At 36.4% G+C, this 144,179-nt stretch overlaps 1 long non-coding RNA gene across 6 annotated transcripts; it reads right to left on the bottom strand.

The window, feature by feature from the left end:
• Positions 1-23,117: 23,117 nt before the first annotated feature.
• Positions 23,118-138,502, bottom strand: LOC122235972. 6 transcript variants are annotated; one of them, XR_006214147.1, is made up of 7 exons: positions 138,435-138,499; positions 78,939-79,059; positions 62,396-62,483; positions 31,077-31,115; positions 29,069-29,194; positions 25,074-25,233; positions 23,118-23,326 (listed from the first exon to the last, which is right to left on the bottom strand). It is a non-coding gene; the product is annotated as an uncharacterized LOC122235972 (long non-coding RNA). The 6 variants fall into 6 exon arrangements; XR_006214145.1 differs by lacking the exon at positions 78,939-79,059 and having other exon boundaries at positions 23,118-23,385; positions 138,435-138,502; XR_006214144.1 differs by lacking the exon at positions 78,939-79,059 and having other exon boundaries at positions 138,435-138,502.
• Between the last annotated feature and the right edge of the window lie 5,677 nt (positions 138,503-144,179).

Here is a 144,179-nt window from a genome sequence, read left to right as displayed (position 1 = left end):
AAGTTTTGTGCATTCTGTAGTTCAGTACTCTGTACTCTTCTTTCATTTCATAGAGGGTGATATTTCCAAATCTTATATCCTTTTATTACTGGCAATATTATTTGGTAAAATGAAAAACATTGTTCAGATCAAAGCTTGTATTACTCTCCTAGTAATAGTAATTCTTTTTTTAATGTTTACTTATTTTGAGGTGTGGGGAAGGGCAGAGAGAGGGAGAGAAAGAGAATCCCAAGCAGGCTCTGCACTGTCAGCCCAATGCGGGGCTCGAACTCATGACTGTGAGATCATGACCTGAGCTGAAATCAAGAGTCAGACACCTAGCTGACTTAGCCACCCAGGCACCCCCAGTAATAGTAATTCTTACTTGCTGTTTTCGGAGCTAATTCACCTACCTTTCTACGCATGGAAAATGAGGCAAGGAAAACTTTGCAATGAAATGATTAAGATAAGAATTCCATTTCTGAACTATCGTTCCATTCCTAGACAAAACAGACAAGGATGAATTTCTTCGGTTATTTTTTTTTTTCAAACTCATGGTTTAAAAATATCACAATTACATGAAAAAAATCCAGATTTGAACACAAAAACTCATTTAGGAATCCCTTAGATGTTAAGAAGTGATTTTTTTGGGAGGATGCTGTATTCACTAACAAATTTACTGACAAATTGAGAAAGTATTAACTGACAAAAGGCACTTTTTTATTCAAATGTTCATCTTGCTTCCTCTGAGACAAGCAATTTAGGCCCATCATCTCTGGCTCTTGGATAAAATCCTATCAGTGCCAGGAGGGAGTAGCTCCATTAAGGAAGCTATGTCAGCAGTTCCACATGCATTCTTATTTTCAGAGATTCATAGGTTTGCCATAAAAAATCTACTGTAGGCTGAAACTTGACACACCAAAACCTCAGCCTAGGAGCGGTTCTATTTTTCTTCAATTTGGAGAAAAGCATCTCAATGGATTGAATTTCTAGAAACACTAGAAGTTAGGTGTTTCAAAGACATCTTGTGTTTTCTTATAATAAGACGTCTTTATTCTTTTAATTACAGAAAACAAGGATGATACTATCAGTGTGGATTCCTCCCACCCAGAAAAGGCCATAGGTTGGCTCATTTTTTGGGTAACCAGTGGCTGTGAAAACACTCCATTGCTGGTTTGTTAGTTAAAATAATGATTAAGTGACATTAAGTTGCAATTCACAAAGAAAGTCTTTTAAAGTAAACCCTCCCATAACAAGACCATTCAAAATCCTATCTAATAATCTGCAGGGCCAAATGAAAATAGAGTCTAAAATGAAATGCAACAATGTTATTAACTAGTGTTACTAAATGACAAAGGGCAAAGGCTAAACTGAATTAGTATGAATTTGCAATCTTTTTAAATAAATGAACATCATTAATAGGGAATTAAAGCTCAAAGTAGGCGGGTAGATGAAAAGAGACACATTTGTTTTAAATGACTTCAAGACTCTAAGCCCACACAGATTGTACATCAGGATCCTGAAAGAACCTGGAGATGGGATTGCAAAACCACCATTTATAGACGTAATGTGGAAAATGAGAGAGTTTCCAGAAGACTCTAAAAGGGCCATTGGAATACATCCTTCAAGAAAAGAATAGGTGAATTTAGAAAATGACAAGCCAGGAATAGGTTGCTGATCTTAAGAAATATTGCAGAAAAAAATTTAGGGAAGATTGGTATGACTTTGGAAAATGACCAAAGAGAAGTTTTTCTCAAAAGAAACCAATGTGAACAGGACATCTGTACTTCAGCTCAGTCTTTTAACTCCAACTCATTGACTTGCCTCGATGAGGCTCCCCCAACTCCTTCTCTTCGGGGTTCCCCACGTCTCTGAAGAGACCATTATTTTCCATTTCCAGGCTCAAAATTGGGTCTTCTTGACTTCTCTATATGCAGCTTGCAAGACACTTTGAGAGGTATATGATCACGGTGTTAAAGGATGTTTTTTTTAGAATATTTTAAGACAATTTTGTATCTGTGAAAACCTGAAAGGCAACAATTTCTACATTTTGCAAATTTTATTTTGGACATTTGAGAATGCTATTGTTATGCTAATTATTTCTTATAAGGATTTAAAGTCTTCCTGGTTTAGTTAAAGCCAACTTTTATTTTTCCAATTTGGTTCTGCATGAACCAAAGAGAACAAGTGATCATTTCATAAAAACTCTTCTTAATTTTGAGGACAGTAGTGATGCCATCTATTAAGCTGTTCTTTTCTACCCCTTCGAGAACCCTCTATAATCTAACTTCTATTCCCATCATTCTGATGAAACTGTTTTCTCAGTGATTATCGATGACTTTATTATTGCCAAATTTGGTGCCATTCTCCATTTTAATTTTTACTTTGACTTTTCTGTGACATTTGATACATTCTTGAAATAGTGATCAGCAAGTGCTTATCCTAGACCATTAATTTCAAATTATAACCTCTGTGAAGGTGGGGACTAAATCTGCCTATTCACCATGTATGTATACCCAGTTTCTTACTTTAACATCTGGCAAAGTCACAGTAATAATTGCTTAATAAATAAAATGCAGCCTCGACACTCACTTTTGCTCTAGGCTATACTTCTCAAAAAAAGTTTTTTTTAATGTTTATTTATTTTTGAGGGGGCGGGGAGAGAGGGAGAGCATGACTCAGGGAGGGGCAGAGAGAGAGAGAGGGAGACACAGAATATGAGGCAGGCGCCAGGCTCTGAGCTGTAAGCACAGAGCCTGAAGCGGGGCTCAAACTCATGAGAATTTGCCTTATGACCTGAGCCAAAGCTGGACACTTTACCGACTGAGCCACCCAGGCACCCCTAGACTATATTTTCAATTGAATGACCTGATGTGGCCTTAAGTACAATATATTAAAAATGTAATTAATGTCCCTCCCCAATCCAATTTCTCTTCCCCAATTTACCATCTCCTCCAATGACACAATCGTATAGTCTGTAAAACCCCAGATTAGTATTTAATTCATCACATAAATTTTACTGTTGTCCACATCCTTTCATTCACCAAATCTTGCTTGATTCACCATCCTCTCTAGTTTTGTGAGCATTTAATTTTTAATGTTTTAATCTTTAAATTTAAAAAAAAAATTAAGTCTATTTATTTATTTTTGAGAGAGACAGAGACAGTGTGAGCAGGGGAGGAGCAGAGAGAGAGGGAGACATGAGACAGAGAATCCCAAGCAGGCAGGCACCATCAGCACAGAGCCTGACACTGGGCTCGAACTCACCAAACTGTGAGATCGTGACCTGAGCCAAAACCAAGAGTTGGATGCTTAACTGACTGAGACACCCAGGCACCACCCCACTATGCGCATTTTAGATCAATAGTTTCTATTCCTTTAGTCCAAAAGGATGAGGTCCATCCATTTATGAATAAATAACAAGTATAATGAAGTAAAATACAAATGAATCGTAGCATTTTGCTACTTTTTATTTTGAGCTGTAGAATAAGACAAGCAACACAAAATAAGTAAAACAAAACGAAACAAATGCTGATATTTACTTTTACACTTCTTTCATTTAAAAAACCAACAACTCACGTTGAAAACCCTAAGCCAATTTGACCTTTCACAGTCTGTCAGGTTTTGTTGTTAAATGCCAATAGTCTGTGACAATTAGAAGCAGGTGGGGACTATGTGATTCTTTGCCTACAACCTCACCACCTGTTGTGATATTATGATGAATCAAAAGCCTGAGGATGAATTTTCTATGAATGCAAGAATTTATTAGCAAGCAGGCACCAAAACAATCACAAAGCCTATTCCAGGCAGTGGGCAAAGACCTTTGCTTTATGGCCCTCAGGCATTCTAATAAGCACTTGACATAAAAAGTCACTTCAAGATGGAAGCAACACAATGCTATTGGCAAGACCAGTGGACATTTTCTAGTTCAATCAGGCGCTGGTTGTTGATGAGCCTGGATGGCTCAGTCAGGTGAACATCCAACTCTTAATTTCAGCTCAGGTCTTGATCCCAGGGCCATGGAATTGAGCCCCGTGATGGGCTCTGTGCTGACAGCTTGAAGTCTGGAGCCTGCTTAAGATTCTCTTTCTCTGTCTCTGTCTGTTCTCTGTCTCTGTCTCTGGCTCTCTGTCTCTCTCTCTCTCGGCCCCTGGGGGCTCAGTTGGTTAAGCGTCTGGCTTCGGCTCAGGTCATGATCTCACGGTTGTGAGTTCAAGCCCCACGTCGGGCTCTGTGCTGACAGCCCAGAGCCTGGAGCCTGCTTTGGATTCTGTCTCCCTCTCTCTCCATGCCTCCTCTGCTCACATTCTTTGTCTCTCTCAAAGATAAATAAACATTAAAAAAAAAAAAAAGATTCTATCTGCCCCTCGCCCCCACTCATGGACGCTCTCAAAATAAAATAAAGGTGTTGGTTATTGAAATTGGTATTCTTATATTTTGTTCATGCAAAGATTTAAATACAAGCTTTCTGGCCAATCACATGTCTTGAATATTACTCGGTTTACCAATTATTTCTAATACCCCTTATCTAATTAAAAAGCCCTCTAGTTCAGTCCTTCACTTTTAAAACAATTGTCTTAGCCATTTCTGTGGTTTGGTTCTTGACTAGGATGTGTCAAGTGCAAACTAAGCACACTTGTAGTGTAGATTCTTGATTAAGGTACTTTATATGCTAACAGCCTCTGTGGGTCCTCGGCTAGGGTGCAGATTAGAGATAATTTATATACCTATACATACTGCTTGTGCTGATCTATTTTAAGAAGTAACAATAGACCACAATATTGTACAAAAAAGTAAAAAATGCTATAAATAGGATTACCATATAATAAAACCAAGATACTTTAAAAAGTGGCAACAAATGGTAATTTGAGGTAAATTGTGTCTGGTTACCTGACATACAAAGGATATGAATAATGTCAATTTACATTGGGCTTGCCACTGTCAGTTCAGAGCCTGCTTCGGATTCTCTATCCCCACCTCTCTCCGCCCCTTCCCCCCTCGTACTCTTTCTCTCTCAAAAATAAACACTAAAAAAAGTTTAAAAGTAATGTTGATTTAGCTTTATAAGAATTCAATATTCTCATCATATATCTTATTTTGGTATCAATTAGTAGTTTTTATTTTTCCATAGGCTATTATCAGGTTTTGGGACCGATCCTTTTTCAGTTATAATTTGTTGACTAGCAAGATGCATGATGAAAAAAGATGCTTTTCTAAAAATGATTTTTGTTCTTTTGATTATTTGTTTTTAAATTTTATTCTTTAGGGAGTAGCAGTTAATAGTTCTGGTGAAGTTTTGGGGTGATGGAGGGTTCGGAGCAGATGGCCAAGAAAGAATTCTTAAAGATGTCTTTGGCGCAAAAAGGTGATTTTAGTAAAGCACAGGGACAGGACCCTGTCCTGGAAGAAAGAGCTTCGCTGGGGTTGTGAAGAGTGACTCCTTACATACTATGGGTGGGGCTGGGGGAGGTAAAGTCAAGAGGAAGTTTCTTAAAGGGATTTTCCATATGCTAAGGACTCACAGATTACTGGAGGCTTAGCTGTTGTCAAGCTAAGTTGTTTTTCCCTTTAGCAAAGCATGGAATTATGCCTGCCTCAAGTATTTGTCAATGGGCTGCAGGTTATAAGGAAATTCAATTTTATCTGCCATTGCCTTCTTGCCTTTGTTCCCCATCACTATGGAGGGGAGGGTGATGTTAGGGCTCTAGGAAACTGAGTCTATAGATTTTCTGGAGATTAGGCTATTGATAAGATTGCCTTTTTCCTGTAATTTACGAAGATAATTGTAAACTGATGGAGATTCATGTCTTGTATGACTGTGATCTCTATCAATTAACCGTTTGTTTTCTTTCCTTTCCTTTGTTCTTGGGTAGGAGGGCCTGAGGAATATCACACACATCTCACCTGGGCTGGGAGCAGTGTGTTAGCTTGTACTTTGCCCTCAGCTTCCCTTACACTCCCTCATCAGTTCTGCCTCATTATTGCTTTGGAAAATTCACTTGGGTGTGTGGGTTTTTGTTTTTAATTTTATTTTTAATGTTTATTTACTTTTGAGAGAGAGACAGAGACAGAGAGTGAGCAGGGGAGGAGCAGAGAGAGAGGGAGACACAGAATCCAAAGCAGGCTCCAGGCTCTGAGCTGTCCTCACAGAGCCCGACTTGGGGATCAAACTCACAAATAACAAGATCATGATCTGAGCCAAAGTTGGCTGCTTAACATGACTGAAACACCCAGGCACCCCGACCTGGGTGTGTTTTTTAAGTTACATTCTGTTTTGCCATAGCAAATATTTCTCTGATGCAAATTGGTTAACATGATTCATAAACGGGATGATGTTGTGACAGAAGGCTCACTGGCTCATAGGTTCACTTCAACACATAAATGCTTCTGTCCTACCAAGTAACAGCAGCTGAACCTCAAGCCCTGCACCTAACCAGGATGTGGTACTGGATGTACCCCCATATTCTTTCTCTCGCTTCAGCTAGGTGAGATGTTCTCTCCTGCAAGTGCATTTTCCCTGTGTCCATAAAATTGTAGTTTTAATCTTTCCCTACAGTTGTCCCTAGTTTGGCCTTTATTTTTCTCACTCAATGTTAAAAAGTCCTATATTAAATGATATTTTTTAGGGATTTAGCATGTTTTAGTTTTTTAACTGTGCTTGAACATTTTGGGGGTTGCAGTTGTTTATGTTAGTGCTCTGAACAAAAAGTTTCAGAAGCTTTGACTGATCTTTCTCAAACCTGTTTTTCCCTTAAAATGATACTTCTTTTAGTGTGAAATTTTTCAGAAGATGAGTTTTTGGAGGAGTTTGTATTACATGAGCAGGAACTCTGTTATATATTTAATAAAATTATAGTTAACTACCTATTGTTCTTAGAGAAAACTGTGAAAAAAAATCTTTTCTGCAAATGCTGCAGACTGAAGGGCCAGGAGGTCAGCTGGGGATCAAACAAGGCATGCCTTTATCTATGTATTTCCCTCAAGAAAGAGAAGAATAGTTGTCATGAAAAGTCAAGATTTAAACTGGAATGTTGATATCCTCCAACTGGAATTTTAAGGTAGAATGACTGAGATTTAGGGAAATATATTGTGAACTATTATACTAGTTTATTATCTTTATATGATATGCTTTATTCTTTTTTACTTTATTTAATAGAATTATTTTTTAAAAAGAATATGAGGCATATTCAAAGGAAAACAAAGATTTAAGATACACATTGTGATAAACAATAACATTTGCTAAATATCTTTCTTGGGATAAGATTCAGCTTTCTGAATTGGTTTTATTTCATATAATATTAATAGTGTTATATATGCTTTCTTTTATTTCCATTTTCTGGTATATATTTTTTCTGTTCCTTTCTTTTTTTATTTTTAAAATTTTATTTAAATACAATTTAGTTAACATATAGTGTAATAATGATTTCAGGGGTAGAATTTAGTGATTTATCACCTATGTATAACACCCAGTGCTCATTCCAATAAGTGCCCCTTAATGCCCATCACCCATTTAGCCTATACCCTCATCCAAATACCCCTCCAGCCTCCAGCAACCCTCAGTTTGTCCTTTGTATTTAAGAGTCTCTGATAATTTGCCTCCTTCTCTCTTTTTATCTTATTTTTTTCTTCTCTTCCCCTGTGATCAACTGTTTGTTTCTTAAATCCACATATGACTGAAATCATATAATATTTATCTTTCTCTGACTGACTTATTTCACTTAGCATAATACAATCTAGTTCCATCCACGTTGTTGCAAATGGCAAGATTTCATTCTTTTTGATTGCTTAGTAATAGTCCATTGTATATATATGTCTATATAGATCTAGATATATATCTAGTTGTGTATGTATATATACAACTTTATATATATATGTATATATGTGTATGTATATATACAACTTTATATATATACATACACAACTAGATATATATCTATAGAGAAAGAGTGAGAGTGAGAGTGAGAGAGAGAGAGTGAGAGATCTCTGAGAGATCTGAGAGAGAGAGCGCCCAAATGTCCATCGACTGATGAATGGATAAAGAAGTTGTGTGTGTGTGTGTATATATATATATATATATATATATATATATATATAGAGAGAGAGAGAGAGAGAGAGAGAGAGAGAGTGAGAGTTAGATCTCTCACTCTCTCACTCTCTCTCTCTCTCTCTCTCTCTCTACACACACACACACACAACTTCTTTATCCATTCATCAGTTGATGGACATTTGGGCTCTTTCCATAATTTGGCTATTGTTTATAGTGCTGCTATAAACATTGAGGTGCATGTGCCCCTTTGAATCAGCATTTTTGTGTCCTTTGGATAAATACCTAGTAGTACAATTGCTGGCTTGTAGGGTAGTTCTATTTTTAATTTTTTGAGAAACCTCCATATGGCTTTCCCGAGTGGCTGCACCAGTTTGTATTCCCACCAACAGTGCAAAAGGGTTCCCCTTTCTCTGCATCCTCACCAACATCTATTGTTTCCTGAGTTGTTAATTTTAGATATTCTGACTAGTGTGAGGTGGTATCTAACTGTGGTTTCTTTTTTTTTTTAACCATCCTTACATTTTATTTTATTTTATTTTATTTTATTTTATTTTATTAATGTTTATTTATTTTTGAGAGAGAGAGAGAGAGAGACAGAATGCAAGTGGGAGAGGAGCAGAAAGAGATGGAGACACAGAATCTGAAGCAGCTTCCAGGCTCTGAGCTATCAGCACAGAGCCCAATGTGGGCATCAAACCCACAAGCTGTGAGATCATGACCTGAGTCAAAGTCAGATACTTAATCCACTGAGCCACCTAAGCACCCCCTCATTATAGTTTTAATTTGTATTTCTCTGATAATGAGTGATGTGAGTGATGTGATGAGTGATGTGAGTGACGTGAGCATCTTTTCATGTGTCCACCATCTGGATGTCTTCTTTGGAAAAGTGTCTATTCAGGTCTTTTGTCCATTTCTTCACTGGATTATTTGTTTCCAGGTGTTGAGTTTGATAAGTTCTTTATAGATTTTAGATACTAACCCTTTACCTGGTATGTCATTTACAAATATCTTCTCCCGTTCTGTTGGTTGCCTTTTAGTTTGTTGTTTCTTTCGCTGTACAGCTTTTTAGCTTGATGAGATCCCACTAGTTCACTTTTGCTTTTGTTTAACTTGCCTGTTAAGAGGTTAAGTTTTAACCTCTCTTAACAGGTTAAAACTTAACTTGCCTGTTAGGTTTTGTTTAACTTGCCTGTTAGGTTTTGTTTAACTTGCCTGTTAAGAGGTTGTTGCCTGTTTTCTCCTCTAGGATTTTGATGGTTTCCTGTCTTACATTTAGGTCTTTCATCCATTTTGAGTTTATTTTTGTGTATGGTGTAGAAAGTGGTGCAGGTTCATTCTTCTGCATGTTGCTGTCCAGTTTTCCCAACACCATTTGCTGAAGAGATCTTCTTTTTTGCATTGAATATTCTTTCCTGCTTTGTCAAAGATTAGCTGGCCATACATTTGTGGGTCCATTTCTGGGTTCCCTATTCTGCTCCATCAATCCGTGTCTGTTTTTGTGCCAGTTACCATACTGTCTTGATGATCACAGCTTTGTTATACAGCTTGAAGTCTGGAATTGTGTTGCCTCCAGGTTTGGTTTTCTTTTTTAACATTACGTTGGCTATTTGGGGTCTTTTCTGATTCCATAAAAATTTAGAATTGTTTGTTCTAGCACTGTGAATAATGCTGGTGTTATTTTGATAGGGATTGCCTTCAATGTGTAGATTGCTTTGGGTAGTATAGACATTTTAATAATATTTGTTCTTCCAATCCATGAGCATGGAATATTTTTCCATTTCTTTGTGTCTTCTCCAATTTCTTTCATAAGCTTTCTATAGTTTTCAGCATATTGATCTTTTACCTCTTGGGTTAAGTTTATTCCTACGTACTTTATGTTTTTCAGTGCAATTGTAAATGGGATCAATTCCTTGATTTTTCTTTCTGCTGCTTCATTTTTGGTATATAGAAATGCCACAGATTTCTGGACATTCATTTTGTATCCTGTGACTTTGCTGAATTCATGTATCAGTTCTAGCAGTGTTTTGGTGGAATCTTTTGGATTTTCACCTTAGAATATCATGTCATCTGTGAACAGTGAAAGTTTGACTTCTTCCTTGCTGATTTGAATGCCTTTTCTTTCTTTTTGTTGTCTAATTGCTGAGGATAGGACTTCTAACACTATGTTGAACAACAGTGGTAAGAGTGGACATCTCTGTTGTGTTCCTGACCTGAGGGGGAAGCTCTCAGTTTTTCACCATTGAGGATGATATTAGCTGTGGGTCTTTTGTATATGGCCTTTATAATCTAGAGCTATGTTCCTTCTATCCCTGCTTGTTCCTTTATTTCTAAGTTCTATTGTTACTTGGTGTTTTTCTTGTTAATAATATATAGTGGGATCTGTCTTTTTTTTTAAGTGTCTTTTAAATATTTTATCTCACAAATATGCTTTTTCCTATTGTTTTCCATCTCTCTCCTGCTGTTTTCTGTCTATGGTTACAATAATAGATTTTTTTTCCTGTAGTGGTGTAAAAAGTTTATTCCTGTACTAGCTATAGTGGTTACCATTAAATTTTGAGTACATTGATTGAAAGTTTACCTGCAATATAGATAATATCTATAACCTCCTTTTCCCTTCATCCCCAACTATGCTGTAAGCTATCCAAGTTGACCCAAATATCAACTTTTTTGAAGTATAATTTTCATTCAGTAAAATGAACACATTTAGGTATAAACTTCAATGATTTTTGACATAACCAAGTAACCACCAAATCAGTCAAAATATAAAACATTTCCATCTCTCTAAAAAGTTCTCTCATGCCCTTTGCAGTTAGTCTTCCCCAGTCATTGGGCCTGGGCAACTACATACCTGCTTTCTGTCAGTATAGATTAGTTTTGTCTATTTTAGAATTTCATATAAGAGAAATAATATGGTATGTACTCTAGGTTCTTTGCTCAGCATTATGTTTTTGAGATTCATAATGTTGTTGCATATCTCAGTATTTGTTCATATTTATTGCCGAGTAATGATTGCATTGTGAATATCTCACAGTTTGTCCATTCTCCTATTGATAGACATTTAGATTGTTTCCCCTTTTTTGATATTATGAATAAAGCCGTTATGAATATTCTTGAAGTCTTTTTGTAGACATATATTCTCATTTATCTTTAGAGTAGAATTGTAGAGTATAGGGTAGATGCATGTTTAAGTTTATGATAAATTGCCAAATAGTTGCCTGAAATAGCTGTGACATTTTAGAGTCTCACTAGCAAAATAATGTAATTGTGTTCTAGTTCCTGCATACCTTTGTCAATATTTAGTATTGTTACTCCAGTTTTTCATTGTGATGATGTCCAACTTTTCAATTTTTTGAAATTTATAGTAATAGTTTTTTATCCTAAGAAATTTGTGTGTATTCCAAAGTTATAAAGATTTTCTCCTATGTTTCTTCTCAGAAGTTTTTATAGTTTTGGCTTTTATGTTGAGGTCTATGGTTTATTTCTAGTTAGTTTGTGTGTAAGGTGTGAGGTAAGAGCAAGTTTAATTTATTTTTTCCTTTGAATTAGCAGTTATTCAAGCATAATCTGTTGAAAAGATCTATTGATCTATGTATTATCCTTATACCAATATAACACCATCTAGATTAGTGTACTTGATAATAAATCATGAAATCAGTAGTATAAATCCTCTGAATTAGTTCCTTTTCTTTTTCAAAATTGCTTTAGCTATTTGAGGTCGCTAACACTTCCATATAAATTGTAGAATCAGCATTTCAATTGATTCTACAAAAAAAAAAAGCCTACAATTATATTAAATCTAAAGATTAATTTAGAGAAATAGTACCTTAATGATATAATCGTCTAATCTAGCCATAATATAGCTTACTATTCCTTTAGGGTTTCTTTAATTTGTGTCAGCAATGTTTTGTAATCTTTAGTGTATAATTCTTACACTTCTTTCTTAACTTATCCTTAAGAATTTTGCTTTTGATTCTGTTATAATTGGAATATTTAATAAGTTTCGTTTTCCATTTGTTTTTTGATAAGTTATAAAAAATGGCTTTTCTTTATTGGCCACATATACTGTGACCTTGCTGAATTCACTTACTAGTTGTAACAGCTGTTATGCAGATTTCTTAGCATTTTTTACATATATGATCATGCTGTATATACTTCTTTCTTTCCAGACTGAAAGCTGCTGCTTATTCTTCTCCTGCTATCTGGGGCATCCAGTAGAATGCTGAATAGTGGCGGTGAGGGAAAAACATTCTTCTTATTTTTCTTAATCTTAGAGTTTCATCTTTAAGTATGGATTATCTATATGTTTTGGTAGACACTCCTTATGAGACTAACGAAATGCCTTTCTATATATAGTTTACTGAAAGATTTTTGTCTTAAACCAGTGTTAAATTTTGTCAAATGCCCTTACAACCATTGAAATGGTTATTTGTTTCCTCTTAATCTGTTAATACGATGAATTGCATTCTTTCTTTCTTTCTTTTTCCCCTTTTATTCTCATAATGTGATGAAATACATTGATTATTGATTATAGTGGCTTATACTGACTTGTTTTGCATTAATGGGATAAATCCCATTTAGTCATGACACTGTTTATATATCACAGTATTACAAATATTTTATAAAGGATTTATGCATCTGTGCAACAGGAAGGATGTTGTCTTCTAATTTTCTTCTCTTCTAATGTTTTCCTCTGGCTTTATTATTAGAGTATATGAGTTGAGAATTGTTTCCTTCTTTTCTAGTTTCTGAGGGGGTTGATGAAAGATCTATATAATTTATTGCTTAACCATTTGATAAAAATCACCAGTGAATCCACCTAGACCAGGAGTTATCTTGAGGGTTGTATTACAAATTCATTTTTTTTCCTTTAGGTATGAAGCTATGCAGAATTTCTATTTCTTACCATTCAATCTTGGTAATTTCCATCTTTCAGAAACCCATTTATTTTATCTAAGTTGTCAAATTTATTGGGATAAATTTGTTCATAAGGTCTCTTATCCTTTAAATGTCTATAGGATCTATTGTGACGTCCTTTCTTTTATTTCTCATATGGGTTAATAACACATGTTAAACCACTTGATATTGTTCCATACCTCATCAGAGGTCTATTCATTCTTTTTTCTCATTCACTTTTTTCCTTCTGTGCCTCAATTTGGATAATTTGTATTGTAAAATCTTCAAGTTAATTGACTTTTTCCTCTAAAATGTCCAATCTTGGGGCGCCTGGGTGGCTCAGTCGGTTGAGCGTCCGACTTCGGCTCAGGTCACGATCTCGCGGTCCGTGAGTTCGAGCCCCGCGTCGGGCTCTGGGCTGATGGCTCAGAGCCTGGAGCCTGCTTCCGATTCTGTGTCTCCCTCTCTCTCTGACCCTCCCCCGTTCATGCTCTGTCTCTGTCTCAAAAGTAAAATAAACGTTAAAAAAAAAAAATTAAAAATAAAATAAAATAAAATGTCCAATCTTCTATTAGGCCCATCAGTATATTTTTTTATTTTAGATATTAATTACTTTAGCACTAATATTCCATCTGGTTCTTTTTTAATCTTTCATTTACCTCTTTATTATGATAATATTTTCCTTTAAATTCTTGAAATTTATAAAAGTTATTCACTTCCATTATATTTGGGTCTGTTTTTAGTGACTGGTTTTTCTCCTGGCTAAAATGGCTCCTATTTACTTCATATATCTAGCATTTCTCAATCAGATGGTTAACATTATGAATGATATGTATTTAAGGTCTGGATGTTCTTTAAAAGTATAGATTTGTTTGTTGGTTTGTTAGGCAGGTAAGTAACTTGTGGGTCAACCTAATTTTGGGAGGCTTATTTTTAAACTCTGTTAAAAAGGTCCTATAGCAGTCTTTAAAGATAGTTTAGTTCTACTAAATTTACCCTTTAGAGTCTCTACTGAATGCACTGGGATTTGAACAAGTAATCTTTACCCTGGTCAGAGCTCAAACAATTCTCAGTCCTTTTTTATTCAGCTCTGGGAATCATTTAGCTACAACTCCCAATAGTTGTTTCTTCCTGGATAGTATTTTGTTTAACTTCATGGAATCTTCCTACAAATACTCAGCTTAGTATTGAGTCAAAAATTCAAGGGCTCCTTTTCTTCTTCCCTCCCTTCCTTCCCCCCTTCCTTCTTTCTTCCCTTCATTCCTTTCTTCCTTACTCCCTCCCTCCCTCCTCCTCCTCCTTCTTCTTTTTCTTCTTATATTTATTTACTTTCTGGTACTTTGCTTTTTAAATTCCATTCATATTGGCTTCCCCAAATTTCCATTTGTATGTTCTCTGCTGTATGAGACATGCTCTGCTTGGGTATATTTTCATGCATTGCAGTCTGGAAAGTGCCTCCAGCTGGAAAGCTAGGGCTATCTTAGGGCTTATGTTTCCCCTGCCCTCCTTAGTAATCACAGATTTGTGTTCCTTGTCATTCAGTGCCTGTAAACAACCGTTTCATATTTAGTGCAGTTTTTAAATCATTTCCTATCAGGCAAATCTGATAACAGTTACTCCATCATGACTATAGGTGAAAGTTAAAATTATCCCTTTAAAATATATACTTTTAGTGATACCTATTATATGGAAAGCAAAACAACCTACAAAACATATATTAATTTGGATAACAATTTATTAATATATATTCATAGAAAGGAGGCAAGTGTGTACAATAAAAGATGGCTGTAGGAATTAGTAGTAAATTTTCTGTCATCTTTAGCTTTGTTTTTGCAAATTTTTAATCACATAAGTTTGCCTCTTTTTTTAGTTAGATGTTATTCTAAAAGCTTTTTTCAGTATAGAATATGGTAATATGTGGCCTATCATATGGTCTTTGTATACAATTCACTTTTTAATAAGCCTTATTAACATTGGATTAAAGTCCCATTGTAGGGTTTTTTTGATACTACACCATGCTGTGTCCTTTGAAGAGGTCTGGAGGTAGCTTATAGGTTAATAAGCTATTTCAAAATTAAACATTTAGGTATTCAACAGAATTAAAACAATAAAGGATGCAGAAATATATGCAATAGCTATCTAAAATTGTATAACTGGGCACAGAATTAAGTTTTCTGTTGTTGAGACAAAATTGGGAACATACTCCCTACTAGAATAACCATGCATTTATATATTTATAGAGGCATACTTTTGGCAGGGTATTTATCATAAATAGGATTTTACTGTGTGAAAATGCACTCATATATATTTATAACAAATTAAATGACTCACTTGTAAATTAACAGGATCAATTTAACACATTCATGTGTAAATGTCACTGAAAGAGTACTTCCAAGTAAGTTAAACATCTGCAATATTATTTGTAGTAATACTTTGCTGAGCAAACCTTATCTTCAAATACCACAAAATAGTAAGCTTTAGCTCAGCTCAGGTCAAAATAAGACAAATTCTAAATCAATTTATTCAGAATGAATGAGGTTTTATTAAAGGTAGTAGAGATTTGTATTTCGGCATGTACTTAATTCTCTTTGTAAATCCCTCACATAGCTTCCACACTAACCTTGACAAAGTTAGGCAAAGATGGGTAAAGGCAGCCTCTTTGGGCCAACCCCAGTTTTACTCTATCAGCATTTCCATTTCATCAAGAATGCCAAAGAATTTAGTCTTCAGAAGGAGGCAGTAATTAGAATTGATTTCTATCTTTCTTAAAATGCAATGAAGATTAATCCTGTTATTTTCTTCATCCAAAGTTAGTTACATCTTCTCATGAAGTTCAAGATTCATTCTCAAAGCCTCTTAAATCCCTGAACCCCTCCCTCCATTGCATCTATGAAACACATTACTTTTCCTGAGTAATTCCTGATATCCTCACCTTCTTCTGAAAGTAACATTACCTTCTTCTACTAAAGCTTGGCTATTTTCTGAGAACATAGATTCTGTAGAAATTCTCCCTTTCACACTCAGATGCTGGTGAGACTGAGGGGAAGGGAGTTAGCATTCTTATTCTTAGTTGCTGCTCGCAGAAGGTTGCTTCTTCCTTCGTTATACATGCCCAGATTATTTCAATATCAATCATTTATTATAGCCACAGCTGTCCCATATGATTGTAGAGGGACAAAAGGGTGCCTACACAATGATTTATAATCTAAAGGTTCATAGAGTTCTTCCTAAGTCATGAGACCTGGCTCAGGGATGCATCCATGTCACGGATGAGGCTCCTTGTCTAAAGGTGTTCAAAGGAACCATTCACTTCCTAGTTGACCTTCTGTGAAACAGTGTCTCCCCAGTGGGGATACTGGGTTTTGTTTTGTTTTGTTTTGTTTTGTTTTGTTTTGTTTTCTTCTTTCTAATTTGCTTATGGGCATCTTATGGGCTTGTGGTTCTGGCTTGTCATCCACTGATGTCTGTCACTTCCCCTTATTCCTCAAATCTTTTATTATCTGGCTTATTGCTATTCTCTCCAAAACTACTGCCACCATAATTTTGGTAATTTTTCATCTCAGTCTTTTCCTCCCATGGTCATTATCCAGACCTATTCATTACCAACAATTGCACTGACTCCACAAACTCTAAATATCCATCTCTTACCATCACTTCCTACATTTCAAGCTCATTTGCTTCAATGTGTAAGCTCCAGAAATGTTTGTCTCTGCTGGGATTTACAATCCATTGACCGTTCTCCAATGTATGTCCTCTCTTCCCTCCTTACTTGGTTTACATCCTATGGCCCATCATAGAAATCACTCCTGAGTATATATTTCCAATTCTCTTATTGCAGTTTCTCTTTGTCCTACTTTCTGGTTGAAATGTCATCCCTGGCGAAAATCTGACTCTCCGTTTACACCTTCACCCAAACAATTGAATGTGACTGAAGAAAAAGAAGCTGTAAGACTGATTAGTTTCACTTTAAAATCACGACCGCAAACCTTATAGAGGCTTTACTGCTAACAACAACCCTACTACATTTTCTTAGTCCAGAGATTCCTACCCCTCTTCTAGATGACACACATTATCCTCAACCTAGCAACACCTCATCATACTTCCGCATACTCCTGAAGAAATGGGAGCAAATTTGATGAAAATTCATGTATTCCCACCAATAAACATATAAACCATGTATAGGATGTCTTTCCACTAGTAACAATGCCCTGCTCAGATCCAGATTTCTCAGATTTCCAGATCTCAGATTTCTACTTGTGTACTAGATCTTACCCCTTCACCGACTAAAGAGCTTTTACCACTACACTTACCTCCATTTATTCTACATCATCCATTTTCCCCAATATTGGATAATTCTTATAAGAACAAAAAAATAGGTCTTATTTTTTAATTTTTCATGTACATGAGGCTGGGTGGAGAGTACACAGGATCTCTGTAATCCCTTGGCAACATCTTGTGCATCTACTATCATTTCAAGATTAAACTTTAAAAGTATAGGGGTGGCTCAGTTGGTTGAGTCTTGGACTTCGGCTCAGATCATGATCTCAGCCCCTCATCAGGCTTGCTGCTGTTAGCACGGAACCTGCTGCATATCCTCTGTCCCCCTTTCTTTTTGTCCCTCTCCCAGTCATGCTCTGTCTCTCAAAAATAAATAAAAAATTTTATTTATTTTAAAGTTTAAGCAAGTGGGGGAGGGGCAGAGAGAGAAAGAGAGACAGGGTCCCAAACAGTCTCTGCACTGTCAGCGCAGAGCCCAGTGTGGGGCTTGAACTCACAAACTGTGGGATCATGACCTGAGCTGAAACCAAGAGTTGGACACTCAACCAACTGAGCCATGCAGACACCCCAATAAATAAAACTTTTTTTAAAAAAAAGTTAAAAGTATAATAATCTTTCCTTTTTCCCAAATCCATGTCTGTCTGCACCTTATCTATTTTTTATAGTAAATTTCCTATAAAGAACTATGTAATTATGGTTTCCACTATTCCTTCAATTCTCTCTTGAATGAGCAGTCAGATTTTAGTCCTCACTACTCTTTAAAAAAAAATTAACATTTATTCATTTTTGAGAGACAGAGAGAGACAGAGTATGAACGGGCGAGGGTCAGAGAGAGGGAGACACAGAATCTGAAGCAGGCTCCCGGCTCTGAGCTGTCAGCACAGAGTCCGACGTGGGGCTCAAACTCATGGAGGGCAAGATCATGACCTGAGCTTAAGCCGGTCGCTTAACTGACTAAGCCACCCAGGTGCCCCTAGTCCTCACTACTCTTGAAACTGATCATATCAGTGTCTTCAGTGACCACTTCATTGCCAATTTAATCCATAATTCTCAGTTTTTACCCTAACTTGCCTTTCAGCAGCCTTTGCCCCAGCAGACCATACTACCCCATAACTCTTTCATACTTTGGCCGCCTGGACATTAGAGGTAGAGGAGCCCTTCTTTTTCTCTACTCTTTTCTTTTTGAATAATTTTGACTAAACATTAGAGTGTCCAGGCCTCAGTCCTCTGATCTCTCTATACATACACTCACTATTTAATCTCACCCATTTCCACAATTTGAAAAGCTTCTTATAGGCAAATGACTCCCAGATTCACGTGTCTCGTCTCACATTCTCCCCCTGCACTGCTGACTCTTATTTTTTATCACTCTACTCTAAATTTCCACCTGCATGTCAGATAGATATCTCAAAGTAAACATGTTGATGGGGTTCAGGATAGGCTATCCCCAAATACATCATGTTGATATATTAAATATCTTAAGCTAAAGAAAATTAAAATAACAGAAGTAAGGAGGACACTTTGACTACCCCTCCCTCACCCTTCTTCCCTGAAATAGATTATGAAACCTTCATGTGGGGGTACCTGGGTGGCTCAGTCAGTTGAGTGTCCAACTGTTGATTTCTGTTCAGGTCATGATCTCGCAGTTCATAAGATGAAGCCCCACATAGGGCTCTGTGCTGACAGCATGGAGCCTTCTTGCGATTCTTTCTCTCCCTCTCTCTCTCTGCCCCTCCCCTGCTCATGCTTTTTCTCATTCTCAAAATAAATAAATAAACTTAAAAAAAAATCTTCTATGTGAAAGTTACCATCCCAGTAACTGGGAGGAGGGAAGATGTTCTTATCACCACAGATGCGTAACTGGGGGCCAAGAAATCAGTTCAAATAAACCTTGTTGAATTAACTCTTATCTCCCTAGTTACTTTTTTTTTTTTTTTACCAGTTATTACCCCTAGCCCAAACTCGTTGGTCTTGTCAATTCTTCACATATTTATTGTTTTTTTGTCTAAAAGCTTCCTGCTCGAGTCACTTCTTCAGGTCTTTATTCTCCTGTGAAGGTTCCAATGTACATGAAAAATTTAATAAAATTTATATTCTTTTCACTTGTTAATCTGTCTTTGTCAATTTAATTTTCAGACCCAGCCAAGGATCCTAAGAAAGGCGAAGAAAACTTTTTCCTTTCCTACAATGTCCAGAGCAAAGCTCTTGATTCCTCTGCTCCCTTACTCCCCCCACATAGCTCTGTCTGCAGTATATCTTCTCTTAGGATATTGTATCACCATTTACCAAGTTGCCCAGGCCCAAATCCTGAGTAATACTTAATTCAGATATTTTTCTAAGAATCCATATCATTCCATGAGGAAATTCTATGAGCTGTGCCTTCTAAATACATCTGGAGTCATTCTACTTCCCAGAGCCCAGGTTTAAGCACCATAATTCCAATCACCTCCTAACTAGTATTGTTGCATTCACCTTTGATCCTATATAGGCTTTTCTACTGCAACATTCAGAATGATACTTTTAAAACTTAACTTATGTCAATCAAGATTTAAGAGTGTGTCAATCTTATGTTCTAAAACCCTCTAATGAATTCCCATCACACTCTGAATAAAATCCATAATCTTTGTCACAGACTAAAAATACCTACATAAAAGACTTTTCAGACCTAATTACCTACCCTCCTTCTTGCTTTACCTACACTGCCTCATTACTGTTCCTTAAACACAATGAGTATCATTTTACTCAGTATCTTTGCACTTATAGTTCCCTCTGCATAGAATAGTCCCTCCTCCCTCCAGCCCTAACATCTACATCATTCATTTTCGCATGTCCTTTAGGTCTTTGCCCAAATATAACCTTATTTGAGGTAGACATTTTGGACCTGCTCTCCTGAAAAGAAAATAAACTCCCAATCTGGGCCGCACTCTATATATCTTCTTTGTTTTATTTTCTTCACATCACTGATCATATTGTGATGTTCTGCATATTTATTTGTTTGTTTATTGTCTTCATCCCTTTTTAGAAGGCAAACTCATTAGGGATTTTGTTCATTTTGGTCACTGTACTAAAACTAATGCCTAAACAGTGCTTAGCATATAGTAGGTGCTCAATAAGTATTTTTTGAAAATTTAACTGAGCCAAAATCAAGAGTCAGATGCCAGCCAGGCCTCCCTCGATAAGTATTTTGGGATGATTGATTGAATAACTGAATGAATAAATAAACTTTAAAGTCCAGCTCTACCAGGACACTGTTTACTCTCATCTGACTCTCTTTTTCCTCTATACTTAACATTTAATGAGCATTCAAATGCTACGATAGGCATCAGTAATGCATGGTAAAAAAAAAAAAAAAAAAGACATGTAGAAACTTAGATGGTGGGAGATTTGGAGCTGATGGCCAAGAAAGAATTCTTGAAGATGTCTTTGGTGCAAAGATTTTATTAAAGCATGGGGACTGTTATGCCCAGAATTCGTGATCCCCAAAGATCACCAGGGAGCCGAGTCCGATGCAAAAGCAAAGAAGCCTTTATTTCAGCTAGCTCGAGCTCAGTCCCCTACCTGCACTGACGCAGTGGTGAGATACCGGAGAGAGAGCGAGTTTCAAAAGCACAAAGGTTTTATAGGGGTCTAGGGGCAGTTGGTGAGGTAATGGCTGTGGCCTCAGCTGATTGGCTGGGGAAGGGTCGGAGTCCTGTTACGCAGGTCTCCGGGCATGTTTTGATCGGGAAGTTTGAACTGGTGAGCAGGAGGTTACTCAAGGGGAGGAGGCGTGGTCTGAGGTTTCTGTGATTTTCCTGGAAAGGGGGCATGTCGGGGACATAGTCACTCAAGGTGGAGGACACAGAACAAGATGGGGTCGGCCGGCGTAGGTCCGCCCTTTCAGGGACAGGATCCATGGGCAGAAAGAGCTGCACTGGGGTTGTGATGGGCAGCTGATTATATACCCTCAGGTTGGGAGGGTGTCAGGAAGAGCATAAGTCTCTAAGAAATTTTGGAACAGGTTTACTAACAGGACCTTGAGGGGGTAGCTGCTGTTAGGAAAATGCCATTTGTTACCGTTTAGTAAAACCTCAGTCATGAGACCCTTCAGATGTATATCAGGGGTCCTTAAGCTTGGAATATGATGGCCAGCATATATCTTGGGGGAATTGAGGTAAAGGAAGTTTCCAAAGGAATTTTTCTAAGTTAAAGTAGACTTACAGGATCCTAGAGAGGGTCAGGATAATGTTAATTCCCTTATGCCCCTAGCAAAGTGTTATCATCCAGGCAGCTGAGCTCCTAGAGGGAGGTCGCCCTGCCTGTTTCAAGGACTTGCCAATGGGCTGTACGCAGTAAGGGAATTTAATTTTTCATTTGCCTTAGTTTCCCACATTACCCTGGCAAGTACTTAAACCCCTTTCCTTTGTTCTTGGGTAGCTAGGAGTGTCTGAGGAATATCACATGTATCCCACCTGGAGGGAGGGTGCTGTTAGCCTGTACTTTGCCCTCAGCTTGCCCCACACTCCCTCATCACTTTGCATGACACAGAGTTGGAATTAAATAATATTTAGTGAAATGTGGCAATACTTGAAATATGAACCGAGGTTTTATTCCTGTGTTTCCTTATACTACTTAACCCTTCTCAAATGTAAGTACTCAGGCCATTGAGCTTTCAGTGCTTTAGGGAAGGAGTTTTATAATACAAAGTGGAGTGAAAAGAGCCATTTCTGCCTTTTCATTCGCATAAGCAGAAGCCTCAGGGGACATGAGGCCCAAAGAACAGATTCAAAACATGTGTGAAGAACTCAAGTAGGGCTTGCTGTCTAGAGACTAATTTCACTTTTCCCAGATTGGAGTGGGAAGCTCCTTAGAAGGGAAGCCCGGAGAGCTTAAACTGCTGGGTTTGTGAGAAACACCATTCTCCCTCATCAGTCCTGCACGTAATGCAGGAATCCTAGATACAAATCCTGGATATTTTTTCAAAGTCAATATTAGCAGAAACCTGTGCCCCAGCAACCTATAAAAGAGAGAACACTGTCGGTCATAAATATGCTCAAGGGTGACCTAGAGGTCAAGAGGGTTTTAATTCCATAGAATTTTCATGGGTAGTATTATCTAGGGGCAATAAAATGATGCCAAACAGAGGAAAGGCATCAAAGTAATGGGGGCAAAATCCTATGAGGACTTGAGTTTAGGAATGAGGGACACTTCAGCTCAAACTTACATGGGACCAGAGGGAATGAGGATGTTGCAGTGGGTATCATCATAAGCAATCTTGAAACCAAGGTCCAGATCAGACCTTCCCCTCCCACCAGCTTTGATCTCCTGTTAGAGAGCCACGACCAAAATGAAAACGGAGGGAAATTGGGGTTAAAAATAGAAAGATAGATTCAATGATAGGAAGGAAGTTTACTTCTTACACTTTTGAGTTAGTGGGTTAAGAATGGTTTTTACTATATTTATTATACTATAGTATTATAGCAAATTTCTAAAAGGTTGTAAGGCCTATTTGTTACAAATTCAAAAGTATAATAGTCTCTTTGGCATTGACTACAAACCATAGTAAGGTTTTTTTTTTTTCTCAATTTGGCTGATTCATTATATTTTTAAGCCTCCATTTTCATTAGTGGTACCTGAGAAATAATTAATATTCTTGACAAAGAAACACACAAGAATGGATACTGGAAAGCAAAGTTTCTCTAAATGGTTTCTTCTTAAATGAGTTTTAGGCATTTACTTTATATAAAAATGGTCCGCGACTTACCAAGATGGTAGTTCTTAAGTGGCCATCACTTAAAAATTTTCAAGAACACTTACCGGAGCTCAGGTCCTGGTTAAAATACAGATTATTGAACACTGAAGTCATTTGCCCGGCTTAAAGAGAAAAATAAATTTGAGTACTTGAAGAGCTTTATAGCATGGACTTTAATATATTATTATCACTAATAATGCTGCCTTTGAATATTGATCTCGGAGAAGCCATCCACTTGGCAAACAGATCAGCAACTCCCATTACCAGAGCGGTTGAGATGAATGTCAGTTCCTGACGAGGCACATTAATTTCCCATGAACACGTCATTAAAGCCAGCTCTATATGCAACGTCTCAGCAATCAAAGATCTGCGAAGTCCCAAATATGCAAGAGCTGCAGCTGAAATACAATTTACTTCTTGCTAAAGGAAAAGTGATCACCCAGGCACAAAATCTAGTCTGTGGAAAAGCAAATGAACAAGATGGAGCCACTTGAGAGTTTGAGTCACTTGCTTTTAGAGTATTCCTTGGGATTCGGCTGCTGTGATTTGTATTCCCCTTGAGATGAACTGTGACAGACCATTGGGGAGATTTGGAAGGTGTCCTCTATGTATTTATGCAAAACATATGGGAATGTCAAAAAAAGTCAAACGATTTTTATATCCTTTTTACATGTTCTCATATAGTGCCTTAATTTAAAATAGCATCCACTTCACGGTATGCAACATATTAGCCAGCTGGAATCTCTGGTCCTTGTGATTGAGAGACAAGAGGCAGCCACATGAAAATTAGAAAGAATAAAAATCTTGCAGGCTACTAATCCAAAAGAGAGTTACCTGGGAATACTTTATCAGAGGGGCTCATTGAGCTCTATTACCAGATGTGAAGCCCCACCAAGAAAATCCACACTGTGCTTTATTGCTACATTTTATATTTCTTCCTGCAGAGGATAAAATTTGTTGGTGTGATTCAGTGCACTGATTGCTCTCATTTAAAAAAAAAAGGATTTAAAATTAGATCTTACACTTGAACTGTCTAATTCACTGCTATTAGGGCTAACATGTAACAAAGTTACCGGAAAAAGGAGCTCTAATGTACTTAACTTTGGCCCAATCCTTTGCTAAATATTTGTGTTAGTTCATTAAGCATCTGAAGTAGATATTATCTCCTGCTTCTAATAAAAATACAACGAATGTCTGTACACTTACCAGAATGACTAAACCTCAAGAGAACAATAATATAATCTTATAGAGCAATGAGAATCCTCTTACATTGTCGGTATAACCGTAAGTTGGTACAACCACTTGAAAAATGTTTGGGATTATATATTGAAGTCGAATATATTCATACCCTGTAATCCAGCACAATTTCACCCAAGAGAAATGTGCACATGTCTATCAAAAGATAGCAACGTGACTGTTCACAGCAATAGTGCTATAAGGGCTAATTCCAGCAGGCCTAGAATTATCACTAAATTGTTCTGCTGAAATTTCTGCATCACAGTGACCCCCCCCCCCATCAAGCCATGAAACCTATTGATTTGCCAAGTGTTCCTTTGTAATCAGAAGTCTAAGAAGTTTTGAAGTAGTTTGTACTCAGTTTATCAGCATTATTATTGATAAGAGTGATGCTGATGATTCACACCTCATTTATTGAGACTATCAGAAACTGGTTACAAAGCAGGAATATGCTTACTTGACCAACAAATTTTAAAAATTAACATCTGAGATTCCATTTCATGCTCCTGGTTCTAAAGTGTTCCATGTATACACTGGTTCCTAATTGGAGAGAAAAATTGTGTCCAGTATAGTCCTTAACAGAGAGAAAACATTTAGAGCCTGAGTCTGGTCCATCTGGACCCCTTGCTGTTGTTTGTGATGCATATCCTTACTTTAATGTTTTTTTCTGTATTGAATCCTTTTCCTGCAATAAACTATAGACTTGGAAAAGAAAAAACAAAAACAAAAAAGAATGTTCCTGGTCACACAGCTAAAGAATAGCAGCTCTGAGTTTCAAAGGCAGGTCTTCTGGAGTCCAAAGTCCTTGTTTGTGCTACTATGCCATGATCTTCCTTTTCCTACAGAGTAGTAGTAAATATCATGCTTGCTTTAACAGTGGACCCACTGAGGTTAGGGGGAAATACGTACCTTGGGACACAGCATTAGATGAGCTCGGTAGGAAGTCAGACAGATGCTCATTTCCCAGGAGCTACACTGCCAGCATTCTCTGCCCAGTGGGTTGTAATCTCTTGTCCAGATTGTTCAGAGGAGCTAATATCATCCCTTGAGGGGGCCTCACAAGTTCCAGCTATAAAAGGAATGGAAAACAAATCTATTGAACATTTAAACACAAAACTAATGGAGGGATAGGCATCATGGCACTCTGTAAAAGGAAATTATGCCTAACTAACCTATGCAAGTTCTTGGAGTAGGTAAATAAACATGCAGAGAAGGAAGAAGCAGTGGCTGTAACTGAAGATGGATTTAGGCTTTCAATAATCTTTCCCTAGTGAAACCATTGGGCAATATAATTACCATAAGTTTTGTAGCCTGTTTTACCATGTCTAGGGAACTATAAGAAAGATAGAAAGCCAATGAAGGAAAGAAAGAGATACTTTATATAATGGAGAGATGTGAGTGGTATGGTACCCCAAGGATTAATGCTTGGAAAAAGTTTACTTTTAAATTTTTATACATAGTCTTAAAGAATAAAAACTCCACATTTACACACAACACATTCTAATTTGAAATACTAACATAACAATCCTTCAAGGTCATGTGAATGGGCTAGGAGATGAAAAATGAATTTGAAGTGGTCAAGAATTAAGTAACATATTCAATCATTCATTGACCATCTACCACTTTTTAGTTTGAGGCCAGACACTAGAAATAAACAGAAGGCTCCAGCAACAAATTAATTCATGATCCTTGGTTTATAAGTGCAGTGTTGTGATCCGTGGTGCCAGATAATTTGAATAAAATGGATAAAAATTCCTTCCTTTAAAGAGTATATAGTGTAATACAATGCAAAAAGTGCAAGGAGAGATACACACGCAAAATGCTTTAGCACAGGGCTTCTGTACGTTAGCATTATAGACATTAAAATTTTTAAGCTGGATGATTTTTAGTTGTGAGGGGCTGTCCTGTGCATTGTAGGATGTTTAGCAACATCTTTGGCCTCTGCCTACTAGATGCTAATGGTACCATTTCCAGCCAAGTTTTGACAACCAAAAATGTCCCCAGACATTGCTAAGTATCACAGAGTTAGGGTATGCAAAAGGGCACCTCAACTCAGCCCTGAGGTAATGGTGGGGAGGGAACACTGTAGGGGGGTAAGAGGAGGTGGCTGAAGGAAGGTTTTTGGAGATGTATGAGCATAGTTTCTGAGAATGAGCAGGTAGTAGCCAGCCAGAGGCAATACAGACCACATCAGAAGGCTTTCTTGAAGGTACAAGGAAAAGAAAACCATGACTTCTCAGTTTGGAAATTTAATTCACTCTACATCATTGAACATTTATTTAGTGCCTATCATATTTCAGGTACTAAGAATACAAAAATTCAAAGGAGGTCACAGTCGAGTCCAGCAACTCTCAATCTCGACACCTCCCCACACTTCTGTCCTGATACTGTGATCATTTCTGGAGTTTATCTCACACGATTTGTTACTTGGTTTGTGTGTGTGTGTGTGTGTGTGTGTGTGTGTGTGTGTGTGTGTGTGAGTGTTTTAATGTTTGCTATTATCAGTAGCTTATCCCTGAAATGAAATCATTCTCATTCACTAGCATTCTGGTGTTTGTTTTGGGTGATAGATAAAAGGGAAGCATTAAGGGAAGGCTAATGTACTGAGCAAAAGTACAGCTCATCCTCAATTTTGCCTTGTTTATCATGCAGCTTAGAGATGGTTGTCTAAGTGAGTATTATTAGTTTTGGTGGACAACAGGCTGAAATGTGTCATTTAAATTTGGAGAAAGAGAAAAATAGAGTGTGATAAAGTCACCACATATTTTTGACAGTTTTTATCTCTTCCTTTGGCTTCTTTAGCACCATCTTTCCTTCTTCCTCTTCAACCATTTACTTTCTTTGTCCCATTTGGGATCTTTCATTGTTCTGGTCAACATTTAACACATAATTTTTGAGAGCCTACTATGTGAGGGCCACTATCTTAGGCAACTTTGATGTTCCTCAGGGATGCCTGCATCTATAAATCTGTATTATTGGCTTTCAATAATTTGGGAGTAAGATGGAAAGTATGAAAAATATGAGTTTATTTTCCTTTTGTTTGTTGTTGTTAACCCTCCTACATTTATGTGAGTGAGCTTGTTAACATGGTCAAAATCACTTGTAATGAGATGTATATGCCTTAAGCTTTCGATATATTGGGAAAAACAACACACCAAGATGAGGTTTAATTGTTTGAAATATTCTTCTTAGACAATCGTGCAAATCTATAACTTCAAATACCACCTTTACATTAATGACATTGATTCTTTCTGACTCATCCAGACCTTCCTTCCAAAACCCAGAACCATTTCTACACATTCTTGGATGTCCCACAAACTGAGCAATCTGGAAAATGATTTATTATTTATTCTCCAAATTTCTTGTCTTCTTTTATAGCTTATACATCAGTTGAAGTCACAACTGTCTATCTAGAAACTCAGCGAAAGATCTGTTCATTTTACTTTCCATTCTCCATCATCCTTACTTATAGCAACTTATCAAGAACTAGATATTCTTTCTCCTTAATGTATCTTCTGTCATTATATCCTCTATTTCTCTCTTTTTCTTTCTCATTGACTGGTATTTTTAAAAACAATTCTAGTCTGCCTTTCCTCTTCTAGTCTTCTGCACTGTTGTCATAGAATAGCAAAATCAAGTCACATTCCTGCTTAAAATCTTAAAATTTCTTAATGTTTCCCTCTAGCTATAGAATAAATCAATCATTTCCATCTTATGTTTTATCATTTCTCTCTTATGTTTCTATCTTCTCTTATGTTTTATCATTTATATTCATTTATCTGTCTTTCTTCAACCCCAAGACCACAAACCTGGTCCAAATCATTGTCATATCTTTCTGGACAAATTAAGTCTTGCTATTGTTCTCTCTCTTGTCTCCTCATAATCTATTCTCCACATGGTATCCAATGTAATCATTTAAAAATATCGCTCCTCTGTAAAACTCTTAATAGTTTCTCTGTGAACTAAAAACAAAGTACAGTCTTTAACATACCCATGGGACACTGCATGAGCTGGCCCCTCCTATCTGCCCAACCTGACCTCGATTTGCTCTCGCCCTCCCTCAGTATGCATTAACCACAGTGGCTTTCGTTCAGGTCTGCAAATGTGCCTAGTTCTTTCTTTCCCCAGGGTCTTCCCACACACTGTTTTCTCTGCCTAAAATACTCTTCCCCTCACGTTTTCCCTAGCTAAGTCTTACTTATCCTTTGGGTATCATCTTCCCAAATAACTTGTGGTTTTTCAAAAATGCCAGGCTATTTATGTCACCATTCCTTGCTATTTTTATTTTCTTAGTATGAAATAGTCTTTCCCTCATCCAACATCTTGTTACTCTGTCCTAAAGAACTCAGTTCATGAGAAGTTTTCTCATTCAGGAAAACTTTCTGAAAACCTCAAGCTGACTTGGATATGCCTCCTCCGTGTTCCTGTGGATTGTGATCTAATTCTATGCACCTCATTTTAATTAAAGTCTCCTGAGAGATTTTTCTGTATTGAATTTCCCCTTACTAGTGAAAATATTAACCAGCCACATTGATTCAGTATATAGTATGCAGTGCTGAGTTTCCTGTTAATTCAGTTTTAATATTCCGTGGCAATCTGAAGTCAGAACTTTACTTTTATTGCTCAAACTTCGTGATTTTCTCCAGTGACCCATAGCACAAAAAGTCAGAAGGACCACTTGCTCAACTGAACTTTCATTTACATCCCTTTGGAGTAAAATTATTTTGGATGAACCTGAGTTCTGCTAGATTCATTTTTTTTTCCTTTTGAGATTTGGAGAGGGTTGTAGGAGAAGGGGAAATAATAACCTTATTTTGCTTGTATTTATTATTGTTCTTATTTCAGAAACTTCATATTTGAATGGCTCTACACAAAAATGTTTGCTTATCCTTGTTTTTTACTACCTTTGGATTTACTGTGAATCCCTCTCCATCAGTTTTCACAGAGATGCAATGTTGGTTTCTCCTTTTATGCATGGCATTGGCCCTGGTAGCTTTTTGCAGGAAGAGCTACTGGGGACAGCATTTCTCCTAGGAGGTGGTAGAAGTGGTTTTCATTAGGCAGTTATAGTATGTGGCTGACAATTTCAAAATGTCCCACCTAAACTGAACCAGTTATCCTCTTACCATCTCCCAGTATTCAGGAGAAGCTTTTCGAATGTACTCAAGTAATCATACTGGTAATTTTACTGGTGAGGGGATGATAAACTTGATTTTCTTATTTTGAAAATATCAAGAAAAATCTGTTGTATGACTGCAGATTGAGATGCCCAGGTAAGGCACTTCATGCTGCTGATCTTCTTGGAGTGCAGGGATTTTCTTAAAAGACTGTCCAGAAAAATGTTGTTAATTATTATTTACTCATACAATGAGGGAATGGTGTTCATAGTTGCATGGGTAATATATGCACATGCAACACCAATTGTATTTAGAGTGCAAGGTCCTAATCTTACATACCCATTATTAGCATCATTTCAACCAGGTGCGATGTCACTTTGAGAGATTCTCTAGTAGCTACCACTATTTCTTCAATTCTGAAGAAGCAAATGGAGGAGAGCAGGGAGTATGGATGCCCTCCCTCTTCCTCCTTCCCCCTCTTTCTTTCTCTGTTTTCCTTCCTATCTCTTTGTGGTCTGATAATTCTGTTAGGTATGTATGTGTGTCAGTTATTCAGTGATTTTTATTTTTCTTTAAATATGTTTTCTGTCTCAGAAAATATGACATATATGTGGGGGTTTTGCTCTTCCTAAAGGATAACAATTTTATATATTAGAATTTCCTTCTTATATTTTCCATATATATTGGTATTTTCTCTACTCATTTGAAACTTCTTGTTCATTTCCATTTTATTCTTAAGACATGAAAGATGTTTTGGCAGTGTCTTCTCCTTTGTGCTGATTCTAATGTGGCCTTCATATATGTAATCACTTTCTTTTTCTCCTTAGCTCTGATACCTCGTCTTACCTGACTTCTCTGCTCAGTCTCTCTGACTCACTGGTTCATGCAAATGTGGCTTATTTCTCATGACATGTACATTCATCATATGAAAAATTATACTTTTATCAACAATGTGGTTCTTGCTGTCAATTGCCAACCTGAAACCAGTTGAGTAATTTTTTTTTGAAAATACCCACTCCATCATACCATGTTTTATGCTATATTGCAAGTATGAGTTTACTTTTTCTTTCTAAGTTGTTTACAAATTCTCCAAGAACACCAACCATAACTTATTTTTCCTTGAATCTCTAGTGTGTGGCTTTGTGCTTCATTGTAGGTACTTAATAAATAATACATTTAAAAAGTAGGTAAGAAAAACTAGCAAAAAGAAGTGATTAGCATTGTGAAAAGGAAGCAGAGAAGGTTTTTGAAGAGGTGACATTTACATTTGTTTGCACAAGATTAGGAATTTTCCAGGACAATAAATCAAGAAAGGAAGTTTCTAAGTTGATAAGCTAACAGAATATTATAAACAAGCTTGGAGCTCAAAGTTATCAAATTTTAATGATTCCCCTTGGACCATGTGCCATCTCTGAGCTAGTCACTCTGAAGACTTGAGTGTGGTTCTTACGCTGATGTCTTGATCTGGGGTAGGGCAGGTCCCACCCCTAAATGGCATGGACTACAAATAGGGATAAAATGACTCTGTAATAAATAAAGAACCAGAAAAAGTAGAAGTGGATGTTAGAAAGGCAAAGAGAATATGTCCAATATGCCCAACAGGCTGTAACTTCTAGGTTTTTATGATCCACATAAATTTTTCTTTTGATATATAGAATTTCAAAATCTTTTTCCACTGAATGTTATGCCATTATGCCATCAACAAGAGACCATCAATCCCTCCTAGGCAGGAGAAAACCAAAATCATATCCAGTGGCATTGAACTCCAAGTCAACTCAAGATAAGGTTCACTTACCTTGATTAGATTCAACAGAGCTTCTCATAGTCTGGAGACCTGTAAATAAAATGCTCACTGCAACTACTGTCAAACCACTCAACTTCCCAGTAGCAGGAAAACAAACAAATTCAAATATAAACTCACATCTGAAGTTTACAACTTCACAGAATATAGCATATTCTGCAAAAATAAGAGAGCAAAAATTTACCAACCTGCATTTTCCTGTTTTTTCTTCTTGTCCATTGTTCATTATTCTCTCTGACCACACTGGAGGTGAGTTACTAGGAAGACACTCATTTGAAGTTTGTGCTCATTTGGTGCAGATCTGGAAATCTAAGGAGTACCTTAGCATTTAAGTAACTGCAAGTCTGTGTTTTTCAGGCTGGGCTTTATCTGGGGATTTAGTCAATTTTTGTTAATGCGTGGTCTAATACCCAAAGTCAGATCTTGTCACACTGTTGTCCTTAAAATTAAACCATGACTTGGGATTGTCCATCTCTTAAAAACTAGACTCAGTGCTCTCTGGCCAAACTTCCAAGTCCTTAGATGAATTGTTTCCATGTTAGCCAATATCTTGGGTCAATGGAAAGCCTGCTGGGGAGGAAGGCATGACTCATTACTGCTTATAGGCTGCATTCCAGGAATGACCCTTTACGATGAGGGTAATTGTTGCTGTGGACAGGCAAGGAGTGATGATCAGAGGTACTTATGAAGGGCATGGGGAATCAGTAAGTAACTCCTCCCAGGTCCCCGCCCCCTTTGTTTCGAGCCTTCTTATCTTGGCTCCCCTGTCCTTCAGTTAAGGTCAGATGCACAACTTTCTAGGTGTTCACTGACTATAAATTTCTGGCCAAAGGTAGATGCAGTCTAGTAAAAACCTATTTTCTTCCATTTCTGCCTCCTTCAATCTAAGTTTTGCCTTTGCCTTGGATTTTGCCAAATCTTCAAGAAATTATAATTACAACCTGATACTTTTTATGACGTCACTCAAATCCAGGCTCGGTGAAACATGGTGTTTTTGTCTTCAGAGACAACAGGCATCAGCTGAATCAATTGCTTTCTTGCCATCCACAGGAGCTTCAAATTTCTCAGTTTGAAACAGAGAACTCACTGCTCAGAACTCCATCTTGATGTAGACAAGCCCATAATTTAGGATCTATCATGTATAATATTCTATTTCCAAGTACTGATTTCTGTATCATTTAGGTGTTTTTTTTTAAGACATAAATGAGAGAAATTCAACTCAAACTGACTTACATAAGAAAAGGCCTTAGGCTGAATCCAGATGTTCAGTGAAGGCTTTCTCTACCTATTGCTTCCATTTTGTCTATGATGCCTTTATTCTTTGGAAAGGTGTCCCCTAGCCATGGCAAGTACTCTGGCTTGAATCACCCAGATTAGCAGCTTCAGCAAAGAAAAGTGTTCATTCTCACTGGTTCTAGCCAAAGCCTTCCGACATTTTCTAGGTGTATTAGTTTCCTAGAGCTACCATAACAAATTACTACAAAGTACCTGGCTTAAAATAATAGAAATTAAAATAAAATAAATAGAAATGTCACAGTTTAGGAGGCTAGAAGTCCAAAATCAAGGTGTTGGCAGAGACATGCTGCCTCTGAATGGTCTCGGGTAGAATCCTTCCTTGCCTTGTCTAGCTATTGGTGTTCCTTGGCTTATGACAACAAAGCTCCAGTCTCTGCCTCTGTTGTCAGATGACCTTATTCCCTGTGTGTCTGTGTTCAATTTTCTCTCTTATAAAAATAGCAGTCATTGGATAAGAGCCCACCCTAACAGAGAATAACCTCATTTGGACTTAATTTCCAAATAAGGTTATATCCCAACATTCTGAACAAACATGAATTTTGGGGGAACTCTATTCAACCCAGGCATCAGGCATCATCAAGTTCTTTCTCTTCGTAGAGCCTTTGCACTTGCAAATGTAACTAAAATTCTCTAACTCTTATTACTTCTTAGATTAAAGGCCACTCCCTGAAAGAGTATAATCTAAAGTAATCTCTTCTTATTATTTTCTTTCTTTTTTTTAATTTTATTTTTTTAATTTACATCCAAATTAGTTAACATATAGTGAAACAATGATTTCAGGAGTAGATTCCTTGATGGCCCTTACCCATTTAGCCTATCTCCCCTCCCACAACCCTCCAGTAACCCTCTGTTTGTTCTCCATATTTATGAGTCTCTTATGCTTTGTCCCCCTCCCTGTTTTTATATTATTTTTGTTTCACTTCCCTTATATTCAACTGTTTTATCTCCTAAAGTCCTCATATGAGTGAAGTCATATGATTTTTGTCTTTCTCTGACTAATTTCACTTAGCATAATACCCTCCAGTTCCATCCACATAGTTGCAAATGGCAAGATTTCATTCTTTTTGATTGCTGAGTAATACTCCATTGTATATATATACACCACATCTTCTTTATCCATTCATCCATCGATGGACATTTGGGCTCTTTCCATACTTTGGCTATTGTTGATAGTGCTGCTATAAACATGGGGGTGCATGTGTCCCTTTGAAACAGCACACCTGTATCCCTTGGATAAATACCTAGTAGTGCAATTGCTGGGTCATAGGGTAGTTCTATTTTTAGTTTTTTGAGGAACCTCCATACTGTTTTCCAGAGTAGCTGCACCAGCTTGCATTCCCACCAACAATGCAAAAGAGATCCTCTTTCTCCTCATCCTCACCAACATCTGTTGTTGCCTGAGTTGTTAATGTTAGCCATTCTGACAGGTGTAAGGTGGTATCTCATTGTGGTTTTGATTTGTATTTCCCTGATGATGAGTGAAGTTGAGCATTTTTTCATGTGTCAGTTGGCCATCTGGATGTCTTCCTTGGAGAAGTGTCTATTCATGTCTTTTGCCCATGTCTTCACTGGATTATTTGGTTTTTGGGTGTTGAGTTTGATAAGTTCTTTATAGATTTTGTATACTAACCCTTTATCTGATACGTCATTTGCAAATATCTTCTCCCATTGTGTCGGTTACCTTTTAGTTTTGCTGATTGTTTCCTTCACCATTCAGAAGCTTGTTATTTGATGAGGTCCCAGTAGTTCATTTTTGCTTTTGTTTCCCTTGCCTCTAGAGACGTGTTGAGTAAGAAGTTGCTGCCGGCAAGATCAAAGAGGTTTTTTCCTGCTTTCTCCTCAAGGATTTTGATGGCTTCCTGTCTTACATTGAGGTCTTTCATCCATTTTGAGTTTATTTTTGTGTATGGTGTGAGAGAGTGGTCCAGGTTCATTCTTCTGCATGTCACTGTCCAGTTTTCCCAGCACCACTTGCTGAAGAGACTGTCTTTATTCCATTGGATATTCTTTCCTGCTTTGTCAAAGATTAGTTGGCCATACGTTTGTGGGTCCATTTCTGGGTTCTCTATTCTGTTCCATTGATCTGAGTGTCTGTTCTTGTGCCAGTACCATACTGTCTTGATGATTACAGCTTTGTAATATAGCTTGAAGTCCTCATTATTTTCTATAGTATGTCTTTTGGTTTCCTTCTTTGAATTTACTACAACATGTAATTATTTGTTTCTTTTCCTTTAGAAGAATACAATCTTCCTGAGATTGTAGAACCCTTGTACTTTTTTTTTTGAGAGAGAGAGAGTGAGAAAGTGTGAGGGAGGGGCAGAGGGAGATGGAGAGGGAGAATCTCAAGCAGGCTTCACACCCAGTGTGTGGAGTAGTGTGACACAAGGCTTGATCTCATGACCATGGGATCATGACCTGAGCTAAAACCAAGAGTTGGATGCTTAAGTGATTGAGCCACTCAGACACCTATGTTTTATGTACTATTTTGTCCTTAGCATCTGGCATTATTTTTGACACATGGTAGAATCTCAATAAAAAGTGTTGAAGAAATAAATGGAGGGATGAATGGATGGATAGATGGATGAATGGATGGGTGGATGGATGGATGAATAAAATAGGTAAATATAAACAATGGGCATTTTCTACTTAATTATACTCTGTCAACCAACATTATGCACTTTTCTTTGAAAAATGATGATTATATTATATTTTATATACTTATCAATTTGTAAACTCAATGTCTGTAGAAAATATTGAAAGTCTTCTATGTGAGGTGATGTCTAGGAGAAAAAATGAGAACAGTACTTGTGTTCAAATATTCAATACTTGTGTGATTCAATACTTGTGTTCCAAAGCTTATAATTTTAGAAGAAACAAATTAAAAAACAATAATTATCCTTAAAATTCTTATTCTAATGGTGGGATTAATTAAATGGCTTCTACATATTAAAAAATTGCAAAGTTTGGGTTCATAAAGAGTTTACATTTATACTGAGTAGCAATAACAAGCCTCTCTCAGAGGGTCTGGCACATAATAAACACTCAATAAATGTTAGTTGGATAAACTAATGAATAGTTTGTAAAATGCCTGTAATGGAAATTGGAAGCAAAGGAATACAATCATTATTTCTAAGAAACGGTCACAGTATTTTCAGAGCTTAAACTGATAAGAACCATTAATACCTACAGTGTTCATGAGGTGTTTTTCTACAAGAATTCCTGGTTAGACTGACTAGTGTTTGGCATGGTCTGTCTTGCTATTTGAAAATGTGTGGGAGAAGGATCCAAAAGTGACAGCCAACTTAGCTGGGATTCTCTCATTTTAATTTGGGGACATTCCATGACCCCTTTCAAAGAAGAATTGATTAGTAGATTTTTACAAACAATTAATTTCTCCGTCTTGATAAACAAGAAAAAGCTTAGTAGTATACTGGAAAATATAAGGCATGAAAATCACAAGTTTCATATAACCTATGGGCTAGGCTGCAATGGGACATTTAAAATATATACATATTCTTGTTCTCTGCTAGATAAGGAGAGTGAAATTTGACTTTTTTGACATACTACTAAACATGTTTCACGACAGTTTGAGCCATGGTGTTGGAAGTTTTCTTGGCAAAAAGCCCGAGGCTATATTACTAATTTATCAACCTTACCATGCATATCTGAGCTTGCTTTGTATAATTCTCCTGCTCTCATGCTCTTGGGCCCTTATATTTATTCTCCATATTAGGAGTTAACAGTGTTTCTCCTTTTTAATACACCTGACTTTAGATGAATAATTTTATTCATCACTGTCCAGGAAGCCTTTGAAAATTCTTTTGTTGATCAGTTACACAGCTGTATCCTGATCCTAAGACCAAGTTGAAGGCCCTTAATAACATACTCTTTCACAGCTCCTATTTTCCATCCTGGGAAGTTCCCCGCATCGCATATATGTTTCTTGCAAATAATTTTTTGAGTTTTTGACATGATCCTGAACTGTCAGGCTGGCACTTTATTCTCCCAGAGATGAAGGAGCAGGAGTGATTAGGTTTTCCCTCCCCATCCCTTCCTATTTGCTCAAATCTGTGAGCTGTTCAGAGAGGAGTCATTCCGACACGTGTCACAGGCACTGTCAATTAGGTTAATAGACAAGCAGGCAGGGCCCTGGCATTGAACTGTGTCATTTGTTGATGCTGGTATACTCAGAATGAAAGCAAGAGAGTCAGGATCTCTCTGACTCATGGTGTGTTCTTTTTGAAGAGGGCATTGTGATATTTGACAGAGAAAGGAAGGAATTCAGACAAAACAAGGGAAGGAAGAGTTTGTTATTTCTTACCACCAGCCAAATCCCTGGTTCCTGTTGCCAAGAATATAACTTTAATTTATAAAGCAAATACAAATCTAGTTATGTATTATTTAAAATTTAATTTGGAGTAATACCATGTCTTTGGAGTCCAATTCTCTATTTTACAAACATGAGAAAACATGAGAAAAATAGGAATTGTGTGTGGGGGTTGCCCTAATGCAAATTCCATCAGTTATGTGTATGGTTAACACAAATATGGGTGTTGAATAAAACTGGACTTTATTGATTATATATATATATATATACGTATATATATATACATATATATATATATATATATACCAATTTTTAAATTATGTCTGCTGAATATTAATTACTATGTTATAATAAGGTGTGTATTATGATTTCAGCAAAATATATTATAGGAAGGAACATAAATATAAGACACAAAATAAGTATAAATTGGATCCCCAAATTGTATGACAATGATGTTGTCAATATACAGCTTAAAACCTAAAATCACGCCCCATTGTGTCATCTACAAATAAGCTGAAGGCACAAATTATCAAATTAAAAAGACACGAGAACCCGAAATCATGCTGAAGGGATTCTTGCCTGTTTTTTTAATCCCAGAGTAAAATGTCCCCACTAAAGCCCACCATCCAAAAAATGTCTATAAGGAATACACTTTAGTTATGCTGACTCTTATTTTCTTAATGTAATAGTTTGCCTGTCACCAAGAAGAGTTTTGGCATGAATACTTTCTAAGTCCCAAACAGTTAGCTTCAAGAACAGGAACAACAACAACAACAACAACAACAACAACAACAACAACAGCAAAGAATGTATGCACAACTTATCAGCTGGTCAGCATGATAATTCACGTGAAGGCAGCAACCTGAAGCCCAATGAAAGTTCTTTGAGAATGACCTACTGCTCATTTAGAGTTATGTCAATGGTGACAGGAATCATAAATAATTGTGACTGAATCGAGGTTTCATCAGAAAAGAACTCCAGTTGGAAATAACCAGGGTTGTATTCTGTTAAATCTAAAAGGACTTTGCTTCTGACACTTCCATCTTTGCCTCCATACAGCTTTAAAATTTCTTTTCTAACTGAATCAGCATGTAATCTTATAATATTTCTATCAAAAGAAAGTCTCTTGACCTCTCATTCTAATCTAGCTTGTGCTCCATTTTTCTGTTCCCCTTTATAGCAAAATTTATTTTAAAAAAACGTTATCCATATTCCCCGCATCCAATTCTTTTCATCCATAGCCTCTTTAACATACCAATCCTACTTCAGTTCCTTTTAACACCACTAGTCAAGTTCACAAATGTTATCTATGTTCTCCAACCTAGTGTTGAATTCTCTGTCATTTCTTTCACTGACATTTTATGCCCTAACTTCTCAGCATTAGTCTTCCATAAACAAGTGCTGGTTTTTATCTTTGACTTCTACTTTGACTTTTATTCTTTGACTTGACTTCTACTTTGACTTTTATTCTTTGACTTGGCTAAATGCTCATACTCTCTCTCCCTTTCTCTCCCTCTCTCTCTCTCCCTCTGTGTGTGTGTGTGTGTGTGTGTGTGTGTACACGTATATTCCTCCCTTTCTCTATCTACTCTGGCTTCCTTGGTGATTTTATTCAACCCTGTGTCTTTTTTTATGCCTCCCCGCATAAGGACATGCACTAGTCTCACAGCTATCACCAGAATGTTAATACTAGATATGCCTGACTTCTTTCGCCTATCTTTGTAGCATTGGGAATCATGCATGCTATTGTTGCATGTATTAGTGGTTTGCTCTTTAACACTGTTGTGTAGTATTCCATTGTATGACTATTCTACAATTTTTATTCTCTGTCTATTGCTGATGGAAATTTGGGTTGTTCATGGTTTGGGGGTATTATGAATAAAGATGTTATAAATATTCTTTATCAGGTCTTTTGTTGGATATAAGCACTTATACATTAGAGTGGAATTCTTGGATATAGGTATTTATTCATTTATTCATATCCAAGTATTCCACTCTTGGATATAGGCATATTTAGTTTTTCGTAGGTACCACCAGAAAGTTCTAAAATGTTTGTATCAAGTTGTACTCATAATCAACATGAGAGACTTTTCTTTAATCTAAATTTTCACTAGAATTTTATAGTGATTTTTAATTTTAGCCATAGGGATTGTAAAATGGTATCTCATAATTTTAATTTGGAATTTTTCCTAATGGCTAATGATATTGAGAATCTTTTAATTTGTTTAATGTCCATTTTTATATCTTCCCTCGAGAGGTGTCTTTTTAAGTCTTTGCTTCTATTTCTTTTGAATGTTTTTTTATTATTAACTTGAAAGTTACTTTTTAGAAATCCTAAAATGCTTTATGTATTTTATGTATTTGAAGTACCATTTTCCAATCTGTGGCATGTTTGCCTTTTACTGTCTTCATAGTGTCTTTTGATTAATAGAAATTCTTACTTTTAACGAAGTCTGGTGTACTGATTATTTCTTTTATGATCAGTGCTTTTTTTTATTTATCCTGCTTTAAAAACTTTTGCCTTTCCCAAGGTCATAAAAATATTATCCTATGGTTTACTTTAGAAGCTGTCAGATGTAGGTCTATGAGTTATCACACTTGTGTGTGTCTGAGGTGGGGGTGAGGTAAGAGTCAAGGTTCATTATTTTCCATGTGGGTATATGATTGACATAGCACTATTTAGTATAAATATAATATTCATTCTTTCCCCCAGTGAATTTCAAATTCTTGTTATAAATCAGATAATTGTATTTGTGTGGGTGTTTCTGACCTCTCCATGTGCTGGTCTATATTTGTGCCAGACAATGTTGTTTTAATTACTATAGATATATAGTAAGATATATCATATATCATGTAGATATATGATAAGTCTTGATATCTAGTAATATAAATCTTCCATTTCTTGTCTTCTTTGATACTGCTTTTACTGCTCTAGGTCCTTTGCCTTTCCATATAGATTTTAGAACTAGTTTGTGGATTGTTACAGAAAACAGACAAAAATAAATAACAACCACTGTGACTTTGACATGGATTACATTAAATAGAACAATTTGAAGAGAACTGTTCTGTTTTGAGTCTTCTAATTCATAAATATAGTAATAAACTATAATTTTCTGGGGTCTTTAATTTCTTTAATAATGCTTTATAATTGCTAGGATAGAGTTCTTGAAAATCTTTGCTGTTTACTCTTAGGTATTTGATCTTTTTGATGTTATTGCAGGTGATTCTGGGTTTCAGATTTCATTTCTACTTGTTAATTGCTACTGTGTAAAGTACATTTAATTTTAGTATGTTGACCTTGTTTTCTGAGACCTTGATAAATGCACTTATGAGATATAGGAGACTTTTTTTAGAATTCTTAGGTTTTTCTAATAGATTAAAATATTGTTTGTGACTAAAGATAGTCTCACTTCTTCCTTTCTAGTATGAACATGGAATTTTTGTTTTGCTTTACTGCAGTAGCTAAGTTTTCCAGTACAATGTTGAATAGAACTGATGAGAATAAATTGCTTTGTTCCTAATATTAGGGAGAAAGCATTCAGACTTTCAACATTAAATATGATGTTAGCTCTGGATTTTTCTTAGATGAACTTTTTAGAAAGTGTAATTCTATTCCTGTATTTCTAAATGTTTTTTTTTTTCCAAATCACAAATGATGTTAATGGTTGTATGTATTAGTATTTACATGTAATGTAATAAATGTAAATTTATATGTAAATAAATGTAATATATATAAACAATAAAAACAAATATGTATAATTATTATCTTAATAATTTTATATATTATTAAAAGGAATTGACTTACATGATTGTGTAGGCTGAGAAGTCCCACAGTCTGCTGTTTATAAGCTGGAGATGTAGGAAACTGGTGGTGTAGTTTATAAGGATTGATGGTGTAGGTCCCAGCTGAGGGCAAGGGAAGACTGATGTTTCAGCTCAACCAGTCAGGCAGAAAAAGAGAGAGAATTCAACCTTCTAACCTTTCCCCACCTTTTTTTAAATTCAGGCCTTCAACAGGTTGGACAATGCCCACCCACATTGGAAAGGACAATCTGCTTTACTCAGTCCAATTCAAATGCTTGTCTCTTCTGGAAACACCCTTTTAAACTCATTTAGAAATAATATTTAACCAGATATCTGGGCATCCTGTGGCCCAGTTAAGTTGACACATAAAATTAACCATCATAGTCATTAAATATTATAATTTTAGACAACGTTGGATTTGATTGTTGACGTTTTGTTACAGATGTTGTGTGCATGTGTATTCATCAGAAACATGTCTGTCATTTCCTTTCTTGTGATGTCTATCTAGTTTTCATACTCAGGTAATACTGGCCTTCTTCAGTTTCCTGAAAGCATTTGTGTAAAAATGGCACTACTTCTTATTTAAAACTGTAGTAAAATTCACTTGTGAGACCTAAAGTTGTCTTTGTTGGGAGATTTCTTTTTAACTATGAATTTAAGTTTTCTAATAGATAGATAGCTATCCAGCTTATCTATTTCTTCTTGACTGAGCTTTGGTAGTTTGTACCTTATTAAAGAAATTTGTCCAATAGTTAAGTTGTCAAAATTGTTGGTATAAAATTGTTTACAATAGTACCTTATTAAGTTCTGAAAGTTTGAAGGATCTATGGTGATGTCCCTCTTTCATTCTCATATTGGTTAATTGTGTCTTCTCTTTTTTTCCTGATCAGTCTGACTTGAGGTTCATTAGCTTTATTGATCTTATCAAAGAATCAGTTTTTGGTTTCATTGATTTTATCAGTTCTTTTTTCTGTATCTTAGTTCATTAGTTTGTTCTTGTCCATGTGGTCTAAGAATTAATTCTTCATGCTTTAAATTTTTTTAACTTATTTAAAAATTTTTAATGGCCCATAATGTGGTCTATTTGGTGACTGTTCCATGTATACTTCAAAAGAGTATATATTCTGTTGTTGTCGGGGGAGTATTGTATACATTTCAATTAGGTAAATTTGCCTAAGAGTGGTTGTTCAGTTCTTTTATATATATTTGATGGAATTCTCACCAACTTCTCATAACTATTATTGAAAAAGGAATACTGAAATTTTCTACCATAATTGTGGATTTAATTTTTTTTCCTTTTAGTTTTATCAGTTTTTGCTTCATGTGTACTAAAGCTGTTACTAGCCTCAGGTATGTATAGGCTTGCTATGTCTTCTTGATGCATTGATACTTGTTCTTGTGAAGTATTTCCTTTCTGTAATAATCTTCATGCAAAGTCTACTTTGTCAGATATTGATATAGTCATCTAGGTGTCTTTTCTTCCACTTAGTAAAATGCGTCCACAGAAAAATTATCCCATCTTACTATGTAGTTTCATAATTTTGCAAGTACATATACTTGTATACTTCCACTGTAATCAAGATATTGAACAGTTTTGTCACCCCCCAAAATTTCCCCATGTCCCTTTATGGGTAATTCTTCCTTCCACTAGCCCCTAGTGACAACTCATCTGTTTTCTGTCTCTAGAATTTGCCTTTTCTATAATATTCTACAAATGGAATCATAGAATATGTTGCTTTTTGATTCTGCATGATTTTCTTAACCTAATGATTTGGGGGTTTGTCCACATTGTTGTATGGGTCAGTAGTTTGTTCTTTTTTTTTTTTTATTGCTGAGAAGTATTCAATTGTATGCCTGTCCCAGACACCATTACCACCAATTTTCCAATAATGCTCTTTCCAAATTCTTGACTATTCAAACGTTTAGCCACTGGACATGAATAAGTATAGACTGTACCTCAGACATCTCTTCTTTGAGGCAAATTAACAGATAGCTGCACTGCTTGAATTTCTGCCCACTGGAACAATTTCCCTTAACAATTGTCCTTAAGGATTACTCCTGAGTAAGACTATAGTGATGCAGTTGTTTACTTTTGACATATCATGTGGAACTATCTATAAATTAAAGCTGACATTTTATTCATTATTATGAAAGAGAGAGAAGGTAATCTTTCGAGAGTAGGAGACATGAAAATCTAGGTTACTTTCTCAGAAACTTATCTGTGTGTTCAGGATCTGGTCATGCCTGATTCCATATGCAGTATTTCTTGATGATGAAGTTCAGTGATGCATGCCCAGCTTTATGGCTTGGTGGGCCAACAACTCATATGCATGGGCAGCTCATATGACCTGACTACTTGGTAGTCTGTGATCAAGTGCTCAGTCTTTAGTAGGATCCAGTGTTAAGTCAGAAACTGTATCTAAAAAAATAGTGTAATTAACTCCAAAGAATGGCATAGTTTGGTTCCAAAATCCTCACTGCATGAAAAGGTTTATTCTGGGTCCATGCTTTCCATGGGTTGCTTCCAGCAAATAATAAGTGCTGTAATATACAGTAAGCAGGCTCAATGTCTCTGACAGCTGACTTTAGCTTGAGGTCTCCTTAACAGCCTTGCTGAACTACTTTTTTTAGACTGCATGGCTGTCTAGGGTACTTCTACCAACCTCCCTTTCCCCTCTCTTTCACTTGAGAGTCACACTTGCATTGTAGACTGACTTACCTTCCAGCCTCTCCTGACTCTTTCTATTTTGTCTCACACAGTATTTCTCCTAATACAATTTCTACATGTCTAATCTTGTTGCAGAGTCTGCTTTCAACTCCCTGCTCTTGGTTCAAGCAATAGTCTTCTCCGTGTGGCAACTGCAATGGGCTCCTAACTAGTCTCCGTATGATCCTCTATCCCCCAAAATCTATCCCACAGATATTTTCATATTTCTACTTTTGTGGACTTTAGGACCAAAAGATCTCAAATAGTCACTAAGTTTATGGGATTTTCCCCATAAACTTGCTCTCAGCAGGACTTTGCTGGCTACACAAAAGAAATAGGAGTCTTGGCTCCTTTCTTTCAGAAATCTTACTATACACACACACACACAGACACACACAACCACACACACACACACACACACACTATATATATATATATCTATATCTATATATCTATATATATATATCTATATATATAGATAATAGCTAAAGATAATGTAAATTTCATAACATTGAGGCCCTTGCCCTTCATGTTCATTAATCTCTCCCAGAGTTTATTTAGAACTGTGCTTTGTACATAGCAAAACTTCAATAAGTATTTGTGGAATGAGTTAATGAAGTAAAACAACCAATCACAGGGTCATTCCTTCATTCAACAAATATATATTGATCATCAGCTATGTGTCAGGCACTATTCTAAGTGCTGGAGATGAAGCAAAAAATAAAATAGGCAAACATAACTGTTTATAAAGCTTATGTTTGTGCATGTGTGGGACAGACAATAAATAAATCAATAAGAGGGATAGGAAGAGAGTCATAATGTTGGTGGTGGACCTCATTGAGATGATGACATTAGAAGAGAGCAAGAATTAGGAGCAAATGAGGGGGTAGTTAAGCAGGTATTTGGGGAGAAGATCCAGGTAGAAGGAAGAGCAAGTACAAGTGCCCTGAGGCAGGAGCACCTTTTCATAGGCCACTGTCAGGATGTTGGTGTTTACTCTGGAAGAAATGAGAAGCTTTTGGAAAGTTTGATTTGGGATGATGTGGTCACAGAAATGCAGCAGGACCTCATAGATAGGGAGGAATAGCACCAACTGGACCAACTTTGTGGAGGAGATCAATTTCCAGCAGACAGGGATCCTGATTTATTTATTCACACCACAAATGCTTACCAAGCCACTACTAGTTTACCAGCTACTAAGTATGAGGACTCAGGATATAGAGCTAAGTGACAGTTCCCCATGAATGGGAAGGAATCAGTGGAGTAGATGGTTAAAGTTATTAGAGACAGAGTATGAAGGTTAACTTGATGGCAGATGTTTCTGAGAATGCTGGGGGGAGGTAAAATCCTGTGCTTGATTGGAGGCACGTTCTCTCACTGCAGACCCAGAGGTTTTGGAGTGAGATGTTGAGGCAGTACCTGTTTGATGGCATTATTTTCTCTGGGAAGCAGGAGACCAAGGTCTCTGCTGAGAGCACAGGAGGAAGTTGAATGCTCTGATAATTTATTCATGTGCTCAGTGATTGGAAAGTCTCTAAAACAAAAAAAGGATGTCTGTCTAAAACTAAAAGGAATTAAAAACCAAGCTCTGTGGTCTTTATAATAATGACAATGATAGAAAGTAAGAGCTGAACAAAAAACAGCATTATTGGATAGATGGATAAATAGATAAACAGGCTTAGATTTCCCAAAAGTCGTGGCTACTGTGGTGTTTTAGATGGAGTATATCTTTAATGCTCCAAAGAATTCTGTATGACAGTATTTTATTTTATTATCCCACCTTCTATATGAAAGCTCTGTGGATAAGAAGGGGAAGTAACCTGCACTTCACCACAGCAGAGCTAGAATTTGAAAGCAGGTTTGTTTGACTCCTGAGCCCATTTGTCATTTAACAATATGCCCAGAAAATGTGATCCAGAGTAGCAAATCCTAAATAGGAGAGAAGCACAAACTATTATAAGGAAGGAGCCCAGAGGAGAGTAATAAAGAACACTCAGGGGTAGGAATACAAGCTCTGTGGGAAGAGCAGTGAGGGGCCTACAAGGGAAGGTAAATTTCTTTAAGAAAGGAAGCCAGTGAAGGGATAGCTCATAATAATTTTCAAACACATCGACCTTTCTCTTGCTGGAGAGAATCAGGCTGTCATTCCATAAACATCAATAATCAGAATAGAGCAACATGCCATCACGTAATGATACGTACTAGCTACCACAGGAGTTAACTAGCACAGTTCCTGTTGACTGTCTGGTTAGGAAGACCTTCCATATGGTATTGTAATACTGTGGAAGAACCCATTAAAAAGTGAGTGCTATAGGAATGCAGAAGAGGAATACCAAACTAGACAAGGGTGGGGGTGGATATTGGGAGATCTGGGAAAGTGAGGGAGCAGGACCCATGTGGAAAACTGCTGGCAATTAATTAAGGCTGAAAAATGAGATTCAAGCAAAGAGTGGCAAGTGTGCCAGAGTTAGGCAGGGACCAAATGCACAGGACATTTTTACATCTTGTTGTAAGACTGTGAGGACCTTAGGAGCCAGAACTGAATCCTGTTCACCATTGCTAAGCACAATGCTTGAAACATGGTTGACTCTATATAAACATGCTGATAAAGAAATTGTATTTTATTCTAAAGGCAAGAGATATTGCAGGATAAAGTAAAGAGGAGTGGCATAATTAGATTTATGTTTTCAAAGGCTTAAAGGATTCCAGGTGGCTAAGACAGAGGCAGGATGATGTCTAATGTATTTGGCATGGGTTAGGGGTGAGGACCCCAGGTTCAGGAACAGGTCAATGCTGGGAGAAGTTAGAGATCAGATTGGGGGAAGTCCTGCTGATGGTGGTCTTTCAATGCTAAAATGAGCAGTTTGGACTAAAGTCAGGTAGGAAAACTAAGAGCCTTTATAGGGCAATGAAAACCATGTCTTAGAAAACTTGATTAGACAATGAATTGTAGGGCAAAAGCCTAGAGGCTGAGTGTTCAGTTTGGGGGCTTCATAGAGTAATTATGCATTGGAAGGTACAAGTCCAAACTGGGATCTTGAAGGCAGAAATGAGAGTGAGGTAATTTTTTAAAAGAAATTAGCACTTGGTGATCATATATTTTTTTCATTTTTTCATATGATTCAATTTATTCATTAGTTTTGTCATATCATTCTATGAAGAACTTAAGTAACATACAAACAAGAGAAAATAAGTTAAAGAAAGCTCTAAGATTTTGATCCTGAGGAACAGATACAATTGTGTTGAATAGAAATTTACATGTGAATAATAAGGAGAGATAAATTTAATTTGTGCATAATGATAGTAATGGACAAAACAATAGAAAAATATTTATTACAGAAGTACAAACATGGCACTCATCCTGCTATTCTTAACTTATATTATCTCTATCTCACATACCTATAATATAGTGTCTATTACTAGTCCCGTTTTACAGCTGAGGAAACAGTCTTGAGGTTTCATAAGCTGCCCACAGTCACAGAGCTATATATGATAAGACTTGGATTCAAACCAGGCTGGATGATTCTAAAGCCACACTTTGAATCAGTTTGTGATACTTTTCTCCCCTTTACCTGTGATTCTTAGTTGATAGCTGGGCATCCAAGTGGAGATGCCCTAGAAAAGGTGTATGGAACTAGAACTTGGCTGAAGGACTTAGACAAGTTTGTTTTCCTTCAGGAGTTAGCAATATGGTAGTAATACTTGATGTTAAAAGTGTGGATTATACTTTCAAGTAAGTGGGAGAAATACATTAGTGGAGACTGGATATGAAAATATTTAAAACATTTCCATTTTAGAGGGTGCGGGAAGTTTCTACATTTTAGGGTAGATGTTGATTTTTTTTTCCTTTCTGGAAGAGTGTTTTAGTCAAATGGCTATAAGTTAAGTACATAATGGTTTTGGAATGCTTCCTATAGACTTGATTTACTGAGTCCTCTGCTTGGTAACATATATTGGATTGTTTAGCAGTGATACACTTCTTAACTGTGAACTTATATTTCCATATTCCTAAAAATTGCAGTTTGGGAAGAGGTGTGTGTGTGTGTGTGTGTGTGTGTGTGTGTGTGTGTTTGTGTGTGTGTCCTGAACAGGAAATCAGGCTTACAGACCGCCTAGAAAGGTGAAAGGTGTATCTTCTTATTCTGGTAGCAAGAGGCTGGACAAGCAGTGCTGGAAACTTCTAGATGATTTGTTTGTGCCCCCAGTACACTGTAAATTTGGGATGGACTCCTGGGCTTTGTGATTGATTCTCAGGACAACGGGGAGAACCTAAATAGATGGCTTTGTTTCTCGGCCTCAACTCTGACCTTGTAAAAACCACTTAACTTTTTCTCTGATATAAATAAATAATGATATTTACCTCATAGTGTCCAACATATGTAAAGTTCTTAACCCTACCCTGCCACAGAATAGGCACTCTGCAAGTGCTATATTTTGATTAATAATTATAATAATACCTGATATGGAGGGAGTACTTATAATAAGCAGTCAATATACTAAGTATTTCATGTGCATTCTTATTCAATCTCCATAAAACTCTATGGTATATATAATATTATCATCCTTATTTTCATTATGAAGAATCTGAGGTATAGGAAGTTACAGTGACTTCCCCAAGTCACAATTAATAGGTGATAGATCTGGGATTCAAACCCATCCCATCTGATACTGCACCCTAATCAATTCTGTTGTCCTCTGCTAATCATCCTCCTACGGGAAAGAGGCCTTGACATGGGATTGAGAATTTTTTTTTCTCTCTGGGTCCTAAGAGAGTTGGTTCCAGATTCCAAGCTGGGGCTTTCCCATTATTAGATGCTGAGCTATGTGAAAGCCTCCCAAGCGCTAGGTTTGGAACAATGGGCCCTAAGTCTAGTCTCTTCTTAGAGCCAATTCCATCATTACTCTTTGTGATGTACTTTAGTCATCTGAACTTCTGGAGGAGTGAATTAAACATTTCAGCATGCCTTAGCTGTACTTGGGAGAATGATACAAGTATAAGCCAAGCAACATCAGTCTAAAGTAGCCAGTTATGAGATGGTGAAGAAGGGTCTGCAGGATTCTGTGGCCATAGTTGTTCAGACCATCAAAGTAACAGCCATCACAGATTATGAACATATTCAACATTGATGTAGCAAGAATTCTGAGAAACTATATGAGAAAGGGAAAGTAACAGGGGCAACATTCACATTGGACTTGTCCTTTAGAGAGAACCAATATTTAAACATAATGTGAGTGGTGCCCTCTAGGATTCTGTACTGCAGCCACCATGTTTAAAGAAAAATGTCACACTCTGAAATTGCAGAGAGTAGAGACACTTGAATTACATAAAAATCAGCATCCTCATCGTTTAGTCCCTACTATGAACTGGGTGTTTTACATTCATCGTATTGCTAATCCTTATGCCAATGCTGTTAGTTAGCAATTATCATCCCTATTTCCTGAAACGGAAATTGAGACTTAAAGAGGTTAAGTGACCTTCTCAGGGTCTCATAACTAATAAGTGGTGAAGATGAAATTTAAACCCAGTTCGTTTCATTCCAGAGTCTTGTCTTTTTCATGACACTAACCTGTCAGGACTGAATGCTGGACAAAGGAAGAAGAATCGATGTAGGAAATGGGAATCTGAGAGGAAATAGGAGAGGCAGACAAATTGAGGGCAATGGAAGCTGTGGGAATTTCAAGATGGAAGTCATGATCTGTGGTATGAGATGCAGCAGAAAGTCAAATATCACAGAATAAAGGCAGAGCAACAGACTAGGGCTGCAAGAGTTTGTCACCTTCATTATTTTGGAAGCCACATTTACCTTTAGAAATGATGGGACATTCAGAAAATAGTGGAAACATGTAAAAAAAACCTTCTGTTTAGGAGATTAGAAGTTAAATAAATAAGCTGACAAAGAAACAGAATAGTAAGTGTATCAATCAGAATAAGCCAATTTAAACCACAGTAACCACAGAGCTTAATGGATTAACACAAGTTTTCACTCACTGCACGTCCTTTGGCTGATGTTATATTCCACATCTTCTTGCTTTGGGTCTCAAGTTGATGGAACATCCATTATTTTAAGTACTGACACGTATCAGCACATAGAAAGGGAGCTCTGGACAGCCTTGCATTGACGATTATGTATTTTGGCTTAGAAGTGACATATGTCCCTTCTACTCACAACTCTTTGGCCAGATCTAGTCACACAGGTCCACCTAATCATAAGACTCCCATTAGGAAACCCAAACCAGACCTGGGCAGGCAGATTATACTAATGACTCGCCACAGTATGGGACCTGAATGGGGTGATAATACAGGGGATTTTTCTTTTCCCAAGGCAAGTTTGATATATATTTTTTTATACTTGAAGGAAAAAGAGAAAGAGCCAGTTGATTGAAATGGGAAAGACTGTAAATCTAAAACACATGTAGAAGTGACAGAGCAAAGTTTTAGAGAGGTGGAAAGGAACATGATAAAGAACATGGAAAAAGGAACAACTTGAGAATGGACAGATCCTCTGAGAGTCTGATAATTTTGAGAGTGAGACATAGAGAGAAAGAAATGCCGGAGAGAAAAGGGAGGGAAAGCCTGAAACATTTACTGTGGGAAATAGACTAGAATGGTCCAGTTATGCCTCATAAATCCAGTCAGTACCATGCTGAACAAATGAAGCTGAAAGCTGAGCCCAAAATGACAAAGGAAATCGTAAGTCGAGATGGCATCTGAAATAGGGTTTTACTCCCTTTTTTGTCCTTAGGAAAAAAATGGTATTTTAAAGTTATGTGGTTTCCTTCATGTATAGAAAACAACAACCATCCTGCAGTTTATGATACCACTATCCATGTGTATAAATGTTGCAAAGATAAAGAATAATTCATGAGTAAGAGAATTTTCCTCCAGGGCCACACTCATCTTCACTAGACCATCTCTTAATATTAGACTGGACAAGCAAACAATCCGTATCTTGGTTAATTTAGATAGAATGAGAATTTTGATGCATATTTCTAAGGAAATGAATTTATTCCAAATCTGAGGAGAACGATCCCATAGAATAGTATAATCAATGCCTGGGAGCACACTATTGTTTTTCCAGAGTCAGAGAGAGCACAAATGTTATTTGCTATATATATATATATATATATATATATATATATATATATATATATACACACACACACACACACACACACACACACGCACACATATACATATACATGCACATGTATATTTATATATGTATATATATAAAATATATATAACATATATAGAATTAGGTTCCAGCAGCATCTAGGGTTCTTGTTAACCTCTCTCCCTCCCCCCTTTCCCTCCCTCCCTCCTCCCTTTCCCTCCCTCCCTATCTGTCTGTCTGTCTCTGTCTCTGTCTCTGTTTCCATCTCCATCTCTCTCTCCCTCTTTCTTACTCCATTTCTGAGATCTTTCTACTTTTCTGGCTTTATTCCTAAATAAGCTCCCTTATATGGTAACAAGATGTCCACCAGCATCTCTATGTTTATATTCTTCTATAAGTTTTAAGTCTAAAGAAAAAGATATTTCTTCCTGTTCCAACAAAAATCCCACAGATGTGTTTTATGGCTCTGATTGCCTGACTTGGGACATGTGACCATTCTGAATGAATCCTGTGGTGTACCCCTCCAGGCAGATCCAGATCACATATCCTCCCTTCAATAAGGGACTGGTAGAAAGAAGGTAGGGATATCATCCAAAAGAAAATTAGAGCATCAGTTGCAGATGAGAAGGCAACAGATGCTATTTAGACCAAAATAATGCTTACGTATATTGAAAAATTTTGAATTTCAATACTCTCATACATTCTCTAAAGTTTTGGACTCAAAGCAATAATGTCTCTAGTCAAAGAGAATAACATTGTCCATAGCCTTTTAGATTTATCTACATTTCTTTATGTGGCACTCTGAGTAAGAACTATATTGAAAACAAGCAGAAAGTAAAAAAAAAAAAAGCATAACCTAACATGAGCTAAAGTCAGAATGTTTTCAATGATGGCTAACTAGAATTATTCTATAATTACTCCACCACAGCCCTGAAAGTGAGTCACCAAGAAATGAATATTTATAAGCTTTCTGACCTCAAAAAATTCAAAATCTTAAAGGAGGTCACCTAAGGAGACTGTGGAAAACTTCCATGCAACTTATTGGCAGATGATTTTAGTTCTTATTTCAAAAAGCTTGGTATGAAATGCATGCCATCTGGTTACTGGGAAAATTCTAGTGTGTATTAATTGCTTGTGTGAGAGACATTCCTTCCATTTAGTTGTAAATGATTGCACCTGCAAAGGGAAAGAAAAAAAAGAACATGTCTTATCACTTGCTCCTGGGGCTGGAAGATTTGATGACACAATACTGCTATTTCATCCACTTTTAAAATCTGTGTCTGATCAGTACAGCTGTTCTCCCACAACTATTTTGAATATGCTGTGTTGTACGCTCGAACACAGGATTGCCGGGGAAAAATTTCAAATAGCACTAAATGTGAAGACTGCAGTGGTTCCTTTCCATTTCTTGAAGGCATTTATAACTATTTCAAGATAAAATGCAGGTACTTTGATTTTGATTTTAACCCTATCAAAGGAGTATATTTCAGGAAAGCCGATTTTAGGCAATTCTGTATTTTCTAGACTCACTTGACATAGTTGGCAGATCTCTGCCTAAAAGGACAAGTGGAAATCTCCCTGGAAGGATCCTTTGTCACTTTCCCTGTGAGACCATAGAGATAGTCTATGCATCTAGCCTCAAACTGGGAGATTTATAGACTTTAAAAGTTAAAAACCCTGTTACAATAAGCCTTGTAATACTATAGTCTATTTTGTGGATCCAGCCATTATTTCCTCTGTGGAGCACTATGCATTGCGCTCAATGTTGCAAAGCCAGTAGAGACAGAGTTTTCCTTATTGGTACAGAGGAAAGATGATAGGACTTTAAGTTTAGGTAGAGTTTATTCATATCCCAGCTCTGCCACTTATTAGCAGTTGTGATCTTAGGGAAATTACTTGCATTCTGTGGGGTTTAGTTCCTAAAAATAGGATTAAATACAATTTTCCTAGGGCAGATGAGAAGTTTTCATGAAATATTGTATGTGAAAATGCTTGGCACATAGTTAGAACTAAATAAATATTAATCTAATGTCTCTTCCTCAGTTCAAGTATTATAGAAGTGCTCTATTATTGTCAGTCTTCCCAAATTAATTTCATTCTACCTGCCACATTTACAGCATGCACAAATTATTTTCTGCTAAGTGAATATTATTTATAGATTAGGCAAGCACCTCATAAAGAGGGATTTCTTCATTTGTGGGTATCAGGCATTGCAAAGGAATAAGTAGATTGTAAATATTGGCAGAATCCTAACTACTGGATCTGATTTTATTCTTCCAACATGTGAAAAATCTTTCCAGGAAGTATATTTAATATGTCATTTTGCTGAATGGTAGCTTTGATTTCTACTGCCAGAGGTGATCTCTTTTTTATCAAATAGAGCGATTCAGCTCTTGATATGCCCATATCATAGAAAATATGGGAGTAGAAATCCCAGGAGTACTGAACTATTTAATCAAGTGGTGATAAACATACTTATTCAATACCACCAAGACAAGGAGAATACGATACTGTCTTCAGAGAATAGGAATGCAACTATCAATTATGGCAACTGAGTAGTAATTTGGGCCATAGCACTGCAGTGGGAAACTTGGCTTGCCGTATACCTGGTAAAGCCTTTAAATCAAGAAATGTGATGTGGAAGTCAAAACCAAATAGTTAAAATCTCTAAAGACCTGTAGCAATTTATCATAGACAAGACACAGTGTATAGAGTACAACAAAATAGACACCAGGGATAATGGTTCTTGACTATTACCCATCTTTGAAGAGTGGCATAAGATTGAATTGTCACAAAATTGTTTGTCATACATTGAGCTGAATGCATGCGTGTTTTTCCCGTTCTCAATCCCTTTTTTTTCCAGAAAAAATTAAACACATACATTATTACAAAACAGAAAAGAAGAACCTAATTGTCATAAGAGAGGTGTTAAAAGATAAAATTATTAACATCTTATTCACTTCTATCCCAAATTTTCAAGGATATCAACTTGCTTCTTAAACATTTAATTTTACTGTGCCAGATTCTAAATGGTGTGAATTTGTAGTTTCAAGCATTTAGCTTCCCTTAACACCACCTTAACAGCTGATATTTGTGATTAATAATATATATCTTTTAAATCAATGTTTTACCATAATATTTAAAAACTGTGTTTTTAAAGAGCTTATGCTCCCTTGGCTAGAATTAGTTAATTCACACTAATGATGTTTTGATTAAGAAAATTTCTTTTTCATTGGATTCAATGGGGTTTTTAGAAAATTTGTTTAATAGTTCAATATTAAAGTTACATTTTATTAATTGGAGCTGGGATTTGATTTCCTGCATGTCAAATGTTGTAGCTACTGGAAACACTACTGAAATAATTGTTGGTTTATTGTGCAGGTTGGTTAAGGTCAAGGAGACCAAATCCCAGCTTAGATTTCAGAGATGACAGAACATATCTGTTTTGATGAGGGAGTTACTATGTGCATAAAGATGTCCTCTCTCAGGGATCATATCACTTTGCTATTTTAAGATCTTTAATATTTTATGCATTATGCATTTGTCAGACAGGAAGATACTTTCCCCCACTAAAAAGGCATTTTTATTGAGGAAGTTGTAGCCAAAAATAAGAGCTTAAATTCCAGTTAGTAAGAGTTAACCAAAACTATAAATATATAAGGTCTAATTATGCAAGGAAAATAACTTGAACATTATTATAAACCATGAATTAGTTTTTTAATCTTGACTTTTGTCTTTATATTGTACTTGTCTTTAAAACAGAATGATTTTAAAATTAAATATATTTAAAATAATTCTTTAAAGTAAACAAAATATTAAATATTTACAGCTGTTTTTTTCAAGTTTTTATTTAAATTCTAGCTACCTAACGCATATGGTAAAATTGTTTTCAGGCATATATGCAATGCTTTATCACTTGCATATAACACCCATTGCTCATCACAACTACCCTCCTTAATACCCACCAAGAATTTAGCCTGTCCCCCACCCACCTCCCCTCCAGCAACCCTCAGTTTGTTCTCTATGCTTAAGAGTCTCTTATGGTTTGCTTCCATCTCTCTCTCTTTTTTTCCCTTTCCTGTATGTTCATCTGTTCTGTCTCTTAAATTCCACATATCAGTGAAATCATATGTTATTTGTCTTTCTCTGACTGACTTATTTTGCTTAGCATACTATACTCTAGCTCTATCCACGTCATTGCAAATGGCAAGATTTCATTCTTTTTGATGGCTGAATAATATTCCTTCTTATTCCTTCTTATCTTCTTTATCCCTTCGTCAGTTGATGGACATTTGGGCTCTTTGCATAGTTTGGCTATTGTCGATAATGCTGCTATAAATATCAGAGTGAATGTGCCCCTTCAAGTGAGTATTTTTGTATCTTTTGGGTGAATACCTAGTAGTGCAGTTGCTGAGTCGTAGGGTAGTTCTATTTTTAACTTTTTGAGGAACCTCCATACAGTTTTCCAGAGTAGCTGCACAAGTTTGTATTCCCGCCAACAGTATAGGAGGATTCCCCTTTCTCCACATCCTCATCAATATCTATTGTCTCCTATGTTGCTAATTTTAGATATTCTGACAGGTGTGAAGTGGTATCGTATTGTGGTTTTGATTTGTATTTCCCTGATGATAAGTGATGTTGAGCATCTTTTCATTTGTCTGTTTGTCATCTGGATGTCTTCTTTGGAAAAATGTTCATGTCTTCTGCCCATTTTTTAATTGGGTTATTTATTTTTTGGGTGTTGAATTTGATAAGTTCTTTGTAGATTTTGGATACTAACACTTTACCAGATATTCCATTTGCAAATATCTTCTCCATTTCTGTAGGCTGCCTTTTGATTTTATTAATTGTTTCTTTTGCTGTGCAGAAACTTTTTATCTTGATGAGGCCCCAATAGTTCATTTTTGCTTTTGTTTCTCTTGACTCTGGAGATGTGTTTAGTAAGAAGTTGTTATGGCCAAAGTCAAAGAGCTTTCTGCCTGTGTTCTCTTCTAGGATTTTGGTGGTTTCCTGTCTCACATTTAAAGTTTATTTATTTATTTTTGGGAGAGTGAGAAAGCTCACAAATGAGTGGAGTAGGGTCTGTGAGAAAGGGAGAAAGAATCCCAAGTAGGCTCCACAGTGTTATCATGGAGCCTGATACAGGGCTCAAACTCATGAATTGTGAGGTCATGACCTGAGCTGAAATCAAAAGTCAAAAACTCAATTGAGCCACCCAGGGGCCCCTCCAATCTCACATTTAGGTCTTTAATCCAGTTTGAGTTTATTTTTGTGTATTGTAGGAAAGTGGTCTAGTTTCGTTCTTCTGCATGTTGCTGTCCAGTTTTCCCAGCCCCATTTGTTGAAGAGACTTTTTTCCATTGGATATTCTTACCTGCTTTGTTGAAGATGAGTTGACCATATAGTTGTGGGTCCATTTCTGGGTTTTCTATTCTGTTCCATTGATCTATGTATCTATTTTGTTAAATCTGCTTTTAATTATTTAGCTATCTGTGTTTGCACAATTCTCTAATTCTGCCCTTCATAGAAGTATAGTTCTAATTTCTCACTTCACCACAAGGTGAGGACTCAGGCCAGGGAATTGGGGGGAGATTAGTTATGACAAAATTATGTCCCTCACACCATTTCCCTGCTTACATCCCTAGGATTCATGTCTTGCATCACTTCCTTCTTAGGTTAAAACCCTTGGAACAGAATAGGGTTGATGTTCTGTGACTTAGCCTATTGAATTAGCCTTATCTCATTCTCTGACAGCAGAATGATAACAATAGCAATACCCTTAGAAAATCACACACACACACACACACACACACACACACACACACACACACACCCCTACACTCAGATGCACACAAAGCTAGATGACTGGTTCAGTTACTGCATTGGCTTGGATGGGAAAGTATGGTTGATCAGAAGCCAAAGATGGGAGCAGGATGGAAAGAGAGGTTTTCCAGATAATTACACAAGAAGCACATTCTGGATGCTTTCAGATATATCTCCCTGGAATACTTGTTCTGTCTTCTGCCTTCTGTTTCTTACCCTACTATCTCCATATCCTCCATCTATCTTATTATCTGTCTTTATTGATGAAGCCTCACTCTGTGTCAGGGAAGTCAGAGTTCCTGGCTCCTGTTGGCTGAAAGATAAGAAGTAGATCTAACCATTTGCCACAATGTTTCTATGGGGAAATGCTTCATGGATTTCAACTAATGATGTACAAATAGCTTAAGAACAACACTCTTTCTGTTTTGGGGACCAGATGTATATTAATACCTTTTTATCTAGGATGGATCCATGCATTTTTCCTTTCATTAACCTATTTCTCTTAGGAAGAGCTATCAGTTACCCCTAGGAACATGGTCTGAGTTGTGTTGCCACATGGCCTTATTCGCAGCCACGTTGGTCACTGGGTGAAGTTTTACCTGTATTGGCGTAGTGCTAGTGACACCATGATATGAGAAGCTAAACTAAAATATTAAAGATCTAAAAGCACAGATCTCTCGTAGCAAGACACCAAGACAGCATGTTGTTCTATGGCTCAAACATTTCTTCTTACATTAATACTATCTTGTGGGTTATTACTTACAGAAGAAAAAACTTTTAAGTGTGGCATCAAAGATCTTACATGATCTCCTTTTTACCTTTTCAGTTTTCTCTCTCATTTCTCCCCTATATACTGAAAACTTTTCAAATCACTGAGCATGCCTCTTCTTCTTTCTTCTGGCTCTTTGTATGTACAGTTTCATTTACTTCCAGACTCTTACCATACTTCATTGCCCTGTTAACATATTTTTACTTAGATTTGCTTCAAACCAACTTAGGTATATTTCCTGTTACAAGTTCTCGACTGGTTCTCACAACAATGTGATTAAGCACTGCTGTTAATCACAGTGCTTAAGTGCTGTTAAGCACTCCCCCAGTGCACGTTCACCTTCTTATGTTGAGGCACTTCAAATTCTGTTTTCTTTTCTCCCGTCTTTGATTATGCATTCCTTTAGAGCCTGTGCTGTTGTATCTCTGGTATTAAGATATTCACTAAATATTGGTTTTTGTGATTGAAACTTGAATCATCAGGTTTCAATCTTCTAACAATCTTCAACTGTTAGAAAAGTACATTATAACTTCATTAGTGATGACACAACTAAGTAGATATTTATTTAGGGATTCTTAAAGCTGGAGGAAAAAAAATGAAGCTTATAAGGAGCCATAAGCTATATAGTCAGCTATTGACAACTCAAAAATTATTTGCTAAGAATCTGCTCTCTGACTGGTATTTTGCTATGTATTTTAATGGGAACAAATTAGAAATAGAGGACACAGAAGGGAAATAAGTTTTGAAAGATCAGAATGAATTTGAATTGAATTAAAAGCTTGGATTGGAGAGTTGTTGTAGATACTTATTAGAAACATTGGAACACCAGGCTGAGAACTTACGCTGAATGAGAAGTCAAGAATCATTGAAGAATTGTAAGGAGAATCACATGATTATAATAGTGATAATGATGGATAAGATAAAAAGAAGTGATTTTTCTTGGAATTACTTTTGACTTTCACGTACTTTCTTTTTAGTCTCTCACTCTATACTTCTTCAAATGCTGAGTTAAGGACATGAAATAAAAAAAAATCAAACTAGTCACTTTGACACTTAATGACTAAAATTATGGATCTTTGGGTCAAAAAAGTCTTAGTCATCTACTTGAAGTGATTGATCACTTTATTCAGGATTTGAGTTTTTACCAATAAGGTTTTTATTACAATCTATACTTTCAACTCATATGTACTGATCTAACTTATTCAACTTTTGAAAGGAAACTCTCAAAGGGTTTATTTTTATATTTAAGATATGTATCTCTTTTAGATCAACCACTAGTCTTAGATCCTCTCTTTGAGATTACATATGACAAATCAGCACGTATTTGAACACAGCTACCTTGTTTTCGCTGAGGGTTCTCTACTCCAGAATAAACATTTGATTCCGTTCATGCTAATCTACCTGATGTCATATTAAATTTTAGGTACAGGGGTAAATCTATGTGTCCTTAAGGAAGGTGTTTACATAACAGAAATGCTGTCCATAACTGTGTGTCTGGATTATTTATTTGCACGCCTGCTTAGGGTCTTCTGTTTTGTCTTCTTGTAGTTTGATCATTGATTTTCCTAGCGATTCTGATTCTGGTGTATCCATGCTTCAGTTTGCTATGTATTTTTAAGTAACCACAGTATCTGACCTAACCAATCTCTGCTTCATCATTGACAACATTTTGGCTTCTTATCAAGGTCCACATCACCCCATTCTCCATGATGCAACATAACAGTTGCTATTTTCATCTTTGCTCTTAGCCTTTCATCACTCAAAATATTATGATGACCTTGTCTAGTGATGAAATTGGATATAAAAAGCAGCATAGTTTCCCTATTTTGTACTTTTACAGTTGTGTTTTTTGGCAGGTAGTGAAAATTTTTATGTTTATTGATATCAGATTACATCATATTATGTTTAACTGATCATCAGTCTACCCTGATGACAACATACTTATGTGGTATACAATATATCCCATTCCATTTATAATATGTTTTGGAGGTTTAAAAGAGAATCAAACTGCATTTTTAAAAATCATCTTACCAATCTTAGACATAAATTCCTTCTATCAAAATATTTTGTTCTTTTTGTTATGAAAAATGATTTTATTTGACACAGAAGTTGGAAGCAAAAGATTATATCATCTTTTGTCAGTGACTGATGGCAGCTATATCTTTTTTTTTTGCATCACCATGCCTTTATTCTCTTCAGAGACACTTATCATTAACTATAGTTTTTTTTTTAAATTTGTTTACCTGTCTGTTGCCTTCATTCCTCACTAAAATGTAATTCATAGTAGTTATAATTTTCAGCAAGACGAGGAAATGATTTTTTAAATGTTCTGAATTGTTTTCTAAAAAGAATCTTCCAGCTAGTTTTGAATCTCTACAACATTGTATTTGTTTGTCAATTTAGTGCATTGCATCCAGAAAATACCCTTCATTCTCTGAATCTGGATTTGCAGTTTATAATATATGCCTGAAGCATATTAGTCCTATTCATCTTTTCTTTTTTTTCCCCTCATAAATGTCAGGAAAAATTCATCTACCCTTAGGTTCATGGGTTTCAACTATAGACTCATAATTTCTTTAATTGGGCAACTATAATGTTTCACCTACCATTCATTATGCTTCTTTGAGCTTATTTACGTTACTATCATTTCACATGGATCAGGAGTCTAACCAAACATCAAGTTACAGTGAACTCTCTGAAGTTTATTATTGTGCTGAACTAAAGCTCAACTTATTTTAATCAACTTGCTCATTAATATTTTCAGTTTATTTTTCATAGCATATATGTTAGTTTATGGATAGCATTGGTCTGTAAGCTAACACCTCCTGAATTGAGGTGTTATTTTTCTGCATTAAAAAAAATGTTTTCAGATTCCAGTGTGGGCATGTTTATCTGAGCATTTTTCTTCTGAATTTTCCTTTGCAGTAAAAATGTTAATAGAGGTAAGTGAAAAATAATATTGATAAAATATAAAGTATCATCTCATCATAGATTTTCTGTGCCTTATTAACTTAATGTTGACTCCATCCCAGTCATTATATGGAAAGCCATGAAGGTCTCAGTTATGTTCACTCATTTTTGTCATTTTTTCTGCCCCCTTGTTAGTGTCCACCACTTAGGAGGACATTTGAGTGCCATTCTTCATCACTGCTACTGCTGTTGATGGTTTCTGTGAGACTCCTGATGACATTGCCAAGGCTGCTGTTTCCTGGGACAGGTGGTTGAGGCACTGTGACAGCTGCATTCACTGGCATTCTGTTGAGGTACATAATGCCCTTGAAATCCATCCAAGTGGTTGTTTGTATCAGTAGTAATCCACTTTGCAAATCTCTGTCTTTTAATTGATGTAATTAGACAATTTACATTTGATGTAATTATTAATCTGTTAGGGGTTACATCTGACATTTTATTTTCTTGTTTTCTGCTTGCTCCCTCTGTTTTTCACTTCTCTATTTTCTTTTTTCTTCCTTCCTGTGGATGATTTGAACTTTTCTTTAGACTATGATTTTTATTATATCTCTTTGTGTGTATAGATAAATATATATGTATATAAATATAAAAGGTATGTATTTATACATATATGTGATTGTTTTTGATATATTACATGATATATAAGTAATTTACCCATCTACTAGTATTGACATTTCACCAGTTAAAGTGAAGTATGATAACTTTATCTTCCTTTATTTTTTTCCGATTGTGATAAAATTGCCTTAAACATTTCCACTACATGCACTGAGAATTGCAGTGTTACAATGTTTGCTTCAAACATCAAACATTATTTAGAAAAGTTAGGAAGAAAAGGAAAGGGTATTACATTTATTACCCATATTTTTGTTCTTTTTGTTACCCTACTATTTAAAACTTGAAAAAAAAGTTTTTTTTCCTTTAGCAATTTTTTTCCAGATACCACTGATGGCACCAAATTCTCTTAGTTTTACTTTATCTACGAAAGTCTTGATTTCTCTTTATTTCCTGAAAGATATTTTTACTGGATATTGGTTTCTGGTTGACAATAGTTTTTCTGTTAGCACTTGGAAATTGTACCACTTTCTTCTGTGCTCAATGATTTCTGATGAGAAATCTGTTATTCAAATTTTCCCCCTATAGCTAAAGTGTAGGTATTCTTGCTGGTTTCAATATTTTTTCTTTCTTTTTAGTTTTAATAAGTATGATTATGGTATGTCTTGGCACAGAATTTGGGGGGGGGTGTTATTTTTAGGTTCCTCTATGCTTCTTGAATCTGTAATTTATAGCTTTTGCCAAATTTGGTAAATTTGTGGCCATTATTTCTTTAAGTACATTTTAAGTCCCACTTTTTTTTCTTTCTCCTTCTGGGACTCTGTTTATGACAAAGGTGTTCAACCTTTTGCTGCAGTTTCACATATCCCTGAGATTCTGTTCAGTTGGGCAATGATTGCCTTTGCTCATTCAAGTTGAGATTTTCCTGGTTCTTGGTATGAAAATAATTTTCTATTGTGTTCTGGATATTTGGGGTACTGTGCTATGAAGATCTAGGTCTTATTTAAATCTTCTGTTTTAGCAAGTTTTCTCTGACACCACCCTGACAGAAGAAAGGTAGCACTACATCATTAGTGCTGGGTGGGAGTGGTTCACCATCTGGCCTTCATTGACACTTCAAGGGGGGAGGGTGCCTTATTACTAGTCAACAGGGATGGGAGTTGAGGTTCCCACTGGCCCCTAATGATACCACCCTGTCTGGAAGGAGGAGAGGTGCTTCTTTACTGCTTCCCATGTTGTCTCTACTGATACAGGGATAGGGGAAGCAGTCTTCATTAATTCTGAGAGTTTGCAAAAGTCCTTAATCCCTATCCATTCTTTTCTGACACTAAGCAAGGAGGGAATTGGGTATGCCATGACTCCCAGGTCAGAATGTAAGTCCAGACTCCCCACATGGTCTCCACTGACACCACAGAGGGGTGGGGATGCTACTTTGGGGCTGGAATAAAATTCCCAACTCCTTGCCACGCAGCCTTCTCTGACACGACCATGATTGCGGAATTGGGACAATTTATTATAGTCCAAGAGTTTAGGCTCCCTTCTTAGCCTTTGCTGATTAGTTGGGGGTGAGGCTGCAGGATTTTTTGTTTGTCAGTTTTTTGATGTTTGAGTGGAATTGCGTGGTTGTTGTCTAAAAGTGTCCTGTTTTGCTAGGCCTCTTTTCTGGTCCTTTGGTTAGAGAGAGCATGCTTTTCTTGTGACATCTTTTTTCTATATCCGATGGCATTTCTGGGTTGCTAGATTCCCTAGCATCCAATTCAGAATATATGAAGCAAAAAGAAAATTCTGGAAACTCACCACCATGTTATTAATTTCTTAGTTTCCATGTGCCTAGTCTTCTCCCTACTTTCAGAGTCTTATTATGTTTCTTTTATATATAATACCCAAGATTTTTATCTGTACTTAGAGAAATAAGGAGAAGGGAGGAATATTCCATATTCTGACACGTACCTTCAGTATGGTCAAAGACCTTCACATCTTCAGTCTAAACAATTGGTTCCATATTGGGAGAGCGGTACTGCTAAAGCAACAGATATACCTTTAATAATAAGAGGCATAAAGAAAGTCTCATTCACAGTATTAAAGCTAAGATACTATTAAGCTTTTTTATTTCTATATGTACTAATAAAGTTAACCTAATCTTAACAACTAATAATGAGATACTATTCTCAAGCAAATAACTACAGATAAAAATGAAAAGGAAATAGAAGTAATATTTATTTTCTATGAAATTTCAAACTGAAGGTTGATGGGGGGAACTGGGGAGAGGGGAAAATGGGTGATGTGCATTGAGGAGGGCACTTGTTGGGATGATCACTGGGTGTTGTATGTGAGCAATGAATCATGGTAATCTACTCCCAAAGCCAAGAGCACACTGTATACACTGTATGTTAGCTAACTTGACAATAAATTATACTTAAAAAAATAGGACTTTTTAAATATTGTTTACAAAAAATGTGTGTGAGAAATCTGGCCTTTGAAATGAAATATGCTCTATTACATCACCATAATTGTTTAAGAAAGTTTAGTATGATTTTCACCACCCATTTGTGTATGGTATTATTATTTCTTAATAAAAGGCCATTTCCCCCCCATTGTGATACAGTGCCTCAAATGATTTTACCTACATGTGAATTTTTATTTCCAAATTGACTATAAGATCTCCAAGTTTTTACATTTTTTAAAAAATCATTTGACCCCAGCGTATATGCTGAATAAATGTTTTAAACTAAATAGAACTGAAAAAGCAACACAAAAAGCATTCGTTGATCAAAGGAAATTTACTTCAGGTCATGGAACACAAAATTTCAGAGATGGGAGGAATCTATAAGTGCTTTTTCGTACCTAATAGCCATCGTGAATTCATATCCAACAGAGATGATATGGAACAAAATTTGAAGCAGTGTGTGCTCTTTAAAGAAAACTGAGGTTGAGGTCATAGTATAAATGTCTCCTAAGAAGTGTAAACATTATAGGTTAATCTAGGACTGAAGGAATATGTCTCATTTGAAGAGATGAGTGTTTGGTACTTAATATTGGGCAAAGAAACATTAGAAAACTTTTAATCAAGGGTATTAATTTATGATTTATAAAAAGCTTTGTGAAGACAATCTTCAAAACCTCAAATCGTTTCTACCCTGCTCTGGAAAAAAAATGTTTTTCATGGTATGTGCTGATAAGTCAGAAACTTCTAAAGCAAAACCAACTTCTTTATTTCCTTTCTGTTTGTACAGGTTTTTACACATTTTAAATATAAATATTTCTATTAAGAGAATAATAGCACACATTTCATGATAGAAAAAATCCAAAATCCTTTGATCTTACAGTTTGATTGGTATTGGTATATCAAAAATTTCCAGATCCAACATATAACCTGCTAAAAATACAGCTTTATAACTCGCCACATTTACAAGACTGTTTCAGCTCTATTTGTAGGAAAGGCTAAACTTTTCATGGGAAGAAATTCATTGTAAGCAAGACAAATGCAGCCTGATCCAAGGACAGATGGAAAGATACGAGATGATCACAATGTGCATTACTCAGATTTAGTCTTGATCTTTTTCATCTCTTCTATTTGTCACCCACAATTTGAGATACTGGCCAAGTGTCTTGGAGAGGAGTAGTGGCTGTTTAAATAATACCACCATTATTAAGGTTTCTGAGTAAGAAATAGGCACTTCAACTTTGTAGACAGGCATTTCCCCTTGGGTCAGTACTGGGGCCACTGTGAGAAGTGACCTGGTATCGTTGGAGCCTTTCCTGGGGGTCAGATAGGAGCATACTGAAGAGAAAGTAGCCTGGAGATCTATGATGGACACTATATGAGACATCTTTTGGGATTTCCAGACTCTTTTAGTAAGAATGGAACAGAGAGTAGGCGTGTCCATGGGGACAGCAATTCTGGAGATGAAAGCTGAGCCAATGAGAATAGTTTATTTCCATCACAATGACCTTATTAGTTCCATTGTTTTTACCTTTATCAATCTTCTAGATTAATGCAGTATGGAATGATACCAATCAGATTAGAAACCTAATTTACTTTTAAAATTTATATTCCTTTGCAACTAATTTATAGCACACGTTTGAAAATTTCTTGCCCTACTTTATAGCTACCTTTGGCCATTGACCAAATAAAAATAGTTTGATCAACCACACCTTCCAGAAGACTTGACTCCTGGGACCTCTGCCAATCTACAAATACTTGCTGCTGTGTTTCAAAATATAGTTAAGTATTTTGAGCTATTATTAGTTACACTGATAAATGGAATTTTTATATTTTTATTTTACAAACCTTAAATATTTTTATTTGAAACTTGATTCTCTATTAAAAGTCTCAATAATATCCCTTTTGCAGCTATTAAAAATTCTTTGACACCTTAGTTTGGGCATTGACTGGCTCTATGACCATGAGCAAGTGAGTCATGGAACCTCTTTGTAATAAGTCCCAAAGCTGTGACCTTCTCAAGTGTTTCTTATTTTTGTTTACCCTACCCCTTACCCCTTAGGTGAGACAGGAAAGCTAGAGAGAGTTGAAGTCACCTTTTTGCCTATGTGAGATAAGGTTCTGGTAAGGTCTTTTTCATTGGAGAGTAGGCCTTTGTTATGGAGTATGTGTACTCCAAACTGGTCATACTTCAAAATGGTTATTTTTCCCATCCCCCTGCCAAGATAGGAGGTGATATATGTTGGCTCCTCAAAAAGGTGGGTTTCCTGGAGGTAAAAACAATGAAAATATTGAGAACCCCCTAAGATTACAGTCCTGAGAAGTTTTTTCACTCTCAAGGAAGTCCGCGTTCATCAATTCATCAAAATTACAACTGAAATGTACATTTACCATTTAAATTTATGGCTCTAGCAGTTTCTGCTCCGGGTAAGCTAAACTCAGCTGTGCTTCCTTCTGTTTGCCTGTGTCTCCAGATTTTTGGATGCCAGTGTGCCCTATGACCTCAAGAAGGTTATTTTCCTCAGCCGCCAAATTGTTTAGCTTTTTTTTTTAATGTTGTAACATTTGGGTGGCAACTTTAAAGCACTTTATATGTAGGAACTGAAACTTAAAATACACATTAGTTTTCAGTTTTTATTCATTTATTTTTTTAATTTAAATTCAGTGTCTATTCATGACTTCTGCCCATTTCATCACTGGATTATTTGTTTTTTGGATGTTGAGTTTGATAAGTTCTTTATAGATTTTGGAAACTAAACCTTTATCCAATATGTCATTTGCAAATATCTTCTCCCATAGCATTGGTTGCCTTTTAGTTTTGCTGATTGTTTCCCTTACCATACAGAAGTTTTTTAATGAGGTCCCAATAGTTCATTTTTGTGATTTGGTTACCTGGCCTCTGGAGACATGGCAAGTAAGAAGTTGCTCAAAGAGGTCAAAGAGGTTCCTGGCTGTTTTCTCCTGTAGGATTTTGATGGTTTCCTATGTCCCATTAGGTCTTTAATCCATTTTGAATTTATTTTTGTGTATGGTGTAAGAAAGTGGTCCAGGTTCATTCTTCTGCATGTCACTGGCCTGTTTTCCCCAGCACCGTTTGCTGAAGAGATTGTCTTTTTTCCATTGAATATTCTTCCCTGCTTTGTCAAAGATTAGCTGGACATACATTTGTGGGTCCATTTCTGGGTTCTCTATTCTGTTCCATTGATCTATGTGTCTGTTTTTGTGTTGGTACCATACTTTCTTGATGATTACAATGTTGTAATACAGCTTGAAGTCTGGAATTATGATGCCTCCAGCTTTGGTTTTCTTTTTCAGGATTGCTTTGGCTAGTCAGGGTCTTTTCTGGTTCCATACAAATTTTAGGACTGTTGTTCTAGCTCTGTTGAAGGAGGCTGGTCTTATTTTGATAGGGATTGCATTGAATGTGTAGATTGCTTTGGGTAGTGTTGCTATTTTAACAATATTTGTTTTTCTGATCTATAAGCATGGAATATTTTTCTATTTCTTTGTGTCTTCTTCAATTTCTCTCATAAACTTTGTATAGTTTTCAGCATATAGAACTTATACCTCTTTGGTTAGGTTTATTCCCAGGTATCTTCTGGGTTTTGGTGTAATTGTAAATGGGATAAATTCCTTGATTTTTGTTTCTGCTACTGCATTATTGGTGTATAGACACGTGGTACATTTCTGTGCATTGATTTTATATCCTGCGACTTTGCTGAATTCATGTATCATTTCCAGCAATTTGTTGGTAGAGTCTTCCATTTTCTACATAAAGTATATTGTTATCTGCTAAGAGTGAAAGCTTTACTTCCTCCTTACTGATTTGGATGTTTTTTATTTTATTTTGTTGTTGTTGTTGTCTGATTGCTGAGGTTAGGACCTCCAGTGCTATGCTCATGAGATTCAACATCCTTGTCTTGTTCTTGACCATAGAGGAAAATCTCTCAGCTTTTCCCCATCGAGGATGATATTAGCTGTATATGGCCTTTATGATGTTAAGGTATATTTCTTCTATCCCTACTTTCTTGTGGGTTTTTATCAAGAATGGATGCTGTATTTTGTCAAATGAGTTTTCTGCATCTATTGTGAGGATCATATGGTTCTTATCCTTACTTTTCTTAATGTGGTATATCACGTTGACTTCTTTGCAAATATTGAAGCACCCCTGCAGCCTAGGAATAAATCCACTTGATCGTGATGAATAATTCTTTTAATGTACTGTTGGACTTGATTTGCTAGTATCTTGTTGAGAATTTTTACCACCTTGTTTTTTAGGGATATTGTCCTGCAATTTTACTTTTTATTGGGGTCTTTGGTTTTGGAATCAAGGTAACACTGGCCTCAGAGAATGAGTTTGGAAGTTTTCCTTCCAGTTCTATTTTTTGGAACAGTTTGAGAAGAATAGGTATTAATTCTTCTTTAAATGTCTAGTAGAACTTCCCTGGGAAGCCATCTGGCCCTGGAGTTTTGATTGTGGGGAGACTTTTGGTTAATGAGACAATTTCTTTGCTGATTATGGATCTGTTCAAATTTTCTATTTCTTCTTGTTCAGTTTTGGTAGTTTTTATGTTTCTAGGAATTTGTCCATTTTTTTTTCCAGATTGCCCAATTTGTTGGCATATAATTGCTCATAACATTCTCTTATTATTATTTATACTTCTGAGGTGTTGGTTGTGATCTCTCCTCCTCCATCGTGATTTCATGTATTTGGGTCCTTCTTTCCTTTTTCATAACTCTGGCCAAGGGTTTATCAATTTTATTAATTCCTTCAAAGGACAAGTTCCTGGGTTTGTTAATCTGTTCTAATGGGTTTTTGTTGTTGTTTTTGTTGCTGTTGGTTTGTTTCTATATCATGTATTTCTGCTCTAATTTTTATTATTTCCCTTTTTCTGCTGGTTTGGACTTTATTTGCTTTTCCTTTTCTAGTTCCTTGAGGTGTAGATTTAGGTTGTGTATTTAAGAATTTTTTTGCTTCTTGGGGTAGGCCTGTATTTCTATATACTTCTATCAAATGACCTCTTTTGCTGAAATCCAAAATTTCTTGACTGTCATATTTTCATATTCATTTCTTTCCATATTTTTAAATTCATTCTTTAATTTCCTGGTTAACCCATTCATTCTTTAGTATGATGTTCTTGAACCTCTATACATCTGTGGTTTTTCCAAATTTTTTCTTGTCATTGATTTCAAGTTTCATAGCATTGTGGTTTGAAAGTATTCATGGTATGATATCAATCTTTTAGTATTTGTTGAGGGCTGATTTGTGACCTAGTATGGGATCTATTCTGGACAATATTCCATGTCCACTCAAGAAGAATGTGTATTCTTCTGCTTTAGGATTAAATGTTTTGAATATATCTGTTAAGTCCATTCAGTCCAGTGTGCCATTCAAAGCCATTGTCTCCTTGTTGATTTTCTGCTTAGGTATCTGTCCATTGCTGTGAGTGGGGTGTTAAATTCCCCTACTATTATTGTCTTATTGTCAATGAGTTTCTTTATGTTTATTATTAATTAGTTTATTTATTTGGGTGTTTACGAGTTGAGGTCATAAATATTTACAATTGTTAGATCTTCTATTTGGAAAGACCCCTTTATTATGTTATAGTTCCCTTCCATCTCTTATTACAGTTTTTGGTTCAAAATCTAGTTTGATATAAGTATGGTACTCCAGCTTTCTTTAACATCCAATAGCATGATAGATGGCTCTCCATTCCGTTACATTTAATCTTAAGGTGTCTTTAGATATCTAAAATGAGTGTCTTGTAGGCTATATACAGATGGTTGTTGTTGTTGTTGTTGTTGTTCTTCTTCTTCTTCTTCTTCTTCTTAATCCTTTCTGATACTTTATGTCTTTTGATTGGAGCATTTAGTCCACTTACATTGAGAGTGATTATTGATAGGTATGAATTTAGTGCCAATGTATTACCTGTAAAGTTGATGTTTCTGGAGATTTTCTCTCTTCTCATCTAGTCTTTGTTGCTTTTAGTCTTTCTTTTCTGCTCAAAGAATCCCCTTTAATGTACCTGGTAGGGAATGAGAGAGGAAGATGGCAGCGTAGGAGGACACTGGGCTTACCACGTCCTGCTAATCACTTAGATTCCACCCACACCTGCCTAAATAACCCAGAAAACCACCAGAAGACTAGCAACATGGATTCTCCGGAGCCAAGCATAGACGAGAGGCCCACAGAAGAGGGTAGGAAGGGCAGAGAGGCAGTACGCACTACACGGACTGGCAGGAGGGAACTGGGATGGAGGGGCAGCCCCTTGGCAAAGCAGAGCCCCCGAGTCTGGCTTGCAAAAGCAGAGGGGCCGGATGGAGTGTGTTTGGACAGCAAGTGGGACTTAACATCTGGAAGGTTATAAGTTAACAGCTCTGCTCAGAGAGCAGGAGGGCTGGAGGACAATGGGAGGGAGAGTTGTTGAGCCCTGGATGACAGAGCTCAGCTTGGCAGGGAACAAAGGCACTCTCCAGCGCCATCTCCCTCACCCACCCCCCAGCCGAAATCCCAAAGGGAACCAGTTCCTGTCAGGGAACTTGCTTGCACCGCGCAAACACCCAACGCTGTGCTTCTGCGGATCCATCCCTTCGGCGGGTCTGACTCCCTCCCGGTGCCACAGGGCCCCTGCTGAAGCAGATCACTGAAGGAAAAGTGAGCTGAGCCTGCCCCTCCTGCCCCCGTGCACCTTGCCTACCCACCCCAGCTAATATGCCAGATCCCCAACACCACAAGCCTGGCAGTCTGCAAGTAGCCCAGATGGGCCATGACACCTCACAGTGAATCCCACCCCTAGGAGAGGGGAAGAGAAAGTACACACCATTCTGAATGTGGCCCCAGTGGAGGGCTGGGGGCAGACATCAGGTCTGACTGTGGCCCCGCCCACCAATGCAAGTTATTCAAGACAGCACAGAGGAAGTGCCCTGCAATTCTGCACCACTCCAGGGACTATAAAATGACGAAACGGAAGAATTCCCCTCAAAAGAATCTCCAGGACATAATGACAGCTAACAAACTGATCAAAAACAATTTAAACAATATAACAGAAAGTGAATTTAGAATAATAGTCATAAAATTAATCACTGGACTTGAAAACAGTATAGAGGACAGCAGAGAATCTGTTGCTACAGAGATCAAGGGACTAAGGAACAGCCAGGAGGAGCTAAAAAATGCTATAAATGAGCTGCAAAATAAAATGGAGACAACCACAGCTCGGATTGATGAAGCAGAGGAGAGAATATGTGAACTAGAAGATAAAATTATAGAAAAAGAGGAAGCTGAGAAAAGAGAGATAAAAAAATCCAGGAGTATGAGGGGAAAATTAGAGAACTAAGTGATGCACTAAAGAGAAATAATCTATACATAATTGGTATTCCAGAGGAGGAAGAGAGAGGGAAAGGTGCTGAAGGGGTACTTGAAGAAAAAATAGCTGAGAACTTCCCTGATCTGGGGAAGGAAAAAGGCATTGAAATCCAAGAGGCAGAGAACTCCCTTCAGACATAACTTGAATTGATCTTCTGCATGACATATCATAGTGAAACTGGCAAAACACAAGGATGAAGAGAAAATTCTGAAAGCTGCTAGGGATAAACGTGCTCTAACATATAATGGGAGACTGATAAGACTCGTGACGGATCTCTCTACTGAAACTTGAGAGGCCAGAAAGGAATGGCAGGAAATCTTCAATGTGATGAACAGAAAAAATATGCAGCCGAGAATCCTTTATCCAGCAAGTCTGTCGTTTAGAATAGGAGAGATAAAGGTCTTCCCAAACAAACAAAAGCTGCAGGAGTTCATCACCACTATACCAGCCCTACAAGAGATCCTGAGGGGGATCCTGTGAGACAAAGTACCAGAGACATTGCTACAAGCATGAAACCTACAGACATCACAATGACTCTAAACCCATATCTTTCTATAATAACACTGAATGTAAATGGACTAAATGCGCCACCAAAGGACTTAGGGTATCAGAATGGATAAAAAAACAAGACCCATCTACTTGCTGTCTACAAGAGACTGATTTTAGACCTGAGGACACCTTCAGATTGAAAGTGAGGGGATGGAGAACTATTTATCATGCTACTAGAAGTCAAAAGAGAGCTGGAGTAGCCATACTTATATCAGACAAACTAGACTTTAAATTAAAGGCTGTAACAAGAGATGAAGAAGGGCATTATATAATAATTACAGGGTCTATCCATCAGGAAGAGCTAACAATTAGAAATATCTATGCACTGAATATGGGAGCCCCCAAATATATAAAACAATCACAAACATAAGCAACCGTATTGATAAGAATGTGGAAATTGCAGGTGACTTTAACACCCTGCTTACAACCATGGATAGATCATCTAGACACAGGATCAGTAAAGAAACAAGGGCCCTGAATGATACATTGGATCAGATGGACTTGACAGATATATTTAGAACTCTGCATCCCAAAGCAACAGAATATACTTTCTTCTCGAGTGCACATGGAACATTCTCCAAGATAGATCACATACTGGGTCACAAAACAGCCTTTCATAAGTATATAAGAATTGAGATCATATCATGCATACTTTCAGACCACAATGCTATGAAGCTTGAAATCAACCACAGGAAAAAGTCTGGAAAACCTCCAAAAGCATGGAGGTTAAAGAACTCCCTACTAAAGAATGAATGGGTCAACCAGGCAGTTAGAGAAGAAATTAAAAAATATATGGAAACAAACGAAAATGAAAATACACAATCCAAACGCTTTGGGATGCAGCGAAGGCAGTCCTGAGAGGAAAATACATTGCAATCCAGGCCTATCTCAAGAAACAAGAAAAATCCCAAATACAAAATCTAACAGCACACCTAAAGGAAATAGAAGCAGAAGAGCAAAGACACCCTAAACCAGCAGAAGAAGAGATATAAAAAAGATTAGAACAGAAAAAAACAATATAGAATCTAAAAAAACTGTAGAGCAGATCAATGAAACCAAGAGTTGGTTTTTTGAAAAAATAAACAAAATTGATAAACCTCTAGCCAGACTTATCAAAAAGAAAAGGGAGATGACCCAAATAGATAAAATCATGAATGAAAATGGAATTATTACAACCAATCCCTCAGAAATACAAGCAATTATCAGGGAATACTATGAAAAACTATATGCCAACAAACTGGACAACCTGGAAGAAATGGACAAATTCCTAAGCACCCACACACTTCCAAAACTCAGGAGGAAATAGAATGCTTGAACAGACCCATAACCAGTGAAGAAATTGAATCAGTTATCAAAAATCTCCCAACAAATAAGAGTCCAGGACCAGATGGCTTCACAGGAGAGTTCTACCAGACGTTTAAAGCAGAGATAGTACCTATCCTTCTCAAGCTATTCCAAAAATAGAAAGGGAAGGAAAACTTTCAGCTTAATTCTATGAAGCCAGTATTACTTTGATTCCTGAATCAGACAGAGACCCAGTAAAAAAAGAGAACTACAGGCCAATATCCCTGATGAATATGGATGCAAAAATTCTCAATAAGATACTAGCAAATCGAATTCAACAGCATATAAAAAGAATTATTCACCGTGATCAAGTGGGATTCATTCCCGGGATGCAGGGCTGGTTCAACATTCACAAATCAATCAATGTGATACATCACATTAATAAAAGAAAAGATAAGAACCATATGATCCTGTCAATTGATGCAGAAAAGGCCTTTGACAAAATTCAGCAACCTTTCTTAATAAAAACCCTCAAGAAAGTCGGGACAGAAGGAACATACTTAAATATCATAAAAGCCATTTATGAAAAGCCCACAGCTAACATCATCCTCAATGGGGAAAAACTGAGAGCTTTTTCCCTGAGATCAGGAACACGACAGGGATGTCCACTCTCACCGCTGTTGTTTAACATAGTGTTGGAAGTTCTAGCATCAGCAATCAGACGACAAAAGGAAATCAAAGGCATCAAAATTGGCAAAGATGAAGTTAAGTTTTCACTTTTTGCAGATGACATGATATTATACATGGAAAATCCGATAGACTCCACCGAAAAGTCTGCAAAAACTGATACATGAATTCAGCGAAGTTGCAGGATACAAAATCAATGTACAGAAATCAGTTGCATTCTTATACACTAATAATGAAATAACAGAAAGACAATTAAAGAAACTGATCCCATTCACAACTGTACCAAGAAGCATAAAATACCTAGGAATAAATCTAATCAAAGATGTAAAAAGATCTCTATGCTGCAAACTATAGAAAGCTTATGAAGGTAATTGAAGAAGATACAAAGAAATGGAAAAACATTCTGTGCTCATGGATTGGAAGAATAAATATTGTCAAAACGTCAATACAACCCAAAGCTATCTACACATTCAATGAAATCCCAATCAAAATTGCACCAGCATTCTTCTCAAAGCTAGAACACGCAATCCTAAAATTTGTATGGAACCACAAAAGACCCCGAATACCCAAAGTAATTTTGAAGAAGAAGACCAAAGAGGGAGGCATCACAATCCCAGACTTTAGGCTCTACTACAAAGCTGTAATCATCAAGACAGCATGGTATTGGCACAAAAACAGACACGTAGACCAATGGAATAGAATAGAAACCCCAGAACTAGACCCACAAAAGTATGGCCAACTAATCTTTGACAAAGCAGGAAAGAATATCTAATGGAAAAAGACAGTCTCTTTAATAAATGGTGCTGGGAGAACTGGACAGCAACATGCAGAAGGATGAAACTAGACCACTTTCTTAGACCATTCACAAAAATAAACTCAAAATGGATAAAGGACCTGAATGTGAGACAGGAAACCATCAAAACCCTAGAGAAAGCAGGAAAAGACCTCTCTGACCTCAGCCGCAGCAATTTCTTACTTGACACATCCCCAAAGGCAAGGGAATTAAAAGCAAAAATGAACTATTGGGACCTCATGAAGATAAAAAGCTTCTGCACAGCAAAGGAAACAACCAACAAAACTAAAAGGCAACCAACAGAATGGGAAAAGATATTTGCAAATGACATATCGGACAAAGGGCTAGTATCCAAAATGTATAAAGAGCTCACCAAACTCCACACCCAAAAAACAAATAATCCAGTGAAGAAATGGGCAGAAAACATGAATAGACACTTCTCTAAAGAAGACATCCAGATGGCCAACAGGCACATGAAAAGATGCTCAACGTCGCTCCTCATCAGGGAAATACAAATCAAAACCACACTCAGATATCACCTCACGCCAGTCAGAGTGGCCAAAATGAACAAATCAGGAGACAATAGATGCTGGCGAGGACGTGGAGAAACAGGAACCCTCTTGCACTGTTGGTGCGAATGCAAACTGGTTCAGCTGCTCCGGAAAACAGTGTGGAGGTTCCTCAGAAAATTAAAAATAGACCTACCCTATGACCCAGCAGTAGCACTGCCAGGAATTTACCCAAGGGATACAGGAGTACTGATGCATAGGGGCACTTGTACCCCAATGTTTATAGCAGCACTGTCAACAATAGCCAAATTATGGAAAGAGCCTAAATGTCCATCAACTGATGAATGGATAAAGAAATTGTGGTTTATATACCCAATGGAGTACTATGTGGCAATGAGAAAGAATGAAATATGACCCTTTTTAGCAACCTGGATGGAACTGGAGAGTGTGATGCTAAGTGAAATAAGCCATACAGAGAAAGACAGATACCATATGTTTTCACTCTTATGTGGATCCTGAGAATCTTATCAGGAACCCATGGGGGAAGGGAAGAAAAAAAAATCGAGGTTAGAGTGGGAGAGAGCCAAAGCATAAGAGACTCTTAAAAACTGAGAACAAACTGAGGGCTGATGGGGCGTGGGAAGAAGGGGAGGGTGGGTGATGGGTATTGAAGAGGGCATCTTTTGGGATGAGCACTGGGTGTTGTATGGAAACCAATTTGACAATAAATTTCATATATTTAAAAAAAATAATGTACCTCGTAGGGCTGATTTAGTGGTAACAGACTTCTTTAGTTTTTGTTTGGGAAACTCTTTATCTGTCTTTCTATTTTGAAGGAAAGGCTTGCTGGGTAAAGTATTCTTTGCTGCATATTTTTTCTATTCAGCATGTTGAATATATCATGCCACTCCTTTCTTTTCTGCCCAGTTTCTATATGGGAAGGTCTGCTGGTAACCTGATTTGTCTTCTCTTGTAGATTAGGGATTTCTTTTTCTTTGCTGCTTTCATGATTCTTTCCTTATCTCTGTAGTTTGTAAAACTTACTATGATATGTCTTGGTATTGTCCAGCTTTTGTTGATTTTGATGAGAGTTATGTGTGCTTCCTGGATATGGATGTCTATCTCCTTCCCCAGATTAAGGAAGTTTCAGTTATAATTGGCTGAATAAACCTTCTGTCCCTTTTTCCCTCTGTTCTTCTTCTGAGACTCCTATGATACAAATGTTATTATGCCTTATGGAGTCGCTGAGTTCCCTGAGTCTATACTTGTTATCCAATATTTTCATTTCACCTTCTTTGCAGCTTCATTATTTTCCATAATTGTATCTTCTATATCACTTATTTGTTCCTCTGCTTCTTCCATCCTTGTGATCATTACATACAGTCAGTTGCATCTTGGTTATAGCATTTTTTTATTTCAGCCTGACTAGTTTTTAGGTCTTTTATTTCTGCAGCAAGGGCCTCTCTGGTTTCTTCTAGACTTTTCTCAAGGCCAGCTAGTATCCTTATGATTGCTGTTTTAAATTCTGGTTCAGGCATATTACCTATATCTATTTTGATTAGTGCCTCACAATGACCTCTTCTTATTCTTTCTTTGCGGATGAATTCCTCCATTGGCATTTTTTTTTAGGTCTCTGTCTTTTGTGTGATAGGAAAGCTTGTGCCTGGTCTTATTTTCACTAGCTATGATCAGTAGACCTTGTGCATGCATGGGGAGGGGGAGTTCTGGTCTTCTTGGGGAAAGGCCTCTGTTGCTCTGGCTCTCAATCCCACTTTCCCTAGTAAAAAAAAGACACCTGCAGATTGCAGGGGAGTGGAACTTGGTGTAAGCAGCTTCCACTATGGGCACTGTGCAGCTCCCTGAAGTCCATTCATACTGATGGAAGGGGTGAAAAATGTCAGAGAGGGCAATTCATACCTGCTGCTGTTCAGGAAGCCTCACGGAAGAGGACACAATCTCCCTTCTTGTGTCCCAGGTTTCTATCAGATCCCCGTCTTCACCCTGTCTGTGTCTAAGCAATCTTCCCTGCCCTCCCAGCAGTGTAGTGCTCCTGTTTTTTTTTTCTTTTTCTTTTTCTTATTTTTTTTTAATCTCAGACACATGGCTGGTTTCAAAACTCCAAATGGACCTGGTGTGGACCCATGCTGATCCTCTGGGGGAGGGTCTTGCCATACTGTGGCTTTTACCAGTTTGTCCCACGAAAGCAGTAGTATGACCATACAGGGGCTTTGATTTTGTGCTAAACCATAGAAAAAAGCCAGCATCCAGGTTAGCTGCCATCAGTAGATATCTCTGCTCTCATGCTAATGAATGGGTCAGCTCAATAGAACCTTCTGGCTCTTGTCCCCTGAGATGCAGTGCCACGTCTCCCAAATTCACTCCAAGATGAACTGTCTCTCCCAGCATAACCCATGGGATCCTCAGAGCACAGGGTCTTCTCTTGTCCCTCTGCCATCCTTCTGCACAGGAGCATTGCTACACCTGCCAGTTTTGACCCTTGCAATGGCGTGGACTTCTAAAACTTCAGACTTTCAGTTGTGCTACTTGTAAAAACTTGGGATAATCAGCCCCTCTTATTTTCCCATTCAGTGGTTTTGTGCGTGTTTTTCTTGTGCAATCCCCTGCATGCTGCCTTATTCCTCTCTTTCTCTCTTTCTTTCTCTCCTCTCTCTGATCAGGGATCCCTCCCCTCCACAGCGCTGGTGGTTCTTTTCTCTCCAAAATCGCATCACTGCACCTTGTACTTCCATTATTTGATCTCTTTTCTCCCTCTAGTTGTGAAGTTTGTTCTCTCAGATCAATTTCCTGGGTGTCCAGAATGATTTGATAAATATCTACCTATGTTCGAGGGTTGAGGCAAGCATAAGATACTTCTACTACTCTGTCATCTTAACTCATCCCCCTATCTGGAGACTTTAATAGCCCACTATCAATAACAGACAAAACAATTCTTTAGAACATCAATGACAATACAAAATTTAGAAATGCCAGAAACCAATTAGAACTAACAGACATATATGGAACACTCCACTCTGTAGAATATGCATTCTTCTCAGCACATATGAAACATTCAACAGAGAGACCACATGCTGGGCTTTAAAACAAGTATGAATAAATTTAACAGTGTTGAAATCATACAAAGTATGTTCTCTCAACACAATGGGATAAAATTGGAAATCAATGACAGAAAATTTGGGAAACTCACAAATATGTGAAAATTAAACAATGCATTCCTACATAACCAATCAGTCAAAGGTGAAATCACACACACACACACACACACACACACACACACACACACACACACGAATACTTTTAAGTAAATGAAAATGAAATACAGCATGGCAAAAAATGTGAATAAAAACAATAGAGAAAATAAACAAGATAAAAAGGTGTTTTTTTAAAAAAATCAACACATTGACAAACCTTTAGCATAGTATGACCATGCTAAAAAGAGAGGACTCAAACTACTAAGCCCAGGAATGAAAGAGTAGATATTAGTAGTGCTTTACAGAAATAAGTATAATTACAAGGAAAAACTATGAACAGCTATATGCCATTAAGTTTAGTAACTTGGATGAAATGACCAAGTTCCTAGAACAACCAAAACTGACTTAATAAGAATTAGACCATTTAAACAGACCTATAATCTGAATATGAAGAAGCTGTATTAGGAATTTTAAAACTCCTAGCACTGAATTGTACAGGTTTACAATCACTGTATTGTACACCTGAAACTAATATTACACTGTATGCTAACTAGAATTTAAATAAAAACTTAAAAAATGAATTTTAAAACTCCTATAAAGAAAATTCTAGTCCGAAATGACCTCACTGGTAATTTCTATCAAAAAATTTAAAAATCAATGTCAATCCTTCCTAAGCCTCTCTGAAAAGTAAGAGAGGAGGGAACACTTCTACACTCATTCTGTGAGGCCAATATTATTTTGATACCACAATCAGAGAAAAGAAAGCTATACACCAATATCTTTTGTTTGTTGAGACAAAAATTCTCAACAAAATATTTTCAAACTGAATCTAGCAACATAAAAAGAATACACACACACACACACACACACACACACACCATAACCAAGTGAGACTTATCCCAAGCTGGTTAAAAATGTGAAAATCAATGTAATATGCCATATTAATAGAATAATGGACCAAATAACATAATCATTGTTAGTAGATACAGAAAAAAAACTGAGAAAATACAATATACTTTCATGATAAAAATTTGCAATAAACTAGGAATAGAGTTTTCTCAAGTGAATAAAGAATATCTAAAAACTGACAGATAATACCTAATAGGGAAAGACTGAATGTTTTTTCCCTAAGATCAGGAACAAAACAAGTATGTTCACTCGTAGCACTTCTATTCAATATTTCACTGGAAGTTCTAGCCAAGGCAATTAAGCTAGCAATAAAATGAAAAGACCAAGGTTGGAAAGGAAGAAGTAAACTATCTCTCTACTTGCAGGTGACATGATGGCATATATAAAAATTGAGAGAATACACAGACACACACACACACACACACACACACACACACACACACACACTTTTAGAAATAAAAAACATATTAAGCAAGGTTTGGGGATACAATATAAATATATAAAAATTAATTATATTTCTACAAATTAGCAATAAGCAATCTGAAAAAAATAAGAAAAAATTTTTATTTTCAATAGCATCAAAAGGGATAAAATACTTAGGAATAAATTTAACCAAAGAAATGCAAAGCTTATCCTCAAAAAACTTCAGGAAATTGTTGAAATAAATTTAAAAATTTTAAAGGAATGGAAAAACATCCCATATTCATAGATCAGAAGACTTAATATGTGAAGATGACAATACTCACCAAGTGGATCTATAGATTCAACTCATTGTTATCAAAATCTCAGCTTCCTTTTTGTATAAATTTACAACATAGTCCTAAAAGCCATATGGAATTACAAGGGGTACACAGTATTCAAAACAATCTAGAAAAAGAACAAAATGGTAAAGCCACTACACTTCATGATTTCAAAACTTTTAACAAATCTAGAAAAATCAAAGCAGAGTGGTACTAGCATAAGGACAGACTTACAGATCAATGGAACAAAATTTAGAGTCCAGAAATACACTCTTATCTTCATGGGCAATTTATTTTCAACAAAGGTATCAAATTATTCAGTGAAGGAAAAATAATATTTTCAACAAATGATGCTGGAACTACTGAATACCCACATACAGAAGAATGAAGATGAACCTGTTCCATATACAATACATACAATTCACTCAAAATTGATCATTGGCCTACATGCAACAGGTAAAAATATAAAATATTTAGAAAAAATAGGAATAAATCTTCATGACCTCAAGTTAGGTAATTGCTTTTTAAACAAACCACTAAAACAGAACTGAAGGGGAAAAAATAAATTGGATTTTATCAAACTAAAAAAGTTGAGTGCCAAAAACACCATAATAGTGAAAATAGCAGAAAGTGTAAACAAATCATAGACTGGGAAAAATGTAAATTACTTATTTGATAAGGTACTTGTACCTAGAATATATTTGGAACAACTACAAGTCAATAATAAAAAGAGAAATAACACAATTTTAAATGTAAGCACCTGAGAAGATGTTTAGCATCATTAGTCAACAAGGAAATGCACACCAAAACCACAATGAAATGCCTCTTTGCACTCACTAGGATAGTGGTAATCAAATAGGTATGCAATAACATGTTGAAGAGACTATGGAGAAATGAGAACACTTATACAGTGCTGGTGAGAGTGTAAAATTGTGCAGCTGTTTTGGAAAATATTTTGATGGTTCCTCAAAATATTAAACATAAAGTTGCCACATGACCCATAAATTTCATTCCTAGATATATACCCAAGAGAATTGAAAACGGACATTCAGTCAAAACTTTGTATTTGAGTGTTTATAGTACTACTATTCATAATTGCCAAAAGTGAAACAATCCTAATTTTCATTAATTTATGAATGGACACATAAAATATGGTGTATCCATACAATGTGGTATTATTCAGTCATAAAAAAACAAAGTACTGATTCATACTACAACATAGGTGAACCTTCAAAACATTATGCTAAGTATAAAAAATATGTCAGTAAGGACTACAAATTTTATAATTCCACTATGTAAAATATCCAGAATAGGCAAATTTCTAGAAACTAGTAAGTGGTTGCTTAGGGTGGGGGTATAGAATGAAAATAACTGCTAAAGGGTATGAGGCTTCTTTTGGAGGTGATAAAGAATATCACAATCTAAATCTAAAATTAGATTGTAGTGATGGCTGTACAATTCTGTGAATATACTAAAAACATTGTATTGTAAAATTTTAACAGGTGAATTCTATGGTATTTAAATTATATATCAATAAAGTTAAAAATACGGAATTGCAGTATTTAAACTAATTTGAATTGGAAGAATTCTAGTAGATTATCAGACTGGATTTCACTAAATGCCAAAAAATTATGGCCGAGTATATAACAGCAATGGAAAATTCAGATTTGGTTCATGGCTGTGAGAATGGAATTATGCTTTCAGATTTATTACAAGTTCACATCTGCCTCTGCCTATAAAAGTCAATGAGAAGTAGTGGTAAGTTTTAAAATGAAATTTACTCACTGATCCTACTCCAGAAGTTGCTAGACTGCCAATGCCAAGAAAACACCCTCTGTTTAGTCTCATTATACAAGGCCAAAGGAGAGGTATTGCAAGCCTAGAGTTCTTTGCTCCCTGGTGTAATGCCACCTCATTGATTTTCCCAGAGGAAGGGCAGCTTTTAATGTAACTTTAGATAAGAAATGTCCACATGAAGGTAAAAAAAAGGAAATTCTATGAAATATGTAAATTATATAATCCCCAATTATATAATCTTGGTTTTGGGGATAGATTTCTGTGGTTCATAGCTTACATATAACACCCAACGCTCATCCTAACAAGTGCCCTCCTCGTTGCCCATCACCCATTTTCCCCTCTTCCCCACCCCTCCCCCATCAACCCTCAGTTTGTTTTCTGTATTTAAGAGTCTCTTATGGTTTGCCTTCCTCCCGCTCTGTTTGTAACTATTTTTCCCCCTTCCCTTCCCCCATGGTCTTCTGTTAGGTTTCTCAAGATCCACATAAGAATGAAAACACATGATATCTGTCTTTCTCTGACTGACTTATTTCACTGAGCATAATACCTTCCAGTTCCATCAACATTGCTGCAAATGGCAGGATTTCATTCTTTCTCATTGCCAAGTAGTATTCCACTGTATATATAAACCACATCTTCTTTATCCATTCATCAGTTGATGGACATTTAGTCTCTTTCCGTAATTTGGCTATTGTTGAAAGTGTGGCTATAAACATTAGGGTACATGTGCTCCCATGAATCAGCACTCCTGTATCCTTTGAGTAAATTCCTAGTACTGCTATTGCTGGGTTGTAGGGTACTTCTATTTAAAAATTTTTGAGGAACCTCCACACTGTTTTCCAGAGTGGTTGCACCAGTTTGCATTCCCATCAACAGTGCAAGAGGGTCCCTTTTTCTCCATATCCTTGCCAGCATCTGTTGTTTCCTGAGTTAATTTTAGCCACTCTGACTGGTGTGAGGTGGTATCTCAGTATGGTTTTGACTTGTATTTCCCTGATGATGAGTGACATTGAGCATCTTTTCATGAGTCTGTTGGCCATCTGGATGTCTTCTTTGGAGAAGTGTCTATTCATGTCTTCTGCCCATTTCTTCACTGGATTATTTGTTTTTCTGATATTGAGTTTGGTAAGTTCTTTATAGATTTTGGATACTAACCCTTTATCCAACATGTCACTTGCAAATACCTTTTCCCATTCCATTGGTTGCCTTTTAGTTTTGTTGATTGTTTCCTTTGCAGTGCAGAAGCTTTTTCTCTCGGTGAAGTCTCAGGAGTTCATTTTTACCTTTAATTCCCTTGCCTTTGGAGACATGTCAAGCAAGAAATGGCTGTGGCTGAGGTCAAAGAGGTTGTTGCCTGCTTTCTCCTCTAGGGTTTTGATGGTTTCCTGTCTCACATTTAGATCTTTCATCCATTTTGAGTTTGTTTTTGTGTATGGTATAAGAAAGTGGTCTAGTTTCATTTTTTTTGCATGTTGCTGTCCAGTTCTCTCAGCACCATTTGCTAAAGAGACTGACCTTTTTCCATTGGTTACTCTTTCCTGCTTTATCAAAGATTAGTTGGCCATACATTTGTGGGTCCAATTCTGGGTTCTCTATTCTATTCCACTGGTCTATGTGTCTGTTTTTGTTCAATACCATACTGTCATGATGATTACAGTTTTGTTGTATCGCTTCTTGGCCTTTTGGCTAAGATCGAGTGTGATTACAGTTTTGTAGTAGAGGCTAAAGTCTGGGATTGTGATGTCTCCAGCTTTGGTTTTCTTTTTCAATATTACTTTGGCTATTCATGGTCTTTTGTGGTTTCATACAAATTTTACAATTGTTTGTTCTAGCTTTGGGAAGAATGCCGGTGAAGTTTTGATTGGGATTTCATTGAATGTGTAGATTGCTTTGGTAGTATTGACATTTTAACAATATTCATTCTTCCAATCCATGAGCATGGAATGTTTTTCCATTTCTTTTTGTCTTCTTCAATTTCTTTCATAAGTTTTCTATAGTTTTCAGCATACAGATCTATTGTATCTTTGGGTAGGTTTATTCCTAAGTATTTTATGGTTCTTCATGAAATTGTCAAGAGAATCAAATTCTTGATTTCTCTTTCTGTTGCTTTATTATTGGTGTATAAAAATTCAACCAATTTCTGTACATTGATTTTGTACCCTGTGACTTAGGTGAATTCATGTATCAGTTCTAGCAGCCTTTTGGTGGAGTCTTTCCGGTTTTCCATGTAGAGTATCATGTCATCTGTGAAAAGTGAAAGTTTGACTTCTTCTTTGCCAATTTTGATGCCTTTTATTTCATTTTGTTGTCTGATTGCTGATGGTAGGACTTCTAACACTGTGTTAAACAACAATGGTGAGAGTGGACATCCCTATCATGTTCAGTTTTTCCCCATTGAGGATGATATTAGCTGTGGGCTTTTCATTATGGCTTTTATGGTGTTTAGGTATGTTTCTTCTATCCTGACTTTCTTGAGGGTTTTTATTAAGAAAGGATGCCATATTTTGTCAAATGTTTTTTTCTGTATCTATTGATAGGATCATACAGTTCTTATTCTTTATTTTATTAATGTGATGTATCACATTGATTGATTTGCGAATATTGAACCAGCCCTGCAGCCCAGGAATGAATCCCATTTGATCATGGTGAATAATTTTTTATATGCTGTTGACTTCAATTTACTTGTTGAGAATTTTTGCATCCATGTTCATCAGGGATATTGTCCTATAATTCTCCTTTTTTGTGGGGTCTCTGTCTGGTTTGGGAATCAAAGTAATGCTGGCTTCATAAAATGACTCTGGAAGCTTTCCTTCCCTTTCTGTTTTTTTGGAACAGCTTGAGAAGGATAGGTTCTAACTACTTTAAATCCCTGGTAGAATTCCCCAGGGAAACCATCCCGCCAGGACTCTTATTTGTTGGGAGATTTTTGATAATTGATTTAATTTCTTCACAATTATGGGTCTATTCAAATTTTCTGTTTCTTCCTGGTTGAGTTTTGGTAGTGTGTGGGTGTCTAGGAATTTGTCCATTTCTTCCACGTTGTCCAGTTTGTTGGCATATAATTTTTCATAGTATGCTCTGATAATTGCTTGTGTTTCTGAGGGATTAGTTTTGATAAATCCATTTTCATTCATGATTTTGGATTCTCTTTCTTTTCTTTATGAGAAATCTGGCTAGGGATTTATAAATTTTATTTTTTCAAAAAGCCATCTTAGTTTCATTGATCTGTTCTACTGTTTGTTTTTTTGATTCTGTATTGTTTATTTCTGCTCTGATCTTTATTATTTCTCTTCTTCTGCTGGCCTTGGGGTTTCTTTGTTGTTCTGCTTCTAGTTCCTCTAGGTGTGTTGTTAGATTTTTTTATTTGGGATTTTTGTTATTTCTTGAGATAGGCCTGCAATGCCTATGTGGTGTATTTTCTTCTTAGGACTGCCTTTGCTTCATCCAAAAAGGTTTGGACTGTTGTGTTTTCATTTTCATTTGTTTCCATATATTTTTAACTTTCTTCATTAATTTCCTGGTTAACGCATTCATGCTTTAGTAGGATGTTCTTTAACCTCCATGCATTTGGAGGTTTTCCAAACTTTTTCCTGTGGTTGATTTCAAGTTTCATAGCATTGTGATCTGAAAATGTGCATGGTAGGATCTCAATTCTTTCATATTTATTGAGGGCTGTTTTGTGACCCAGTATGTGATCTGTGTTGGTCCATGTGCACTCAAGAAGAATATATATTCTGCTGCTTTAGAATGAAAAGTTCTGAATGTATCTGTCAAGTCCATCTGATCTAGTGTTTCATTCAGGGCCATTGTTTCTTTATTGATTTTCTGTATAGATGATCTATCCATTGTTGTAAGTGGAATATTAAAGTCTTCTGCAATTACCACATTCTTGCCAATAAGATTGCTTATGTTTGTCATTAGTTGTTATATATATTTGGGTGCTCTAAATTGGGTGCATAAACATTTATAATTGTTAGCACTTCTTGATGGATAGGCCCTATAATTATAAGGCCCTTCTTCATCTCTTGTTACAGCCTTTAGTTTCATATCTAGTTTGTCTGATATAAGTATGGCTACTCCAGCTTTCTTTTGACTTCCAATAGCATGATAGATGGTCCTACATCCCCTCACTTTCAATCTGAAGGTGTTCTTAGGTTTAAAATGGGTCTCTTGTAGACAGCAAATAGATGGGTCTTGTTTTTTTAATTCATTGTGATTGCCCTATGTCTTTTGATTGGAGCATTTAGTCCATTTACATTCAGTGTTATTATTGAAAAATATGGATTTAGAGTCATCTTCTATTTCACTTATTCTCCCCTCTGCCTCTTCAGTCCTTGCTCTCACTGCCTCTAGTTTATTTTGAACCTCATTTACAACACTTTAAAATTCATTGTGATTATTTTTAGTTCGTTGATCTCTGCAGCAATAGATTCTCTTGCTGTCTTCTATGCTTTTTCAAGCCTGGCAATAAATCTTGAGACTATTATTCTAAATTCTTGTTCAGTTATACTGTTTATATCTGTTTTGATCAATTCTTTCTATTTTAATTTTTTAATACTTATTTATTTTTGAGAGAGAGAGAGAGAGCGAGGTAGGGGCAGAGAGAGAGGGAGACACAGAATCTGAAGAAGGCCTCAGGCTCTGAGCTGTCAGCACAGAGCCTGATGTGGGGCTTGAACTCACAAACTGTGAGATCATGACCCAAGCTGAAGTCAGATGCTTAACCAACTGAGCCACGCAGGTGTTCCTGTTTTGATCATTTCTTTAGCTGTTATTTCTTCCTGGAATTTCTTTTGAGAGAATTCTTCCATTTTATCATTTGGGCTAGTCTTCTGTCCCTTATGTGTTTTAAAAGCTTGTTATGTGTCCTGCACCTGTGAGCATTACTATATTAAAGAGGGGTCATACACTGTCTAGGGTCTGGCCCTTCACGGGGTGTTTTTTGGAGTGTGTTACTTGCTCTATGTTGTTGTGACTCTGGTTGCTTTATGTCCCTACTCGTAGTAATGTTTTGGACCCTCTACCAGGTGTGTTTCGATTTGTTTGTTGAAGTATCCTTGAGTAGGAATGGGTCCAAGAAACAGGTCTGCATTGCTTCAGTCACAGGAAAGACAGAGAGGCCTCCATAATCATGAGAACACTGGTCTTCTAGGAGTTGATGCTTCTAGTGACTTGGATCACTGGCCCCACCCTCCTGCTTCTTGCGGCCACATTTAGGGGTGGCATCAGTGCTGGACTCATCTCCCAGCTGAGCTGCAGCCAGTCATGGCCAGAACCCCAGCTCCACTTTTTACTTTTTACTTCAAAATATACTAGTGTGAGCCAAATGCATTTTGCATCTAAAACAAGTTACTTGCTCCTCTGTTATAGATTCCAGTTTTTATATGTTACAATACTTTGCATAATTAGACATCACTATAATTTGTATTTCTCTAAGAAAAATAACTATTATCCAAATACAATTTTGTTTTTGAAGTGGATTTGAAGAGTCATTAATTGGACTTCCAAGATAAATCGATTTGGGAGGACAAGATGGGATATAGAAATACATCTTGGAAAGTGATTAATGACAGCAAAGGAAATAATAAATAGCATGTTCCCTTGGAAATGGACTGTAAACATCCAGTGTCTGAATGATATTGTACATCTGCAATTCTCAGCCTTGCCACCTAAGACCCAATTTTCATGCCATTAGAAAACACAGCTGTTATTTGTCTTCTGCAACTACAAAAAAAAGAAAGGAAAAAGAAAAGAAAGAAAGCAAGTAAAGAAATAAAGAAAGAAAAAGAAAGGAAAAAGAGAGGGATCTTATTGCCTATTGATGTACTACTACTACTACTGATGATGCTTTTGTAAAGTTAAAGGGTTTATTTCCTTTATATGGTGGAATATTTAGTGACCAATAAACAGATTGGGTTGATTAGAAGATGGAAATATTGTAGAAGAAGGAAGTGGGTAAATGAAGGCAGACAGTGACCAAGGGCTCCCTGCAAGGCATTAATGCCCTGTTTCTAAGTGCTGTGAGTTAATTTTTATTATGTATTCTGATTACTAGTATTATTATTTTTTTTTAATTTTTTTTTTTCAACGTTTATTTTATTTTTGGGATAGAGAGAGACAGAGCATGAACGGGGGAGGGACAGAGAGAGAGGGAGACACAGAATCGGAAACAGGCTCCAGGCTCCGAGCCATCAGCCCAGAGCCCGACGCGGGGCTCAAACTCACGGACCGTGAGATCGTGACCTGGCTGAAGTCGGACGCTTAACCGACTGCGCCACCCAGGCGCCCCACTAGTATTATTTTTAAGTAGCTTTTCCCCATTTGACAATTACTAACAATTTTAGACTTAAAGTGAGATAAGAAAATGCAAGAATTTATAACTGGACATACATGCAGGGAGAAACAGTAAGAGTGCTCTTCCTCCTACTATACCACTAACTTTAGATTTGGATTTAGTTTGATGAAGGGAGGATGAGATCAATAACAATTTTGTTTATTTAATGTTAGCCAGACTTCTCAAAATTACCTTAATTTTCTATCCAGAATTTTCTGTATCTGTGAAAAACTAACCATATAAAGTCCAAATATAATGGAAAAATAGACAGGAAGGTAAGATGGCAACAGAGTAGGAGGACCCTAGGCTTCCCTTCTCCCATGAATATAACTAGACAACTATCAAATCATCGTAAATACCCCAGAAATCTACCTGAAGACTGGCAGAACAAGCTCCACAAGAGAAGACAGAGAAGAGGCCACTGCAAAAAAAGGTAGGAAGTTCAGAGATGCATCTTGGGAGAAAAATAGATCATGGCTACTGCAGTGGGGAGGGAGCCATGGTCATGGAAAAGGGCAAGAGACAGACTAGCCAGCACACAGGGCAACACATGGGGGGAAAAACCCATAGCAATTGGCTTGGAAAGTAAGAGGGTCTGAATTCTGTGAGTTCTTGCAACTGGTAGGGCTTAAAGTCTGGAGTTTTAAGGTCAGCAGGCTTGGCTCAGAGAAAGCCCACCAGCATTGGAGCTGTTCATGGAGAGAAGGTAGAGCAAACAGCCCATGGACATACAGCATGGAAACAGTGATGGGAAGAGCTTCTGGGGCCCACTGTGGGAACGTTATTTGCTCATCTTGGAGTATGTCCTAGAGAGGCAGTATTTATTGAGAGACTCCTGGAGAACAAAGGAACTGGCTGGGGCCATTGATGACACTCCTGGAAACTCCAGGCCCTAGGAAAGAGGGTATACTAGATGGCAGGACACTACATGGATACTTAAAACACAGAAACAGGCACAGAGACATAGACCAATAGAGAAGACAGAGAAATGTATCCCAAATCAAAAAACAGGACAATGCCACAACCAGAGATCTAAGCAAAACAGATACAAGTAATATGCCTGATAGGGAATTTAAAGGAATGATCATAAAGTTAATCAATGGACTTCAAAAAAAAAGTTGAAGGCATTAATGAGACCCTTAACACAGAGATAAGGAATAACATAATAATAAAGGATACAATAAAAGAGAAAAATGCTTAATGGAAAGAAGAACAAGATGGAAGAAACAGAAGAATGAATTAGTGACCTAAGAGACAGGGATCAAGTTGAACAAAAGAAAAAAGAATTATTCAAAATGAGAATAGACTTAGAGAACTAAGTGACAGCATCAAACATCATAACATTCATATTATAGGAATCCCAGAAGAAGAAGAGAGAGAAAAGGGGCAGAAAATTTATTTGGAGAAATAATAGCTGAAAACTCACCTAATATGGGGAAGGAAACAAATATCTCTATATCTAGGAGGCAGAGAGATCTCCTATTAAAATCAACAAAAGTAGACCCACACCAAGACACATTGTAATTAAATTGGCAAAATATAGTTATAAAGAGAAAAAAATTTAAAGCAGCAAGCAAAAGAAGATAGTAACTTACAATGAAAAAACACACAAGGTTAATAGGATATTTTTCAGCAAAAACTTTCCAAGCCAGAAGGGAATGGCATGATATATTCAATGTGCTGAATGGGAAAAATCTGCAGCCAAGAATACTCTATCCAGCAAGGCTATTATTCAGAATAGAAGGAGAGATAAAGAGGTTCCCAGACAAACAAAAAGTAAAGAAGTTCATGACCACTAAACCAGCCCTATAGGAAATATTAAAGGGGTTTCTAAAATGGAAAGAGAACAAAAGTTATAGTATAAAGGTAGGAAATAAAATATCAGTAAAAAGGAATATTTCTGTAAAAAAAATCAGTCAAAGAATGCACAAAATTAAAGGATATAAGATATAACAACATATACCTAAAATGTAGGAAAGAGAGGAGTAAAGAATAGGTTCAAATGTAAATGACAATCAAAATGTAGGAAGGAGAGGAGTAAAGAATAGGTTCAAATGTAAATGACAATCAATTTAGTATAGACTGCAATATGTAGAAGAGGTTATATACAAATCTAATCGTAACCATATATCAAAAACCACTAATAAATATGCAAAGAATAAAGAGAAAAAATCCAAATATATCACTAAAGGAAACCAGCAAGCCATGAAAGAAAGACAAGAAAGGATCAGAAAAAAGTCTTCAGAAACAACCACAAAAAAATAATACAATGACAATAAATACATATCTGTCAATAAATACTTTGAATATAAACAGACTAAATCGACTCCAGTCAAAAGACATAGGGTGACCAAATGGGAAAAAAAAAAAAAAACCAGAAACACAGGACCTATCCATATGATGTTTATAAGAGACTTGTTTTACAGCTAAAGACAACTCAAGATTGAAGGTGAGGGTATAGAGAAACAGCTCTCATGCAAATGGATGTCAAAGAAAGCCAGAGTAGTAGTACTTATATCAAACAAAATAGATAGACTTTTTTAAAACAGACTGTAACAAGAGACCAAAAAAAAAAAAAAAAGGACACTATGTAATTATTAAAGGGGACAATCCAACAAGGAGATATAACAATGGTAAATATTTATGTGCCCAAAATAGGAACACCCAAATACATAGTACATTTAATAACAAACACAAAGGAACTAATTGATAATAATACAATAATAGTAGGGGACTTTAACACCCCACTTACATAAGTGGACAGATCATGTAAACAGAAAATCAACAAGAAAACAGTGGCTTTGAATGGCATACAGGAACAGATGGATTTAACAGATATTTTCAGAACATTCCATCCTAAAACAGTTGACATTCTTTTTAAGTGCACATGGAATATTCTTCAGAATAGATCATGTATTAGCCCACAAAGCAAGCCTCAACAAATTCAAGATCAAAGTCATACCATGCATCTTTTCTGACCACAACACTATTAAACTGGAAGTCAACAACAATAAAAAATCTGGAAAGACCATAAATACAAAGCGGTTAAATAACATGCTACTAAACATTGAATGGGACAACCAGGAAATCAAATAAATTTTAAAAAATACATGGAAACAAATGAACATGAAAACCCTGTGGTCCAAACTTTTGGGATATAGCAAAAGTGTTTCTGAGAGGGACCTATATAGAATTCCTGCTTACCTCAAGAAGCAAGAAAAATCTCAAATAAACAACCTAACCTTACACCTCAAGGGCCTAGAAAAAGAACAACCAACAAAACCCACAACTGATAGAAGGAAGGAAATAATAAAAGTCAGAGTAGAAATAAATGATAAAGAAACTAAAACAAAAGAAGACAAACAAAAACAATAGAAGAAATCAATGAAACCAGGGGATGTTTCTGTGAAAAAAATCCATAAAATTGACAAACCTTTAGCTAGACTTATCAAGAAAAAAAAAGAGAAAGGACTCAAATCACAAATGAGAGAGGAAAAATAACAACCAACACAACAGAAATATGAACAATCATAAGAGAATATTATGAAAAACTATAAGCCAACAAGTTGGACAACCTAGAAGGAATGGATACATTTCTAGAAACATATAACCTACCAAAACTGAAATAGGAAGAAATAGTAAATTCGAATAGCTGTTTACCAGCAATGAGACTGAATCAGTAATCAAAAAACTCCCAACAAACAAAAGTCCAGGACCAGATGACTTCCCAGAAAAGTTCAACCAAACATTTAAAAAAGAGTTTATACCTATCCTTCTCAAACTATTCCAAAAAAATAGAAAAGGAAGGAAAACTTACAAATTTATTTTATGAGTTCAGCATTACCCTAATACAAAAATCAGATAAATACACCACTGAAAAAGAGACCTACAGCTCAATCAATATCCCATGAACACAGACGCAAAAATCCTCAACAAAATATTAGCAAACTGAATTCGACAACATATTTAAAAAATCATTCACCATGATCAAGTGAGATTTATTTCTCAGTTCCAAGTGTAGTTCAATATGTACAAATCAATTGACCTGATGACACATCACATCGGTAAATGAAAGGATAAGAACCATATGACCATTTCAGTAGATGCAGAACAAGCATTTGACAAAATACAACATTAATTCATGATAAAAACCATCAACAAAGTAGGTTTAGAGGGAATATATCTCAAAGTAATAAAGTCCAAATAAGAAAAACCCATGATAACATTATCCTGAGAGTTTTTCCCATAAGGTCAGGAACAAGACAAGGATGTCCACTGTCACCACTATTATTAAACATAGTACTGGAAGTCCTAGCCACAGCAATCAGACAAGAAAAAGGAATAAAAGCCATCAAAATCAGTAAGGAAGAAATACAATTTTCATTATTTGCTGATGACATGATACTGTATATAGAAAACGCAAAAAGACTCCACCAAAAAACTACTAGAACTGATATATCAATTCAGTAAAGTCATAGGATACAAAATCAATGTACAGAAATCTGTTGCATTTCTACATACTAATAATGAAGCAGCAGAAAGAGAAATTGAGAAAAAGATACCATTTACAATTGCACCAAAAACCATAAGATACCTAGGAATAAACCTCCTAACCAAAGAGATGAAAGACCTGTACCCTGAAAACTATAAAACACTTGTGAAAGAAATTGAAGATGACACAAAGAACTGGAAAGACATTCCATGCTCATGGATTGGAAAGAAAAAAATATTGTTAAAATGTCTATACTACCCAAAGCAATCTACACATTTAATGCAATTCCTATCAAAATACCAGAAGCATTTTTCACAGAATTAGGACAAACAATACTAAAATTTGTGTGGAAGCACAAAAGACCTCAGCCAAAGCAATCTTGAAAAAAGAAAAGCAAAGTGGAGGAATCACAATTCTGGACTTCAAGTTATATTACAAATCCATTGTCATCGAAACAGTGTGGTACTAGCACAAAAATAGACACACAGATCAGTAGGGCAAAATAGAAAACCCAGAAATACACCCACAACTATATGGTCAGTTAATCTTCAAGAAAGCAAGAAAGGATATCCAATGGGAAAAATACAGTCTCTTCAACAAATGGCATTGGGGAAACTGGATAGCAACATGAAAAAGGATGAAAGGAAGACTTTCTTACACGATACTTTAAGATACATTCAAAATGGGCTAAAGACCTAAATGTGAGACCTGAAACCATAAAAATCCTAGAACACAGGCAATAACTTCTTGACATCAGCTGTAGCAACATTTTCTACATAGGTGTTCTATCTAAAGGCAATGGAACAAAAGCAAAAATAAACTATTAGGACTACATCAAAAAGAAAGAAAAAATGCACAGTGAAATAACTAATCAACAAAACTAAAAGGGAATCTACAGAATAGGAGATGATATTTGCAAATGACATATCCAATAAAGGGTTAGTATCCAAAATATATACATGTTTATAAAACTCAAGACCCCCAAAACAAATAATCCAATTAAAAATAGGAAGAAGACATGAGCAGACATTTCTCCAAAGGAGACATACAGATGGCCAACAGACACATGAAAAGATACTCATCATCACTTACCATCAGGGAAATGCAAATAAAAACTACAATGGGATGTCACCTCACACCTGCCAGAATGGCTAAAACAACAGGTGTTGGCAAGGAATTAAAGAAAAAGGAACCCCCATAGACTGTTGGTAGGAATGAAAACTGGTGCAGCCACTGTGGAAGACAGTATGGAGGTTCCTCAAAATGGCAAATGTAGAACTACCCTATGACCCAGCAATTGTACTACTGAGTATTTAATAAAAATATACAAAAACACTAATTCAAAGGGATACATGCACTCCTATGTTTATAGTTGCATTATTTATAATAGGCAAGGTATGGAAGCAGCTCATGTCCATTAATAGATGAATAGATAAAGAAGTGGTATATACACACACACGCGCGCTCACACACACACACACACACACACACACACACACAGTGGAATATTATTCAGCCATTAAAAAAGGAAATGTTCCCATTTGCAATGACATGGATGGAGCTAGAGAGTATAATGCTAAGTGAAATAAGTCAGTCATAGAAAAACAAATACCATATGATTTCACTCATATGTGGAATTTAAGAAACAAAACAAAGAAGCAAAGAGAAACAAAGGGAGAGACAAATCAAGAAACAGACTTTTAATTATAGAGTACAAACTGATCATTACCAGAAGGGAGGTGGGTTGGTGGATAGTTTAAATAGATGATGGGGATTAAAAATGCACTTGTGATGAATACTGGGTTGTATGGAAATGTTGAATCACTTTATTGTACACCTGACACTAATATAAAATTTTATGTTAACTAACTAGAATTAAAACCAAACAAAAACAAGGTAAATAGATACATTTTTCCCTTTTTATGTTTGTATTTGCATAGTTTAATAGAGGGTGGCCTGTGTTTGAAAAGGAAGCACCCTCTAGGAGAAGTTTCACAATACTAGCTACAGTATTAGCACAGGTATTTTCTAGAAGGCAGGGTCCATTTTTTTAATGTTTATTTATTTTTGAGAGAGAGAAGCGGGGGTATGAGTGGGGAAGGAGCAGAGATAGAGGGAGACAGAATCTGAGGCAGGTTTTAGGTTCTGAGCTGTCAGCACAGAGCCCGACACGGGGCCCCAACTGACACACTCTGAGATCATGACCTAAGCCAAAGTCAGACACTAAACTGACTGAGCCAACCAGGTGCCCCTAGCAGGGTCTATTTTTGAATCAAAGATAACTAGATTTATATATACAATCAATAGAACTTGGACCAACAGGTTTCCTATTTGTTTCTTGTGTAAACTGGAAAACACATTACATATTTAGATGACTACACATCAAGAAATAATTTCTTAAAAAAATTTTATTTATTTAAGTAATCTCTACACCATATGTGGGACATGAACTCATGATCCCGAGATCAAGAGTCACATGCTCTTCTGACTGAGCCAGCCAGGTGCCCCAAGATACAATTTCTGTCACCATCTCCCTTCCCATGAAGAAAATGCATTTTGAAAATTTTTGTATAGAAAGAAAATAACATAATAGTTAGAAAAACAACATATGCAGGTGTTTCTCAAGCAATAGAATAAACAGAATGAATTACCTAATTTTCGACATAATTATATCATAGGAATGACTTTCTGATATATACCTTGTCCCCAACTAAGTATGTTGACTGTAAAGCAAATTGATACAAACTGTAATAAATAAGAAGTTTGGCCTTTAAAATTCTGGACTATTTTTAAAAATAAATGTTCATTTATAAAACAAGGCACTCTTTCACCTTGAAGATGTTAGTGTAACTTGTGAACCTAGATGCTTCATCTCTAAAACTGAATAATAATAATTACCTTCTTCATAAAACAGTTTTAAGAATGAAATTTAAAAAAAACCTTTAATGATTTTAATTATTACTATATTCTGTGAAAAGCATTCAAATAAATATCATTAACAGCATTTACTAATTTTATATTATTTCTACAACTATATGCAGTGATCTCAAAGGGAAGTCAAATGAAAACTACATTACATAGATGCTATTTAATTTTCCATAAGATGGAAAGCTTATAGTAATTAACTTTATTAGGGTATACATGTTATATATTTTTTTATTTAATTTTTTATTTTTTAAAATTTACATCCAAATTAGCATATAGTGAAACAATGATTTCAGGAGTAGATTCCTTAATGGCCCTTACCCATTTAGCACATCCCCCCTTCCCACAACCCCTCCAGTAACCTTCAGTTTGTTCTCCATATTTATGAGTCTCTTCTGTTTTGTCCCCCTCCCTGTTTTTGTATTATTTTTGTTTCCCTTCCCTTATGTTCATCTGTTTTGTCTCCTAAAGTCCTCATATGAGTGAAGTCATATGTTATTTGTCTTTCTCTAATTTCACTTAGCAAAATACCCTCCAGTTCCATCCACATAGTTGCAAATGGCAAGATTTCATTCTTTTTGATTGCCGAGTAATACTCCATTGTGTGTGTGTGTATATATATATATATATATATATATATATATATATATATACACCACATCTTTATCCATTCATCCATCAATGGACATTTGGGCTCTTTCCATACTTTGGCTATTGTTGATAGTGCTGCTATAAATATTGGGGTGCATGTGTCCCTTCAAAACAGCACACCTGTGTCCCGTGGATAAATGCCTAGTAGTGCAATTGCTGGGTCATAGGGTAGTTCTATTTTTAGTTTTTTGAGGAACCTCCATACTGTTTTCCAGAGTGGCTACACCAGCTTGCATTCCCACCAACAATGCAAAAGAGATCTTCTTTCTCCACATCCTCACCAACATCTGTTGTTGCCTGAGTTGTTAATTTTAGCCATTCTGACAGGTGTAAGGTGGTATCTCATTGTGGTTTTGATTTGTATTTCCCTGATGATGAGTGAAGTTGAGCATTTTTTCATATGTTGGTTGGCCATCTGGATGTCTTCCTTGGAGAAGTGTCTATTCATGTCTTTTGCCCATTTCTTCACTGGATTATTTGGTTTTCGGGTGTTGAGTTTGATAAGTTCTTTATAGATTTTGGATACTAACCCTTTATCTGATATGTCATTTGCAAATATCTTCTCCCATTGTGTCGGTTACCTTTTAGTTTTGCTGATTGTTTCCTTTTGTGTGCAGAAGGTTTTTATTTTGATGAGGTCCCAGTAGTTCATTTTTGCTTTTGTTTCCCTTGCCTCTGGAGACGTGTTGAGTGAGAAGTTGCTGCGGCCAAGATCAAAGAGGTTTTTGCTTACTTTCTCCTCTAGGATTTTGATGGCTTCCTGTCTTACATTGAGGTCTTTCATCCATTTTGAGTTTATTTTTGTGTATGGTGTGAGAAAGTGGTCCAGATTCATTCTTCTGCATGTCGCTGTCCAGTTTTCCCAGCACCACTTGCTGAAGAGACTGTCTTTATTCCATTGGATATTCTTTCCTGCTTTGTCAAAGATTAGTTGGCCATACGTTTGTGGGTCCATTTCTGGGTTCTCTATTCTGTTCCATTGATCTGAGTGTCTGTTCTTGTGCCAGTACCATACTGTCTTGATGATTACAGCTTTGTAGTATAGCTTGAAGTCTGGGATTGTAATGCCTCCTGCTTTGGTTTTCTTTTTCAAGATTGCTTTGGCTATTCGGGGTCTTCCTTGTTCCATAAAAATTTTAGGATTATTTGTTCTAGCTCTGTGAAGAATGCTGGTGTTATTTTGATAGGTATTGCATTGAATATGTAGATTGCTTTGGGTAGTATTGACATTTTAACAATATTTGTTCTTCCTATCCAGGAGCATGGAATCTTTTTCCATTTTTTTGTGTCTTCTTCAATTTCTTTCATAAGCTTTCTATAGTTCTCAGTGTATAGATTTTTCGCCTCTTTGGTTAGATTCATTCCTAGGTATTTTATGATTTTTTTTGTGCAACTGTAAATGGGTTCGATTCCTTGATTTCTCTTTCTGTTGCTTCATTGTTGGTGTATAGGAATGCAACTGGTTTCTGTGCATTGATTTTATATCCTGCAACTTTGCTGATTTCATGAATCAATTCTAGCAGTTTTTTGGTGGAATCTTTTGGGTTTTCCATATAGAGTATCATGTCATCTGAGAAGAGTCAAAGTTTGACCTCCTCCTGGCTGATTTGGATGCCTTTTATTTCTTTGTGCTGTCTGATTGCAGAGCCTAAGACTTCCAATACTATGTTGAATAACAGTGGCAAGAGTGGACATCCCTGTCTTGTTCCTGACCTTAGGGGGAAAGCTCTTAGTTTTTCCCCATTGAGGATGATATTAGCGTTGGGTCGTTCATATATGGATTTTATGATCTCGAGGTATGCTCCTTCTATCCCTACTTTCCTGAGGGTTTTTATCAAGAAAGGATGCTTTATTTTGTCAAATGCTCTCTCTGAATCTATTGAGAGGATCATATGTTCTTGTCCTTTCTTTTATTGAAGTGATGAATCATGTAAATTGTTTCGTGGATATTGAAGCAGCCCTGCATCCCAGGTATAAATCCCACTTGGTCGTGGTGAATAATTTTTTAAATGTATTGTTGGATCCGGTTGGCTAATATCTTGTTGAGGATTTTTGCATCCATGTTCATCAGGGAAATTGGTCTATAGTTCTCCTTTTTAGTGTGGTCTCTGGTTTTAGAATCAAGGTAATACTGGCTTCATAGAAAGAGTTTGGAAGTTTTCCTTCCATTTCTATTTTTTGGAACAGCTTCAAGAGAATAGGTGTTAACTCTTCCTTAAATGTTTGGTAGATTTCTCCTGGAAAGCCATCTGGCCTTGGACTCTCGTTTTTTTGGCAGATTTTTGATTACTAATTCGATTTCCTTACTGGTTATGGGTCTGTTCAAATTTTCTATATCTTCCTGTTTCAGTTTTTGTAGTGTATATGTTTCTAGGAATTTGTCCATTTCTTCCAGATTACCCATTTTACTGGCATATAATTGCTCATAATATTCTCTTGTTACTGTTTTTATTTCTGTTGTGTTGTGATCTCTCCTCTTTCATTATTGATTTTATTTATTTGGGTCCTTTCCTTTTTCTTCTTGATCAAACTGGCTAGTGGTTTGTCAATTTTGTTAATTTTTTCAAAGAACCAGCATCTGGTTTCATTGATCTGTTTTTTTGCTTTGTTTGCTTTGGTTTGGTTTGGTTTCAATAGCACCAATTTCTGCTCTAATCTTTATTATTTCCTGTCTTCTGCTGGTTTTGGGTTTTATTTGCTGTTCTTTTTCCAGCTCCTTAAGGCATAAGGTTAGGTTGTGTGTCTGAGATCTTTCTTCCTTCTTTAGGAAGGCCTGGATTGCTATATACTTTCCTCTTATGTCTGCCTTTGTTGAGTCCCAGAGGTTTTGGGTTGTGGTGTTATCATTTTCATTAACTTCCATATACTTTTTAATTTCCTCTTTAACTGCTTGGTTAGCCCATTCATTCTTTAGTAGGACGTTCTTTAGTCCCCAAGTATTTGTTACCTTTCCAATTTTTTTCTTGTGGTTGATTTCGAGTTTCATAGCATTGTTGTCTGAAAATATGCACAGTATGATCTCGATCTTTTTGTACTTACTTAGGGCTGATTTGTGTCCCAGTATATGGTCTATTCTGGAGAATGTTCCATGTGCACTGGAGAAGAAATGTATATTCTGTTGTTTTAGGATGAAATGTACTGAATATATCTGTTAAGTCCATCTGGTCCAGTGTGTCATTCAAAGCCATTGTTTCCTTGTTGATTTTTTGATTAGATGATCTGTCCATTGCTGTGAGTGGGGTGTTGAAGTCTCCTAATATTACCGTATTACTATCAATGAGTTTCTTTATGTTTGTGATTGATTTATATATTTGGGTGCTGCCACATTTGGCGCATAAATGTTTACAGTTGTTAGGTCTTCTTGGTCTATAGACCCCTTGATTATGATTTAATGCCCTTCTGCATCCCTTGATACAGTATTTTAAAGTCTAGATTGCCTGATATAAGTATGGCTACTCTGGCTTTCTTTTGTTGACCATTAGCATGATAGATGGTTCTCCATCCCCTTATTTTCAATCTGAAGGTGTCTTTAGGTCTAAAGTGTGTCTCTTGTAAACAGCATATAGATGGATCTTGTTTTATCCATTCTGTTACCCTATGTCTTTTGATTGGAGCATTGAGTCCATTGACATTTAGAATGAGTACTGAAAGATACGAATTTATTGCCATTATAATGCTTGTAGAGTTGGAGTTTCTGGTGATGTTCTCTGGTCCTTTCTAATCTTTTGTTGCTTTTGGTATATATATATATACATATATATATGTATATATATATATATATATATATATACGTATATATATATATGTATACATATATATATATGTGTGTGTGTGTGTGTGTGTATAAACGTATATATATTTTTTCATCTTTTCTCCCCTCAGAATGTCCCCCTTAAAATTTCTTGCAGGCCTGGTTTAGTGGTCACAAACTCCTTTAATTTTTGTTTGTCTGGGAAACTTTTTATCTCTCCTATTTTGAATGACAGCCTTGCTGGATAAAGAATTCTTGGCTGCATATTTTTATGATTCAGCACACTGAATATATCCTGCCACTCCCTTCTGACCTGCCAAGTTTCTGTGGATAGATCTGCTGCAAACCTGATCTGTCTTCCCTTGTAGTTTAATGACTTTTTTTCCCTTGCTGTTTTCATGATTCTCTCCTTGCCTGAGTATTTTGTGAATTTGACTATGATATGCCTTGTTGATGGTTGGTTTTTGTTGAATCTAATGGGGGTCCTCTGCGCTTCCTGGATTTTGGTGTCTGTGTGTTTCCCCAGGTTAGGAACGTTTTCCACTATGATTTGCTCACATAACACTTCTACCCCTATTTCTTTCTCTTCCTCTTCTGGGACCCCTATGATTCTGATGTTGTTCCTTTTTTAATGAGTCAATGATTTCTCTAATTCTTAAATCGTGCTCTTTTGCCTTAATCTCCCTCTTTTTTTCTGCTTTGTTATTCTCTATAGGTTTGTCCTCTGTATCGCTGATTCTCTGTTCTCCTCGTCCATCCTTGCTGCCGCTGCATCCACCCATGATTGCAGCTCAGTTATAGCATTTTTAATTTCATTATGGCTATTTTTTCTTCTTTTTTTTCTCTGCAGAAAGGGATTCTAATCTATTTTTGACGTCATCTAGTATTATTATCATGATTCTAAATTCTAGTTCAGACATCTTGCTTGTATCTGTGTTGGTTAAGTCCCTGGCTGTCGTTTCTTTGTGCTCTTTATTTTGGGGTGAATTCCTTCGTTTTGTCATTTTGAAGGGAGAAAAGGAATTAATAAGATACAAAAATTGAAATTAAAAAAAATTAAAATTAAAAAAATATTAAAATTAAACATTAAAAACACACACACAAAAATTGAATAGATGATGCTAGATCCTAGGTGTGTTTTGGTCTGGGTGTTGAAAGTGGTTTGGCAGATTAGAGGGAAAAAAAGCGGGGTGGGGGGGAAGGAAATCGTTTGAGAATTTGAAAAACTGAATACACTGAAGCAGACTAAAATGAGATGATTAGGGTAAAATAGAATTTGAAAAAATATACATAAAAGTAAAGAAAATAGTAGAAAAAAATTAAAGAAAAATATTTTTAACAAAAATTAAAAATAAATGAGTTTTTTTCATTTTATGCATTTAAGAAAAAAGAAATGAAAAAGATTAAAAAAAGAAAAAAGAAAACAATCGTTTGAAAATTTGAAAAAGTGAATACACTGTAGTAGACTAAAATAAAATGATGGAAGTAGAATAGAATTTGAAAAAATTTACATAACAGAAAAAATATAGTAATAAAAATTAAATAAAAATATTTTTAATAGAAATTGAAAGTAAAAATGAAGTTTTTCTCTTTCTGCTTTCAATAAAAAGAAAAGAAATGAAAAAGAGAAAAAAGAAAAAGAAAGAAAAAAGGAAATTGTTTGCAAATTTGAAAAGGTGAGTACACTGAAGTAGACTAATATAAAATGATGGGAGTAAAGTAGAATTTGAAAAAAATTACAGAAAAGTAAAAAATGTAGTAATAAAAATTAAAGAAAGATAGTTTTAATAAAAATTGAAAATAAAAATTAATTTTTTAATTTTCTGTATTCAAGAAAAAGAAAAGAAATGTAAAAAAACCCGAAAAAGTAAAAAAAAAAAAAAAAAGAAAAAAGAAAATTGAATAGATGAACCTGCTAACAGAGTGAAGTAGGACTGAAATTGCTTCATTTTCCCCTAGCAGTCTATGTAGCTCTTTATAGTCCATAAATTAAGCCTGTGGGGAGGCACGTGTTCTTGAATAGCAATGTTGGCCCAGTTGGGCGGGGCTCAGTGTAATGGCTCCACTCTCCACTAGGTGGCGCTGCTAGCCTACTGGGGTGGATTGCTGCGGGGCTCGTACGGGCATATGCACATGCGCGGGAGTGGTGAAAATGGTGCCACCCACCTAGTCTGTTCTCCTGGATCAGCAATCACACACCTGTCCTCCGTCTTCAGCTCTCATCCACTCCCTGCTTCTTCACTCTCCATAACCAGTCCCCAGGCAGTACCTCTCTCCCAAGTTTTGTCTCAGATGCGGCTGTTTTCCCCAGCCCCTTACTTCCGAAGGACTGCGGCTTTGACCCGTTCTCCCCCTCTGTGGGAGGGTCTCACCAAGCAATAGCTGAATGAGCAATGGCCAAATATCGGCTGCACCCAGGTATGCCCGCTGGACCCTGTTGTTGCCGGTGCCCTGAGACTGTGGCCAGGTGCTAGCCCATCCCAGAAAATGTTCGAGAGACAGTGTAGCAGCAGCGTCTCAGGGATTATGGAAAATCACAACACGCATCTGGTACCAGCCTTCACCCTTAACGACCTTGCCCCAGCGTCAGCCAATGTGGCCTCCTTCTGGGGTCTGCTGGGACCAGGTGGCTTCAACAGTTTCTACCAAATGTCCTTCCAGCAGTGGAACTGCTTTTCCCCATGTGGCCTGAGGACCTCCCGGACCCCACCCTGTTCCTGGAGATTTGCCCTTCCTACCAGAGCACCACCAGGTATCGAGCTGTGGAGTTGCAGCCTTTGTGCTCCTCTTGTTTACAGTCTTAATGGAATTTAAACCCTCTCCTTTCTCCCTTTTTAGTTTAGTCCCTGCGGCTGTTCTCAATTTTCCACTTTCTCTCCAGCTGCTTTTGGGGAGGGATGATTTTCCCGTATTCTACCCCCCTCCACAGTCTCCATCCTCTCTCTGCCCACAAAAGTGGTTGCCTACCTTTCGCGGCTTCTTGCTCCCCAAGTTTAGTTCTCCGTACTGTGTACCTGCTGAATTCTGTGGTTCAGGTTGTACAGATTGTTGTGTTAATCCTCCAATCAGTTTTCTAGGTATGTAGGATGGTTTAGTGTTGGTCTGGCTATATTTCATGGATGTGAGACACACAAAAAGCTTCCATGCTGTTCGCCATCTTGGCTCCTCCCCCTACATACTATATATTTATTCAAGAATTGACTTACAGGTAGAGATGCTCTTTAAAAAAATTTTTTTTAATGTTTATTTGAGAGAGAGGAGAGACAGAGTGCAAGCAGGGGAGGGACAGAGAGAAGGAGACACAGAATCTGAAGCAGGCCCAAGGCTCTGAGCTGTTAGCACAGAGCCTGACGCAGGGCCCAAACCCATGAACTGTCAGATCAGGACCTGAGCCGAAGTCAGATGCTTAACCAACTGAGCCACCCAGGCATCCCAGAAATGCTCTTTAAATTGGATATAAGTAGATTGTACCAAAAGGCATGTCATAGCCTTCTTGTATTTAGGAATGCTACACAGAGCTTCGGCACTATGATTGGGTCTATTTAAATAAGAAAATCACTGCCCAAAAAGTACAAAAATAAGAAGAAAATGTCCTACTAAACTGACCAGGAAAGAGACACTTGTTTACAATATGGCAGCTAAAACAGGAAGGCAGAGCATTGCCTTCTTTGACCTCAGCTGAGAACGTTTCATTGGGCAACTCAAAGTTTTCATTGCCCTACGTATGGCTACAAATGACCATGAAAGTGCCATGATTATAGATTTTGGGGTTGTAAATAAATTTTAGTGAGTAGGCAAATACCCACATATAAAATGCATTAATAATGAAGATCAACTGTATATTGTTCTCCCTTAGGGTGGGCTGCATCATTTGGTAATAATGACATAACCTTCCACAATGAGTTATCTTACTTTAGAATTTTTAAATAGACTTAACAGACCTTTATTTTCAAGGAAATGACTTCATATGCATATTTGAAAAATGCAGCTGGGTTTTTTTTTCTTTTTCTCTTATTTTATTAAGATGTAACGCTTTCCCCTTTTTAAGAGTATGTTTCTGTGAGTTTCACAAGAATATGCAGACAAAATCAAGACATAGAATACTCCTCAAAACTTTCCATATGTTCTTGTATAGTCACTCTTCCTCAACCCAGTCTTTGGTAACTTTTTTTTACCAAAATGTTGCCTTTTCCAAAATGTCATATGAATGAAATAATATAATATGAAGCCTTTTGAGTCTGCTTTCATTTAGCATTAATGCACTTGTGATTAATCCACATGCTTACACGTATAGATAGTTTGTTTCTTCTTTTTCTGAGTAATATTCCATTGTATAAAGGGCTGCAATTTGTTCTTCCATTCTTCACATGAAGGAAATTTTAGTTTCCAGTTTTTGGCTATTTGGACAGTGCTTTTATGAATATTAATATGCATGTATTTGTATAAGTGTGAGTTTTCATTTCTCTCGAGTAGATACTAAGGAATAGGATTGTTGGATCATATGATTAAGGGCATGTTAATTTTACCAGAAACTCCCAAACTGTTTTCATAGTGGCTGTATCTTTTTGTATTTCTACCAGCAATGTATGAAAAGTTTCAGTTGTCTAGCTTTTGATATTGCCAGTTTATGTCTGTTTTTAATTATTTCCATTTTAATAGATGTGTTGTGATATCTCATTGTGGATTTGATTTGTATTTCTTTAGTGATTATTAATATTGAGATTTTTTTCATGTATTTTTTACATTCATTTTTTCATGAGATTTTGCCATTGATATATCATCTTTCTTGAAGTATCTGTACAAATCATTTTCCCATTTAAAAAATCAAGATATTTTATTATTATTGTGTTTAGAATATTTATATATTCTAGATACAAATTCTTTATCAGATATGTGAATTGCAAATATTCTCTCCCAATCTATGGCTCATCTTTTTCTTATTTCTTAATAATGTCTTTTGAAGAACAGAAGTTTTAAATTTTGATAAAGTCCAATTTATCCTTCTTTCTTTATGGTTTGTGCTTTTATTATTATATCTAAGAAAGTTTTATCTACCTTAAGGTCTTAAAGATTTTCTCTTATATTTTTTCCTAGCAGTTTTATTGTTTTGATTTTCAGTTTAGAGCTGTGATCCACATTAACCTGAGGTATGTGTATGGTAGAAGGTATGAAATGAATCTTACTTTTAAAAAACATCCAATTGATATAGCATATCCAATTGATATAGCACAATTTATTGAAAAGACTATCCTTCTTTTATTGAATTTCCTTTGCACTTTGTTGAAATTCAACTTATCATATATATGTGGATCTATTTCTGGATTCTGTTCTGTTTCATTGATCTATAAATCATTGTATCTATAAATGATCTCTCTTGCTTACTACAATGTTATAGTCTATCTTGAAGATTGAAGGTTGGAGGTAGTGTGGATTCTCAAATTTTTACAAAATTTTTTGGGATATTCTTGTTCCTTTGCTTGTCCATATAAATATTTGAATTAACTCATCAATTTCCACCAAAAAAATTGGAAATTTGACTGGGCTTACATTGAATCTGTAGATAACCATGGGAAGAATTGGCATATTAATGATATTAGGTTTTCTGATTCACGAACATAGTATATCTTTGCATTTATTTGGAACTTCTTTGATTTCTTTCATCGGTGTTTTGTGGTTTTCTGTGTATAAGTTTTGCACTGAATTTCTTAAATTTATTCCTAAGTATGTCATATATTTTGCTGGTTTTATAAATAGTACATTTTAATTTTAATTTCCAATTTTTCATGGCTGGTACATAGAAATAATATTGACTCTTTTCTTGACATTTTTATCCTGCAAACTTGTAAACACACTTAGTAAGTCCATCAGCATTTTTATAATTCTTTTGTTAAAAAATTTTATGTAGACAGTTATTCCTCTGCAAATGGAGGTAGTTTTCTTTCTTTCCAATTTGTATGCCTATTTAATTTTTTTGCCAGACTGTGCTGCCTAGTTTTCCAGTACAATATTGAACAATCACAGTGAAAGAGGACATTTTTCATTTTTTCCTGATCTTATTGGGAAATAATTCAGTCTTTCACCATTAAATATGATATTAGCTGTAGGTTTTTATAAATGCTCTTTATCAAATTGAGGAAGCCCTTATATTCAGTTTGCTGAATGTTTTTCATCAGTGGATGGTGAATTTTGTCAAATGTTTTTTCCTGTTCTATTTAATTGAATGTTTCTTTATCTTTAGACTATTGATATGGTAAATTATATTCATCAATTTAAAATGTTTATTTTATTTTGTTTGTTTTTAAATTTTATTTAAATCCAAGTTAGTTAGCATATAGTGTAATAATAATGTTTTCAGGAGTAGAATTTAGTGATTCATCACTTACATATAACACCCAATGCTCATCCCAACAGTGCCCCTCCCTCCCCGTTTTTTACATTTAAATTCAAGTTAGTTAGCATACAGTGCAGTCTTGGCTTCAGGAGTAGAACCCAGTGATTCATCTCTTACATATGACACCCAGTGCTCTTCCCAAAAAGTTCCCTCTTTAATTCCCATCACCCATTTAACCCATTCCCCCAATCATCCCCTTCTTCAGAAAACCTCAGTTTGTTCTCTGTATTTAAGAGTCTCTTATGGTTTGCCTCCCTGTCTTTTTTTCTTATTTTTTCCTCCCCTTTTCCTGTGTTCATCTGGTAAGTTTCTCAAATTCCATATACTCTGACTGACTTATTTCACATAGCATAATACCCTCTGATTCCATCCATGTTGTTTCATGGCAAGGTTTCATTCATTATCATTGCTAAGTAGTATTCCATTGTGTATATATATCTCCCATCTTCTTTATCCATTTGTCAGTTGATGGATATTTGGGCTCTTTCCATAATTTGGCTATTGTTGATAGTGCTGCTATAAACTGTGCACCTTCAAATCAGCATTTTTTGCATCCTTTGGATAAAACCTAGTAGTGCAATTTTTGGGTCATAGGATAGCTCACTTTTAATTTGGGGGGAACCTCCATACTGTTTTCCAGAGCAGCTGCACCAGTTTGTATTCCCACAAACAGCACAAGAGGGTTCCCCTTTCTCCACATCCTTGCCAACATCTATTGGTTCCTGAGTTGCTAATTTTAGCATTTTGATAGGTGTGAGGTGGTGTCTCATTGTGGTTTTGATTTGTATTTCCCTGATGATGAGTGATATTGAGTATCTTTTTATGTGTCTGTTAGCCATCTGGATGTCTTTGGAAAAGTGTCTGTTCGTGTCTCTTGCCCATTTCTTCACTGGATTATTTGTTTTTTGGGGTGTTGAGTTTGATGGTTTTTTTAAAGTAGATTTTGAATACTCTCTGATTATCTATATGTCATTTGGAAATAAATATGTTCTTCCATTCTGTAGGCTGTATTTTACCTTTGTTGATTGTTTCCTTGACTGTGCAGAAACTTTTTATCTTGATGAGGTCCCAATAGTTCAGTTTTGCTTTTATTTCTCTGGCCTCTGGAGACATGGCTAGTAAGAAGTTGCTCCAGGTTGCTGCCAGTTTTCTCCTATAGGATTTTGATGGTTTCCTGTGTCCCATTAGGTCTTTAATCCATTTTGAATTTATTTTTGTGTATGGTGTAAGAAAGTGGTCCAGGTTCATTCTTCTGCATATCACTGGCCTGCTTTCCCAGCACCATTTGCTGAAGAGATTGTCTTTTTTCCATCGAATATTATTTCCTGCTTTATCGAAGATTAGCTGGCCATACATTTGTGGGTCCATTTCTGGGTTCTCTATTCTGTTCCATTGATCTGTGCTGGTACCATACTGTCTTGATGATGATAGCTTTGTAATACAGCTTGAAGTCTGGAATTATGATGCCTCCAGCTTTGGTTTTCTTTTTCAGGATTGCTTTGGCTAGTCAGGGTCTTTTCTGATTCCATACAAATTTTAGGGTTGTTTGTTCTAGCTCTGTTGAAGAAGGCTGGTCTTATTTTGATAGGGATTGCATTGAATGTGTAGATTGCTTTGGGTAGTGTTGCTATTTTAACAATATTTTTTCTTATCTATGAACACGGAATGTTTTTCCCTTTCTTTGTATCTTCTTCAATTTATTTCACAAGCTTTCTATAGTTTTCAGCATACACAACTTATACCTCTTTGGTTAGGTTTATTCCTAGGTATTTTATGGGTTTTTGTACAATTGTAAATGGGATCCGTTCCTTGATTTCTCTTTCTGCTGCTTCATTTTTGGTGTATAGAAATCCCATAGATTTCTGTACATTGATTTTATATCCTGTGACTTTGCTGAATTCATGTATCAGCTCTAGTAGTTTTTCGGTGGAGTATTTCAAGTTTTCCACATAGTATATCATGTTGTCTGAGAAGAGTGAAAGTTTTCCTTCTTCCTTGGTGATTTGGATGCTTCCTATTTCTTTTTGTTGTCTGGTTGCTGAGGCTAGGACTTCCAACAGTATGTTAAACAACAGTGGTGAGAGTGGACATCCCTGTCACGTTCTTGACCTCAGGGGGAAAGCCCTCAGTTTTTTACCCATTGAGGATGATACTGATTGTAAGTCTCTTGTATATGCCTTTATGATCTTGAGGTATATTCCTTTTTTCCCTACTGTCTTGAGGGTTTTTATCAAGAAATGATGTCGTATTTCGTTAAATGCTTTTTCTGCATCTATTGAGAGTCTCATGTTGTTCTTATTCTTTCTTTTATTAGTACGAATGTTGGACTTGTCTTATATGCTAAGATAAACCCCACTGGGTCATGACATAATATCTTTTTGATATATTGCTGGATCCAATTTGCTAAATATTGCTTTGGAATTTTTATATATACCTTCATGAGGGATAATGATCAGTAGTTTTATTTGTTTATATTTTCTTTGTCTCATTTTTGGTATAGAGTTAATTCTCTTCCTAGTGAATGACTTGAAAAGTATTATCTTATCTCAGTGTTGTGGAAGAGTTTGGGTATAATTGGTATTATTCCTTAGATGTTTAGTGGAATTCACTAGTGAAACCATATGGACCTGAGGTTTCCATTTTGGGAAGATTTTAACTACAGATTAAATTACTTTAACAATTACAAGGATTTCTAGTAATGATATTTCCTGATATTGGTCATTTGTGTCTTTTTTTATTTTCAAAGAAGTCTTGCTGGGGGTTTATCAATGTTATTGATCTTTTCAAAGGAGGAATTGTGGTTTTTTTATTGATGTTTCTCTATAAACAACATTATTTTTTATATCTTATTAAATTTGTGCTCATTATTTTGTAATTATTTAAATATACATAATTAGAATAATTATATATAACTATATATTATGTAACTAATTGATATATAATTATGTTATATAATTATATATAATTATTATAATTATCTTAATTGTTTCCTTATTTCTGCTTATTTTGTGTTTGATTTGCTCTCTTTTTTAAATGTGTGTGGCATCATAGGTAATTAATTTTAGACCTTTTTTTCCCGAATATAGGTGTTTAGTGTGATAAACTTTCATCAAAATACAGATTTAATTCCACAAATAATTTTATTCAGTTTTCCTTTTGCTTTGTTCTTTGACTCACGCTGTTTAGTCTTCAGATATTCAAGAATTTTCTAGATAGCTTTCTTTTACTAATTTCCAACTTCATTGTAGTCGGATAATACATTTTATGATTTATGTTCTTCTGAATTTACCGAATTTTTTAATGGGCCAGAATATAGTCTTCCTATGTAAATGTTTCATGTATGTTAGAAATCAGTCTGTATTATGCCATTTTTATGTAGAATGTTCTATAGATCTCAGGTCAAGTCGATTGATAATATTGCTTAAGTCTTCTATGCCTTAACTGATTTTATATCTACTTGTCTTATCAATTACTAAGAGAAGGATGTTAACTAATTGACTGTAATTGTTGATTGTTCTATATCTCCTTAGTTCTAAATTTGTTCCATGATGGATTTTGTTCATATATTGTTGAAGCTTGTTTATAAAGTACATAAACGTTTAGAGTTGTTATGTCCTTTTCCCAAACTGACTTCTTCATTGAAATGTCCCTCTTTATCTCTGGTAATATTCTCTGATCTCAACTCAATTATTTCTGATATTAATATAGCCACTCCAGGTTTTTTGTATTAATATTAGCATAATATATAATTTTGCATCTTTTAAATTTAAATTATGTGTTTGTATTTTGCACAGATTGTAAATAGCATGTATTTGGGTCTTGCTATTTTTTATACGTCTGACCATCTCTGCCTTTTAATTGGGGTATTTGGACCCTTTGTATTTAATATTTATATACTATGGTTGTTTTTGCCATGTTACCTCTGTTATTTTGAATTAACAATTTTTTATATTAATTTTTATCTTCATTACTCGTTTATTAACTTAATGTTTTTTAATCCTACAATTAAAATATTGTTGTATTTTTTGCTTTAAATTGGTAATTAACTTTGTTTAACAAATGTATTGATATATATTTTACATATCACAAATCCAACCGTCTCAAATGTATAATTCAATAATTTTTAGTAATGTTTACCCAGTAGTAGAACCATTAAAATAAATCAATTTTAGAACACTTTATTCTCCAATAATATCACTTGTACCATTTTACAGTTAATTCCTGCTCCACTCACAGCCCTAGCAACCAATAGCTTGTTCTCTATAGATATAAATCTATCTTTTCTGAACATTTCATCCAAATGGAGTCATACAATTTTTGTGAATCGTGTGAGAAAGTGGTCCTGTTTCAATCTTCTGCATGTTGCTGTCCAGTTCTCCCAGCACCATGTGTTAAAGAGACTGTCTTTTTCCATTGGATGTTCTTTCCTGCTTTGTCAAAGATGAGTTGGCCATACTTTTGTGGGTCTAGTTCTGGGGTTTCTACTCTATTCCTTTGGTCTACGTGCCTGTTTTTGTGCCAATACCATGCTGTCTTGATGATTACAGCTTTGTAGTAGAGGCTAAAGTCTGGGATTGTGATGCCTCCTGCTTTGGTCTTCTTCTTCAAAATTACTTTGGCTATTCAGGGTCTTTTGTGGTTCCATACAAATTTTAGGATTGCTTGTTCTAGTTTCGAGAAGAATTCTGGTGCAATTTTGATTGGGATTGCATTGAGTGTGTAGATTGCTTTGGGTAGTATTGACATTTTAACAATATTGATTCTTCCAATCCATGAGCATGGAATGTTTTTCCATTTCTTTGTATCTTCCTCAATTTCCTTCATAAGCTTTCTATAGTTTTCAGCAGATGGATCTTTTACATCTTTGGTTAGGTTTATTCCTAGGTATTTATGCTTCTTGGTGCAATTGTGAATGGGATCAGTTTCTTTATTTGTCTTTCTGTTGCTTCATTATTAGTGTATAAGAATGCAACTGATTTCTGTACATTGATTTTGTATCCTGCGACTTTGCTGAATTCATGTATCAGTTCTAGCAGACTTTTGGTGGTGTCTGTCGGGTTTTCCATGTATAATATCATGTCATCTGCAAAAAGTGAGAGCTTGACTTCATCTTTGCCAATTTTGATGCCTTTGATTTCCTTTTGTTGTCTGCTTGCTGATGCTAGCACTTCCAACACTATGTTAAATAACAGCGATGAGAATGGACATCCCCGTCATGTTCCTGATCTCAGGGGAAAAGCTCTTCAGTTTTTCCCCATTGAGGATGATATTAGCTGTGGGCTTTTCATAAATGTCTTTTATGATGTTTAAGTATGTTCCTTCCATCCTGACTTTCTTGAGGGTTTTTATTAAGAAAGAATGCTGAATTTTGTCAAATGCTTTTTCTGCATCGATTGACAGGATCATATGGTTCTTATCTTTTCTTTTATTAATGTGATGTATCACATTGATTGATTTGCAAATGTTGAACCAGCCCTGCATCCCAGGAATGAATCCCACTTGATCATGGTGAATAATTCTTTTTATATGCTGTTGAATTCAATTTGCTAGTATCTTGTTGAGAGTTTTTGCATCCATATTCATCAGGTATATTGGCCTGTAGTTCTCTTTTTTTGCTGGGTTTCTGTCTGGTTTGGGAATCAAAGTAATGCTGGCTTCATAGAATGGGGCTGGATGTTTTCCTTCCCTTTCTATTTTTTGGAACAGCTTGAGAAGGATAGGTATTATCTCTGCTTTAAATGTTTGTTAGAATTCCCCCAGGAAGCCATCTGGTCCTGGACTCTTATTTGTTGGGAGATTTTGATAACTGATTCAATTTCTTCACTGGTGATGGGTTTGTTCAAACTTTCTATTTATTCCTGTTTGAGTTTTGGAAGTGTGTGGGTGCTTAGGAATTTGCCCATTTCTTCCAAGTTGTCCAGTTTGTTGGCATATAATTTTTCATATAATTCCCTGATAATTGCTTGTATTTCTGAGGGATTAGTTGTAATAATCCCATTTTCATTCATGATTTTATCTATTTGGGTCATCTCCCTTTTCTTTTTGAGCAGCCTGGCTAGAGGTTTATCAATTTTGTTTATTTTTTCAAAAAAACAACTCTTGGTTTTGTTGATCTGCTCTACAGTTTTTTTAGTTTCTATATTGTTTATTTCTGCTCTAACCTATATTATTTCTCTTCTTCTGTTGGGTTTAGGGTGTCTTTGCTCTTCTGCTTCTATTTCCTTTAGGTGTTTTGTTAGACTGTGTGTTTGGGATTTTTCTTGTTTCTTAAGACAGGCCTGGATTGCAATGTATTTTCCTCTCAGGACTGCCTTCGCTGCGTCCCAAAGCGTTTGGATTGTTGTATTTTCATTTTTGTTTGTTTCCATATATATTTTTAATTTCTTCTCTAATTGCCTGGTTGACCCATTCATTCCTTAGTAGGGAGTTCTTTAACCTCCATGCTTTTGGAGGTTTTCCAGACTTTTTCCTGTGGTTGATTTCAAGTTTCATAGCATTGTGGTCTGAAAGTGTGCATGGTACGATCTCAATTCTTGTAAACTTATGAAGGGCTGTTTTGTGACCCAGTATGTGATCTATCTTGGAGAATGTTCCATGTGCACTTGAGAAGAAAGTATATTCTGTTGCTTTGGGATGCAGAGTTCTAAGTATATCTGTCAAGTCCATCTGATCCAATGTATCATTCAGGGCCCTTGTTTCTTTATTGACCATGTGTCTAGATGATCTATCCATTGTTGTAAGCGGGGTATTAAAGTCACCTGCAATTTCCACGTTCTTATCAATAAGGTTGCTTATCTTTGTGATTAATTGTTTTATATATTTCGGGGCTCCCGTATTTGGTGCATAGACAGTTATAATTGTTAGCTCTTCCTGATGGATAGAGCCTGTAATTATTATATAATGCCCTTCTTCATCTCTTGTTACAGCCTTTAAGGTTGAGTTTTTCTGATATAAGTATGGCTACTCCAGCTTTCTTTTGACTTCCAGTAGCATGATAGATACTTCTCCATCCCCTCACTTTAAATCTGAAGGTGTCTTCAGGTCTAAAATGAGTCTCTTATAGACAGCAAATAGATGGGTCTTGTTTTTTTTTTTTTTTTTTTTTTTACGAATTCAGATACCCTATGTCTTTTGGTTGGAGCATTTAGTCCATTTACATTCAGTGTTATTATTGAAAGATATGGGTTTATTTTTTTTTATTTAAAAAAAATTTTTAAAGTTTATTTATTTTTGAGACAGAGAGAGAGAGAGCATGAACGGGGGAGGTTCAGAGAGAGGGAGACACAGAATCTGAAACAGGCTCCAGGCTCTGAGCTGTCAGCACAGAGCCCGACGCGGAGCTTGAACTCTTTGACTGTGAGATCATGACCTGAGCCAAAGTCGGCCCCTTAACTGACTGAGCCACCCAGGCGCCCCTGAAAGATACGGGTTTAGAGTCATTGTGATGTCTGTAGGTTTCAGGCTTGTAGTGATGTCTCTGGTACTTTGTGGTCCTTGCAACATTTCACTCACAGAGTCCCCCTGAGGATCTCTTGTAGGGCTGGTTTAGTGGTGATGAATTCCTTCAGTTTTTGTTTGTTTGGGAAAACCTTTATCTCTCCTTCTATTCTGAACGACAGACTTGCTGGATGAAGGCTCTCGGCTGCATATTTTTTCTGTTCATCACATTGAAGATTTCCTGCCATTCCTTTCTGGCCTACCAAGTTTCAGTAGATAGGTCTGCTACTAGCCTTATGTGTCTACCTTTGTATGTTATGGCCCTTTTATCCCTAGCTGCTTTCAGAATTCTCTATCCTTGTATTTTTCCAGTTTTACTATGATATGTTGTGCAGATCAATTCAAGTGACTCTAAAGGCAGTAATCTGTGCCTCTTGGATTTCAATGCCTGTTTCCTTCCCCAGATCAGGGAGGTTCTCAGCTATAATTTGTTCAAATACACCTTCAGCCCCTTTCTCTCTCTCCTTCTTCTTCTGGAATTCCTATGATACAGATATTGTTCTGTTTGATTGCATCACTTAGTTCTCTAATTCTCCCCTCATACTCCTAGATTTTTTTATCTCTATTTTTCTCAGCTTCCTCTTTTTCCATAATTTTATCTTCTAATTCACCTATTCTCTCCTCTGCCTCTTCAATCCGTGCTATGGCTGCTTCCATTTTATTTTGCACCTCATGTATAGCATTTTTTAATTCCTCATGACTCTTTTTTAGTCTCTTGATCTCTGTAGCAATAGATTCTCTGCAGTCCTCTATGCTTTTTTCAAGCCCAGCAATTAATTTTCTGACTGGTATTCTAAATCATGTTCTGTTATATTGCTTAAGTCAGTTTTGATCAATTCGTTAGCTGTCGCTACTTCCTGGAGTTTCTTTTGAGGAGAATTCTTCTGTTTCGTAATTTTGGTTAGTCCCTGTGGTAGCTCCAAACTGCAGGGCACTTCCCCTGTCCTGTCTGGAGTAACATGTGTTGGTGGGCGGGGCGCAGTCAGACCCGATGTTCGCCCCCAACCCACCGCTGGAGCCACAGTCAGACTGGTGTACCTTATCTTTCCCTCTCCCAGGGGTAGGACTCACTGTGGAGTGGTGTGGCACCTGTCTGGGCTACTTGCACACTTCCAGGCTTGTGGTGCTGCTTTGATGGGATCTGGCCAAGGGCATATTAGACAGGGTGGATCCGATCCGCAAGGTGCTCAGGTTTGGGAGAGGCAGGCTTAGCTAGGTTTGCCATTGGTGGTCCCCTGTGGGAGGGGCCCTGTAGCCCCGGGAGGGAGGCACACCCGTCAGAGGGATGGATTCACAGAAGCACAGCATTGGCCGTTTGTGTGGTGCAAGCATGTTCGGTGATGGGAACTGGTTCCCTTTGGAATTTCAACTGGGGGATGGGAGAGGGAAATGGCGCTTGCCAGTGCCTTTGTTCCCCTGCTTATCTCTGTCCTGCAGGGACTCAACAATTCTTCCTCCCGGTGTCCTCTTGCCCTCCCTGCTCTCTGAGAGCAGAGCTGTTGACTTTTAAGTCCCACTGGCTGTTAGAACTCACAGAGTCCAGCCCCTCTGCTTTTGCAAGCCAGACTTCGGGGGCTCTGCATTGATGGGCGGGCTCCCCCTCCACTCCCCCAACTCCCTCCTGCCAGTCTGTGTAGCACACACCACCTCTTTGCCCTTCCTACCCTCTTCTGTGGGCCTCTTGTCTATGCTTGGCTCCAGAGAGTCTGTTCTGCTAGTCTTCCAGCGGTTTTCTGGGGTATTTAGGCTGATGTGGGTGGAATCTAAGTGATCAGCAGGATGAGGTGAGCCCAAGAAACCTCCGACCCTGCCATCTTTTTCACCACCAGTTTTTTGTAAACAGCAGAGTGCAGATTCCAAAGTTTCAGGTGTCAGTCCCTGGTGGTGTTCAGGCAAGGAAGCAAAGTGGAGCCCTAGGAATGGCAGCACAGTCTTAAGATCCTCTGAGTCTCATGGAGAGAAGCAGTTCCCCTGCTTAGAGTGTATTTGGTAGAGGTGATACAGACTCTCAATGGGCCAACCTGGAGGGTGTCATCAAGCCACCATATTCACTCATATAAGAACAAAGTTGCCAACCGAGGGCAGCAAACCCTGGCACCAGCTGTGTGTTGTGATTTACCGTAAACTCTGAGCCACTGCCACTGTGTGGTGGCATGACTGTTTCCTGGGTCAAGTGAGCCCTGGCCACAGTGCAGTGAGATCCTCCTCCAAAAGATCATTGTGGGTTGAACTGCAGGCAGTCTCTTAAGTATAGGGTTTTGAAACACACCAGAGCCTGATATAAAACTTTGGGGAGAGGTACCACCTAGTAGGTGGAAAGCTTGGACACAGGGGGAAGGTGGGGAACTGACAGAAGTGGGAGACATAGGAGGGTTGACTGATGATGTGTCTGTGTGGACATGAACTTCCTGTTCTGGAGTCTAGAGAGCAGGGTGAAACTATTTGCACCATTTTTGCATCAAAACTATTTGACCCCGGTAAGGTAAACAGCACCACCAAGTGGAGAATAGAGCCATTACACCAAACCCCGCATTCTTGTGCCCCCCAGACACATCTCCACTAGAGCAAGTCAGCCTGAGAATAAGAGCAGCAGGACCCCTCCCTCAGAAGACTAGCACAAATCCCTTCGACAAACTTCATTTACCTACCTTAGACTGCTGCAATGTTTCAGCTCTAGGAAAAAATGTATCTAACTTCATTTGGGTTTTTTTTGCTTATTTGTTTTTTCATTTTGTTGTTGTTATTGTTGCTTTTATTTTTTGTTTTTGCTGTTGTGTTTTTATTTTCTTTTGTTTCTTGGATACAGAAAGAGCAAATTTTTTATTACTTCATTTTATTTTTTTCCCTCTCTTCTTTTTTCTTTTCTTTCTGTTTTTAAATCAAGCTTCTCTTAACAAGCAGACCGAAACACAACTAGGATCTAGCTTCCTTTATTTGCTTAAAAAAAATTTCTTTTAATTTTTGTTTCATTCTATTATTACTTTTGTTTTTTCTTCCTCCAAAATGACAAGATTGAGGAATTCATCTTTAAAAAAAGAACAGGAAGAAATGATGGCTAGGTGTTTAGTCAATGCAGATAAAAGTAGGATGTCTGAACTAGAACTTATAACAATGTTTATAAGGATATTAACTGGGCTTGAAAGAAAGCATAGAAGATACCAGAGAATCTCTCTCTTTCTGCAGAGATAAAAGAACTAAAATCTAGTCAGGCCAGAATTAAAAATGGTATAACTGAGATGCAAACCCAAATGGAGAATAAGAAATGAGGATGAATGAGGCAGAGGAGTGAATTAGTAATATAGAAGATAAAATGAAGAAAAATAATGAAACTTAAAAGATGAGGGAAACAAAGGTCAGGGATCATGAAGGGAGACTTAGGGAACTCAGTGATTTATTAAGACATAATAACTTTCATATCAGAGTCCCAGAAGATGAAGAGAGGAAAAAAGGGGGCAGAAGGTTTATGTGAGCAAATCACAGCTGAAAGCTTCCCTAAACTGGGGAAGGACACATACATCAAAATCCAAGAAGCATGACCACTAAACCAGCCCTATAAGAATTTTTAAGGGGAACTCTTTGAGTAGAAGGGAAAAAAATGACCAAAAACAACAACCTAGAAAAGACCAGAAAACATCACCAGAAACACCAACTCTACAGGTAACACAGTGGCCCTAAATATCTTTCAATAATCACTCTAAATGTAAATGAACAAAGTGTGCCAAAGGATGTAGTGTATCAGAAAGTTTAAAAAGAAAGACCCATCTATATGATGCTTAGCAATAGACTCATTTTAGATCTTGGGACACCTGTAGATTGAAAGTGAGGGGATAGGGAAGCATCTATCATGTTAATGGATGTCAAAATAAAGGTGGAGTACCATACTTATATCAAACTAGATTTTAAAACAGACTGTAACGATGGATGAAGAAGGGCATTATATCGTAATTAAGGAGTCTACCCATCAGGATCCAACAATTATAAATACTTATGTCCTCAACTTGGAACACCCAAATATATAAATCAATCACCAACATAAAGAAATTCATTGATAATAATACAATAATGAGTGGACTCTAACACCTCACTTACAACAATGGATAGATCACCTAAGCAGAAAATCAACAAGGAAACAATGGTTTTGAATGACACACTGGGCCAGATGGACTTAACAGATATATTCAGAACATTTCTTCCTAAAGAAGCAGAATACACATTCTTCTCAAGTGCACATGGAACATTCTCCAGAATAGATCACATACTGTGTCACAAATCAGCCCTCAACAGGTTCAAAAAGGCCACAATTATGCCTTGCGTATAATCAGATCACACTGCTATGAAACTTGAAGTCAACCACATAGGAAAATTTGGAAAACCCTCAAATACATAGAGGTTAAAGAACATCCCCTAAAAACGAATTGGTTAAACTGGAAATCAAAGAAGAAATGAAAAAAAAAATACACAGAAGCAAATGAAAATGAAAACATGACCATCCAAAACCTTTTGATGCAGCATAGGCAGTCCTAGGAGGGAAGTATATTGTAATTCAGGCCTATCTCAAGAAGCAAGAAAGGTCCCAAATACACAATCTAACCTTATATCTAAAGGTTATAGAAAAGGAAGAGCAAATAAACCTAAAGTCAGCAGCAGAAGAAAAACAATAAAGATTAGAGCAGAAATAAATGATATAGAAACAAACAAAAACAGTAGAACTGATCAACAAAACCAGGAGCTGGTTCTTTGAAAGAATTAACAAAATTGATAACCCCCTGCCAGACTTATCTAAAAGAAAAGAGTAAGGCCCCAGATAGATAAAATCATGAATGAAAGAGAAGCGATCACAATCAGCACCACAGAAATACAAACGATTATAAGAGATTACTATGAAAAACTACATGCCAACTGGGCAATCTGGAAAAAATGGACAAAACACACACTAAAATTCTAAACACACACACTATCAAAACTGAAACAAGAAGAAATAGAAAATTTGAACAGACCCATAATCAGCAAAGAAATGGAATCATTTATCCAAAATCTCCCAACAAACAAGATTCCTGGACCAGATGGCTTCCCAGGGAAATTCTACCAGACATTTAAAGAAGAGTTAATACCTATTCTTCTCAAACTCCAAAAAATAGAAATGGAAGTAAAACTTCCAGTCTCATTCTATGAGCCAGCACTACCTTGATTCCAAAACCACTAAAAATGAGAATTACTGACTAATATCCCTGTGAACCTGGATGCAGAATTTCTCAACAAGATACTAGCAAATCGAATTCAACAGTACATTAAAAGAATTATTCACCAAGATCAAGTGGGATTTATTCCTGGGCTGCAGGACTTGTTCAGTATTCACAAGTTAATCAACATGAAATACCACAATAATAAAAGAAAGGATAAGAACCATATGATCCTGTCAATAGATGCAGGAAAAGTATTTGACAAAATACAGCATTCGTTCTTAATAAAACCTCTCAAAAAGTAGAGATAGATGGAACATACCTGAACATCATAAAGGCCATATGCAAAAAACCCACAGCTAATACCATCCTCAGTGGGAAAATATGAGAGCCTTTTCCCTATGGTCAGGAACAAGACAAGGATGTGCACTCTCACAATTAGTATTTAACATAGTACTGGAGGTCTTAGCCTCAGCGGTCAGGCAAGAAAAAGAAATAGAAGACATCCAAATTGGCAAAGAAGAAGTCAAACTTACCCTATTTTAAGACAACAGGATACTTTATGTAGAACACCTGAAAGACTCCACTAAAAAACTGTTAGAACTAATACATGAATTCAGCAAAGTTGCAAGATATAAAATCAATGTACAGAAATCTGTTGCATTTCTATACACCAATAGTGAAGCAGCAGAAAAAGAAATCAAGGAATCAATCCCATTTGCAATTGTACCAAAAAACCACAAGATATCTAGGAAGAAACCTAATATCTGTACTCTGAAAACTATAGAAACCCTATGAAAGAAATTGAGGAAGACACAAAAAAATGGAAAAGCGTTCCATGCTTATGGATTAGAAGAACAAACATTGTTAAAATGTCTATACGACCCAAAACAAACTACACATTTAATGCAAACCCTATAAAAACACCACCAGCATTTTTCACAGAGCTGGAATAAACAATCCTAAAATTGGGGCCACACAAAGCCCCAAATAGCCAAAGCAATCCTGAAAAAGAAAAACAAAGCTGGAAGCATTATGATTCCAGATTTCAAGCTGTATTACAGAGCTGTAGTCATCAAGACAATATGGTACTGGCACAAAAACAGACACTGAGATTAATGGGAAGGAACAGAAAACCCAGAAACAAACCCACAACTATATGGTCAACTAATCTTCGATATAGTAGGAAAACTATCCAATGGAAAAAAGAGTCTCTTTAACAAATGGTGTTAGAATAACTGGACAGCAGCATGCAGAAGAATGAGACTGGATCACTTTCTTACACCATACACAAAAATTAACTCAAAATGGATGAAAGTTCTAAATGTGAGACAGGAATCCAATCCTAGAGGAGAAAACAAGCAGAAACCTCTTTGACTTCAGCCAGAGAAACTTCTTACTAGACATGTTGCCGAAGTCAAGGGAAACAAAAGCAAACATGAACTATTGGGACTTCATCAAAATAAAAAACTCTGCACAGAAAAGCAATCAACAAAACTAAAAGGCAGCCTGTAGGATGGGAGAAGATATTTGCAACCAACATATTTGATAAAGGGTTAGTATCCAAAATCTATTAAGAACTTATCAAACTCAACACCCCCAAAACCAAACAACCCAGTTAAGAAATGGGCAGAAGACATGAATAGACATTTTTCAAAAGACATACAGATGGCTAACAGACACATGGAAGATGCTCAACATCATTCATCATCAAGGAAATACAAATCAATACAAAACCACAATGAGATACCACCTCACACCTGTTAGAATGGCTAAAATGAATAACATAGGAAACAGCCCATGTTGGCGACGATGTAGAGAAAGGGAAACCCTCTTGCACTGTTTGTGGGAATGCAAACTGGTGCAACCACACTGGAGAACAGTATAGAGCTTCCTCAAGAACTAAAAATAGAAGTAGCCTATGATCCAGCAATTGTACTATTAGGTATTTACACAAAGGATAAAAAATACAGATTCGAAGGGGTACATGCACCCCAATGTATATAGCAGCATTATCAACAATAGCCAAACTATGAAAAGAGTCCAAATGTCAATCAACTGATGAATGGGTAAAGAAAATATTGTGTGTATACACACACACACACACACACACACACACACACACACATATATACATATAATGGAATATTACTAAGCCATCAAAAATGAAATCTTGCCATTTGCAATGATGTGGATGGGCTAGAGTGTATTAGGCTAAAAGAAATAAGTCATCAGAGAAAGACAAATACCATATGATTTCACTCATACGTGGAATTTAAGAAACAATACAGATGAACATGAGAGAGGGAGATAAGAGAGGGAAACAAACCACAAGAGACTCTTTATGATAGAGAACAAACTGAGGGTTGAGGGAGAAAAGTGGGTAGGAGATGGGCTAGATGGCTGATGGGTACTAAGGAGGGCATTTGTTGTGACGAGCAATGGGTGTTTTATGTAAGTGATGAATCACTGAATTCTACTCCTGAAAACAATATTGCACTGTATGGTAACTAAAATTTAAATTTAAAAAAAGGGAAAAAAATAAAAGTGGATTTCTTGTAGGCAACTTACAGTTGGGGCATGTTTTTTGATCCACTCTGATGTTATTTGTTTTAATTGCTGAATTTAGACCACTGGCATACAAAGTGATTATTGATACTGTTGGATTAAAATCTACCATATTTTAACTTTTCTATTTGTTGCCCTTGTTCTTTGCTTCTGTTTTTGTCTTTCATTCTTTGTTTTTTGCCTTTTATAGTTTCAATTGAGCATCTTATATGATTCAATTTTATCTCATTTTAGCATCAGTTATACTTCTTTTTTTCAAATTTCTTAGTGGTTGCTCTAGACTTTGCAATATATGTTTACAACAAATCCAGGCTCACTTTCAAATAACACCATACCTCTTAATGGGTAGTGTGAATACCTTATAATAACAAAATAATCCTAATTCCTCCCTCCCATCCCTTGTATCATTGCTATAATTCATTTCACTTATATATAAGCACATAAACAGGTATACAGACTTAATATATAAAAATAGGAATACATCATCAGATACATTGTTTTTATTATTATTTTGAAGGAAACTTGCATCAAGTAAAAATAAGAAAAATAAACATATTAATGTTACCTTCACTTATTCTTTCTTTGGTGCTCTTCCTTTCTTTACACAAATCTGAGTTCCTGACCTAGATTACTTTCCTTCTTTCTAAGGATGTTCTTTTGGCATTTCTTGCGAGGCCACCCAACTAGCAACAAAGTTGATCAATTTTTGTTTGTCCAAAAAAGTCTTATTTTGCCTTTACTTTTGAGGAATTATTTCTCAGAATATATAATCCTAGAACCTAGACTTTTCGGTTGATGTTTTGTTTTTCTTTTAACACCCTAAATATTTCACTGCCCTCTCTTTTTGCTTTCATGGTTTCTAGAGAGACATGGGATACAATTGTTATCTTTATTCCTTTGTAGGTAAGGTGGGTCCTCCCCCCGCCCCGCATTTTGGGCTTCTTGCAGGATTTTTTTCTTTATTTTTCATTTTTTTTAGTTGGAAAATGATTTGCTTAGGTGCTTTTTGTTTTTGTTTGTTTTGTTGTTTGCATTTCTTTTTTCTGCATAGTGTTCTCTGAGCTTCCTTGATCCGTGACTTGTTGTCTGACATTAATTTGGGGAAGTTCTCATTCATTATTGTTTCATATATTTCTTCTTTTATCTCTTTCTTCTTCTGGTATTCCCATTATGTGTATATTACATCATCTGTAGTTGTCCCATAGTCCTTTTTTTTTCAGTCTTTGTTCCTTTTGCTTTTCAGTTGTTGAGGTTTCTATTGAGATATTCTCAAACTTAGAGATTCTTTCTTCAGTCATGTTCAGTCTACTAAGAAGCCCACCAAAGGCATTCTTCATTTTTGTTATAGTGTTTTTGTCTCTGGTATTTCTTTTTCCCTCATTCTTAGGATTTTCATCTCTCTGCTTACCCTGCTAATCTATTCTTACATTGTTTTTACTTTTTCCATGTCTGGTTCTGAGCCTCCAGCAATTCATCAATTACAGTTCAGGTTTACCTACCCTGCCACTTATTTCTGTGGTGGGTTTGTTAATGAGTCTCTGCTCTGGTAAGTTGTGGCTCCCTATACTTGCTTATTTGTCTCTCTTATTTGGGAGGCAGTGGTTCGCCTTGTATTCTTACCTTACTTGTGGATCCAAGAAGTGTTCTTGATTTTTCAATCTTGACTTTTCAGCTTCTTACTTGTTGTTAGGACACACTAGGAACTTCAAATACTTAAATTTGGAACTAGAAATTAGAAGTCTTTGTTTAATTTTTAAAGAAGCTGTGAAACTATTTTCCAAAATGACCACACCATTTTATATTTCCACCAGCAGTGTTTGTGGGTTCCATTTTCTTCACATCCTCATCAATATTTGTTACTATTTTCTTTCTTTAAATTTTTTTTTTAAATTGAGTTTATTTATTTTTGAGAGAGAGAGAAAGCACAAGTGAGGGGAGGGGCAGAGAGAGGGAGAGACAGAGAATCCTAAGCAGGGTCCTTAGCGTGGAACCTGATGGGGGTCTCAATCCCACAACACTGAGATCATGACCTGGGATGAAATCCAAAGTCAAATGCTCAACTGGCTGAGCCACTCAGGTGCCCCTGTTTTATTTCTTATAGTAAGAAATATTATACCAACTTAGTGTGAAAAGGTATTTCATTGTGTTTTTAATTTGCATTTCTCTAATGAGCAATGGTGTTGAACAAATTTTTATGTTCTTGTTGGTCATTCATATGTCTTCTTTTGTGAAATATCTATTCATATATTTTACTTATTTTTAAAAACAAATCAGTCTTCTAAATTATTGACTTGTAAGAATTCTTTATATATTATGGATACAAGTCTTTTATTAGATATGTGTTTTGCTAGTATTCTTTTCAGTTTGTTGCTTGTCTCTTTTTCTTAATAGGATCTTTTGAAGTGTAGAAGTTTTGAATTTTGATGAGGTCCAATTTATTAACTTTTTCCTTTATAGACTATGCTTTTGTTATAATTAAGAAACCATTTTTTATACCATGTCTTATTCCAAGTTTTATTATTTTCCCTCTTCCATTTGAGTCTGTGTTCCATTCTGAGTTCATCTCTGTATATGGCATGAAGTATGGATCTAAGTTTTTTTTGTCTTTGTTTTGCATGTGGATATGCAATTGTTCCAGCATCATTGGTTGAACAGGAAATCCTTTCCCCCGGTAAACTGCCTTTACACCTAGTCAAAAATCAATGGACTAAACAGTCAGTTATCTCATAGAGTTATTTAAAATATAATAAAAACTGAAAATTTGTCCATATCTTTTCCATTTCTGATGTTCCTCACTTCTTTCTGTTGCTACAGATTTCCACAAGGTATTATTTTCCTCTGCCTGAAGAATTTTCCTTAATGTTTCTTGTATGTTAGTTAATACTTTCAGATTTTATATGTCTGATAAAAGTCTTTATTTTACTTTCTTTTTTGATAGATATTTTTATATAGCATAGAATTTTGAGCTGACAAGTGTTTCTTTTAAAACTTTAAAGATGTTGTTTAACCATGATTCAGTTTGAAAAGAATTACTTCATTCTTATCTTTGTTCCTCTGTATGAGACTCTTTTCTTTATTCTGCTTTCAATATTTTTCTTTATCACTGGTTTTAATTAATTTGATTTTAATGTGCCTTTGTGTGGTTTCTCTAATGATTCTTAAACTCGTGCCTCACTAATCTTTAATCTGCACGTTTAGAATTTTCATCAAATTTGGGAAAAAATTAGCCATTATTTCTTCAAAAAATTTTATGTACCCATAACTGTCTCCTCTTCTGCATGCCTTCCAATTACATGCAAATTAGACTTTCTGAAGTTGTCCCACACTTTATTATTGCTTTATTATTTTGTTTTATTTTTCTAGGGCACAGTTAAGTTACTCAAAAACAATTTTATTTTTTCAAGACTTGCTTTTAAGCTTTCTTTGGCAGGACCAGAGGAGCCTTTAGTCTTGGGATCATTTTGTTCCCTAATTGAGGTCATATTGTCTGAGTACTCTACCCCATTCCTTATGTACTGGAAGTTTTCTCCCCCTCTGGCTGGTGGGACTATTAAATATTATAAGTTCTACATGTGCTCTGGAGACTGATCTGCCTGTTCCTTTCTAATTGTTCTTTACTTGGTCTCAGATTGTTTCCTTGTATGCATGTTCTTACCAGTAACCAGCTGAAGACTAAAAGCGGAGTGCTCTGCAAACATCCAGAATTCTATTTCTATGTGACTCTCTCCTCTCTAGTACTCTCCTCTACAAACTCCAGTTGCTTTAGTCCCTTATACTTTCAACTCTTTCCTCAATTCAGGGAGACCAGTGGGCCCTATTTTGTTTCTTCTCCCTGTCCGTGGCTTAGAAACTCTTTCAACATGGTAGTAAACTAGAGAAAGTTTAGGGCTCAACTTGCTTGTTTTCTGTTTCTTAGAGACATTAAAAAATATTAATTAAATTTATTTTCAGATTGATTATGATCATTGTGAGAAAAGTAGGATTTGACAGACAAAAAAACATAAATACATTTTAGGACCTCATTTATTAGGATTAAAATCATTTCTGAAAAAGAAAGTGTGTAGAAAGGACCTATAAAGAATATCATCATTACATGCAAGGTAAAACATACTGAAAACAAACAAACAAACAAAAAAGCAGTTCATCTGTGGAGAGGAAAGTACCCTTTATATATGTGCATATATCCCATTTAGTTGTCATTAAAGGCAATTCGTGCTTTGCTGTGGTTGTTCCATCTGTTGGAATTCAACAAAATTGTTATCAGTAGCTGTTGGCAGTTTATAATGTCAATCCTTCTATAAAGAATTTAATCAAAGAATGTTCAAACTTGGAAGACACCTTGGAGATAGTTCAACTTCCTTATTTTATGTATGAAAAAGGCAAGACCTAATTTGTTAATTTGTTTCATATCACAAAACAAAACAAAACAAAAAACAAAACAAAACTCTTTTAAAGTTTATGTTTAGAGGACATCTCTAAAATCTGACTTTAGGACAATTTCCCACATAATCAAATTGACTCAGAATTGGAGCACACACTGAATGTATTTTGCTCGTAATAGACTGTTTCAGTAGATGTAGGCTTAGATAACCCTAGATAGTAACTTGTCATTTACACTTTAGTGTACTTTTTATGCCTGAGAGCAGTAGCTGCTGAATAAGTCACAGTCCTGGCATTTGTTTCAAATGGTTCAAATAAAGGAATTTTAATAGTGGGGCTTTCAGAGGTATGAGGAGAAGTAAGGGAGAAAAGAATGGATACTGACACAATTGTAGAACAGCAACAATGAGAAGTTATCACCCTACTTACGATTGATATTAATTTAGGCCTGGAATAGCAAAAGGGAAAATTAGGTTTACAGAGACCCAGTGAGAGTTTGAACTATTTAGGAGGCTTTCCCGTAGGAGCTGTCGTCATGGAGAAATTACCTACTCTCTGAGACACCGTGCCAAAACAGAAAAGGATCAGAGAAGAAATATCCTGACTTCTTTCTGATTCTGCTCTTCAGTTTCCTGCCACCACTGCTGTGTTTAAACCCAGTTGGAAGCCAGTTTATAAGGAAACCTGCTGGTGTATTTCAGAGTGGTCAGCTTCTGTGCCACAGAGAAGAGCAGAAGTAGAAGACGGAATATGGAGACAAAGAATAACCAGCACAGGAGCTCTAATTCCAAAGACAGTTCCTAGATGTGCTTTGTTATGATGAATATACTCCACTGTTTTTGAGGAACTACTAATATCTTCATTAACTAGAACTTTTATTCATAAATGTACATAAATAATCCTGAGCTTCAGAGGCTATAACAGTTAAAAGAAGTTACCATTTGGAGTTTCAAAATATCCTACATCAACCCACATTCTTTCTTTTATTTCAAAGTCACTAGGAAATATGGAGAAGTATGTGTCAGGGTGGTGAACATGAGGCGGAGGGCAGAAGGGAGGAGGCAAGACAAGAATATAGCACTCTTACAAGTCTCTAAAGAGTGAAGCCTCTGTCGATCATTGAATCCATTTATTCTATAAACATTTCTTAGAGGCTTAATCACTAGATCGATAGAGTAATGCTTTGGGGTGAGGCATAGAGAGAAGGCTGATGAGACCAGGACACTAATGTGATTACAAAGTAAAATTTACACTTGCAGAATTTATAATATTAAAGACCTGCCTAATCACAGGATCAGTGATTACTAGAAAGTGATTATAGTAGCTAGGAATTTTGTTTTCAAGTAACAGAAAATCCATGCAAGCCAGCATAAAGAGAAAAAAAGAACTTATTATATGAAGACTATTCCATTGTCTATTTCATTCAATATTACAGTTGAAATGCAGCTAGTCCCTTGAAACCAGGGGTCCTCATGTGGTCAGAATTCTCTCCTCATCTTGCTTCTTTCCTCTATGAGCCCTCCTACTCCTCCCTTCACATTTGCTTTGCTCTTCTCCTCTACATGTTGACTTCCTCTGTTTCTCAGGTCCTTATAGAGGACATTTCTAAATTCCTTCCTGAAGAGGAACTGAATTGCCCTCTCAGTTCCAATTCCAAATTCTGGCTAAAGAGACTCTGGCTCTGCATGATGTGGTGACTACCCCAGTCCCAGTCAACTGTGGGCAGAAGACGGGATCACATGGTCAGGATGTGGCTGCTCTGAGATCTGCACCTGTGTATGGAAGAGTGTGGCAGATTCCGGATAAGGAGGTGATGGGCCTGCAGCCCAATCCTTGTGTTGGCACCTGAGCTCAAAAATAGTTCCTTCAAACTTTAAAAAAATGTAAACCAATCTCAAGAAATAAGATATCTCAAAAAATTTTAATTCAAAATATTCATAGTCAATTTACTTAAGTAAATATATGTAAAGTCAATATATTTAATCTGTTTACTATTTATTCATTAAATTACATATAAAAAGTCAGGAATGGCAGGTGAGGGAAAAAGAAGGAGAGGTGCTTTTGTAGTACATGACAGTTTAGAGGACAGGGCCTATATGGGGACTGGAATACCAAAGGGGTTCTTACAGACCGGCCCCTACTTGCTTTTCCACTCAATGCATTTCTTTTTCCTGTCTTTAATTAGACCTTTTGATAATTAAGGCTTATTTCTGTTTTACCATGACTTCAGTTGAAAGGTTGGAGCCATTCCAAATGGTAACAGACTTATTGAAACTCATACTTTTTTCTTTCCTTTTCTCCTTTTTTTTCCTTTCCAGCATTCCAGACTAAAAGAATGTTTAATTATTATCTAAATCTGATATCCAAAAACGATAGCAAATTAAGAATTGAAGAAGAGAAAAATGATTTTGGTTCTTTCTTCTCTACACGGGCTTCATTTATTTTATAGCACCTTCAAATTCAACCAACCGAAAGTGATCAATCAGGCTACACCTTCCTATTGAAAATATCTATGCAAGTGACAGAAAGGCTGTGCACCTGCCTGACTGCTGGGCCTGGTGTTTGTAATTACTCTTGATGACATCAAGGTTGTTTTTTTCAATATATGAAATTTATTGTCAAATTGGTTTCCATACAACACACAGTGCTCATCCCAAAAGGTGCCCTCCTCAATACCCATCACCCACCCTCCCCTCCTTCCCACGCCCCATCAGCCCTCAGTTTGTTCTCAGTTTTTAAGAGTCTCTTATGCTTTGGCTCTCTCCCACTCTAACCTCTTTTTTTTTTTCTTCCCCTCCCGCATGGGTTTCTGTTAAGTTTCTCAGGATCCACGTAAGAGTGAAAACATATGGTATCTGTCTTTCTCTGTATGGCTTATTTCACTTAGCATCACACTTTCCAGTTCCATCCACGTTGCTACAAAGGGCCATATTTCATTCTTTCTCGTTGCTACATAGTACTCCATTGGGTATATAAACCACAATTTCTTTATCCATTCATCAGTTGATGGACATTTAGGCTCTTTCCATAATTTGGCTATTGTTGAAAGTGCTGCAAAAACATTGGGGTACAAGTGCCCCTATGCATCAGCACTCCTGTATCCCTTGGGTAAATTCCTAGCAGTGCTATTGCTGGGTCATAGGGTAGGTCTATTTTTAATTTTTTGAGGAACCTCCACATTGTTTTCCAGAGTGGCTGCACCAATTTGCATTCCCACCAACAGTGCAAGAGAGTTCCTGTTTCTCCACATCCTCGCCAGCATCTATAGTCTCCTGATTTGTTCATTTTGGCCACTCTGACTGGCGTGAGGTGATATCTGAGTGTGGTTTTGATTTGTATTTCCCTGATGAGGAGCGACGTTGAGCATCTTTTCATGTGCCTGTTGGCCATCTGGATGTCTTCTTTAGAGAAGTGTCTATTCATGTTTTCTGCCCATTTCTTCACTGGATTATTTGTTTTTTGGGTGTGGAGTTTGGTGAGCTCTTTATACATTTTGGATACTAGCCCTTTGTCTGATAGGTCATTTGCAAATATCTTTTCCCATTCCGTCAGTTGCCTTTTAGTTTTGTTGGTTGTTTCCTTTGCTATGCAGAAGCTTTTTATCTTCATAAGGTCCCAATAGTTCATTTTTGCTTTTAATTCCCTTGCCTTTGGAGATGTGTCAAGTAAGAAATTGCTATGGCTAAGGTCAGAGAGGTCTTTTCCTGCTTTCCCCTCTAGGGTTTTGATAGTTTCCTGTCTCACATTCAGGTCCTTTATCCATTTTGAGTTTGTTTTTGTGAATGGTGTGAGAAAGTGGTCTAGTTTCAATCTTCTGCATGTTGCTGTCCAGTTCTCCCAGCACCATTTGTTAAACAGACTGTCTTTTTTCCATTGGATGTTCTTTCCTGCTTTGTCAAAGATTAGTTGGCCATACGTTTGTGGGTCTAGTTCTGGGGTTTCTATTCTATTCCATTGGTCTATGTGTCTGTTTTTGTGCCAATACCATGCTGTCTTGATGATTACAGCTTTGTAGTAGAGGCTAAAGTCTGGGATTGTGATGCCTCCTGCTTTGGTCTTCTTCTTCAAAATTACTTTGGCTATTCGGGGCCTTTTGTGGTTCCATATGAATTTTAGGATTGCTTGTTCTAGTTTCGAGAAGAATGCTGGTGCAATTTTGATTGGGATTGCATTGAGTGTGTAGATAGCTTTGGGTAGTATTGACATTTTGACAATATTTATTCTTCCAATCCATGAGCACGGAATGTTTTTCCATTTCTTTATATCTTCTTCAATTTCCTTCATAAGCTTTCTATAGTTTTCAGCATAGAGGTCTTTTACATCTTTGGTTAGATTTATCCCTAGGTATTTTATGCTTCTGACATCAAGGTTTTTGATCAAAGCATTAGAAAAGATTGGAAATATGATTCTGGATGTTTTGCAACATTATAAAAATCTTTATATTTATACTTGAAAATAAAGAAACAGGGAATAAATGAAGAGTGGCGTATAAGTGACATGCATATTGATATTCCTTCTTCTTCCATTAACTTTAATTGTTTCTCTTTACTGAGTCTTTCCCCCCTTATCCTGACTCACAAGGCAATTTCCATGTTATTATTTTGCAACCACATCAGACTTCTCTTTTAAAGTACATGCTTCCCAATTATCTGATCCTCTTTAATATCTTCTTTTCTATAGTCTAGTGTCTTCTACAAAACTCTCTATATTTCTCAGTAATTCCAGTAATGGAGATACAGCCTTTATCTCTACTCCATCTTTTTTGCCTCTAGCCTCACTAAAAATGTTTCTCACATCCCGATTTTACAATTTCCTTCATTCTTATAAAATCTACTCCAACCAGACACCATATTTTCCATCACCTCTAAAAATGGCTCAGCTTAAATATCTTATGTATTTATATTCTTCATCTATGAATTCCTGTTTTGGTATCACTGCTATTTGGAACAATTCCACAGGGAATATGGTTTTATATTTCTTTGAGTACAGAGGTTAACTGTTTCTCAAGGGGATGTGCCTAATGGAGTTCCTGTGCTATAGGTATGCAAATTTTCATTCTCATTAGATATTTTGGGTTGTTCTCCAAAATAGTGCCAGCTTCACTCCTGTCATCTCAGAATATTATTGGACTTCTTAATATTTATCATTCAGGTGGTTGTAAATATTATACCACTGTAATTTTTGTCTTTCCACATTTGCAGGGACTGTTTACTTTTTTGTAAAATTCATGCTCATAACCTTTGTTCATGTTTTTCTATGTGAGATTTTTATTTTTCTTATAGATTTATAAGCTTCAAAAATATATATTATAAATACTAATTTTTTACCAGTCAAATATTTTCCTAATATTATCTCTAAGTAGATGACAACATTTTACTTACCTTTTGTCATAGTGATATCACATTTATTAATCCTGTCCTTTGTGTTTGCATCTTTGCATTCTTGATTAAGAAATGTTTTCCTACATCAGTGTCATAAAAAAATCTCCTTTTTCTTCTAAATGTTTTAAGCTTTTATTTTTCATATTTAAACCTTTATTATACCTATAATTAACTTTTGTGAAAGGGGAATATAATTTTCTTTTATATAATTTTTATTTCTTTTACTTATGAACTGCAAGTTAATTGCTGTGATATTCTAAATTGTCACATTATACATATATGGCTTCTTTATTTGGTTCCATTGACTTATTTGTGTGCCTAGTGGCAATGTCACTCCTCAACATTACTTCTTATCTATAATTATTTTGTATATTCTTTATTTTACTCTAGTATATGATTTAAAATAAATTCTTTTTAAGCTTTTTGTAAACTTGGGGATAATTGATATTATTATGATATCCTATCTTTTCATGGCATATCTATTGATTTTAGTCTTTTTTGGTAACTTCAATAAAATTTATGCATCAAATATGTTTTGAACCTCTCTTATGCCAGGTATTGTCCTAGGAGGTTTGTCATCACTGACAAAATAAAGTTTAGATTCTAACTAGATAAAATAATATGTATAATATATAAATAATTTACATACAGTGATAAAAGATAGCAAGTACTAAAGGAGAATGAGAAATACTAAGGCAGATTAATGAAGATCAGCATTGCAGGAGTCACAGAACAAAGGCAGTAGATTTTCATTTAAATAGGGTAAGCAGTCAGAATAGACCTAATTGAGAAAATACTTGCAGGACTTGATGGAAGAGTATTCCAGACAGCGTGAACAGCCAGGCAAACACCCTGCGGTGGGATCGTTCCTGAAGTATTCCAGAATGGCAAGGAAGTTTTGAGAGGAATGAATGAGTTGGAAAGTAAGTCAGAGAAGTAATGGTGGCCACATCACATAGGGTCTTCTGAGATCCCAAGGAACTTTGCTTTTATCTTGGGAGATGAAGAGCTTTGTAAGTTTTGTAATAGAGGAATATAATAATATTTGGCTGATGTATTGAGAAAGGACTAAAGAAAGTAAAAGTAGGAGCAGCAAGGCTAGTTTTGAGTCTATTTTAGGAATCCAGGTATAACTCAAACCAGGAAGAGGGCAGAAGGGATGAGTGGATTCTATGTATAATTTGAAGGCAGAAGCATGAGGATTGCCTGTGGGTTATAAATGAAAGAAAAAAGCCAAGAGGACACCAAGGCTTTTTGCCTAAAAGAAGAAGTCACTACTAATTGAGATGTGGTAGGCTGCAGGTAAGATGATCAGAAGCTGCTTTTGGACTTACTGACTTCTAAATAAATATTAGAGACCCTTGTGGATATATTTACTAGGAAGGTAGATATACAAATATAGAATATAAAGTAGAGGCTTGGTCTAGGGATATAAACTGTGAGGCTATTGGCATATATATGATATGTAAGCCATGAGACTGGGTATAATAAATAAGAGACTGAAAATATATGTAAGAAAAGAAGAAGAAAAAGCCTAAGGACTGGGAGAAGAGAAATAGCTAGCAAAAGGTATCAGGAAGGAAGAACCAGTGGGTAGGAAAAACAAGGTGATGAATAAAAATATTAAGAAAGAGAGTGATCATTTGTGTCAGATGCTTCTACTAGGTTAATTAAGATGAAAATTGAAACCTGGTCTTTAGATCTAGTTGGGAGATTCGTCACTTTGAAAAGAGAAGTTTTGGTAGACTGGTGATGGTAAAGGTATGTTAAGGATGTGTTTAAGAGAGAAACACATTGCCCTGCCCCTAGGTCAGCACAGCACCACATAGAGAGGTTTCTACTCACCCTCTAGTTCCTCCAGTGGGGAAAGAGAAACCAAAGGATACAACCAGCACTGCCCCACCCCCAGCGTTGTGGGTTGCTTTGTGGTAGCCCCTACCCTGATCTCACCCCATAGGTATTTCAAGGAAATCTATGGGACTCAATTAATGAGAATCTGACCGTGAAGAAGGTGGGGAGGGACTTGTAACAACCAGCACACAATCTGGGCAGACCAAGTTTATACCTGTAGTGCCCAAGTAGTATTCCAAACCAGCAGCTTAGCTTATCTGCAGAAACAAATCAGGGGTGCACTCTGACGAGGGAACTTGGTGGGCAGATCTTTCTGGTTCAGATCCTCAAACAAGGAGTTTTGCCAGCACTACAGCCTGGTATGCCCATGCCTCACTATGGAGTCGAGTCACAGCCCCACCCACTGTGGAGAATCTCTCCCAGCCACATTTAACCAGAAGGGCTGGTGAACTCCTGGAAGCTGTGCAGTCTGGCAATGCTAAAGCCAAGAAATGAGTTGGCAGTGCTGATAGCCCCCAGAGTAAAACTAGCAGGAGAGTTCTCCTGCTACACATATGGAGGGCAATTGATTCAACATCAAGGCTGAGGGTACCGCCAGGTCCTTTCCAACTAGACAACCTGTTTGGGAAATTGAGAGTTGCCAGGAACGGCCCCTCCCCTTCCTGTACAGGCAAGGGAGTTTAGCTATAGCCCTACCTGCTGTGGCTTCCAGCCCCATCTGATGGGATGGCAAGAGCACCTGGAAGCTCTGCAGCCCAGTGGTGCTTAAGCTGAAAGAAGGGCAGATAGAGCCAGTAGTTTGTAAAGCAAAGCCAGTGGACCTGTGTAACCAGGGAACTGGGGTCATGGGTCAGCTTGAGTTAAGACAACAAGCAAAGAGCATTACCTGCTTTAGAACTGCTTTTCCCACTGTTCCTGGGAAGGAAAACTAATTCATAGTACCCCTCAATGCTGAATACAGCCATTAGCCTGCTTGAAAAGGGAACCTAACCAGAACACAGAAAAGCTATGTAGCCCATCCCACATCCCTACTTATAGTGGCACTTAAACAGAGAGCATGGTCCATGGCTTTCCCCATCTGCAGAGCAAAACCAGTAGCCTCATCTGAACAGGGAAATCAGTGTGCACTCTTATCTGATATGAGTCCCCCAAGCGCTGTATAGGCCCTTGGTCCCATCCCAATGCCCTGCCAGACCAAGGAAGCTAATTAATAGCCCCATCTATTACTGAATATAGTACCCAACCCCAACCATCTAATAAGCCTGACCAGAGAATCAAGGTAAATATGGAGACTATCCCAAAGCCTCACTTGGGTAGGAAACCAAGTCAACAGTCCTGTTCAACTGTTTTCAGCCAGTGGCACAATCCTGCATCCTTAACTTCAGAGTTGCCTTACCTCAGAATAGACCATAATAGCAGACCCCATCTGCCCAAGACATTCTAAGCAGACATGCTCAGAGACCCAAACTGAGCAGACTGGTGAAGATCTATCTCTGCCAAAGCAAATCTGTAAGTCTGGAAAAGAAGCCTGGTTACTCAAATGTGCAGATACCAATATAAGGAATTAAGGATCATAAAAAAACAGATAAATGTGACACCATCAAAGAAAATTAATAAAGCTCTAATAATTGATCTTAAAGAAATGAAGATCTGGGGGCACCTTGGTGTCTCAGTTGGTTGAGCATCCAACTTTGGTTCAGGTCATGATCTCAGAGGTTGTGACTTTGAACACTACATTGGGCTGAGCTCCATGTTGACAGTCCCCTCCACCTCTCTGCCCCTTCCCCATGTGTGCTCTCTTTCTCTCTCAAAATAAATAAATAAATAAAACTTAAGAAAAATAAAAAGAAATGGATATGTATGAACTGACAAAAAAATTCAGAATCATCTTCTTAAAGAAATTTAGTGAACTATAAGAATATACAGGCAACTAATCACAATTAGATAAACAATGCACGAATAAACAAATAGTTTAATAAAGCAAAAAAAGAAAAAAAGAATTAAGAAAAAAACCCCCCAGAAATACTAGAATTGAAAAGTACAATAACTGAATTGAGGAATTCAATAGAGTTTCAAAAGCAGACTCAACCCTGCAAAAGAAAGAACCAGTGACCCACAGGATAGAACATTAGCAATTATACAGTCAGAGGAGCAAAAAGAAAAAAAAAAAGAATGAAAAGGAATGAAGAAAGCCTATGAGACTTATAGGACACAATAAAATGAAGCAATATTTACATTCTGCAAATTCCAGGAGGAGAAGAGAAAAGGAAAATAATAGAGAAATATATTTAAAAAATAATAGATGAAAACTTCCTGAAGCTCAAGAGAAAAATGGATATCCAGATCCATGAGGCTCAAAGGACCCCAAATTAGTTGAACTTGCATAATGCTGTACCAACATACATTATAATTAAATTTTGAAACATCAAAGACAAAGAAAGAATTTTAAAAGCAACAAGAGAGAGAAGTTACATGCAAGGGAAACCTCCCCTCCCCATAAGGCTATCAGTGGATTTATCAATCAATATCAAATTCAGGCCAGGAGAGAATGGGATAACATATTCAAAATATTGAAAGAAGAACAACTATCAACCAAGAATACTATACCTAATGAAGCTGCCCTTCAGAAATGAAAGGAGGGGTAAAGACTTTCCCAAACAAAAGCTGGAGGGAATTCATCACCACTAGACTTGCCTTACAAGAAATGATAAAAGGAGTTCCTTGAGTGAAAACAAAAAGATAATAATTAACATCGTAAAACATATAAAAGGTAGCATAAAACTTACCGGTAATAGTAAATATATAGTCAAAGTTAGATTCTGTAATTTTGTAATGGTGGTGCATAATTCACTAATGGCTCTAACTTAAAAGTTAAAAAATGAACTAAATAAAAATCAACATAGTAAAAAAGCAATAACTGCAATAATCTGTTATTAGTTACACAAGATAAAAAATATGTAAACTGGAACAACAATAACCTAAAATGTGAAGAGTAGAAGTAAAAGTGTAAAGTTTAGGAATTCTATTAATATGAAGTTATTATAAACTTATAAACTAGGGTTATAATTTTAAGCTATTTTATGTAAGTCTCGTGGTAACCACAAAGGAAAACCTATAGCAATTACGCAAAAGAACATGATAAAGAAGCCAAAGCATACTAATATCAAAAAACATCAAAACATAAAAAAAGACAGCAAGATAAGGAACAAGGAACAGTGGAGCTACAAAACAACCAGAAACCAATTAACAAAATGGCAACAGTAAGTTGTTACCTATCAATATTTTTTTTTAATATTTTTTTTTAACGTTTATTTATTTTTTGAGACAGAGAGAGACAGAGCATGAACGGGGGAGGGTCAGAGAGAGGGAGACACAGAATCTGAAACGGGCTCCAGGCTCTGAGCTGTCATCACAGAGCCCGACGCGGGGCTCGAACTCACGGACTGTGAGATCATGACCTGAGCTGAAGTCGGCTGCTTAACCGACTGAGCCACCCAGGCGCCCCTCAATATTTTTTTTAATGTAAATAGATTAACTTTTCCACGCAAAAGACACAGAATGGCTCAATAGATAAAAAAAGAACAAACAAACAAAAAAACAAACATAACAGCAATAACAACAAAAAACCAAGATATAACAATATGCTGCTACAAGAGATTCAATTTAGCCTTCAAGGCACACAGAGGCTGAGAGCCAAGGGAAAGAAAAAGTCATTCAAGCAAATGGTGATAATAACAAAAAGAGCAGAGTAGCTATACTTACATCAGACAAAATAGATTTAAACTAAAAATGGTAAAAAGAGACAAAGACAAAGGTGGTCATTATATAATGATAAAGGGTCAATCCATCAAGAAGATACAACAATTATAAGTATTTATGCACCCAACATTAAGCACTTAAATATATAAAGCATAATCTAACAGAGTTAAAAGGAGAAATAAATCATCCAGACAGAGAATCAATAAGGAAGCAGTGAGAATGAACAATGCTTTAGACCAAATGGACCTAACAGACGTTTACTGAACATTCTATCTAACAACAGCAGAACATATATTCTTCTCAAACATACATGGAACATTTTCTGGATAGACTATATGTTAGGCCACACACACACACACACACACAAAGTTCTAGCAAATTCAAGAAGATTGAAATCATACCAAGTATCTTCTCTAAACACAATGGTTAGAAATCAATAACAAGAAGAAAACTGGAAAATTCACAAACACATGGAAATCAAATAACACTCCCCTGAACAACCAATGGATAAAAGAAGAAATTGAAGGGGAAATTAAAAGTTTATTGAGAGGAATGGTATTGGAAATATATCAACGTATGGGATGCAGCAAAAGCAGTTCTTAGAGGGAATTTCATAGCAATAAACCCATTAAGAAGCAAGAGAGTTGATCCTGAGTTCTCATCACAAAGAATTTTTTTTCTTTCTCTATTATTTCTTTTCTTCTTATTGTATCTATATGAGATGATGAATGTTTGCCGAACTTCTTGTGGTAATCATTTCACAATATATGTAGATTGAACCATCATGCTGTGTGACTTAAACTTATATGGTGATGTCAATTACTTGATATCAGTGTCAATTACCTACTATTACCATTATTTATATATTTTGGTAGGTGGGTAGATATGTTGGTAGGAGTCTGCTGTGCCAAAGGTAATATTTTTGCTAAAGCAGATTAATCTGACCTCAGGTACATAGTAGGCATTCATTCACTGGGTAAATGTGTTCTTTTCTATCTTAATTAGCAAAAAAGGATCAGAAACAATTCACTCCAATATGGAATAGACAACAATATACATTCACAGTGTTTCTTCTGTTCTCTGTCCTGGTATAGTCTAAATAGATCTAGACAATCTAGATGTTCCACAGAATATCTCCTTGATTCACTAAATCAATGACATCATGCTGATCCAGCAAGAGGAGTAAGAGGTGACTGGGTAAGATACAACAAGCTTAAAAGTGGAAAATAAACCCTACGAAAATCCTGGGGTTTGCCATAACAGTAAGTTTTTTTAGGGCTTCAGTGTTTGGAGTGTGCTGGAATGTCCCTCCAAAGTAAAAGGCAAATTGTTAAATCTTGCATTCCATATTGCATAAAAAGAAATATGATGTTTGGTAGGCCTCTTTTTGGTATATGAGACAACATGTTCTGTACATAGGAATATTGATCTGGTCCTAGTGACTTGAGGAATGGGGATTTAAGTGGTGCCTGGGGGCTTAGTCAGTTGAGGTACTGACCAAGGCTCAGGTCATGATCTCACGGTCCATGAGTTCAAGTCCCATGTTGGCCTCTGTGCTGACAGCTTGGAGCCTGGAGCCTGCTTCAGATTCTGTCTTTGACTCTCTCTGCCCCTCCTTGACTCGTGCTCTCTCTCCCTCTCTCAAAAATAAATAAACATTAAAAAAATAATAAAAAAAAAGACTGAGGATTTGGCCCACACCACCAAGGAAACCACTAAGAACAATAGAGGGTATAGCTGAGGCAGGGGGAAATTAGAATGGATAATGGCAGAGAGGAAGATAAATGATACCAATTGTGTCCGAACTGCCCTGACTATATGTCAGTGATTCTACCTTGAAATGGTAACTCTCTTATTTATGAGCATAGTTGAAAAAATGTATAAAGCGCTACACACGTGTAAGATCAGCCATTGGGTCTGTGCTAACATTTCTATTGGTAAATCAGTCACAGATTGAAACATTTTCCTGTTAGGTAATACTATACTGGATGTTAAAACTGCATATATCTGGGGCCAAAAGTAACTGACAAAATTCCTTAGATGAAAGTTATAAAAAGAAAGCCATATAGAAATCCTCCCATAGGAAGCAGCAGTTGACGGAAATGTACAACTAAGTACTTAGCTAATTCCTCTGAGATCAAATAAGAATTCCCCAATCAACTGTTCAAATTTGAAACTGAATATGTCTCCCCTTGCAAGCAGCTCTCATCCTTTCTGTAGGAGTGTGCTTAGGGGAGTTACTGCAGTATTCATGTTGCAAGTCATGAGAAAGTAAGGCCTCATGGTTATTACTTAACTGGGACTCTGGAGCATTACTGTAAAGTAGCTGCCCCCACTTGCAGACCTCCATGTCTCTAGAACTACTTGGTAGAAAGGTTAGACTGGAGAATGTTTCTGAACCACAGGGAAAACCAAGTGATGGATACAGGTGCCTGAAATTCAACTACTGTTCATTCATTTTATTTAACCAACATTTATTGCTTGCCTCTTTTATACCAGCTACTCTGCTCAGCATTTTGAGAGCTTAAAAATGAACAAGACATACCCTGCTGTTCTTTTCTGAAACTTCAAATCTTTTAAGTTGTTGTTGTTGTTGTTGTTGTTGTTGTTGTTGTTGTTGTTTTTTAAATTCCGTAGTTCTCAAATTGTAGAGGGAGCTTAATTAGATTCAGGGACCAAGAATCTGCTTGTTTAGCCAGTTCCCATGGTGATTCTGATGTCACTGATTATTGAATCCCACCTTGAGAAACATTCCTTTAACAGGTATGAATGGTTGTTTGTAGCTGAAAACAAGACCTTGTGGAAGGAAAGAAATTACAAAGGGAAAAATAGAAGAATGTTATAAAAGCTGTGTTTATGTTATCATTTTAAATTAGGTAGTTTTTTTTAGCACATTTAATGAAATGTGAATGAAGGCTCAAGTCTAGATTCAAAGATGAAATTTCAGACAAAAAATGTGAGCTGCAGTCAGCATCAGCTTCACCAACTTGCAGAGCAAGTAGTGTCTTAGGGAAGGTTCTTCCTTGAGAACTGTTGCCTCTTAGTCCTGGCTGAGCCTCAGCTAGCACTCCCCACACTTCTGTGAGTAGCAAAATAGTCTGTCAGTCCCTTCCCCCTCCTATCTTTAAAAGGATCAAGGAAATGTATTCAGTTAGTATATACTCCTCCCTCCCTTCCTCCCTCCCTTCCTTCCTTCTTTCCTTCCCTCCCTCCCTCTCTCCTTCTCTCTTTCTCTCCCTCTCTCCTTCCCTTTCTCTTTCTCTCCCTCCCTTTCTCTCTTTCTTCCTTCCCTCCCTTCCTCCCTCTGTTCCTCCCTCCCTCCCTCCCTTCCTTCCTCCCTTCCCCCCTCCTTCCTCCTTCCTTCTTTCTCTCCCTCCCTCTTTCCCTTTTTCTCTCTCTCCCTCCCTTTCTCTCTTTCTTCCTTTCCTTCTTCCCTTCCTTCCTTCCTTCCTTTTTTTCCTTTTTTTTCTTTCTTTCTTTCTTTCTTTCTTTCTTTCTTTCTTTCTTTCTTTCTTTCTTTCTTTCTTTCTTTCTTTCCTGAACCCCTGAGAGAATCCTCTGTAGCATTACCAAGTGGTAAGTGCTCCAAGGAAGTCATCAAAAAAAGTATTTTTGGTTTTGGTTGTGTTTGTGTTTTTGTTTTTGCTTTTGCCTTTTGGAGTGCTGGCACCTTTTTACTTGCTTACCTTGAATCCCCTCCCATCTTTTTCAATGCACTAGAATTCTGCCATCTGCTTTCTGGAGGCCATTTGCCATTCTCTCAGGGTTGCTGGAAGCCTATAGGCACGCTGCTTATCTCAGCTTCTGAACAGTTAGCCCTGTCTCTCTTCATTATAAAAAACAACCATCCAAAATGAGAAAGACAAAAATATTTTTATCCTTTTAAACCTTTTTATCCTTTTATACTTTTAAAATAAAAATGATTGTCTATCTATGTATTTCTTGGAGCTTTTTAAAAATGAGCCTGCTATTATTAGAGCTGCATGTTTAACACAACCCACATAGTTTAAAAAATTTTATGGCAAGTTAATAACGTCTCTGTTTCTAGTATCAGTCCTATGGTCAAAACACTTGTCACAGTAATAAACAATGGCATAATTAGAACCTACTTCAATGAATTTGGGTCAATGTATCACCCTCTCAGAGCACATTTTAAATTTATCACAATGATAGCCTGGGGAAAATTTGGCTTTTTGGCATTCTCTAGTTTAAGTCATTATTTTGAGAGCAAATTGTACTCAACCCGGAGTTCAAGTGTAAAAGACAATAAAACACAATGACTAAATAAATGGGTTTTGATTGCCTTGGAAAGGTTTAGTCTTCATTCCTCCCATTCCAAATAGTAATGATTTCAGGCTTTCTTGTGATTATACACAATATTACTTTTTTTCTTCTAAAGTTGCCTGTTGAACCATATTACAATTATAAGTTATATTTATTTAGTGCTCACTCTGTGTCAGGAACTGTGCAGAGCACATTATGTGCATTATGCCACCAAGTAGCTGCTTCATTTTATCAGTGAGAGAATTGAGTCTTGGAGATTTTAAGGAACTTTCTCAAGGTCATATATTTAATAAGTGACAGAACTCGAAATAACACCCAGCAGCTCTGGCAGCATAATTCGTATCATGGTAACTTACTTCTGATATCAATAGCCATCAAGTTCCCTCAAAACTCATAGAAATAATTCTGAAGGATGGAAGTATACGAGAACATCCATTGCTTCAGCAAGGCCAAAGGATGATGAGAACTGAAAAAAGGACATTAAATATGATGAAAATGCAAGCACTAGTGACATTAGAGAGAGCAATGCCTAAGAACAGTGTGCTCAGAAGATAGCCAAAAAAAAAAAAGATCGTGGTAGCCCACAAATTCTGATTGGTCTCTTGGTCTGATTGTTTTCAGTTCCTGGAAAAGCATAGGAAGCAACACATTTGGCACTGTTATACGAATGGAAGATCATCGTGGCTATGACGAATGAGCAAGAGGGAGAATAGTAAGGAATGAAGTTGAAGAGGTAAGTTTAGAGGCATTTCATGTAGAGTCTTGCAGGCGATAGTGGCGGGGCTGGATTATCCCAAGAGCAGTGGGTAGACATTGAGGGGTTTTAAGCAAAGGGAGAAAAGGAGGTAATTATATAGTACATATTTTTATGTAATCACTCTGAATGCTGTATAATGAATAAGTTGTAGAGAGGCAAGAGAGGAAGCAGAGAGACCAGGAAGGAGGCTACTACTGTTGTCTATGATGATGGGTTTAACTAAAGTGGTAGCCGTAGAGATGGGTGAACTCAAGATATATTCTAGAGTAGAGCCAATAAGAATTGGTGAAGAATTGGATGTAAGGCCTGAGAGAAGATAAAAAATCAAGGATGACTTCTTGAAATGACAGCAGAGGGCTGATAGTTTGTTGAGATAAGAAAGATTAGGATCAGAAGCAACTCAGAGGAAGAAAATAAAAAACTCTGTTTTGGATATTTTGAGGTGATTTTTGAGGTGACATCCAAGGAAGATTTAAGATAAATATTACCTGTTCAAAACATGGAAGCTGGAATTCTGAGTCTTCCTGAAAGAAGTCACAGAAACAGTGGGTGGGGTATGAATTTCAGTCAGCAGAAATGAAAGGCAGGGAAGGTGAGAATGTCCATGAAGATTGGGCATAGAATTCAGAATGGAGGATAGACCTCTTTCACAGCAGTTTTTCTGGGAAAAGTGAATCTCTAGCGTCTGGTTCAATACATAGTTGAACAAAATTTTTTCAGCTGTATGTAGCAATCAGCTATTTCGGTTTAGATACAGCTATTGCTCTTGTCGGAAACAAGAAGCAGTGGGGCGCCTGGATGGCTCACTCGGTTAAGCGTCTGATTTCGGTTCAGGTCATGATCTCATGGTTTCCTGCGTGAATTCAAGGCCTGCATTGAGCTCTGTGCTGACAGCTCAGAGGCTGGAGCCTGCTTCAGATTCTGTGTCTCCCCCTCTTTCTCTCTGCCCCTCCCCCACTTGTGCTCTGTCTCTTTCTGCCTCTCAAAAATAAATAAATGTAAAAAAAAATTGAAAAAAAGAAACAAGAAGCAGTGATACAGATGAGTCTGTTAACAGGTACCTCCTAAATTCAGGCCACCCCTTTAAACTCACTAGTAACCTCCAGATTCTCAGGTGTTGTTTTTGTTTTTCTGGACAGAGCTTCTAGTACTGTATTTACTTTATTACCAAAGCCCCTTCAGTGGCCTCCCGGTGGCCTTTCCTCCCAAGGAAAACTTCCCTAGGTAATTCTAAGGTGATGTCCTTTCCTTTTATTGTGTCATGCTGCTGCAACATCTCTTGACTATTACCATTTGTTTCTGTCAGGGTCCTCCCTCTGGTAGAGCATCCACCACAACAGGAACTGAATAAATGATTCTAACAATATTGTCTTTAAAATGAGCCTGTCACTTTAGTTACATGAATTATTCTAGTAGCAATGGAATCATCCTGTTTCTGTGAAGACTTTTCTTTCTTTCTTTTTTTTCTTTCCATTTTACACATAAGGGGTAGCATCAGCTGTTTGTGAATCCAGAACATTCTATTTGGACCATTCTCAAAGAAACACGTCACTCAAAGCTGTGTCAATAGAGAATTAAAACTTCCACATGACTAGGTATTCAAAATGTAAATACAGCCAGCTATGGCAATTTAGAAACCCCAAAGTAAAAACTTTACCACCAAAGGAAAAAAATAGCTTGAAAAGAGGACAGCAGGACAAATGAGGACAGCTAGTCTTTTTTCAGCTTATTTTTGTTGGATTCATTTTGAGTTTTGTAAACCAAGCTCCAGTTAGATCTTGAGGAAAAAACTCTAACTGACATAATTCACTGAGTCAACCTTTTCACAAAAAGGTTTTGAACATCAAGGCAGCATTAGCAGTTTTCTAGCCTCGTGTCTTGATTGATCAGTTTAAACAGGGCTAAATATATAACCTTATAAATAGATCAAGTAAGAGTAGAGAAAATAACATTTTAAGTGTTCTTTACTGCTAAAATGAAAACAACAATAAAAATCTATCCAAGTAACATCTAAAAAAAAAACCAAAACATAAAATTTTATTCACTTTATTTTTCCTCTACCAAATGTATATTATGTCTGTCTACAGATGGGTATTTTTTTTAAATGCTAGATTATACAATAAATATGCTATATAATAACATAAAGCAGATGATGCTAGAAAGAAACTCTGCTTCCTGGGTAAAAATATATAAAATATCCTTTTTCTTAATGTCACAGTCGTTACTCATCTTTGATCCTACTTTTCTAACCTCAGCTGTATATTATATGCTCAAGAAAAAGACATGGAATTCTTTGTTTTTGTTTTTTTTTTAAGACAGATGGAATTCTTTTGGGGACTGAAATTATTCCTTCTGAGTAAGAATGCCTAAGTTTTGGACTAATATTATACATTTGCCAGCTGGACTTCCCAAGTCTGACTATTTGCGGGCATCTATGCCATAATAGAGCATCCTGGCCTTTATCCATTCACTCAAAGATGTTGCTTTATGGTTAACAACTTTGTGCCAGTATGTAACTAATGAGAAGTTGAAGGACTAATTGTGAGTGTTCACATTTATCCTTATATTATTTAAACAATCTCCACCACATCATTAAGTCCTCAATGTTAAACTCACAAATAATTCTAAAATATAATAAGAGAGCAACTCAATTGGTAATAAGAGGCTACCAAAAATCTTATGTGATTTCATTATAAAGTATTATTTTGTATGATTTTCAAAAAGGAACACATCACTCTTCTGTAAGAAGAAAGTGGCCAATTAAAATCAGTATCTTCAAATAAATAGATTGTTTTGGCTGAATATATTTCTATAAATTCATCAAGCGGTAATACAAATTTCAAAGGTGGTAAATAAATTTAAAGTAGTGGGGTGCTGCTCCATGCATTAAGTGAATAAATATAATCACTAGGATATTTTTGACTTATAGTTTCACATAGAATGACCTTGATGAATGGGACAAAGAAAACTTTTTAGACAAAAGAGCAAAAGTAAAGCCACCAGTAGATTTTATACTCCAAAAGAAATTTGGGAGTTTGCTCTTTCTTCCTTTTTTTTTTCCTTGAAAATATTACCCTCAGTTTCTTTTATTTCTAAATAAATACTAGGCCTGGATTTTTAAGTAAAGAGGCAATTATAAGCACATTAACATTTCTACCAGACAGCAAAGATAGTGCTGGCCAGCCAACCCCAAACAGAATGCAGCTTGGCACTGAGCCCTGGGCCACTGCAATGAGGCGCTCTCCTCCC

Source organism: Panthera tigris, chromosome F3, assembly GCF_018350195.1.
Source record: "Panthera tigris isolate Pti1 chromosome F3, P.tigris_Pti1_mat1.1, whole genome shotgun sequence".
Lineage (NCBI taxonomy): Eukaryota > Metazoa > Chordata > Mammalia > Carnivora > Felidae > Panthera > Panthera tigris.
Note: the sequence above shows the minus strand (reverse complement) of the source record. Positions and strands in the feature narration are given on the sequence as shown.